This window comes from Rhinoderma darwinii, chromosome 4 (assembly GCF_050947455.1).
Source record: "Rhinoderma darwinii isolate aRhiDar2 chromosome 4, aRhiDar2.hap1, whole genome shotgun sequence".
NCBI classification, from domain to species: domain Eukaryota; kingdom Metazoa; phylum Chordata; class Amphibia; order Anura; family Rhinodermatidae; genus Rhinoderma; species Rhinoderma darwinii.
In genome coordinates this window covers 358,134,964-358,267,110 of record NC_134690.1, presented here as the reverse complement: position 1 = coordinate 358,267,110, position 132,147 = coordinate 358,134,964, and the positions used below count along the sequence as shown (strand labels likewise).

Here is a 132,147-nt window from a genome sequence, read left to right as displayed (position 1 = left end):
ACATGCCTCAGATGTGTCGTCGGATTTGGGGAGAAAATCGAAATATCATTGAGATAGACTGCAACACAGACATAGAGGAGATCTCAGAAGATTTCATTGACTAATTCCTGAAAGACTGCGGGATCGTTACACAGTCCGAAGTGCATCACCAGGTATTCGTAGTGCCCATCTCGGGTGTTGAACGCCGTCTTCCACTCGTCCCCTTGACGGATTCGGATCAAATTCTAAGCCCCACGCAAGTCTAATTTAAAAAAAAATCCTGGCTCCTCGTATACGGTCAAACAGTTCGGATATAAGTGGCAACGGGTATTTGTTCTTGACCATGATCTGGTTGAGACCACGGTAGTCATGCAGGGTCGAAGAGATCCGTCTCTATTCTTAATGAGGAAGACCTTCGTATGTAACCCCTCTCCAAATTCTCCTTGATATAGGCTGACATGGATAGAGTCTCTGGCAAGGAGAGAGGATATACCCGTCCACAGGGAAGAGAAGCATTTGGAACCAGTTCAATGGGGCAGTTATAATTCCGATTTGGAGGCAGCATCTCAGCCTCTCGCTTGCTGAAAACATCCGCAAAACTAGCATACTGAGAAGTTAGATCGAAGAGTGGCTGGGGCAGTGGGGACAAAACAGGGCGAACCTGTGACTTGCAATGGCTATGGCATCTGGGACCCCATTGAAGAACCTCTCCGGAACTCCAGTCAAGAACCGGAGCGTGTAGGCGAAGCCATGGCAGGCCCAGCAGGATAGGATTGATAGCTTTGGGTAATACAAGGAAAGCGATCTGTTCCGAGTGAAGAGCCCTGAATTGAAGTGTCAATGGTTCTGTTATGAACACAATTGGATCTGGCAATGGTAGACCATTGACAGATGCAACAGCCAGAGGTCTCTTCAGAAGAACTGGGTAGATGTAAGCGATCCACTAGATCCTGCTGGATGTAATCAGCTTCTCCGGAGTCAAGATAGGCAGAGGAGGGATGTGACGTCTCTCCGGAGACGATGGCCACAGGAATCGATAATTTGGAAGAGGTGTTGACGTTTGGAGACGTCCCACCTAGAGTTGCCTCTCCAACCAACCCTAGGCGCTGTAGTTTTTCGGTTTCTGTGGACATTGGCCCACAAAATGACCCTTAAGGCCACAATACATACATAATCCAGAGGAGCATCTGTGCTGCTTCTCTTGTTCGGACAACCAGACTCTGTCTACCTGCATGGGTTCTTTAAGTAGTGCACTAGAGGAAGGCAATAGTGGTCTCTGGACCGAGGGTGCAGGTCTATGACCCCGGCTCTTCTGTCGAAGCTCCTGAGTGCGCTCCCGGATCCTCATGTCAACCCGAGTGCCTAACAGGATGAGGGCATCCAAGGTAGAAGGAAGGTCGCGGGCTGCAAGTTCGTCCTTGATGTGCGAGGACAGTCCTTGCCAAAAGGTCGCCATCAGTGCCTCAGTGTTCCATGCCAACTCTGCTGCCAGGGTACGAATGGAGATAGCATACTCTCCTACTGAGGAACCTTCTTGCTTGAGGGTCAGACTGGCTGCGGCAGAAGATGTTCGGCCCGGCTCCTCGAACACGGCACAGAAAGACTGCAGGTCCTTGTTGTTCCAAGATTGGGTTCGCCCATGCGAGAGCCTTGCCATCGAGGAGGGAGATAATAAACGCTACTTTGGCCTCCTCGGAGGGGAAAAGATGAGCCCGTAGCCTAAAATGAACCGTGCATTGGTTGATGAACCCTCTACAGGCTCTGGGATCACCGTCAAAGCGAGGAGGAAGAGGCAGTGGAACTGTGGATCTGGAACAAACAGGGAGAGAAACGGGCAGTGGCACAGCAACAGCCTCTGGAGGAAGAACTGGAGGTGGAACAGTAAGTTGATCCAGGTGGGCCATGATGGCATTTACAGCCTCAAGAAGTTGATCCTAACGTGTGCGTAGATCATGCATCTCCGTCTGTATCTTCTGGACTGCGGTCTTGGGCTGGCCAGCGGGTTCCATGGTCTGAGCGTACGGTTACGGTCACAGGGTATGTGGACCCACTAGGCCGCTCCGCCGTAGCAGAGAGGCAGCTGGCTTAGTCACAGTCTGTACAAGATTCTCTAGCAGTTTGTAACACGAAAGAACCTGAGATAGTTCAGACAATGGCCGTGGCTTCAGCACGGATGGAGGAGGGTGCAGCAGGTTGCGCCATACGTGGCGGATAACACTAGACGAGGCAGAGGACACTGGTCGTGGCAGACGACAATGGACATGGCAGAAGATACTGGACATGGCAGAAGACACTGGACGTGGCAGAAGATACTAGGCAGGGCCCTTTTTATAGTCCAGGGAATCATGGGCAGTTGATAATTATGATTCCATTTGTGCGTGCGCTGGCCCTTTAAATCCGGGCACGATCATGCGCGCACACCCTACGGGACACAGCGGATCGGAGCGGAAGTGAGTGCTGGCGTCTCCTAGAAAGGAGATGCAAGCGAGCGCTCACAGATCCATGGCTGCGGCCGCCAGGGGGTGTGTAAACCCGGCGGTCCGCAGCCATGGACGCTATTGTGGCTCTGTCATTCTTGCATATATTGTTTTGAATGTAATATTTTTACTGAATGATCTCTGTAGCAAAACATTGGTTACAAATCAATTTCAATTATATTAATAAAGAAGGATTATATCTCCTCCACATAATTGAGTATATACCGATCAGCTATAATTAAACCACCTGCCTAATATTGTGTAGGTAAGTATCATGCCGCCTGTCGAGGCATGAACTCTACAAGAACTCTGAAGATGTTTTGTGGTATCTGGCACCAAGACGTTAGCAGCAAAACCTTTAAGTCCCGTCAATTGTGAGTTGGGGCCTCCAGCGATCAGAATTGTTTTTTCGTCACATCCCACAGATGCTCGATAGGATTGATAAATGAGGAATTTGAAGTCAACACCTTGAACACTTTTTTATATTCCTCAAATCATTCCTGAACAATTTTTGCAGTGTGGCAGGACTCATAATTCTACTGATAGAGGCCACTGCCATTAGGAAATACCGTTGCCATGAAGAAATGTACTTGGTCTGCAACATTGCCTCGAGCATCACATTGTCTTTGCCGGCTTACCTTCCTCCCATAGTGCATCCTAGTGCCATCTCTTCCCCAGGTAAGTGGCAAAGATGCACCCGGTCGTCCATATGATGTAAAAGATAATGGGATTCATCAGGCTTGGCCATCTACTTCCATTGCTCTATCCAGTTCTGATCCAGTTCTGTCCAGTTCTGATGCTCACGTGTCCATTGTAGGCGCTTTCGGTGGTGGACAGAAATACTAACCACAGCATACCAGGAACACCCCACAAGACCGCCGTATTGAAAATGCTCTGATAAAGGGATTTAGCAATCATAAATTGTCCCTCGTGAATGGTTGCGATTATGACATCAATTCCACCATAGTTTGTAGTATTTTAAATTTACGCCATTCACCGTGTGGAGTAAATAACATGTTATCTATATCCTATGGGTGAGCCCGATTATTGTGATACCAAATATGTATAGGTTTTTTATATTTACTAGTTTTGCACAATAAAAATACTATTTTTCAAATTAAGTTTTTTTTGCATCACCACATTCCAAGAACCCTATTTTTTTTTTTTCAGTTTCAGTCGATGTAACTGTATGTTGACTTGTTTTTTGCTGGACAATATTTTTATTGTAGTTTCCATTGGCACCATTTTGGGATACATGGAACTTATTAATTAACTTTTATTTTTTTGGAATAGGGATGGAAGAAAAAAGCAATTCAGCTGTTGTTTTTTGTAGTTGTAGGTTTAATCCCTTCCCTCTTTTGCCACTTTTGACCTTCCTGACAGAGCCTCATTTTTCAATCTGACATATTTCACTTTATGTGGTAATAACGTTGGAATGCTTTCACCTATCCAAGCGATTCTGAGATTGTTTTCTCGTGACACATTGGACTTTATGTTACTGGCAAAATTTGCTTGATACATTCAGTATTTATTGTGAAAAACACAAAATTTTATTGAAAAATTGCAAAAATTAGTATTTTTCTAAATTTAAAGATATCTGCTTGTAAGACAGGCAGTTATACCACACAAAATTGTTGCTAATTAACATCCCCCATATATCTACTTTAGTTTTGAATTGTTTTTAAAACATCCTTTTATTTTTCTAGGATGTTACAAGGCTTAGAACTTTAGCAGCAATTTCTCAGATTTTCAAGAAAATTTCAAAAGGCTATTTTTACAGGGGCCAGGTCAGTTTTGAAGTGGCTTTGAGGACCTTATATATTAGAAACCCCCAATAAGTCACCCCATTTTAAAAACTGCACCCCTCAAAGTATCGAAAACAGCATTTAGAAAGTTTCTTAACCCTTTAGACGTTTCACAGGAATTAAAGCAATGTAGAGGTGAAATGTACAAATTTCGTTTTTTTTTGCAAAAATTCATTTTGAATCCATTTTTTTTGTAACACAGAAAGTTTTACCAGAGAAATGCAACTCAATATTTATTTCCCAGGTTCTGACGTTTTTAGAAATATCCCACATGTGACCCTAGTATGCTACTGGACTGAAGCACAAGCCCCAGAAGCAAAGGAGCACCTAGTGGATTTTGGGGCCTTATTTTTATTAGAATATATTTTAGGCACCATGTCAAGTTTGAAGGGCTCTTGCGGTGCCAAAACAGTGGAAATCCCCTAAAAGTGACCCCATTTTGGAAACTACAGACCTCAAGGAAATGATATAGGGGTGTAGTGAGCATTTTGACCGCACAGGTATTTACAGAAATTATTGGAAGTAGGCCGTGAAAATTAATATATACATTTTTTCAAAGAAAATGTAGGTTTAGTGATTTTTTTTCTCATTTCCACAAGGACTAAAGGAGAAAAAGCACTGCAAAATATGTAAAGCAATTTCTCCCGAGTAAAACAATATCCCACATGTGGTCATAAATGACTGTTTGGACACACGGCAGGGCTTAGAAGGGATGGAGCGCCATTTGGCTTTTGGAGTTCACATTTAGCAGGAATGGTTTGCGGAGGCCATGACACATTTACAAAGCCCCTGAGGGGACAAAACAGTGGAAACCCCCCACAAGTGACCCTATTTTGGAAACTACACTCAGTGAGGAAATTATCTAGGGGTATAGTGAGCATTATGACCCCACAGGTTTTTTTCAGAAATTATTGGAAGTAGGCCCTGAAAATAAAAATCTACATTTTTTCAAAGAAAATGTAGGTTTGGCTAATTTTTTCTAATTTCCACAAGGATTGAAGGAGAGAAAGCACCATCAAATTTGTAAAGCAATTTCTCCCGAGTAAAAAAATATCCCACATGTGGTAATAAACGCCTGTTTGGACACACGGCAGGGCTTGGAAGGGAAAGACCGCTATTTGGCTTTTGGAGATCACATTTAGCAGAAATGGTTTTCCGGAGGCCATGTCGCATTTGCAAAGCCCTGAGGGGACAAAACAATGAAAACGCCCAAAAAGTGACTCCATTTAGGAAACTACACCCCTTGAGGCATTTATCTAGGGGTGTAGTAAGCATTTTGACCCCACAGGTGTTTCATAGAATTTATTAGAACTGGGCAGTGAAAATAAAAACAATCCTTTTTCTTCAATAAGACGTAGCTTTAGCTCAAAATTTTTAATTTTCTCAACAAATAAAGGAAAAAAAGAACCCAACATTTGTAAAGCTATTTCTCCCAAGTACGGCAATACCCCATATGTGGTCATAAACTGCTGTTTGAGCACACAGTAGGGCTCAGTAGGGAAGGAGCGCCATTTGGAGTGCAGATTTTGCTGGATTGGTTTCTGGGCGCCTGTGGGAACAAAACAGTCGAAACCACCCAGAAGTGACCATATTATGGAAACTACACCCCTCAATGCACTCACCTAGGGGTGTAGTAAGCATGTTAACCCTGCAGGTGTTTTGTAGAAACTAGTGTGCACTCCATGTTGCAGAGTAAAAATTGGATTTTTTTCTATAGATATGCCAATATGTGGTGCCCAGCTTGTTCCACCATAACAAGACAAGCTCTCTAATTATGCAGTGTTTCCCGGTTTTAGAAACACCCTACATGCGACCCTAATCTTTTGCCTGGACATTCGACCAGGCTCAGGAGTGAAAGAGTAACATGTAAAATTGAGGGCTAATTTGGCGATCTACAAAGTATTGGTTCACAATTGCAGAGGCCCAGATGTGAAATAATAAAAAGAAAGTGACCCCATTTTGGAAACTACACCCCTAAAGGCATTTATTAAGGGGTGTAGTGAGCATTTTCACCCCACAGGTCTTTTCCATAAATGAATGCGCTGCGGATGGTTCAAGTTAAAAATTTATATTTTTCCCTAGATATGCTATTTCAGTGTCAAATATGTTGTGCCCAGCTTATGCCACTGGAGACACACACCCAAAAAATTGTTAAAAGGGTTCTCCCGGGTATGGCGATGCTATATATGTGGAAGTAAACTGCTGTTTGGGCACACTATATGGTTCAGAGCGGAGGGAGCGCCATTTGGCTTTTGGAGAGCGGATTTTGCTTGGTAGTAGATTTGTTTGAGTATTGCTGGTGTTTCCGTTTGTAATGTGGGGGTACATGTAAGCTCGGCAGAGTATATCAGGGGCATAGTCAGGTGGTATAATAATGGGGTAAAAAAACTATAAAATGATCCATAGATGTGTGTTACGCTGTGAAGCAATCCTTTCTGCACAGGCCAGTGTCGCACTGATATATGGCGTCCTTTCTTTTGGTCCACAATCCGTACCTTTCCAGTTTGGGGAATTTTGCTAGGAAGTGTTGTCCTGGTATAATACGGGCGCCCTCGCTTCCAGCAGATATGTTTGGGCCCTCCCCTTCCTGGTTCCCTAATTTTAGGGAATTGATAAATCGCCTCTTGAAACAGAAGACATGTTCCCTTCGGGCAACACAATATTTCCTAACTTATTGGAGGCTTAACTAATTTTATTTTGTCATAGATGTAGTGGTATGAGGGCTTTTTATTTTTCCAGGATGAGCTGTAGTTATTATTGGTACCGTTTTGGGGTACATGCGACTTTTTGATCACCTTTTATTCTATTTTTTGGGAGACCAGGTAACCAAAAAAAACGCAATTCTGGCACAGTTTTTTAAGGTTTTATTTATACAGCGTTCACCATGCGTTATAAATTACATGTTAACTTTATTCTGCGGGTCAGTACGATTTCGGCGATACCTAATTTATGGCACTTTTTTATGTTTTACAACGTTTTGCACAATAAAATTACTTTTGCAAAAAGAATGTATTTTTTCTGTCGCCAAGTTGTGAGAACCATAACTGTTTAACTTTTTTGTCCACGGAGCTGTATGAGGGCTGGTTTTTTGCGAGACGAGCTATAGTTTTTATAGGTACCATTTTTTGATATGTGCGACTTTTTGATCACTTATTATTTCAAGATTTGTAGGGCAAAGTGACTAAAAAACAGAAACTCTGGTATAGGTTTTTACGCTGTTCACCACGTGCGATAAATAATATAATATTTTTATACTTAAGGTCGTTACGGTCGCGGCAATACCAAATACGTATGTTTTTGTTTGTTTTTTAATAATAAAGGACTTGATAAGGGAACAGGGCGATTGTGTTTTATTTTATTACTTGAAACTTTTATTATGTTTTCAAACTTTAATTTTTTTCACTTTTTTTACACGTTTTTTCAAGTCCCACTAGGGGACCTGTAGGTCCAACTGTCTGATGTTTTTTTTTCTAAAACATTGCACTACCTACGTAGTGAAAAGTATTAGATCTGTCAGTTATTCACTGACAGCAAGCCGATTAATCTTCGCCTCCCGGCCTAATCGGCTTCCGTAATGGCAGAACAGGAGGCCATTGTGTCTCCTGTTGCCATAGCAGCAGTCGCCAGTCCTTATTGCCTGTCAGGGCTGGCAATCTGCTAGCAACCGCTAAGATTCAGCGATCACTTTCGAGTGCTGCATCGAAGGGGTTAATGGCAGGGTTCAGAGCTAGCTCCAGTTCCTGCTGTTACAGGTGGATGTCAGCTGAAACATACAGCTGACTTCCACTGCTGATGACGCCGGATCAGATCCTGTTGGGATCTGTTCACCCAGGTAGTCAGGGGTCAAATTGACAATATCATCACATGTAACTCCGGCATTTACCTTGGATCTGTTAGAATCCATTTGTGGTGAGCCCTGGAGACCGCCAGAAGTCAATGGAACTAGGCACGGATTCCCAGCCAGCTCTCCCACGCTGCTACTTGCGATTATTCAAGCGGAGCAACTTCTGTGATCCGATGAGAGCAGGCATCTACAGCTTAACCCACCATATTTAGCTTAGCTATAGGATAGGTCTTTTTTATTTTATTAAAAATAAAATATTTGGCTGTCAGGAAATACTGGGAGTTGTAGTTACACAACAGCTTGCTGTGCATTTCTGTGGTCAGTAATGAATTGCGCTACTGGCCCTGCTCAGCAGCATAGGCCCTTCAGGTACATATTTGGAGATTTGACCTGACTCGGCAGGTACAATAGCCTGGATGGTTTTGGCAAAAGCCATATAATCTTGGAGAAGGACATCATTGCTTAAGTGTAGCTCATCCAAAGGAAACACAGACCATAGTCAAGATGTTTCCACTTCTGCCATAACAGCTTTATTCCAAAGCTTCATCCAATTAGAAGACCCGAAGCCCTGTAGAGGAGGAGAAGAGAACTTCCCCCTGGTCAACATCCTGGTCCCTTGACTTCCACAATTTCCATTGGAATGATAAATTGACTTGAGGGATAGCCCCTGGCAACACAGAACATCATGAAGAAGGAATCCCAATTCTTCCATTCCATATGGATCTTTGAACAGTCCCAAAATCACCCAGTCTCCCATATAGGTGCTTGCCAGGCCTTAAGCTGCATAGCTTCTGCACATTGACCTGGACAGGCACATTAGTCTGACACAGCCAGGGACAGTACCCTCCAGAGATGGTTCACCAGCAAGGGTGACAATCTTGGCACTTAAAAGTCGCTAGCTACAGGCAGGGGGAATATCACAGTCCCTGCAGCTACTGTGCTCTCAATTGGAGGTTGTTTTTCCTTTACAGCCCACATCTGGGGCTGCACATAGTCCCTTGTAACACAGCAGACATGCTCCAATATGTCTGAGTACATTGCTCCTTCTCTAGCAGGCAACTGTTTCTGCTGAGGAGCTTCTTCCAATCCCTATCGCCAGAACCTGCTGAAGACATCTAAGAAATAGATTAGTTAGCACTTTATACAAAGCAATAGCAGCTCTGAATGAGGCAGTGCAGATATATGTTCAGACTAAATGCATACATGAACAAATGGAAGAGGATCGCTCTTCATACTAAACTTTCTCAAAGACTCTTATCTGAGAAACGCTGAACTATCCGAGCACTTCCACCCTCAGCTTCCTAGAGGGAGGAAAAAGTTTAAGGTGCATTTTTTGTAACAACAGCTAAACCATTAATAGCAGCAGCAGCAGTCTCCAGACCGCATAAGGTTAAAAAAAACCCTAGTGCATCTCCCAGGAATGTCAGAAGTTCAGCATAACAACATAAAACCAGTAACACAATACAGTGTAAACCAATCTTGTGCAAAGGACAGAAAAAAACCCACATGGTAGGAGGGGCTAGACGTCCTTGTGTAGGGAGGAGACTCTATTTGATTAGTTTAATTAAATTAAAAATTCCATCTGTCTTACTAGTTCACAGAAACAGATATACCCCATTATGGTGTTGCTGCAGAGCGTAAGGGAAGAACGTAGATACGAAAGCAACGGAGGAGCTTTTATGTCAGGCATATTCTGGAATCATCCCCACAGTTAAAGAATTCAATTTTGGTTTCTTACAGAAAGACTATGATAGAATGCAACAGTAATCTTTTCTCTTATTCAATGATTAATCTTTTTTAGTAAAATGTTTAGACTCCAAGGTTAAAATGCATAAGAGGAGTGGGGTTTGAACCCAGGCAGATACATATCCATTGGATCTATGAGTCAAACACCTTAACCACCCAGCCATCCTGGTGTAGTACACTAGCAGGAGAGAATACAGGTGAGCGGCAGTTCAAGAGAGCCTGATGAATTTGGAAAACAATAAGGAACATCCTATTTTGAGCACGAATTCAAGCGGTATGAACTGTAGAATATTGTGGAATTATCTCACTATGCACCCTGATCTGGCTTTTTATGAGGTCGGGCTAGTCAGAGCCCAAAACTCATATGGATACCAACTGAAAATCGGCAGTATTTTTGTATTGCCCTGAAAAGTCGTGTATGACATTTCGAGGTCTTCTAGGACTGTATCCAATATCTTTTAACCTCTTAAACACCAACACAACATAAGTGAATTCAATGTGACAGCAACATATATGTATATGGGTTAACGGCTCATAGACGGGGTTAAGAATACCCCGGTTTAAAAACACACATTACTGTGGAACTATTTATGCTTTTTAAAATTACAACGAACCGCACAAGCACTGTACAACAAATTGTGTGGGCATGGTAGCAGATATATAACATGATCAGAGTTACAAGTGAAATAATGTTCAATATTATAGGTTTTTCACTTTTTGGATACGCAAAAGAGCCTCTCTTAATCGTTCGAAAGCAACAGAGGAGCTTTTAATTCTGGTATCAACCCCACAGTTAAAGAATTCAATATTGGTTTCTTACAGAAGAAAGACTATGATAAAATGCAATAGTAATCTTTTCTCTTATTCAATGACTGCTCTTTTTTAGTAAACTTCAAGGTTAAAATGCATACCAGGAGTGGGGTTTGAACCCACGCAGATACATATCCATTGGATCTTAAGTCCAACGCCTTAACCACTCGGCCATCCTGGTGTAGTACGCAAGCGAGAGAGTGTACAGGTGAGCGGCAGTTCAATGGAGCCTGATGAATTTGGAAAACAATAAAGAACATCCTATTTTGAGCACGAATTCAAGCGGTATGAACTGTAGAATATTGTGGAATTATCTCACTATGCACCATGATCTGGCTTTTTATGAGGTCGGGCTAGTCAGAGGCCAAAACTCATATGGATACCAACTGAAAATCGGCAGTATTTTTGTATTGCCCTGAAAAGTCGTGTATGACATTTTGAGGTCTTCTAGGACTGTATCCAATATCTTTTAACCTCTTTAACACCAACACAACATAAGTGAATTCAATGGGACAGCAACATATATGGATATGGGTTAGCGGCTCATAGACGGGGGTAAGAATACCCCGGTTTAAAAACACATTACTGTGGAACTATTTATGCTTTTTAAAATTACAACGAACCGCACAAGCACTGTACAACAAATTGTGTGGGCATTGTAGCAGATATATAACGTGATCAGAGTTACAAGTGAATTAATGTTCAATATTATAGGTTTTTCACTTTTTGGATATGTGAAAGAGCCTCTTTTAATCGTTATGGAGCAATTCACACAACCCAAACGAGGAAAACATCCCTTCTTTTGAGGAATAATGGAAGATTGATATTTCTATCCTACCCGTGCCCATATCTTACTTCACCAATTTATATTTTAGAATACAAGAACGTCGAAAGCAACAGAGGAGCTTTTAATTCTGGTATCAACCCCACAGTTAAAGAATTCAATATTGGTTTCTTACAGAAGAAAGACTATGATAAAATGCAATAGTAATCTTTTCTCTTATTCAATGACTGCTTTTTTTTAGTAAACTTTGTAGACTCCAAGGTTAAAATTCATACCAGGAGTGGGGTTCGAACCCACGTGGCCATCCTGGTGTAGTATGCAAGTGAGAGAGTGTACAGGTGAGCGGCAGTTCAAAAGAGCCTGATGAATTTGGAAAACAATAAAGAACATCCTATTTTGAGCACGAATTCAAGCGGTATGAACTGTAGAATATTGTGGAATTATCTCACTATGCACCATGATCTGGCTTTTTATGAGGTCGGGCTAGTCAGAGGCCAAAACTCATATGGATACCAACTGAAAATCGGCAGTATTTTTGTATTGCCCTGAAAAGTCGTGTATGACATTTCGAGGTCTTCTAGGACTGTATCCAATATCTTTTAACCTGTTTAACACCAACACAATATAAGTGAATTCAATGTAACAGCAACATATATGGATATGGGTTAACGGCTCATAGACGGGGGTAAGAATACCCCGGTTTAAAAACACACATTACTGTGGAACTATTTATGCTTTTTAAAATTACAACGAACCGCACAAGCACTGTACTACAAACTGTGTGGGCACGGTAGCAGATATATAACATGATCAGAGTTACAAGTGAAATAATGTTCAATATTATAGGTTTTTCGGGGGGCGTGGCCAGGCACTGATGTGAGCGGTCGCACGGAACTTCGGCTCTGACCAGAGACCCCTATTATTTATCCTGGGAAGGAATTACTGTTGCCACCATTTCTTATAACTTGCGGAGGAAGGGTAAGAGACCCCCGAGGAGCAAAATGGGTCCGTCAAAAGCGGCAGGAGCTGCGGAGAAGTTGAAGGAGTTTGCCCGAGGTGCGGTCCAAGATGGCGGCCGCGGCGAGTCCTCACAGCATGGAGCAGAGGGGCCGGCAAAAGTTCCTGGAGGGCAGTCGGAGTTATGCCCTGCGGCTGAGGTAACAGCACAGCCTGGCCTGACATTGCAGCAAGTATCGGAGACGCTGCTGGCGGCGATATTAGAGACCAAGACCTCGGTCACAACAAAAATAGAGGAGGTTAAGGTGGATGTGGGTCTCCTGAGGCAGGATTTGCACAACTTGAGGGACCGAGTCGAGCATGCTGAAACCAGGTTGTCCGACCTGGAGGACCGTACAGCTAATATACCCCGCACTCTTCGAGACCTCTCTGGCAAGGTGGATTTATGGCGCCAGAAAGCGGATGATTTGGAGAACAGGCTGAGGAGGAACAACCTTCGAATCATAGGCCTACCAGAACGAGCAGAAGGATCCCGTCCGGACGAGTTTACAGAGAAATGGCTGAAAGATATGTTTCCAGATACCGTGTTTTCGCAGGCTTTTGCAGTGGAAAGAGCGCACAGGGTTCCGGCGAGGCCGCCACCCCCTGGAGCGAACCCTCGACCATTCCTGGCGAGATTGTTAAATTGTAAGGACCGGGATCTGGTCCTGCAGGCAGCCAGACGCAAGGGGGCCATTAAAGTGGACAACGTCACGGTGTCGATTTTCCCCGATTTCTCTCCGGAACTACAACGTCAACGCGCATCGTTTGTGATGATTAAACGAAAGCTGCGAGACCGACAAATTCCATATTCTATGGCTTATCCGGCCCGCTTGAGAGTCGTCGATGGAGATCGAGCAGTATTTTTTGCCAACCCAGAGGAGGCGGATGAATGGTTGCTGAGGAATATGAGGTCGCCTAGAAGATGAAGGATTTCTTGGGGACTTAAGCGCTGGCATGGTGAATATGTATCCTGAACGGACTTTTGCTGTCTTGCATGTGGGGAGAGGTTATACTTGGGGGAGACATTGTTTAAAGTTTCCTATCATAATGCTTTATCTTCCTGTATTATGCCTATAAGGGGGGTCGGAGTTCAGAATCGTTCCAGATCATATATTATTCCTGCTACGATATGTGATTGTAGTAGGTTACCGAAGTGTTAATAGGGGATTCTGACCAACGGGTGGTTGTTCCTCTTATTCTGTGGCACAGTAAAGCACATTACAGGGGGGAACTTGTTGGAGTACGCAGCCTGATTTGTGATTCCACTGTGTATATTCCTTAGCGGTGGAAGCTACCCCCTGCATATATAGTATATAGCTATTGAGCTCCTGTTGAGCTCCTGATGGCTAACTGGGTTTTTATGTGGTTCATGTTTTTGATCTCTGTTTTACACTATGTCAGACAACGAGTACCTTACATTTTAAGAGCTGCATATCAGGGAACGGCACTACCTAGGGAAAGGGGGAGGGGGGAGAGGGAAGGGCTGTTATCGGTACATAGAGAGTGTTCTAAGTATGGCGTCACTTAAGTTCTTGTCCTGGAATGTGAGGGGCATGGGGACTCCAAGGAAACGGAATATGATTTTTTCTGTGCTCAAGAATGTGAACCCACATATAATCTGTCTTCAGGAGACGCATCTGACAGCAGACACAGTACAGTTTCTATGTAAGCCCTGGATTCAGTGGAGTAGACACTCTGTTAGAACTTCTGCCTCTAGAGGGGTATCTCTATTAATACATAGAACTCTTAGGTGGGAAGTGATGCATACCAGAATTGATCCTGAGGGGAGATACGTATTTGTGCATGCCAACATTAACTCCACACCTTATGTCGTAATGGGGATATATAACCCACCGCCAGGGTCTCTGGCACTACTTAGGGAGGCTGTTTCCTTTGCTTCCGCATATCAAGAAGCCAGAGTGATCCTCCTAGGAGACATGAACCTTATAATGGATCAGTCTATTGATCGGTTCCTGTTGAGGGGAGAGGGTGACGTAAGACAAGGGGTCTCCCCATTAGCCTCATTAATGGAGGAGATAGGCTGGGTAGATCTATGGAGAGTTAGTCATATGGGACTTCGTGAATTCACATGTCACACACCACAATTTGATGCATTGTCTCGTATAGATTATATTTTTGGCACGCCCTCTGTATATAACTCTATGGAAAGCATTGAACATCTTCCCAGAGCAATTTCTGATCACAGTCCGATTCTTCTGCAAATGTCATTACCGGAGGTGGGTAGGAGGGGGGCCCTTAAAATTCACCCGTTTTGGCTCCAATTAATCAAACCGAATGATAGGATCCCAGATCAGCTAGATGTCTTTCTCGAAGCACATAGGCAGGAGCAGAATGGGATACGCTGAAAGCGTATTTGAGAGGCTGCCTGAAATCATCAATATCATTTGTTAAGCGCTCCTCGGCCCAAAGGGAAAGGGATTTGGCGGGAAAGTGTGGAGAATTGGAGGCCGTGTTTGTGGGTGATCCCTCCCCACAAAACAGGGAGGCTTGGCTCTCGGTGGGGAGGGATTATCTTCTAGTACTGCAGGAGAAGGCGGAACGTAGAATCTTCTTCACTGGCCAATCCTTTTTTGAATTGGGTAACCAATCCGGCAAACTCTTGGCTCATGTGGTGAGACAGAATACCTTGTCTCCTCCAGTGTTGAACATTCGAAACGCTCAGAATATTTTGGTCCATACCTCCCAGGAGATAGTGGCTCAATTTGCAGACTTCTATAGGGACTTATATACGTCTAGGGCTGGGCACTCAAGGGAAGAGTTGGGGAAATATTTGGATGACATGCAGTTTCCACAGTTGACGGAGGAGGGTTGTGAGTTACTAGAGTCCCCCTTCACAGTAGAGGAGATTTCTGAGTGTATATTGGATATGACTAAAGGTAAGGCCTCGGGCCCGGATGGGATTCCTCTGGAAGTATATATTCAATACATTGAGGTTATGTCAGCCCAACTTCTTTCTCTATTTGAGGCGTGCTTATTGGCGGGGGACCTGGCGGATTCTATGAAAGAAGCTACCATAGTAGTTATTCTGAAACCAGGCAAGAACCCAGAGGATTGTGGTTCTTACCGTCCCATATCACTGCTTAACATAGACTATAAGATACTGACTAAATTAATGGCCAATAGACTAGCGCGGGTCATCAATGATGTCATACACTCTGATCAGACCGGTTTTATACCAGGGAAATCCATTTCGGATAGTATTCGTAGAGCTCAGGTGGTTACTCAGATGGGGTGGTGGGAGCAGCAGGATTGGGCGCTGGCATCCTTGGATGCTGCCAAGGCATTTGACTCTGTAGAGTGGACATACCTATGTGGGGTCCTCAGGAAATTTGGGTTTGGAACTACCTTTATCAAATGGATTACGATCATATATAAAGAGCCTCGAGCATCGGTAGTGGTTAATGGGATTTTGTCCCCCTCCTTTTTGCTTCATAGGGGTACGAGACAGGGGTGCCCATTGTCCCCATTATTGTTCGCACTGGCTATAGAGCCCCTGGCTATAGGGATTCGAAAAGATAGGGCCTTTCAGGGAATTCGTATCGGACCGCGGGAAGACCGCATAGGACTGTACGCTGACGATATGCTGCTGTTCCTGGCCAACCCGAATGCCTCATTACCCAGGGCTATGAGATTGATGGAGGTGTTTAGCAGTTTTTCGGGCCTGCATGTTAACTGGAGTAAGTCCTATCTCATGCCTCTCCATTCTAACAATTGTGGGTGGGGTTCACATTTTCAGGGTCTACAAGTGGTGCATAGTTTTAAATACCTGGGAGTTTGGATATCTAGGGATAGTTCACACTCCTACGATATTAATGTGTACACTCTACTATCATATTTGAAAGATACATTTGCAGTCTGGAAGTCACTCCCCTTATCAGTGGCAGGTAGAATTAACCTAATTAAAATGGTAGTGCTACCTAAATTGCTATATGTCTTGGAGCACGCGGACACAATGGTTCCTAAAAAGTTCTTTCATTTGGTCAACTCTATATTTACTCCATTTATCTGGGGAAAGAATAGACATAAGCTCAAAATAGACACTCTGCAGAGGCCCAAACAGAGGGGGGGTGCGGCCCTACCGGATGTGTTTTTATACTATTTGGCAGGTCAACTTAGATATATTAGGCTGTGGATGTTGGATGATCCATTGCCCAATGCCGAACATCATTTAGCACATTTTCTCAGAGTACCTAACTTATGGCCCGTTCTAGAACCACATGATTTTAGCCCTAAGCATACGTTACCGTTGATTAAACTGGCGAAGCAGGTGTGGGCTCATGCAAAATCACTGCTGAAATTTAAGGATACGGTAGCGGAGTTGCCGTTGTGGTCCAACCATGGATTACCTCACTTTTTGGGATTGCAGGATCAGGCATTTTGGGAGGGTTTAGAGGTGACACAACTGATGCATTTGAGTACTGGAGATGGACACGCGTTATCAGCAAGGGAGATACAAGATACATTCCAGGTGCCAGAGAGGGATACATTTAGATGTGTACAGCTGCACCATGCTCTCAGGGCCCAATTCAGACACGCTCAGACTTTGATATCTTCCCTACCCCTTATAGGGGTGCTTCGAACACAAGGCCCGCGGGGCCTGATATCAGTAGTTTACACGTTCCTGCTGTCTCAAAGGTTAGCACATGCGGGATGTGCGGTGGAACTCAGATGGAAGGGGCTGATTCCGAACCTGACTGAGGGGGATTGGCTTGATGCAATGTCTTCACACCTTGCGGTTTCACCAGCGGCTAATAATAAAATGACGCAGCTATATATCATCCATAGATGTTATATAACTCCTACCAGGCTATTGCATATGGGCAGATCTTCCTCGGCTAGTTGTAAAAGATGCCAGCATGATCGGGCAGACTTTGACCACATGGTGTGGCACTGCCCGGTAATAGCTAAATTCTGGAGAGAGGTCACAGATTTTCTCTCATCAGTAACAGGTAAACGAGTCCCCTGTGAGCCTGGGCTATGTTTGTTGGGTCTGATCCCACCAAACTCCTGGTCACACTATGAAGGTATATTTTTACGGGAGACCCTGTTCATGGCCAGGAAGGCTATTGCACTTCGTTGGATGGGAGATCTTCACCCAACGGTTCCACAATGGAAATCACTGCTCAACTCAGTAATACCTTACGCTAATCTAGTATACAAACATAGGGGATGTCCGTATAAATTTCTGGAAGTGTGGGGTAGTTGGTGCTCTCTTGCATCATTTAATGTAGGTGACCTCAGGTCCTCCCTAAACAGTCTTGGGGTTTAATTGAGTAAGCAGGGACGGGGTAGCGGGCCCCAATTGGGGGGGGGGGGGGAGGTTCGATAGGGGGTTGGACGAGATCAGTCCTGGATTGTACAAGTATGTATAACAGGGTTGTATATATTTGCATTGCTTTTGTTCCTATAAATGTAATGGGTATGCTCAGTAGCATACCGGAAAAGGATGTACCACATCTTATTCTCATTGTGTAACGGAGATCGAGTTTGTTGTTTGTATGGTTATGTTACATTGAAATAATGGGTTTCTTGCATGTCACCCAAAATATTATGTTTATCATACCTTGTGCACTGTGTATTTTCAATAAAATGAGTTTAAAAAAAATATTATAGGTTTTTCACTTTTTGGATACGCAAAAGAGCCTCTCTTAATCGTTAGGGAGCAATTCACACAACACAAACAAGGAAAACATCCCTTCTTTTGAGGAATAATGGAAGATTGAGATTTCTATCCTACCCGTGCCCATATCTTACTTCACCAATTTATATTTTAGAATACAAGAACGTCGAAAGCAACAGAGGAGCTTTTAATTCTGGTATCAACCCCACAGTTAAAGAATTCAATATTGGTTTCTTACAGAAGAAAGACTATGATAAAATGCAATAGTAATCTTTTCTCTTATTCAATGACTGCTCTTTTTTTAGTAAACTCCGTAGACTCCAAGGTTACCACTCGGCCTTAACCACTCGGCCATCCTGGTGTAGTCTGCAAGTGAGAGCGTGTACAGGTGAGCGGCAGTTCAAGAGAGCCTGATGAATTTGGAAAACAATAAAGAACATCCTATTTTGAGCACGAATTCAAGCGGTATGAACTGTAGAATATTGTGGAATTATCTCACTATGCACCATGATCTGGCTTTTTATGAGGTCGGGCTAGTCAGAGGCCAAAACTCATATGGATACCAACTGAAAATCGGCAGTATTTTTGTATTGCCCTGAAAAGTCGTGTATGACATTTCGAGGTCTTCTAGGACTGTATCCAATATCTTTTAACCTCTTTAACACCAACACAACATAAGTGAATTCAATCTGACAGCAACATATATGGATATGGGTTAACGGCTCATAGACGGGGGTAAGAATACCCCGGTTTAAAAACACACATTACTGTGGAACTATTTATGCTTTTTAAAATTACAACGAACCGCACAAGCACTGTACTACAAACTGTGTGGGCACGGTAGCAGATATATAACATGATCAGAGTTACAAGTGAAATAATGTTCAATATTATAGGTTTTTCACTTTTTGGATACGCAAAAGAGCCTCTCTTAATCGTTAGGGAGCAATTCACACAACACAAACAAGGAAAACATCCCTTCTTTTGAGGAATAATGGAAGATTGAGATTTCTATCCTACCCGTGCCCATATCTTACTTCACCAATTTATATTTTAGAATACAAGAACGTCGAAAGCAACAGAGGAGCTTTTAATTCTGGTATCAACCCCACAGTTAAAGAATTCAATATTGGTTTCTTACAGAAGAAAGACTATGATAAAATGCAATAGTAATCTTTTCTCTTATTCAATAACTGCTCTTTTTTTTAGTAAACTCCGTAGACTCCAAGGTTAAAATGCATACCAGGAGTGGGGTTTGAACCCACGTGGATACATATCCATTGGATCTTAAGTCCAACGCCTTAACCACTCGGCCATCCTGGTGTAGTCTGCAAGTGAGAGCGTGTACAGGTGAGCGGCAGTTCAAGAGAGCCTGATGAATTTGGAAAACAATAAAGAACATCCTATTTTGAGCACGAATTCAAGCGGTATGAACTGTAGAATATTGTGGAATTATCTCACTATGCACCATGATCTGGCTTTTTATGAGGTCGGGCTAGTCAGAGGCCAAAACTCATATGGATACCAACTGAAAATCGGCAGTATTTTTGTATTGCCCTGAAAAGTCGTGTATGACATTTCGAGGTCTTCTAGGACTGTATCCAATATCTTTTAACCTCTTTAACACCAACACAACATAAGTGAATTCAATGGGACAGCAACATATATGGATATGGGTTAACGGCTCATAGACGGGGGTAAGAATACCCCGGTTTAAAAACACACATTACTGTGGAACTATTTATGCTTTTTAAAATTACAACGAACCGCACAAGCACTGTACAACAAACTGTGTGGGCACGGTAGCAGATATATAACATGATCAGAGTTACAAGTGAAATAATGTTCAATATTATAGGTTTTTCACTTTTTGGATACGCAAAAGAGCCTCTCTTAATCGTTAGGGAGCAATTCACACAACACAAACAAGGAAAACATCCCTTCTTTTGAGGAATAATGGAAGATTGAGATTTCTATCCTACCCGTGCCCATATCTTACTTCACCAATTTATATTTTAGAATACAAGAACGTCGAAAGCAACAGAGGAGCTTTTAATTCTGGTATCAACCCCACAGTTAAAGAATTCAATATTGGTTTCTTACAGAAGAAAGACTATGATAAAATGCAATAGTAATCTTTTCTCTTATTCAATAACTGCTCTTTTTTTTAGTAAACTCCGTAGACTCCAAGGTTAAAATGCATACCAGGAGTGGGGTTTGAACCCACGTGGATACATATCCATTGGATCTTAAGTCCAACGCCTTAACCACTCGGCCATCCTGGTGTAGTCTGCAAGTGAGAGCGTGTACAGGTGAGCGTCAGTTCAATCGAGCCTGATGAATTTGGAAAACAATAAAGAACATCCTATTTTGAGCACGAATTCAAGCGGTATGAACTGTAGAATATTGTGGAATTATCTCACTATGCACCATGATCTGGCTTTTTATGAGGTCGGGCTAGTCAGAGGCCAAAACTCATATGGATACCAACTGAAAATCGGCAGTATTTTTGTATTGCCCTGAAAAGTCGTGTATGACATTTCGAGGTCTTCTAGGACTGTATCCAATATCTTTTAACCTCTTTAACACCAACACAACATAAGTGAATTCAATCTGACAGCAACATATATGGATATGGGTTAACGGCTCATAGACGGGGGTAAGAATACCCCGGTTTAAAAACACACATTACTGTGGAACTATTTATGCTTTTTAAAATTACAACGAACCGCACAAGCACTGTACTACAAACTGTGTGGGCACGGTAGCAGATATATAACATGATCAGAGTTACAAGTGAAATAATGTTCAATATTATAGGTTTTTCACTTTTTGGATATGCAAAAGAGCCTCTCTTAATCGTTAGGGAGCAATTCACACAACACAAACAAGGAAAACATCCCTTCTTTGGAGGAATAATGGAAGATTGAGATTTCTATCCTACCCGTGCCCATATCTTGCTTCACCAATTTATATTTTAGAATACAAGAACGTCGAAAGCAACAGAGGAGCTTTTAATTCTGGTATCAACCCCACAGTTAAAGAATTCAATATTGGTTTCTTACAGAAGAAAGACTATGATAAAATGCAATAGTAATCTTTTCTCTTATTCAATGACTGCTCTTTTTTTAGTAAACTCCGTAGACTCCAAGGTTAAAATGCATACCAGGAGTGGGGTTTGAAGCCACGTGGATACATATCCATCGGATCTTAAGCCCAACGCCTTAACCACTCGGCCATCCTGGTGTGGTATGCAAGTGAGAGAGTGTACAGATGAGCGGCAGTTCAGGAGAGCCTGATGAATTTGGAAAACAATAAAGAACATCCTATTTTGAGCACGAATTCAAGCGGTATGAACTGTAGAATATTGTGGAATTATCTCACTATGCACCATGATCTGGCTTTTTATGAGGTCGGGCTAGTCAGAGGCCAAAACTCATATGGATACCAACTGAAAATCGGCAGTATTTTTGTATTGCCCTGAAAAGTCGTGTATGACATTTTCAGGTCTTCTAGGACTGTATCCAATATCTTTTAACCTCTTTAACACCAACACAACATAAGTGAATTCAATGGGACAGCAACACATATGGATATGGGTTAACGGCTCATAGACGGGGGTAAGAATACCCCGGTTTAAAAACACACATTACTGTGGAACTATTTATGCTTTTTAAAATTACAACGAACCGCACAAGCACTGTACTACAAACTGTGTGGGCACGGTAGCAGATATATAACATGATCAGAGTTACAAGTGAAATAATGTTCAATATTATAGGTTTTTCACTTTTTGGATACGCAAAAGAGCCTCTCTTAATCGTTAGGGAGCAATTCACACAACACAAACAAGGAAAACATCCCTTCTTTTGAGGAATAATGGAAGATTGAGATTTCTATCCTACCCGTGCCCATATCTTACTTCACCAATTTATATTTTAGAATACAAGAACGTCGAAAGCAACAGAGGAGCTTTTAATTCTGGTATCAACCCCACAGTTAAAGAATTCAATATTGGTTTCTTACAGAAGAAAGACTATGATAAAATGCAATAGTAATCTAATCTTTTCTTTTAGTAAACTCCGTAGACTCCAAGGTTAAAATGCATACCAGGAGAGGGGTTTGAACCCACGTGGATACATATCCATTGGATCTTAAGTCCAACGCCTTAACCACTCGGCCATCCTGGTGTAGTCTGTAAGTGAGAGAGTGTACAGGTGAGCGGCAGTTCAAGAGAGCCTGATGAATTTGGAAAACAATAAAGAACATCCTATTTTGAGCACGAATTCAAGCGGTATGAACTGTAGAATATTGTGGAATTATCTCACTATGCACCATGATCTGGCTTTTTATGAGGTCGGGCTAGTCAGAGGCCAAAACTCATATGGATACCAACTGAAAATCGGCAGTATTTTTGTATTGCCCTGAAAAGTCGTGTATGACATTTCGAGGTCTTCTAGGACTGTATCCAATATCTTTTAACCTCTTTAACACCAACACAACATAAGTGAATTCAATGGGACAGCAACACATATGGATATGGGTTAACGGCTCATAGACGGGGGTAAGAATACCCCGGTTTAAAAACACACATTACTGTGGAACTATTTATGCTTTTTAAAATTACAACGAACCGCACAAGCACTGTACTACAAACTGTGTGGGCACGGTAGCAGATATATAACATGATCAGAGTTACAAGTGAAATAATGTTCAATATTATAGGTTTTTCACTTTTTGGATACGCAAAAGAGCCTCTCTTAATCGTTAGGGAGCAATTCACACAACACAAACAAGGAAAACATCCCTTCTTTTGAGGAATAATGGAAGATTGAGATTTCTATCCTACCCGTGCCCATATCTTACTTCACCAATTTATATTTTAGAATACAAGAACGTCGAAAGCAACAGAGGAGCTTTTAATTCTGGTATCAACCCCACAGTTAAAGAATTCAATATTGGTTTCTTACAGAAGAAAGACTATGATAAAATGCAATAGTAATCTAATCTTTTCTTTTAGTAAACTCCGTAGACTCCAAGGTTAAAATGCATACCAGGAGAGGGGTTTGAACCCACGTGGATACATATCCATTGGATCTTAAGTCCAACGCCTTAACCACTCGGCCATCCTGGTGTAGTCTGTAAGTGAGAGAGTGTACAGGTGAGCGGCAGTTCAAGAGAGCCTGATGAATTTGGAAAACAATAAAGAACATCCTATTTTGAGCACGAATTCAAGCGGTATGAACTGTAGAATATTGTGGAATTATCTCACTATGCACCATGATCTGGCTTTTTATGAGGTCGGGCTAGTCAGAGGCCAAAACTCATATGGATACCAACTGAAAATCGGCAGTATTTTTGTATTGCCCTGAAAAGTCGTGTATGACATTTCGAGGTCTTCTAGGACTGTATCCAATATCTTTTAACCTCTTTAACACCAACACAACATAAGTGAATTCAATCTGACAGCAACATATATGGATATGGGTTAACGGCTCATAGACGGGGGTAAGAATACCCCGGTTTAAAAACACACATTACTGTGGAACTATTTATGCTTTTTAAAATTACAACGAACCGCACAAGCACTGTACAACAAACTGTGTGGGCACGGTAGCAGATATATAACATGATCAGAGTTACAAGTGAAATAATGTTCAATATTATAGGTTTTTCACTTTTTGGATACGCAAAAGAGCCTCTCTTAATCGTTAGGGAGCAATTCACACAACACAAACAAGGAAAACATCCCTTCTTTTGAGGAATAATGGAAGATTGAGATTTCTATCCTACCCGTGACCATATCTTACTTCACCAATTTATATTTTAGAATACAAGAACGTCGAAAGCAACAGAGGAGCTTTTAATTCTGGTATCAACCCCACAGTTAAAGAATTCAATATTGGTTTCTTACAGAAGAAAGACTATGATAAAATGCAATAGTAATCTTTTCTCTTATTCAATGACTTCTCTTTTTTTAGTAAACTTTGTAGACTCCAAGGTTAAAATAAATACCAGGAGTGGGGTTTGAACTCACGCGGATACATATCCATTGGATCTTAAGCCCAACGCCTTAACCACTCGGCCACCCTGGTGTAGTATGCAAGTGAGAGAGTGTACAGGTGAGCGGCAGTTCAGGAGAGCCTGATGAATTTGGAAAACAATGAAGAACATCCTATTTTGAGCACGAATTCAAGCGGTATGAACTGTAGAATATTGTGGAATTATCTCACTATGCACCATGATCTGGCTTTTTATGAGGTCGGACTAGTCAGAGGCCAAAACTCATATGGATACCAACTGAAAATCGGCAGTTTTTTTGTATTGCCCTGAAAAGTCGTGTATGACGTTTTCAGGTCTTCTAGGACTGTATCCAATATCTTTTAACCTCTTTAACACCAACACAACATAAGTGAATTCAATGGGACAGCAACATATATGGATATGGGTTAACGGCTCATAGACGGGGGTAAGAATACCCCGGTTTAAAAACACACATTACTGTGGAACTATTTATGCTTTTTAAAATTACAACGAACCGCACAAGCACTGTACAACAAACTGTGTGGGCATTGTAGCAGATATATAACGTGATCAGAGTTACAAGTGAATTAATGTTCAATATTATAGGTTTTTCACTTTTTGGATATGTGAAAGAGCCTCTTTTAATCGTTATGGAGCAATTCACACAACCCAAACGAGGAAAACATCCCTTCTTTTGAGGAATAATGGAAGATTGATATTTCTATCCTACCCGTGCCCATATCTTACTTCACCAATTTATATTTTAGAATACAAGAACGTCGAAAGCAACAGAGGAGCTTTTAATTCTGGTATCAACCCCACAGTTAAAGAATTCAATATTGGTTTCTTACAGAAGAAAGACTATGATAAAATGCAATAGTAATCTTTTCTCTTATTCAATGACTGCTTTTTTTTAGTAAACTTTGTAGACTCCAAGGTTAAAATTCATACCAGGAGTGGGGTTCGAACCCACGTGGCCATCCTGGTGTAGTATGCAAGTGAGAGAGTGTACAGGTGAGCGGCAGTTCAAAAGAGCCTGATGAATTTGGAAAACAATAAAGAACATCCTATTTTGAGCACGAATTCAAGCGGTATGAACTGTAGAATATTGTGGAATTATCTCACTATGCACCATGATCTGGCTTTTTATGAGGTCGGGCTAGTCAGAGGCCAAAACTCATATGGATACCAACTGAAAATCGGCAGTATTTTTGTATTGCCCTGAAAAGTCGTGTATGACATTTCGAGGTCTTCTAGGACTGTATCCAATATCTTTTAACCTGTTTAACACCAACACAATATAAGTGAATTCAATGTAACAGCAACATATATGGATATGGGTTAACGGCTCATAGACGGGGGTAAGAATACCCCGGTTTAAAAACACACATTACTGTGGAACTATTTATGCTTTTTAAAATTACAACGAACCGCACAAGCACTGTACTACAAACTGTGTGGGCACGGTAGCAGATATATAACATGATCAGAGTTACAAGTGAAATAATGTTCAATATTATAGGTTTTTCGGGGGGCGTGGCCAGGCACTGATGTGAGCGGTCGCACGGAACTTCGGCTCTGACCAGAGACCCCTATTATTTATCCTGGGAAGGAATTACTGTTGCCACCATTTCTTATAACTTGCGGAGGAAGGGTAAGAGACCCCCGAGGAGCAAAATGGGTCCGTCAAAAGCGGCAGGAGCTGCGGAGAAGTTGAAGGAGTTTGCCCGAGGTGCGGTCCAAGATGGCGGCCGCGGCGAGTCCTCACAGCATGGAGCAGAGGGGCCGGCAAAAGCTCCTGGAGGGCAGTCGGAGTTATGCCCTGCGGCTGAGGTAACAGCACAGCCTGGCCTGACATTGCAGCAAGTATCGGAGACGCTGCTGGCGGCGATATTAGAGACCAAGACCTCGGTCACAACAAAAATAGAGGAGGTTAAGGTGGATGTGGGTCTCCTGAGGCAGGATTTGCACAACTTGAGGGACCGAGTCGAGCATGCTGAAACCAGGTTGTCCGACCTGGAGGACCGTACAGCTAATATACCCCGCACTCTTCGAGACCTCTCTGGCAAGGTGGATTTATGGCGCCAGAAAGCGGATGATTTGGAGAACAGGCTGAGGAGGAACAACCTTCGAATCATAGGCCTACCAGAACGAGCAGAAGGATCCCGTCCGGACGAGTTTACAGAGAAATGGCTGAAAGATATGTTTCCAGATACCGTGTTTTCGCAGGCTTTTGCAGTGGAAAGAGCGCACAGGGTTCCGGCGAGGCCGCCACCCCCTGGAGCGAACCCTCGACCATTCCTGGCGAGATTGTTAAATTGTAAGGACCGGGATCTGGTCCTGCAGGCAGCCAGACGCAAGGGGGCCATTAAAGTGGACAACGTCACGGTGTCGATTTTCCCCGATTTCTCTCCGGAACTACAACGTCAACGTGCATTGTTTGTGATGATTAAACGAAAGCTGCGAGACCGACAAATTCCATATTCTATGGCTTATCCGGCCCGCTTGAGAGTCGTCGATGGAGATCGAGCAGTATTTTTTGCCAACCCAGAGGAGGCGGATGAATGGTTGCTGAGGAATATGAGGTCGCCTAGAAGATGAAGGATTTCTTGGGGACTTAAGCGCTGGCATGGTGAATATGTATCCTGAACGGACTTTTGCTGTCTTGCATGTGGGGAGAGGTTATACTTGGGGGAGACATTGTTTAAAGTTTCCTATCATAATGCTTTATCTTCCTGTATTATGCCTATAAGGGGGGTCGGAGTTCAGAATCGTTCCAGATCATATATTATTCCTGCTACGATATGTGATTGTAGTAGGTTACCGAAGTGTTAATAGGGGATTCTGACCAACGGGTGGTTGTTCCTCTTATTCTGTGGCACAGTAAAGCACATTACAGGGGGGAACTTGTTGGAGTACGCAGCCTGATTTGTGATTCCACTGTGTATATTCCTTAGCGGTGGAAGCTACCCCCTGCATATATAGTATATAGCTATTGAGCTCCTGTTGAGCTCCTGATGGCTAACTGGGTTTTTATGTGGTTCATGTTTTTGATCTCTGTTTTACACTATGTCAGACAACGAGTACCTTACATTTTAAGAGCTGCATATCAGGGAACGGCACTACCTAGGGAAAGGGGGAGGGGGGAGAGGGAAGGGCTGTTATCGGTACATAGAGAGTGTTCTAAGTATGGCGTCACTTAAGTTCTTGTCCTGGAATGTGAGGGGCATGGGGACTCCAAGGAAACGGAATATGATTTTTTCTGTGCTCAAGAATGTGAACCCACATATAATCTGTCTTCAGGAGACGCATCTGACAGCAGACACAGTACAGTTTCTATGTAAGCCCTGGATTCAGTGGAGTAGACACTCTGTTAGAACTTCTGCCTCTAGAGGGGTATCTCTATTAATACATAGAACTCTTAGGTGGGAAGTGATGCATACCAGAATTGATCCTGAGGGGAGATACGTATTTGTGCATGCCAACATTAACTCCACACCTTATGTCGTAATGGGGATATATAACCCACCGCCAGGGTCTCTGGCACTACTTAGGGAGGCTGTTTCCTTTGCTTCCGCATATCAAGAAGCCAGAGTGATCCTCCTAGGAGACATGAACCTTATAATGGATCAGTCTATTGATCGGTTCCTGTTGAGGGGAGAGGGTGACGTAAGACAAGGGGTCTCCCCATTAGCCTCATTAATGGAGGAGATAGGCTGGGTAGATCTATGGAGAGTTAGTCATATGGGACTTCGTGAATTCACATGTCACACACCACAATTTGATGCATTGTCTCGTATAGATTATATTTTTGGCACGCCCTCTGTATATAACTCTATGGAAAGCATTGAACATCTTCCCAGAGCAATTTCTGATCACAGTCCGATTCTTCTGCAAATGTCATTACCGGAGGTGGGTAGGAGGGGGGCCCTTAAAATTCACCCGTTTTGGCTCCAATTAATCAAACCGAATGATAGGATCCCAGATCAGCTAGATGTCTTTCTCGAAGCACATAGGCAGGAGCAGAATGGGATACGCTGAAAGCGTATTTGAGAGGCTGCCTGAAATCATCAATATCATTTGTTAAGCGCTCCTCGGCCCAAAGGGAAAGGGATTTGGCGGGAAAGTGTGGAGAATTGGAGGCCGTGTTTGTGGGTGATCCCTCCCCACAAAACAGGGAGGCTTGGCTCTCGGTGGGGAGGGATTATCTTCTAGTACTGCAGGAGAAGGCGGAACGTAGAATCTTCTTCACTGGCCAATCCTTTTTTGAATTGGGTAACCAATCCGGCAAACTCTTGGCTCATGTGGTGAGACAGAATACCTTGTCTCCTCCAGTGTTGAACATTCGAAACGCTCAGAATATTTTGGTCCATACCTCCCAGGAGATAGTGGCTCAATTTGCAGACTTCTATAGGGACTTATATACGTCTAGGGCTGGGCACTCAAGGGAAGAGTTGGGGAAATATTTGGATGACATGCAGTTTCCACAGTTGACGGAGGAGGGTTGTGAGTTACTAGAGTCCCCCTTCACAGTAGAGGAGATTTCTGAGTGTATATTGGATATGACTAAAGGTAAGGCCTCGGGCCCGGATGGGATTCCTCTGGAAGTATATATTCAATACATTGAGGTTATGTCAGCCCAACTTCTTTCTCTATTAGAGGCGTGCTTATTGGCGGGGGACCTGGCGGATTCTATGAAAGAAGCTACCATAGTAGTTATTCTGAAACCAGGCAAGAACCCAGAGGATTGTGGTTCTTACCGTCCCATATCACTGCTTAACATAGACTATAAGATACTGACTAAATTAATGGCCAATAGACTAGCGCGGGTCATCAATGATGTCATACACTCTGATCAGACCGGTTTTATACCAGGGAAATCCACTTCGGATAGTATTCGTAGAGCTCAGGTGGTTACTCAGATGGGGTGGTGGGAGCAGCAGGATTGGGCGCTGGCATCCTTGGATGCTGCCAAGACATTTGACTCTGTAGAGTGGACATACCTATGTGGGGTCCTCAGGAAATTTGGGTTTGGAACTACCTTTATCAAATGGATTACGATCATATATAAAGAGCCTCGAGCATCGGTAGTGGTTAATGGGATTTTGTCCCCCTCCTTTTTGCTTCATAGGGGTACGAGACAGGGGTGCCCATTGTCCCCATTATTGTTCGCACTGGCTATAGAGCCCCTGGCTATAGGGATTCGAAAAGATAGGGCCTTTCAGGGAATTCGTATCGGACCGCGGGAAGACCGCATAGGACTGTACGCTGACGATATGCTGCTGTTCCTGGCCAACCCGAATGCCTCATTACCCAGGGCTATGAGATTGATGGAGGTGTTTAGCAGTTTTTCGGGCCTGCATGTTAACTGGAGTAAGTCCTATCTCATGCCTCTCCATTCTAACAATTGTGGGTGGGGTTCACATTTTCAGGGTCTACAAGTGGTGCATAGTTTTAAATACCTGGGAATTTGGATATCTAGGGATAGTTCACACTCCTACGATATTAATGTGTACACTCTACTATCATATTTGAAAGATACATTTGCAGTCTGGAAGTCACTCCCCTTATCAGTGGCAGGTAGAATTAACCTAATTAAAATGGTAGTGCTACCTAAATTGCTATATGTCTTGGAGCACGCGGACACAATGGTTCCTAAAAAGTTCTTTCATTTGGTCAACTCTATATTTACTCCATTTATCTGGGGAAAGAATAGACATAAGCTCAAAATAGACACTCTGCAGAGGCCCAAACAGAGGGGGGGTGCGGCCCTACCGGATGTGTTTTTATACTATTTGGCAGGTCAACTTAGATATATTAGGCTGTGGATGTTGGATGATCCATTGCCCAATGCCGAACATCATTTAGCACATTTTCTCAGAGTACCTAACTTATGGCCCGTTCTAGAACCACATGATTTTAGCCCTAAGCATACGTTACCGTTGATTAAACTGGCGAAGCAGGTGTGGGCTCATGCAAAATCACTGCTGAAATTTAAGGATACGGTAGCGGAGTTGCCGTTGTGGTCCAACCATGGATTACCTCACTTTTTGGGATTGCAGGATCAGGCATTTTGGGAGGGTTTAGAGGTGACACAACTGATGCATTTGAGTACTGGAGATGGACACGCGTTATCAGCAAGGGAGATACAAGATACATTCCAGGTGCCAGAGAGGGATACATTTAGATGTGTACAGCTGCACCATGCTCTCAGGGCCCAATTCAGACACGCTCAGACTTTGATATCTTCCCTACCCCTTATAGGGGTGCTTCGAACACAAGGCCCGCGGGGCCTGATATCAGTAGTTTACACGTTCCTGCTGTCTCAAAGGTTAGCACATGCGGGATGTGCGGTGGAACTAAGATGGAAGGGGCTGATTCCGAACCTGACTGAGGGGGATTGGCTTGATGCAATGTCTTCACACCTTGCGGTTTCACCAGCGGCTAATAATAAAATGACGCAGCTATATATCATCCATAGATGTTATATAACTCCTACCAGGCTATTGCATATGGGCAGATCTTCCTCGGCTAGTTGTAAAAGATGCCAGCATGATCGGGCAGACTTTGACCACATGGTGTGGCACTGCCCGGTAATAGCTAAATTCTGGAGAGAGGTCACAGATTTTCTCTCATCAGTAACAGGTAAACGAGTCCCCTGTGAGCCTGGGCTATGTTTGTTGGGTCTGATCCCACCAAACTCCTGGTCACACTATGAAGGTATATTTTTACGGGAGACCCTGTTCATGGCCAGGAAGGCTATTGCACTTCGTTGGATGGGAGATCTTCACCCAACGGTTCCACAATGGAAATCACTGCTCAACTCAGTAATACCTTACGCTAATCTAGTATACAAACATAGGGGATGTCCGTATAAATTTCTGGAAGTGTGGGGTAGTTGGTGCTCTCTTGCATCATTTAATGTAGGTGACCTCAGGTCCTCCCTAAACAGTCTTGGGGTTTAATTGAGTAAGCAGGGACGGGGTAGCGGGCCCCAATTGGGGGGGGGGAGGTTCGATAGGGGGTTGGACGAGATCAGTCCTGGATTGTACAAGTATGTATAACAGGGTTGTATATATTTGCATTGCTTTTGTTCCTATAAATGTAATGGGTATGCTCAGTAGCATACCGGAAAAGGATGTACCACATCTTATTCTCATTGTGTAACGGAGATCGAGTTTGTTGTTTGTATGGTTATGTTACATTGAAATAATGGGTTTCTTGCATGTCACCCAAAATATTATGTTTATCATACCTTGTGCACTGTGTATTTTCAATAAAATGAGTTTAAAAAAAATATTATAGGTTTTTCACTTTTTGGATACGCAAAAGAGCCTCTCTTAAGGGAGCAATTCACACAACACAAACAAGGAAAACATCCCTTCTTTTGAGGAATAATGGAAGATTGAGATTTCTATCCTACCCGTGCCCATACCAACTGAAAATCGGCAGTATTTTTGTATTGCCCTGAAAAGTCGTGTATGACATTTCGAGGTCTTCTAGGACTGTATCCAATATCTTTTAACCTCTTTAACACCAACACAACATAAGTGAATTCAATGGGACAGCAACATATATGGATATGGGTTAACGGCTCATAGACGGGGGTAAGAATACCCCGGTTTAAAAACACACATTACTGTGGAACTATTTATGCTTTTTAAAATTACAACGAACCGCACAAGCACTGTACAACAAACTGTGTGGGCACGGTAGCAGATATATAACATGATCAGAGTTACAAGTGAAATAATGTTCAATATTATAGGTTTTTCACTTTTTGGATACGCAATAGAGCCTCTCTTAATCGTTAGGGAGCAATTCACACAACACAAACAAGGAAAACATCCCTTCTTTTGAGGAATAATGGAAGATTGAGATTTCTATCCTACCCGTGCCCATATCTTACTTACTTATATTTTAGAATACAAGAACGTCGAAAGCAACAGAGGAGCTTTTAATTCTGGTATCAACCCCACAGTTAAAGAATTCAATATTGGTTTCTTACAGAAGAAAGACTATGATAAAATGCAATAGTAATCTTTTCTCTTTTTCAATGACTGCTCTTTTTTTTAGTAAACTCCGTAGACTCCAAGGTTAAAATGCCAGAGTGGGGTTTGAACCCACGTGGATACATATCCATTGGATCTTAAGTCCAACACCTTAACCACTCGGCCATCCTGGTGTAGTCTGTAAGTGAGAGAGTGTACAGGTGAGCGGCAGTTCAAGAGAGCCGGATGAATTTGGAAAACAATAAAGAACATCCTATTTTGAGCACGAATTCAAGCGGTATGAACTGTAGAATATTGTGGAATTATCTCACTATGCACCATGATCTGGCTTTTTATGAGGTCGGGCTAGTCAGAAGCCAAAACTCATATGGATACCAACTGAAAATCGGCAGTTTTTTTGTATTGCCCTGAAAAGTCGTGTATGACGTTTTCAGGTCTTCTAGGACTGTATCCAATATCTTTTAACCTCTTTAACACCAACACAACATAAGTGAATTCAATGGGACAGCATCATATATGGATATGGGTTAACGGCTCATAGACGGGGGTAAGAATACCCCGGTTTAAAAACACACATTACTGTGGAACTATTTATGCTTTTTAAAATTACAACGAACCGCACAAGCACTGTACAACAAACTGTGTGGGCACGGTAGCAGATATATAACATGATCAGAGTTACAAGTGAAATAATGTTCAATATTATAAGTTTTTCACTTTTTGGATACGCAAAAGAGCCTCTCTTAATCGTTAGGGAGCAATTCACACAACACAAACAAGGAAAACATCCCTTCTTTTGAGGAATAATGGAAGATTGAGATTTCTATCCTACCCGTGACCATATCTTACTTCACCAATTTATATTTTAGAATACAAGAACGTCGAAAGCAACAGAGGAGCTTTTAATTCTGGTATCAACCCCACAGTTAAAGAATTCAATATTGGTTTCTTACAGAAGAAAGACTATGATAAAATGCAATAGTAATCTTTTCTCTTATTCAATGACTGCTCTTTTTTTAGTAAACTTTGTAGACTCCAAGGTTAAAATGCATACCAGGAGTGGGGTTTGAACCCACACGGATACATATCCATTGGATCTTAAGCCCAACGCCTTAACCACTCGGCCACCCTGGTGTAGTATGCAAGTGAGAGAGTGTACAGGTGAGCGGCAGTTCAGGAGAGCCTGATGAATTTGGAAAACAATAAAGAACATCCTATTTTGAGCACGAATTCAAGCGGTATGAACTGTAGAATATTGTGGAATTATCTCACTATGCACCATGATCTGGCTTTTTATGAGGTCGGGCTAGTCAGAGGCCAAAACTCATATGGATACCAACTGAAAATCGGCAGTATTTTTGTATTGCCCTGAAAAGTCGTGTATGACATTTTCAGGTCTTCTAGGACTGTATCCAATATCTTTTAACCTCTTTAACACCAACACAACATAAGTGAATTCAATCTGACAGCAACATATATGGATATGGGTTAACGGCTCATAGACGGGGGTAAGAATACCCCGGTTTAAAAACACACATTACTGTGGAACTATTTATGCTTTTTAAAATTACAACGAACCGCACAAGCACTGTACTACAAACTGTGTGGGCACGGTAGCAGATATATAACATGATCAGAGTTACAAGTGAAATAATGTTCAATATTATAGGTTTTTCACTTTTTGGTTACGCAAAAGAGCCTCTCTTAATCGTTAGGGAGCAATTCACACAACACAAACAAGGAAAACATCCATTCTTTTGAGGAATAATGGAAGATTGAGATTTCTATCCTACCCGTGCCCATATCTTACTTCACCAATTTATATTTTAGAATACAAGAACGTCGAAAGCAACAGAGGAGCTTTTAATTCTGGTATCAACCCCACAGTTAAAGAATTCAATATTGGTTTCTTACAGAAGAAAGACTATGATAAAATGCAATAGTAATCTTTTCTCTTATTCAATGACTGCTCTTTTTTAGTAAACTCCGTAGACTCCAAGGTTAAAATGCATACCAGGAGTGGGGTTTGAACCCACGTGGATACATATCCATTGGATCTTAAGTCCAACGCCTTAACCACTCGGCCATCCTGGTGTAGTCTGCAAGTGAGAGAGGGCACAGGTGAGCGGCAGTTCAAGAGAGCCTGATGAATTTGGAAAACAATAAAGAACATCCTATTTTGAGCACGAATTCAAGCGGTATGAACTGTAGAATATTGTGGAATTATCTCACTATGCACCATGATCTGGCTTTTTATGAGGTCGGGCTAGTCAGAGGCCAAAACTCATATGGATACCAACTGAAAATCGGCAGTATTTTTGTATTGCCCTGAAAAGTCGTGTATGACATTTCGAGGTCTTCTAGGACTGTATCCAATATCTTTTAACCTCTTTAACACCAACACAACATAAGTGAATTCAATCTGACAGCAACATATATGGATATGGGTTAACGGCTCATAGACGGGGGTAAGAATACCCCGGTTTAAAAACACACATTACTGTGGAACTATTTATGCTTTTTAAAATTACAACGAACCGCACAAGCACTGTACTACAAACTGTGTGGGCACGGTAGCAGATATATAACATGATCAGAGTTACAAGTGAAATAATGTTCAATATTATAGGTTTTTCACTTTTTGGATACGCAAAAGAGCCTCTCTTAATCGTTAGGGAGCAATTCACACAACACAAACAAGGAAAACATCCCTTCTTTTGAGGAATAATGGAAGATTGAGATTTCTATCCTACCCGTGACCATATCTTACTTCACCAATTTATATTTTAGAATACAAGAACGTCGAAAGCAACAGAGGAGCTTTTAATTCTGGTATCAACCCCACAGTTAAAGAATTCAATATTGGTTTCTTACAGAAGAAAGACTATGATAAAATGCAATAGTAATCTTTTCTCTTATTCAATGACTTCTCTTTTTTTAGTAAACTTTGTAGACTCCAAGGTTAAAATACATACCAGGAGTGGGGTTTGAATACACGCGGATACATATCGATTGGATCTTAAGCCCAACGCCTTAACCACTCGGCCACCCTGGTGTAGTATGCAAGTGAGAGAGTGTACAGGTGAGCGGCAGTTCAGGAGAGCCTGATGAATTTGGAAAACAATGAAGAACATCCTATTTTGAGCACGAATTCAAGCGGTATGAACTGTAGAATATTGTGGAATTATCTCACTATGCACCATGATCTGGCTTTTTATGAGGTCGGACTAGTCAGAGGCCAAAACTCATATGGATACCAACTGAAAATCTGCAGTTTTTTTGTATTGCCCTGAAAAGTCGTGTATGACGTTTTCAGGTCTTCTAGGACTGTATCCAATATCTTTTAACCTCTTTAACACCAACACAACATAAGTGAATTCAATGGGACAGCAACATATATGGATATGGGTTAACGGCTCATAGACGGGGGTAAGAATACCCCGGTTTAAAAACACACATTACTGTGGAACTATTTATGCTTTTTAAAATTACAACGAACCGCACAAGCACTGTACAACAAACTGTGTGGGCATTGTAGCAGATATATAACGTGATCAGAGTTACAAGTGAATTAATGTTCAATATTATAGGTTTTTCACTTTTTGGATATGTGAAAGAGCCTCTTTTAATCGTTATGGAGCAATTCACACAACCCAAACGAGGAAAACATCCCTTCTTTTGAGGAATAATGGAAGATTGATATTTCTATCCTACCCGTGCCCATATCTTACTTCACCAATTTATATTTTAGAATACAAGAACGTCGAAAGCAACAGAGGAGCTTTTAATTCTGGTATCAACCCCACAGTTAAAGAATTCAATATTGGTTTCTTACAGAAGAAAGACTATGATAAAATGCAATAGTAATCTTTTCTCTTATTCAATGACTGCTTTTTTTTAGTAAACTTTGTAGACTCCAAGGTTAAAATTCATACCAGGAGTGGGGTTCGAACCCACGTGGCCATCCTGGTGTAGTATGCAAGTGAGAGAGTGTACAGGTGAGCGGCAGTTCAAAAGAGCCTGATGAATTTGGAAAACAATAAAGAACATCCTATTTTGAGCACGAATTCAAGCGGTATGAACTGTAGAATATTGTGGAATTATCTCACTATGCACCATGATCTGGCTTTTTATGAGGTCGGGCTAGTCAGAGGCCAAAACTCATATGGATACCAACTGAAAATCGGCAGTATTTTTGTATTGCCCTGAAAAGTCGTGTATGACATTTCGAGGTCTTCTAGGACTGTATCCAATATCTTTTAACCTGTTTAACACCAACACAATATAAGTGAATTCAATGTAACAGCAACATATATGGATATGGGTTAACGGCTCATAGACGGGGGTAAGAATACCCCGGTTTAAAAACACACATTACTGTGGAACTATTTATGCTTTTTAAAATTACAACGAACCGCACAAGCACTGTACTACAAACTGTGTGGGCACGGTAGCAGATATATAACATGATCAGAGTTACAAGTGAAATAATGTTCAATATTATAGGTTTTTCGGGGGGCGTGGCCAGGCACTGATGTGAGCGGTCGCACGGAACTTCGGCTCTGACCAGAGACCCCTATTATTTATCCTGGGAAGGAATTACTGTTGCCACCATTTCTTATAACTTGCGGAGGAAGGGTAAGAGACCCCCGAGGAGCAAAATGGGTCCGTCAAAAGCGGCAGGAGCTGCGGAGAAGTTGAAGGAGTTTGCCCGAGGTGCGGTCCAAGATGGCGGCCGCGGCGAGTCCTCACAGCATGGAGCAGAGGGGCCGGCAAAAGCTCCTGGAGGGCAGTCGGAGTTATGCCCTGCGGCTGAGGTAACAGCACAGCCTGGCCTGACATTGCAGCAAGTATCGGAGACGCTGCTGGCGGCGATATTAGAGACCAAGACCTCGGTCACAACAAAAATAGAGGAGGTTAAGGTGGATGTGGGTCTCCTGAGGCAGGATTTGCACAACTTGAGGGACCGAGTCGAGCATGCTGAAACCAGGTTGTCCGACCTGGAGGACCGTACAGCTAATATACCCCGCACTCTTCGAGACCTCTCTGGCAAGGTGGATTTATGGCGCCAGAAAGCGGATGATTTGGAGAACAGGCTGAGGAGGAACAACCTTCGAATCATAGGCCTACCAGAACGAGCAGAAGGATCCCGTCCGGACGAGTTTACAGAGAAATGGCTGAAAGATATGTTTCCAGATACCGTGTTTTCGCAGGCTTTTGCAGTGGAAAGAGCGCACAGGGTTCCGGCGAGGCCGCCACCCCCTGGAGCGAACCCTCGACCATTCCTGGCGAGATTGTTAAATTGTAAGGACCGGGATCTGGTCCTGCAGGCAGCCAGACGCAAGGGGGCCATTAAAGTGGACAACGTCACGGTGTCGATTTTCCCCGATTTCTCTCCGGAACTACAACGTCAACGTGCATTGTTTGTGATGATTAAACGAAAGCTGCGAGACCGACAAATTCCATATTCTATGGCTTATCCGGCCCGCTTGAGAGTCGTCGATGGAGATCGAGCAGTATTTTTTGCCAACCCAGAGGAGGCGGATGAATGGTTGCTGAGGAATATGAGGTCGCCTAGAAGATGAAGGATTTCTTGGGGACTTAAGCGCTGGCATGGTGAATATGTATCCTGAACGGACTTTTGCTGTCTTGCATGTGGGGAGAGGTTATACTTGGGGGAGACATTGTTTAAAGTTTCCTATCATAATGCTTTATCTTCCTGTATTATGCCTATAAGGGGGGTCGGAGTTCAGAATCGTTCCAGATCATATATTATTCCTGCTACGATATGTGATTGTAGTAGGTTACCGAAGTGTTAATAGGGGATTCTGACCAACGGGTGGTTGTTCCTCTTATTCTGTGGCACAGTAAAGCACATTACAGGGGGGAACTTGTTGGAGTACGCAGCCTGATTTGTGATTCCACTGTGTATATTCCTTAGCGGTGGAAGCTACCCCCTGCATATATAGTATATAGCTATTGAGCTCCTGTTGAGCTCCTGATGGCTAACTGGGTTTTTATGTGGTTCATGTTTTTGATCTCTGTTTTACACTATGTCAGACAACGAGTACCTTACATTTTAAGAGCTGCATATCAGGGAACGGCACTACCTATGGAAAGGGGGAGGGGGGAGAGGGAAGGGCTGTTATCGGTACATAGAGAGTGTTCTAAGTATGGCGTCACTTAAGTTCTTGTCCTGGAATGTGAGGGGCATGGGGACTCCAAGGAAACGGAATATGATTTTTTCTGTGCTCAAGAATGTGAACCCACATATAATCTGTCTTCAGGAGACGCATCTGACAGCAGACACAGTACAGTTTCTATGTAAGCCCTGGATTCAGTGGAGTAGACACTCTGTTAGAACTTCTGCCTCTAGAGGGGTATCTCTATTAATACATAGAACTCTTAGGTGGGAAGTGATGCATACCAGAATTGATCCTGAGGGGAGATACGTATTTGTGCATGCCAACATTAACTCCACACCTTATGTCGTAATGGGGATATATAACCCACCGCCAGGGTCTCTGGCACTACTTAGGGAGGCTGTTTCCTTTGCTTCCGCATATCAAGAAGCCAGAGTGATCCTCCTAGGAGACATGAACCTTATAATGGATCAGTCTATTGATCGGTTCCTGTTGAGGGGAGAGGGTGACGTAAGACAAGGGGTCTCCCCATTAGCCTCATTAATGGAGGAGATAGGCTGGGTAGATCTATGGAGAGTTAGTCATATGGGACTTCGTGAATTCACATGTCACACACCACAATTTGATGCATTGTCTCGTATAGATTATATTTTTGGCACGCCCTCTGTATATAACTCTATGGAAAGCATTGAACATCTTCCCAGAGCAATTTCTGATCACAGTCCGATTCTTCTGCAAATGTCATTACCGGAAGTGGGTAGGAGGGGGGCCCTTAAAATTCACCCGTTTTGGCTCCAATTAATCAAACCGAATGATAGGATCCCAGATCAGCTAGATGTCTTTCTCGAAGCACATAGGCAGGAGCAGAATGGGATACGCTGAAAGCGTATTTGAGAGGCTGCCTGAAATCATCAATATCATTTGTTAAGCGCTCCTCGGCCCAAAGGGAAAGGGATTTGGCGGGAAAGTGTGGAGAATTGGAGGCCGTGTTTGTGGGTGATCCCTCCCCACAAAACAGGGAGGCTTGGCTCTCGGTGGGGAGGGATTATCTTCTAGTACTGCAGGAGAAGGCGGAACGTAGAATCTTCTTCACTGGCCAATCCTTTTTTGAATTGGGTAACCAATCCGGCAAACTCTTGGCTCATGTGGTGAGACAGAATACCTTGTCTCCTCCAGTGTTGAACATTCGAAACGCTCAGAATATTTTGGTCCATACCTCCCAGGAGATAGTGGCTCAATTTGCAGACTTCTATAGGGACTTATATACGTCTAGGGCTGGGCACTCAAGGGAAGAGTTGGGGAAATATTTGGATGACATGCAGTTTCCACAGTTGACGGAGGAGGGTTGTGAGTTACTAGAGTCCCCCTTCACAGTAGAGGAGATTTCTGAGTGTATATTGGATATGACTAAAGGTAAGGCCTCGGGCCCGGATGGGATTCCTCTGGAAGTATATATTCAATACATTGAGGTTATGTCAGCCCAACTTCTTTCTCTATTTGAGGCGTGCTTATTGGCGGGGGACCTGGCGGATTCTATGAAAGAAGCTACCATAGTAGTTATTCTGAAACCAGGCAAGAACCCAGAGGATTGTGGTTCTTACCGTCCCATATCATGCTTAACATAGACTATAAGATACTGACTAAATTAATGGCCAATAGACTAGCGCGGGTCATCAATGATGTCATACACTCTGATCAGACCGGTTTTATACCAGGGAAATCCACTTCGGATAGTATTCGTAGAGCTCAGGTGGTTACTCAGATGGGGTGGTGGGAGCAGCAGGATTGGGCGCTGGCATCCTTGGATGCTGCCAAGACATTTGACTCTGTAGAGTGGACATACCTATGTGGGGTCCTCAGGAAATTTGGGTTTGGAACTACCTTTATCAAATGGATTACGATCATATATAAAGAGCCTCGAGCATCGGTAGTGGTTAATGGGATTTTGTCCCCCTCCTTTTTGCTTCATAGGGGTACGAGACAGGGGTGCCCATTGTCCCCATTATTGTTCGCACTGGCTATAGAGCCCCTGGCTATAGGGATTCGAAAAGATAGGGCCTTTCAGGGAATTCGTATCGGACCGCGGGAAGACCGCATAGGACTGTACGCTGACGATATGCTGCTGTTCCTGGCCAACCCGAATGCCTCATTACCCAGGGCTATGAGATTGATGGAGGTGTTTAGCAGTTTTTCGGGCCTGCATGTTAACTGGAGTAAGTCCTATCTCATGCCTCTCCATTCTAACAATTGTGGGTGGGGTTCACATTTTCAGGGTCTACAAGTGGTGCATAGTTTTAAATACCTGGGAGTTTGGATATCTAGGGATAGTTCACACTCCTACGATATTAATGTGTACACTCTACTATCATATTTGAAAGATACATTTGCAGTCTGGAAGTCACTCCCCTTATCAGTGGCAGGTAGAATTAACCTAATTAAAATGGTAGTGCTACCTAAATTGCTATATGTCTTGGAGCACGCGGACACAATGGTTCCTAAAAAGTTCTTTCATTTGGTCAACTCTATATTTACTCCATTTATCTGGGGAAAGAATAGACATAAGCTCAAAATAGACACTCTGCAGAGGCCCAAACAGAGGGGGGGTGCGGCCCTACCGGATGTGTTTTTATACTATTTGGCAGGTCAACTTAGATATATTAGGCTGTGGATGTTGGATGATCCATTGCCCAATGCCGAACATCATTTAGCACATTTTCTCAGAGTACCTAACTTATGGCCCGTTCTAGAACCACATGATTTTAGCCCTAAGCATACGTTACCGTTGATTAAACTGGCGAAGCAGCTGTGGGCTCATGCAAAATCACTGCTGAAATTTAAGGATACGGTAGCGGAGTTGCCGTTGTGGTCCAACCATGGATTACCTCACTTTTTGGGATTGCAGGATCAGGCATTTTGGGAGGGTTTAGAGGTGACACAACTGATGCATTTGAGTACTGGAGATGGACACGCGTTATCAGCAAGGGAGATACAAGATACATTCCAGGTGCCAGAGAGGGATACATTTAGATGTGTACAGCTGCACCATGCTCTCAGGGCCCAATTCAGACACGCTCAGACTTTGATATCTTCCCTACCCCTTATAGGGGTGCTTCGAACACAAGGCCCGCGGGGCCTGATATCAGTAGTTTACACGTTCCTGCTGTCTCAAAGGTTAGCACATGCGGGATGTGCGGTGGAACTCAGATGGAAGGGGCTGATTCCGAACCTGACTGAGGGGGATTGGCTTGATGCAATGTCTTCACACCTTGCGGTTTCACCAGCGGCTAATAATAAAATGACGCAGCTATATATCATCCATAGATGTTATATAACTCCTACCAGGCTATTGCATATGGGCAGATCTTCCTCGGCTAGTTGTAAAAGATGCCAGCATGATCGGGCAGACTTTGACCACATGGTGTGGCACTGCCCGGTAATAGCTAAATTCTGGAGAGAGGTCACAGATTTTCTCTCATCAGTAACAGGTAAACGAGTCCCCTGTGAGCCTGGGCTATGTTTGTTGGGTCTGATCCCACCAAACTCCTGGTCACACTATGAAGGTATATTTTTACGGGAGACCCTGTTCATGGCCAGGAAGGCTATTGCACTTCGTTGGATGGGAGATCTTCACCCAACGGTTCCACAATGGAAATCACTGCTCAACTCAGTAATACCTTACGCTAATCTAGTATACAAACATAGGGGATGTCCGTATAAATTTCTGGAAGTGTGGGGTAGTTGGTGCTCTCTTGCATCATTTAATGTAGGTGACCTCAGGTCCTCCCTAAACAGTCTTGGGGTTTAATTGAGTAAGCAGGGACGGGGTAGCGGGCCCCAATTGGGGGGGGGGGGAGGTTCGATAGGGGGTTGGACGAGATCAGTCCTGGATTGTACAAGTATGTATAACAGGGTTGTATATATTTGCATTGCTTTTGTTCCTATAAATGTAATGGGTATGCTCAGTAGCATACCGGAAAAGGATGTCCCACATCTTATTCTCATTGTGTAACGGAGATCGAGTTTGTTGTTTGTATGGTTATGTTACATTGAAATAATGGGTTTCTTGCATGTCACCCAAAATATTATGTTTATCATACCTTGTGCACTGTGTATTTTCAATAAAATGAGTTTAAAAAAAATATTATAGGTTTTTCACTTTTTGGATACGCAAAAGAGCCTCTCTTAATCGTTAGGGAGCAATTCACACAACACAAACAAGGAAAACATCCCTTCTTTTGAGGAATAATGGAAGATTGATATTTCTATCCTACCCGTGCCCATATCTTACTTCACCAATTTATATTTTAGAATACAAGAACGTCGAAAGCAACAGAGGAGCTTTTAATTCTGGTATCAACCCCACAGTTAAAGAATTCAATATTGGTTTCTTACAGAAGAAAGACTATGATAAAATGCAATAGTAATCTTTTCTCTTATTCAATGACTGCTTTTTTTTAGTAAACTTTGTAGACTCCAAGGTTAAAATTCATACCAGGAGTGGGGTTCGAACCCACGTGGCCATCCTGGTGTAGTATGCAAGTGAGAGAGTGTACAGGTGAGCGGCAGTTCAAAAGAGCCTGATGAATTTGGAAAACAATAAAGAACATCCTATTTTGAGCACGAATTCAAGCGGTATGAACTGTAGAATATTGTGGAATTATCTCACTATGCACCATGATCTGGCTTTTTATGAGGTCGGGCTAGTCAGAGGCCAAAACTCATATGGATACCAACTGAAAATCGGCAGTATTTTTGTATTGCCCTGAAAAGTCGTGTATGACATTTCGAGGTCTTCTAGGACTGTATCCAATATCTTTTAACCTGTTTAACACCAACACAATATAAGTGAATTCAATGTAACAGCAACATATATGGATATGGGTTAACGGCTCATAGACGGGGGTAAGAATACCCCGGTTTAAAAACACACATTACTGTGGAACTATTTATGCTTTTTAAAATTACAACGAACCGCACAAGCACTGTACTACAAACTGTGTGGGCACGGTAGCAGATATATAACATGATCAGAGTTACAAGTGAAATAATGTTCAATATTATAGGTTTTTCGGGGGGCGTGGCCAGGCACTGATGTGAGCGGTCGCACGGAACTTCGGCTCTGACCAGAGACCCCTATTATTTATCCTGGGAAGGAATTACTGTTGCCACCATTTCTTATAACTTGCGGAGGAAGGGTAAGAGACCCCCGAGGAGCAAAATGGGTCCGTCAAAAGCGGCAGGAGCTGCGGAGAAGTTGAAGGAGTTTGCCCGAGGTGCGGTCCAAGATGGCGGCCGCGGCGAGTCCTCACAGCATGGAGCAGAGGGGCCGGCAAAAGCTCCTGGAGGGCAGTCGGAGTTATGCCCTGCGGCTGAGGTAACAGCACAGCCTGGCCTGACATTGCAGCAAGTATCGGAGACGCTGCTGGCGGCGATATTAGAGACCAAGACCTCGGTCACAACAAAAATAGAGGAGGTTAAGGTGGATGTGGGTCTCCTGAGGCAGGATTTGCACAACTTGAGGGACCGAGTCGAGCATGCTGAAACCAGGTTGTCCGACCTGGAGGACCGTACAGCTAATATACCCCGCACTCTTCGAGACCTCTCTGGCAAGGTGGATTTATGGCGCCAGAAAGCGGATGATTTGGAGAACAGGCTGAGGAGGAACAACCTTCGAATCATAGGCCTACCAGAACGAGCAGAAGGATCCCGTCCGGACGAGTTTACAGAGAAATGGCTGAAAGATATGTTTCCAGATACCGTGTTTTCGCAGGCTTTTGCAGTGGAAAGAGCGCACAGGGTTCCGGCGAGGCCGCCACCCCCTGGAGCGAACCCTCGACCATTCCTGGCGAGATTGTTAAATTGTAAGGACCGGGATCTGGTCCTGCAGGCAGCCAGACGCAAGGGGGCCATTAAAGTGGACAACGTCACGGTGTCGATTTTCCCCGATTTCTCTCCGGAACTACAACGTCAACGTGCATTGTTTGTGATGATTAAACGAAAGCTGCGAGACCGACAAATTCCATATTCTATGGCTTATCCGGCCCGCTTGAGAGTCGTCGATGGAGATCGAGCAGTATTTTTTGCCAACCCAGAGGAGGCGGATGAATGGTTGCTGAGGAATATGAGGTCGCCTAGAAGATGAAGGATTTCTTGGGGACTTAAGCGCTGGCATGGTGAATATGTATCCTGAACGGACTTTTGCTGTCTTGCATGTGGGGAGAGGTTATACTTGGGGGAGACATTGTTTAAAGTTTCCTATCATAATGCTTTATCTTCCTGTATTATGCCTATAAGGGGGGTCGGAGTTCAGAATCGTTCCAGATCATATATTATTCCTGCTACGATATGTGATTGTAGTAGGTTACCGAAGTGTTAATAGGGGATTCTGACCAACGGGTGGTTGTTCCTCTTATTCTGTGGCACAGTAAAGCACATTACAGGGGGGAACTTGTTGGAGTACGCAGCCTGATTTGTGATTCCACTGTGTATATTCCTTAGCGGTGGAAGCTACCCCCTGCATATATAGTATATAGCTATTGAGCTCCTGTTGAGCTCCTGATGGCTAACTGGGTTTTTATGTGGTTCATGTTTTTGATCTCTGTTTTACACTATGTCAGACAACGAGTACCTTACATTTTAAGAGCTGCATATCAGGGAACGGCACTACCTAGGGAAAGGGGGAGGGGGGAGAGGGAAGGGCTGTTATCGGTACATAGAGAGTGTTCTAAGTATGGCGTCACTTAAGTTCTTGTCCTGGAATGTGAGGGGCATGGGGACTCCAAGGAAACGGAATATGATTTTTTCTGTGCTCAAGAATGTGAACCCACATATAATCTGTCTTCAGGAGACGCATCTGACAGCAGACACAGTACAGTTTCTATGTAAGCCCTGGATTCAGTGGAGTAGACACTCTGTTAGAACTTCTGCCTCTAGAGGGGTATCTCTATTAATACATAGAACTCTTAGGTGGGAAGTGATGCATACCAGAATTGATCCTGAGGGGAGATACGTATTTGTGCATGCCAACATTAACTCCACACCTTATGTCGTAATGGGGATATATAACCCACCGCCAGGGTCTCTGGCACTACTTAGGGAGGCTGTTTCCTTTGCTTCCGCATATCAAGAAGCCAGAGTGATCCTCCTAGGAGACATGAACCTTATAATGGATCAGTCTATTGATCGGTTCCTGTTGAGGGGAGAGGGTGACGTAAGACAAGGGGTCTCCCCATTAGCCTCATTAATGGAGGAGATAGGCTGGGTAGATCTATGGAGAGTTAGTCATATGGGACTTCGTGAATTCACATGTCACACACCACAATTTGATGCATTGTCTCGTATAGATTATATTTTTGGCACGCCCTCTGTATATAACTCTATGGAAAGCATTGAACATCTTCCCAGAGCAATTTCTGATCACAGTCCGATTCTTCTGCAAATGTCATTACCGGAGGTGGGTAGGAGGGGGGCCCTTAAAATTCACCCGTTTTGGCTCCAATTAATCAAACCGAATGATAGGATCCCAGATCAGCTAGATGTCTTTCTCGAAGCACATAGGCAGGAGCAGAATGGGATACGCTGAAAGCGTATTTGAGAGGCTGCCTGAAATCATCAATATCATTTGTTAAGCGCTCCTCGGCCCAAAGGGAAAGGGATTTGGCGGGAAAGTGTGGAGAATTGGAGGCCGTGTTTGTGGGTGATCCCTCCCCACAAAACAGGGAGGCTTGGCTCTCGGTGGGGAGGGATTATCTTCTAGTACTGCAGGAGAAGGCGGAACGTAGAATCTTCTTCACTGGCCAATCCTTTTTTGAATTGGGTAACCAATCCGGCAAACTCTTGGCTCATGTGGTGAGACAGAATACCTTGTCTCCTCCAGTGTTGAACATTCGAAACGCTCAGAATATTTTGGTCCATACCTCCCAGGAGATAGTGGCTCAATTTGCAGACTTCTATAGGGACTTATATACGTCTAGGGCTGGGCACTCAAGGGAAGAGTTGGGGAAATATTTGGATGACATGCAGTTTCCACAGTTGACGGAGGAGGGTTGTGAGTTACTAGAGTCCCCCTTCACAGTAGAGGAGATTTCTGAGTGTATATTGGATATGACTAAAGGTAAGGCCTCGGGCCCGGATGGGATTCCTCTGGAAGTATATATTCAATACATTGAGGTTATGTCAGCCCAACTTCTTTCTCTATTTGAGGCGTGCTTATTGGCGGGGGACCTGGCGGATTCTATGAAAGAAGCTACCATAGTAGTTATTCTGAAACCAGGCAAGAACCCAGAGGATTGTGGTTCTTACCGTCCCATATCATGCTTAACATAGACTATAAGATACTGACTAAATTAATGGCCAATAGACTAGCGCGGGTCATCAATGATGTCATACACTCTGATCAGACCGGTTTTATACCAGGGAAATCCACTTCGGATAGTATTCGTAGAGCTCAGGTGGTTACTCAGATGGGGTGGTGGGAGCAGCAGGATTGGGCGCTGGCATCCTTGGATGCTGCCAAGACATTTGACTCTGTAGAGTGGACATACCTATGTGGGGTCCTCAGGAAATTTGGGTTTGGAACTACCTTTATCAAATGGATTACGATCATATATAAAGAGCCTCGAGCATCGGTAGTGGTTAATGGGATTTTGTCCCCCTCCTTTTTGCTTCATAGGGGTACGAGACAGGGGTGCCCATTGTCCCCATTATTGTTCGCACTGGCTATAGAGCCCCTGGCTATAGGGATTCGAAAAGATAGGGCCTTTCAGGGAATTCGTATCGGACCGCGGGAAGACCGCATAGGACTGTACGCTGACGATATGCTGCTGTTCCTGGCCAACCCGAATGCCTCATTACCCAGGGCTATGAGATTGATGGAGGTGTTTAGCAGTTTTTCGGGCCTGCATGTTAACTGGAGTAAGTCCTATCTCATGCCTCTCCATTCTAACAATTGTGGGTGGGGTTCACATTTTCAGGGTCTACAAGTGGTGCATAGTTTTAAATACCTGGGAGTTTGGATATCTAGGGATAGTTCACACTCCTACGATATTAATGTGTACACTCTACTATCATATTTGAAAGATACATTTGCAGTCTGGAAGTCACTCCCCTTATCAGTGGCAGGTAGAATTAACCTAATTAAAATGGTAGTGCTACCTAAATTGCTATATGTCTTGGAGCACGCGGACACAATGGTTCCTAAAAAGTTCTTTCATTTGGTCAACTCTATATTTACTCCATTTATCTGGGGAAAGAATAGACATAAGCTCAAAATAGACACTCTGCAGAGGCCCAAACAGAGGGGGGGTGCGGCCCTACCGGATGTGTTTTTATACTATTTGGCAGGTCAACTTAGATATATTAGGCTGTGGATGTTGGATGATCCATTGCCCAATGCCGAACATCATTTAGCACATTTTCTCAGAGTACCTAACTTATGGCCCGTTCTAGAACCACATGATTTTAGCCCTAAGCATACGTTACCGTTGATTAAACTGGCGAAGCAGCTGTGGGCTCATGCAAAATCACTGCTGAAATTTAAGGATACGGTAGCGGAGTTGCCGTTGTGGTCCAACCATGGATTACCTCACTTTTTGGGATTGCAGGATCAGGCATTTTGGGAGGGTTTAGAGGTGACACAACTGATGCATTTGAGTACTGGAGATGGACACGCGTTATCAGCAAGGGAGATACAAGATACATTCCAGGTGCCAGAGAGGGATACATTTAGATGTGTACAGCTGCACCATGCTCTCAGGGCCCAATTCAGACACGCTCAGACTTTGATATCTTCCCTACCCCTTATAGGGGTGCTTCGAACACAAGGCCCGCGGGGCCTGATATCAGTAGTTTACACGTTCCTGCTGTCTCAAAGGTTAGCACATGCGGGATGTGCGGTGGAACTCAGATGGAAGGGGCTGATTCCGAACCTGACTGAGGGGGATTGGCTTGATGCAATGTCTTCACACCTTGCGGTTTCACCAGCGGCTAATAATAAAATGACGCAGCTATATATCATCCATAGATGTTATATAACTCCTACCAGGCTATTGCATATGGGCAGATCTTCCTCGGCTAGTTGTAAAAGATGCCAGCATGATCGGGCAGACTTTGACCACATGGTGTGGCACTGCCCGGTAATAGCTAAATTCTGGAGAGAGGTCACAGATTTTCTCTCATCAGTAACAGGTAAACGAGTCCCCTGTGAGCCTGGGCTATGTTTGTTGGGTCTGATCCCACCAAACTCCTGGTCACACTATGAAGGTATATTTTTACGGGAGACCCTGTTCATGGCCAGGAAGGCTATTGCACTTCGTTGGATGGGAGATCTTCACCCAACGGTTCCACAATGGAAATCACTGCTCAACTCAGTAATACCTTACGCTAATCTAGTATACAAACATAGGGGATGTCCGTATAAATTTCTGGAAGTGTGGGGTAGTTGGTGCTCTCTTGCATCATTTAATGTAGGTGACCTCAGGTCCTCCCTAAACAGTCTTGGGGTTTAATTGAGTAAGCAGGGACGGGGTAGCGGGCCCCAATTGGGGGGGGGGGGGAGGTTCGATAGGGGGTTGGACGAGATCAGTCCTGGATTGTACAAGTATGTATAACAGGGTTGTATATATTTGCATTGCTTTTGTTCCTATAAATGTAATGGGTATGCTCAGTAGCATACCGGAAAAGGATGTCCCACATCTTATTCTCATTGTGTAACGGAGATCGAGTTTGTTGTTTGTATGGTTATGTTACATTGAAATAATGGGTTTCTTGCATGTCACCCAAAATATTATGTTTATCATACCTTGTGCACTGTGTATTTTCAATAAAATGAGTTTAAAAAAAATATTATAGGTTTTTCACTTTTTGGATACGCAAAAGAGCCTCTCTTAATCGTTAGGGAGCAATTCACACAACACAAACAAGGAAAACATCCCTTCTTTTGAGGAATAATGGAAGATTGATATTTCTATCCTACCCGTGCCCATTTCTTACTTCACCAATTTATATTTTAGAATACAAGAACGTCGAAAGCAACAGAGGAGCTTTTAATTCTGGTATCAACCCCACAGTTAAAGAATTCAATATTGGTTTCTTACAGAAGAAAGACTATGATAAAATGCAATAGTAATCTTTTCTCTTATTCAATGACTGCTTTTTTTTAGTAAACTTTGTAGACTCCAAGGTTAAAATTCATACCAGGAGTGGGGTTCGAACCCACGTGGCCATCCTGGTGTAGTATGCAAGTGAGAGAGTGTACAGGTGAGCGGCAGTTCAAAAGAGCCTGATGAATTTGGAAAACAATAAAGAACATCCTATTTTGAGCACGAATTCAAGCGGTATGAACTGTAGAATATTGTGGAATTATCTCACTATGCACCATGATCTGGCTTTTTATGAGGTCGGGCTAGTCAGAGGCCAAAACTCATATGGATACCAACTGAAAATCGGCAGTATTTTTGTATTGCCCTGAAAAGTCGTGTATGACATTTCGAGGTCTTCTAGGACTGTATCCAATATCTTTTAACCTGTTTAACACCAACACAATATAAGTGAATTCAATGTAACAGCAACATATATGGATATGGGTTAACGGCTCATAGACGGGGGTAAGAATACCCCGGTTTAAAAACACACATTACTGTGGAACTATTTATGCTTTTTAAAATTACAACGAACCGCACAAGCACTGTACTACAAACTGTGTGGGCACGGTAGCAGATATATAACATGATCAGAGTTACAAGTGAAATAATGTTCAATATTATAGGTTTTTCGGGGGGCGTGGCCAGGCACTGATGTGAGCGGTCGCACGGAACTTCGGCTCTGACCAGAGACCCCTATTATTTATCCTGGGAAGGAATTACTGTTGCCACCATTTCTTATAACTTGCGGAGGAAGGGTAAGAGACCCCCGAGGAGCAAAATGGGTCCGTCAAAAGCGGCAGGAGCTGCGGAGAAGTTGAAGGAGTTTGCCCGAGGTGCGGTCCAAGATGGCGGCCGCGGCGAGTCCTCACAGCATGGAGCAGAGGGGCCGGCAAAAGCTCCTGGAGGGCAGTCGGAGTTATGCCCTGCGGCTGAGGTAACAGCACAGCCTGGCCTGACATTGCAGCAAGTATCGGAGACGCTGCTGGCGGCGATATTAGAGACCAAGACCTCGGTCACAACAAAAATAGAGGAGGTTAAGGTGGATGTGGGTCTCCTGAGGCAGGATTTGCACAACTTGAGGGACCGAGTCGAGCATGCTGAAACCAGGTTGTCCGACCTGGAGGACCGTACAGCTAATATACCCCGCACTCTTCGAGACCTCTCTGGCAAGGTGGATTTATGGCGCCAGAAAGCGGATGATTTGGAGAACAGGCTGAGGAGGAACAACCTTCGAATCATAGGCCTACCAGAACGAGCAGAAGGATCCCGTCCGGACGAGTTTACAGAGAAATGGCTGAAAGATATGTTTCCAGATACCGTGTTTTCGCAGGCTTTTGCAGTGGAAAGAGCGCACAGGGTTCCGGCGAGGCCGCCACCCCCTGGAGCGAACCCTCGACCATTCCTGGCGAGATTGTTAAATTGTAAGGACCGGGATCTGGTCCTGCAGGCAGCCAGACGCAAGGGGGCCATTAAAGTGGACAACGTCACGGTGTCGATTTTCCCCGATTTCTCTCCGGAACTACAACGTCAACGTGCATTGTTTGTGATGATTAAACGAAAGCTGCGAGACCGACAAATTCCATATTCTATGGCTTATCCGGCCCGCTTGAGAGTCGTCGATGGAGATCGAGCAGTATTTTTTGCCAACCCAGAGGAGGCGGATGAATGGTTGCTGAGGAATATGAGGTCGCCTAGAAGATGAAGGATTTCTTGGGGACTTAAGCGCTGGCATGGTGAATATGTATCCTGAACGGACTTTTGCTGTCTTGCATGTGGGGAGAGGTTATACTTGGGGGAGACATTGTTTAAAGTTTCCTATCATAATGCTTTATCTTCCTGTATTATGCCTATAAGGGGGGTCGGAGTTCAGAATCGTTCCAGATCATATATTATTCCTGCTACGATATGTGATTGTAGTAGGTTACCGAAGTGTTAATAGGGGATTCTGACCAACGGGTGGTTGTTCCTCTTATTCTGTGGCACAGTAAAGCACATTACAGGGGGGAACTTGTTGGAGTACGCAGCCTGATTTGTGATTCCACTGTGTATATTCCTTAGCGGTGGAAGCTACCCCCTGCATATATAGTATATAGCTATTGAGCTCCTGTTGAGCTCCTGATGGCTAACTGGGTTTTTATGTGGTTCATGTTTTTGATCTCTGTTTTACACTATGTCAGACAACGAGTACCTTACATTTTAAGAGCTGCATATCAGGGAACGGCACTACCTAGGGAAAGGGGGAGGGGGGAGAGGGAAGGGCTGTTATCGGTACATAGAGAGTGTTCTAAGTATGGCGTCACTTAAGTTCTTGTCCTGGAATGTGAGGGGCATGGGGACTCCAAGGAAACGGAATATGATTTTTTCTGTGCTCAAGAATGTGAACCCACATATAATCTGTCTTCAGGAGACGCATCTGACAGCAGACACAGTACAGTTTCTATGTAAGCCCTGGATTCAGTGGAGTAGACACTCTGTTAGAACTTCTGCCTCTAGAGGGGTATCTCTATTAATACATAGAACTCTTAGGTGGGAAGTGATGCATACCAGAATTGATCCTGAGGGGAGATACGTATTTGTGCATGCCAACATTAACTCCACACCTTATGTCGTAATGGGGATATATAACCCACCGCCAGGGTCTCTGGCACTACTTAGGGAGGCTGTTTCCTTTGCTTCCGCATATCAAGAAGCCAGAGTGATCCTCCTAGGAGACATGAACCTTATAATGGATCAGTCTATTGATCGGTTCCTGTTGAGGGGAGAGGGTGACGTAAGACAAGGGGTCTCCCCATTAGCCTCATTAATGGAGGAGATAGGCTGGGTAGATCTATGGAGAGTTAGTCATATGGGACTTCGTGAATTCACATGTCACACACCACAATTTGATGCATTGTCTCGTATAGATTATATTTTTGGCACGCCCTCTGTATATAACTCTATGGAAAGCATTGAACATCTTCCCAGAGCAATTTCTGATCACAGTCCGATTCTTCTGCAAATGTCATTACCGGAGGTGGGTAGGAGGGGGGCCCTTAAAATTCACCCGTTTTGGCTCCAATTAATCAAACCGAATGATAGGATCCCAGATCAGCTAGATGTCTTTCTCGAAGCACATAGGCAGGAGCAGAATGGGATACGCTGAAAGCGTATTTGAGAGGCTGCCTGAAATCATCAATATCATTTGTTAAGCGCTCCTCGGCCCAAAGGGAAAGGGATTTGGCGGGAAAGTGTGGAGAATTGGAGGCCGTGTTTGTGGGTGATCCCTCCCCACAAAACAGGGAGGCTTGGCTCTCGGTGGGGAGGGATTATCTTCTAGTACTGCAGGAGAAGGCGGAACGTAGAATCTTCTTCACTGGCCAATCCTTTTTTGAATTGGGTAACCAATCCGGCAAACTCTTGGCTCATGTGGTGAGACAGAATACCTTGTCTCCTCCAGTGTTGAACATTCGAAACGCTCAGAATATTTTGGTCCATACCTCCCAGGAGATAGTGGCTCAATTTGCAGACTTCTATAGGGACTTATATACGTCTAGGGCTGGGCACTCAAGGGAAGAGTTGGGGAAATATTTGGATGACATGCAGTTTCCACAGTTGACGGAGGAGGGTTGTGAGTTACTAGAGTCCCCCTTCACAGTAGAGGAGATTTCTGAGTGTATATTGGATATGACTAAAGGTAAGGCCTCGGGCCCGGATGGGATTCCTCTGGAAGTATATATTCAATACATTGAGGTTATGTCAGCCCAACTTCTTTCTCTATTTGAGGCGTGCTTATTGGCGGGGGACCTGGCGGATTCTATGAAAGAAGCTACCATAGTAGTTATTCTGAAACCAGGCAAGAACCCAGAGGATTGTGGTTCTTACCGTCCCATATCATGCTTAACATAGACTATAAGATACTGACTAAATTAATGGCCAATAGACTAGCGCGGGTCATCAATGATGTCATACACTCTGATCAGACCGGTTTTATACCAGGGAAATCCACTTCGGATAGTATTCGTAGAGCTCAGGTGGTTACTCAGATGGGGTGGTGGGAGCAGCAGGATTGGGCGCTGGCATCCTTGGATGCTGCCAAGACATTTGACTCTGTAGAGTGGACATACCTATGTGGGGTCCTCAGGAAATTTGGGTTTGGAACTACCTTTATCAAATGGATTACGATCATATATAAAGAGCCTCGAGCATCGGTAGTGGTTAATGGGATTTTGTCCCCCTCCTTTTTGCTTCATAGGGGTACGAGACAGGGGTGCCCATTGTCCCCATTATTGTTCGCACTGGCTATAGAGCCCCTGGCTATAGGGATTCGAAAAGATAGGGCCTTTCAGGGAATTCGTATCGGACCGCGGGAAGACCGCATAGGACTGTACGCTGACGATATGCTGCTGTTCCTGGCCAACCCGAATGCCTCATTACCCAGGGCTATGAGATTGATGGAGGTGTTTAGCAGTTTTTCGGGCCTGCATGTTAACTGGAGTAAGTCCTATCTCATGCCTCTCCATTCTAACAATTGTGGGTGGGGTTCACATTTTCAGGGTCTACAAGTGGTGCATAGTTTTAAATACCTGGGAGTTTGGATATCTAGGGATAGTTCACACTCCTACGATATTAATGTGTACACTCTACTATCATATTTGAAAGATACATTTGCAGTCTGGAAGTCACTCCCCTTATCAGTGGCAGGTAGAATTAACCTAATTAAAATGGTAGTGCTACCTAAATTGCTATATGTCTTGGAGCACGCGGACACAATGGTTCCTAAAAAGTTCTTTCATTTGGTCAACTCTATATTTACTCCATTTATCTGGGGAAAGAATAGACATAAGCTCAAAATAGACACTCTGCAGAGGCCCAAACAGAGGGGGGGTGCGGCCCTACCGGATGTGTTTTTATACTATTTGGCAGGTCAACTTAGATATATTAGGCTGTGGATGTTGGATGATCCATTGCCCAATGCCGAACATCATTTAGCACATTTTCTCAGAGTACCTAACTTATGGCCCGTTCTAGAACCACATGATTTTAGCCCTAAGCATACGTTACCGTTGATTAAACTGGCGAAGCAGGTGTGGGCTCATGCAAAATCACTGCTGAAATTTAAGGATACGGTAGCGGAGTTGCCGTTGTGGTCCAACCATGGATTACCTCACTTTTTGGGATTGCAGGATCAGGCATTTTGGGAGGGTTTAGAGGTGACACAACTGATGCATTTGAGTACTGGAGATGGACACGCGTTATCAGCAAGGGAGATACAAGATACATTCCAGGTGCCAGAGAGGGATACATTTAGATGTGTACAGCTGCACCATGCTCTCAGGGCCCAATTCAGACACGCTCAGACTTTGATATCTTCCCTACCCCTTATAGGGGTGCTTCGAACACAAGGCCCGCGGGGCCTGATATCAGTAGTTTACACGTTCCTGCTGTCTCAAAGGTTAGCACATGCGGGATGTGCGGTGGAACTCAGATGGAAGGGGCTGATTCCGAACCTGACTGAGGGGGATTGGCTTGATGCAATGTCTTCACACCTTGCGGTTTCACCAGCGGCTAATAATAAAATGACGCAGCTATATATCATCCATAGATGTTATATAACTCCTACCAGGCTATTGCATATGGGCAGATCTTCCTCGGCTAGTTGTAAAAGATGCCAGCATGATCGGGCAGACTTTGACCACATGGTGTGGCACTGCCCGGTAATAGCTAAATTCTGGAGAGAGGTCACAGATTTTCTCTCATCAGTAACAGGTAAACGAGTCCCCTGTGAGCCTGGGCTATGTTTGTTGGGTCTGATCCCACCAAACTCCTGGTCACACTATGAAGGTATATTTTTACGGGAGACCCTGTTCATGGCCAGGAAGGCTATTGCACTTCGTTGGATGGGAGATCTTCACCCAACGGTTCCACAATGGAAATCACTGCTCAACTCAGTAATACCTTACGCTAATCTAGTATACAAACATAGGGGATGTCCGTATAAATTTCTGGAAGTGTGGGGTAGTTGGTGCTCTCTTGCATCATTTAATGTAGGTGACCTCAGGTCCTCCCTAAACAGTCTTGGGGTTTAATTGAGTAAGCAGGGACGGGGTAGCGGGCCCCAATTGGGGGGGGGGGGGAGGTTCGATAGGGGGTTGGACGAGATCAGTCCTGGATTGTACAAGTATGTATAACAGGGTTGTATATATTTGCATTGCTTTTGTTCCTATAAATGTAATGGGTATGCTCAGTAGCATACCGGAAAAGGATGTACCACATCTTATTCTCATTGTGTAACGGAGATCGAGTTTGTTGTTTGTATGGTTATGTTACATTGAAATAATGGGTTTCTTGCATGTCACCCAAAATATTATGTTTATCATACCTTGTGCACTGTGTATTTTCAATAAAATGAGTTTAAAAAAAATATTATAGGTTTTTCACTTTTTGGATACGCAAAAGAGCCTCTCTTAATCGTTAGGGAGCAATTCACACAACACAAACAAGGAAAACATCCCTTCTTTTGAGGAATAATGGAAGATTGAGATTTCTATCCTACCCGTGCCCATATCTTACTTCACCAATTTATATTTTAGAATACAAGAACGTCGAAAGCAACAGAGGAGCTTTTAATTCTGGTATCAACCCCACAGTTAAAGAATTCAATATTGGTTTCTTACAGAAGAAAGACTATGATAAAATGCAATAGTAATCTTTTCTCTTATTCAATGACTGCTCTTTTTTTAGTAAACTCCGTAGACTCCAAGGTTACCACTCGGCCTTAACCACTCGGCCATCCTGGTGTAGTCTGCAAGTGAGAGCGTGTACAGGTGAGCGGCAGTTCAAGAGAGCCTGATGAATTTGGAAAACAATAAAGAACATCCTATTTTGAGCACGAATTCAAGCGGTATGAACTGTAGAATATTGTGGAATTATCTCACTATGCACCATGATCTGGCTTTTTATGAGGTCGGGCTAGTCAGAGGCCAAAACTCATATGGATACCAACTGAAAATCGGCAGTATTTTTGTATTGCCCTGAAAAGTCGTGTATGACATTTCGAGGTCTTCTAGGACTGTATCCAATATCTTTTAACCTCTTTAACACCAACACAACATAAGTGAATTCAATGGGACAGCAACATATATGGATATGGGTTAACGGCTCATAGACGGGGGTAAGAATACCCCGGTTTAAAAACACACATTACTGTGGAACTATTTATGCTTTTTAAAATTACAACGAACCGCACAAGCACTGTACAACAAACTGTGTGGGCACGGTAGCAGATATATAACATGATCAGAGTTACAAGCGAAATAATGTTCAATATTATAGGTTTTTCACTTTTTGGATACGCAATAGAGCCTCTCTTAATCGTTAGGGAGCAATTCACACAACACAAACAAGGAAAACATCCCTTCTTTTGAGGAATAATGGAAGATTGAGATTTCTATCCTACCCGTGCCCATATCTTACTTACTTATATTTTAGAATACAAGAACGTCGAAATCAACAGAGGAGCTTTTAATTCTGGTATCAACCCCACAGTTAAAGAATTCAATATTGGTTTCTTACAGAAGAAAGACTATGATAAAATGCAATAGTAATCTTTTCTCTTATTCAATGACTGCTCTTTTTTTTAGTAAACTCCGTAGACTCCAAGGTTAAAATGCATACCAGGAGTGGGGTTTGAACCCACGTGGATACATATCCATTGGATCTTAAGTCCAACGCCTTAACCACTCGGCCATCCTGGTGTAGTCTGCAAGTGAGAGCGTGTACAGGTGAGCGGCAGTTCAAGAGAGCCTGATGAATTTGGAAAACAATAAAGAACATCCTATTTTGAGCACGAATTCAAGCGGTATGAACTGTAGAATATTGTGGAATTATCTCACTATGCACCATGATCTGGCTTTTTATGAGGTCGGACTAGTCAGAGGCCAAAACTCATATGGATACCAACTGAAAATCGGCAGTTTTTTTGTATTGCCCTGAAAAGTCGTGTATGACGTTTTCAGGTCTTCTAGGACTGTATCCAATATCTTTTAACCTCTTTAACACCAACACAACATAAGTGAATTCAATGGGACAGCATCATATATGGATATGGGTTAACGGCTCATAGACGGGGGTAAGAATACCCCGGTTTAAAAACACACATTACTGTGGAACTATTTATGCTTTTTAAAATTACAACGAACCGCACAAGCACTGTACAACAAACTGTGTGGGCACGGTAGCAGATATATAACATGATCAGAGTTACAAGTGAAATAATGTTCAATATTATAAGTTTTTCACTTTTTGGATACGCAAAAGAGCCTCTCTTAATCGTTAGGGAGCAATTCACACAACACAAACAAGGAAAACATCCCTTCTTTTGAGGAATAATGGAAGATTGAGATTTCTATCCTACCCGTGCCCATATCTTACTTCACCAATTTATATTTTAGAATACAAGAACGTCGAAAGCAACAGAGGAGCTTTTAATTCTGGTATCAACCCCACAGTTAAAGAATTCAATATTGGTTTCTTACAGAAGAAAGACTATGATAAAATGCAATAGTAATCTTTTCTCTTATTCAATGACTGCTCTTTTTTTAGTAAACTTTGTAGACTCCAAGGTTAAAATGCATACCAGGAGTGGGGTTTGAACCCACGCGGATACATATCCATTGGATCTTAAGCCCAACGCCTTAACCACTCGGCCACCCTGGTGTAGTATGCAAGTGAGAGAGTGTACAGGTGAGCGGCAGTTCAGGAGAGCCTGATGAATTTGGAAAACAATAAAGAACATCCTATTTTGAGCACGAATTCAAGCGGTATGAACTGTAGAATATTGTGGAATTATCTCACTATGCACCATGATCTGGCTTTTTATGAGGTCGGGCTAGTCAGAGGCCAAAACTCATATGGATACCAACTGAAAATCGGCAGTATTTTTGTATTGCCCTGAAAAGTCGTGTATGACATTTTCAGGTCTTCTAGGACTGTATCCAATATCTTTTAACCTCTTTAACACCAACACAACATAAGTGAATTCAATCTGACAGCAACATATATGGATATGGGTTAACGGCTCATAGACGGGGGTAAGAATACCCCGGTTTAAAAACACACATTACTGTGGAACTATTTATGCTTTTTAAAATTACAACGAACCGCACAAGCACTGTACTACAAACTGTGTGGGCACGGTAGCAGATATATAACATGATCAGAGTTACAAGTGAAATAATGTTCAATATTATAGGTTTTTCACTTTTTGGATACGCAAAAGAGCCTCTCTTAATCGTTAGGGAGCAATTCACACAACACAAACAAGGAAAACATCCATTCTTTTGAGGAATAATGGAAGATTGAGATTTCTATCCTACCCGTGCCCATATCTTACTTCACCAATTTATATTTTAGAATACAAGAACGTCGAAAGCAACAGAGGAGCTTTTAATTCTGGTATCAACCCCACAGTTAAAGAATTCAATATTGGTTTCTTACAGAAGAAAGACTATGATAAAATGCAATAGTAATCTTTTCTCTTATTCAATGACTGCTCTTTTTTAGTAAACTCCGTAGACTCCAAGGTTAAAATGCATACCAGGAGTGGGGTTTGAACCCACGTGGATACATATCCATTGGATCTTAAGTCCAACGCCTTAACCACTCGGCCATCCTGGTGTAGTCTGCAAGTGAGAGAGTGCACAGGTGAGCGGCAGTTCAAGAGAGCCTGATGAATTTGGAAAACAATAAAGAACATCCTATTTTGAGCACGAATTCAAGCGGTATGAACTGTAGAATATTGTGGAATTATCTCACTATGCACCATGATCTGGCTTTTTATGAGGTCGGGCTAGTCAGAGGCCAAAACTCATATGGATACCAACTGAAAATCGGCAGTATTTTTGTATTGCCCTGAAAAGTCGTGTATGACATTTCGAGGTCTTCTAGGACTGTATCCAATATCTTTTAACCTCTTTAACACCAACACAACATAAGTGAATTCAATCTGACAGCAACATATATGGATATGGGTTAACGGCTCATAGACGGGGGTAAGAATACCCCGGTTTAAAAACACACATTACTGTGGAACTATTTATGCTTTTTAAAATTACAACGAACCGCACAAGCACTGTACTACAAACTGTGTGGGCACGGTAGCAGATATATAACATGATCAGAGTTACAAGTGAAATAATGTTCAATATTATAGGTTTTTCACTTTTTGGATACGCAAAAGAGCCTCTCTTAATCGTTAGGGAGCAATTCACACAACACAAACAAGGAAAACATCCCTTCTTTTGAGGAATAATGGAAGATTGAGATTTCTATCCTACCCGTGCCCATATCTTACTTCACCAATTTATATTTTAGAATACAAGAACGTCGAAAGCAACAGAGGAGCTTTTAATTCTGGTATCAACCCCACAGTTAAAGAATTCAATATTGGTTTCTTACAGAAGAAAGACTATGATAAAATGCAATAGTAATCTTTTCTCTTATTCAATGACTTCTCTTTTTTTAGTAAACTTTGTAGACTCCAAGGTTAAAATGCATACCAGGAGTGGGGTTTGAACCCACGCGGATACATATCCATTGGATCTTAAGCCCAACGCCTTAACCACTCGGCCACCCTGGTGTAGTATGCAAGTGAGAGAGTGTACAGGTGAGCGGCAGTTCAGGAGAGCCTGATGAATTTGGAAAACAATAAAGAACATCCTATTTTGAGCACGAATTCAAGCGGTATGAACTGTAGAATATTGTGGAATTATCTCACTATGCACCATGATCTGGCTTTTTATGAGGTCGGACTAGTCAGAGGCCAAAACTCATATGGATACCAACTGAAAATCGGCAGTTTTTTTGTATTGCCCTGAAAAGTCGTGTATGACGTTTTCAGGTCTTCTAGGACTGTATCCAATATCTTTTAACCTCTTTAACACCAACACAACATAAGTGAATTCAATGGGACAGCAACATATATGGATATGGGTTAACGGCTCATAGACGGGGGTAAGAATACCCCGGTTTAAAAACACACATTACTGTGGAACTATTTATGCTTTTTAAAATTACAACGAACCGCACAAGCACTGTACAACAAACTGTGTGGGCACGGTAGCAGATATATAACATGATCAGAGTTACAAGTGAAATAATGTTCAATATTATAAGTTTTTCACTTTTTGGATACGCAAAAGAGCCTCTCTTAATCGTTAGGGAGCAATTCACACAACACAAACAAGGAAAACATCCCTTCTTTTGAGGAATAATGGAAGATTGAGATTTCTATCCTACCCGTGCCCATATCTTACTTCACCAATTTATATTTTAGAATACAAGAACGTCGAAAGCAACAGAGGAGCTTTTAATTCTGGTATCAACCCCACAGTTAAAGAATTCAATATTGGTTTCTTACAGAAGAAAGACTATGATAAAATGCAATAGTAATCTTTTCTCTTATTCAATGACTGCTCTTTTTTTAGTAAACTTTGTAGACTCCAAGGTTAAAATGCATACCAGGAGTGGGGTTTGAACCCACGTGGATACATATCCATTGGATCTTAAGCCCAACACCTTAACCACTCGGCCACCCTGGTGTAGTATGCAAGTGAGAGAGTGTACAGGTGAGCGGCAGTTCAGGAGAGCCTGATGAATTTGGAAAACAATAAAGAACATCCTATTTTGAGAACGAATTCAAGCGGTATGAACTGTAGAATATTGTGGAATTATCTCACTATGCACCATGATCTGGCTTTTTATGAGGTCGGGCTAGTCAGAGGCCAAAACTCATATGGATACCAACTGAAAATCGGCAGTATTTTTGTATTGCCCTGAAAAGTCGTGTATGACATTTTCAGGTCTTCTAGGACTGTATCCAATATCTTTTAACCTCTTTAACACCAACACAACATAAGTGAATTCAATCTGACAGCAACATATATGGATATGGGTTAACGGCTCATAGACGGGGGTAAGAATACCCCGGTTTAAAAACACACATTACTGTGGAACTATTTATGCTTTTTAAAATTACAACGAACCGCACAAGCACTGTACTACAAACTGTGTGGGCACGGTAGCAGATATATAACATGATCAGAGTTACAAGTGAAATAATGTTCAATATTATAGGTTTTTCACTTTTTGGATACGCAAAAGAGCCTCTCTTAATCGTTAGGGAGCAATTCACACAACACAAACAAGGAAAACATCCATTCTTTTGAGGAATAATGGAAGATTGAGATTTCTATCCTACCCGTGCCCATATCTTACTTCACCAATTTATATTTTAGAATACAAGAACGTCGAAAGCAACAGAGGAGCTTTTAATTCTGGTATCAACCCCACAGTTAAAGAATTCAATATTGGTTTCTTACAGAAGAAAGACTATGATAAAATGCAATAGTAATCTTTTCTCTTATTCAATGACTGCTCTTTTTTAGTAAACTCCGTAGACTCCAAGGTTAAAATGCATACCAGGAGTGGGGTTTGAACCCACGTGGATACATATCCATTGGATCTTAAGTCCAACGCCTTAACCACTCGGCCATCCTGGTGTAGTCTGCAAGTGAGAGAGTGCACAGGTGAGCGGCAGTTCAAGAGAGCCTGATGAATTTGGAAAACAATAAAGAACATCCTATTTTGAGCACGAATTCAAGCGGTATGAACTGTAGAATATTGTGGAATTATCTCACTATGCACCATGATCTGGCTTTTTATGAGGTCGGGCTAGTCAGAGGCCAAAACTCATATGGATACCAACTGAAAATCGGCAGTATTTTTGTATTGCCCTGAAAAGTCGTGTATGACATTTCGAGGTCTTCTAGGACTGTATCCAATATCTTTTAACCTCTTTAACACCAACACAACATAAGTGAATTCAATCTGACAGCAACATATATGGATATGGGTTAACGGCTCATAGACGGGGGTAAGAATACCCCGGTTTAAAAACACACATTACTGTGGAACTATTTATGCTTTTTAAAATTACAACGAACCGCACAAGCACTGTACTACAAACTGTGTGGGCACGGTAGCAGATATATAACATGATCAGAGTTACAAGTGAAATAATGTTCAATATTATAGGTTTTTCACTTTTTGGATACGCAAAAGAGCCTCTCTTAATCGTTAGGGAGCAATTCACACAACACAAACAAGGAAAACATCCCTTCTTTTGAGGAATAATGGAAGATTGAGATTTCTATCCTACCCGTGCCCATATCTTACTTCACCAATTTATATTTTAGAATACAAGAACGTCGAAAGCAACAGAGGAGCTTTTAATTCTGGTATCAACCCCACAGTTAAAGAATTCAATATTGGTTTCTTACAGAAGAAAGACTATGATAAAATGCAATAGTAATCTTTTCTCTTATTCAATGACTGCTCTTTTTTAGTAAACTCCGTAGACTCCAAGGTTAAAATGCATACCAGGAGTGGGGTTTGAACCCACGTGGATACATATCCATTGGATCTTAAGTCCAACGCCTTAACCACTCGGCCATCCTGGTGTAGTCTGCAAGTGAGAGAGTGCACAGGTGAGCGGCAGTTCAAGAGAGCCTGATGAATTTGGAAAACAATAAAGAACATCCTATTTTGAGCACGAATTCAAGCGGTATGAACTGTAGAATATTGTGGAATTATCTCACTATGCACCATGATCTGGCTTTTTATGAGGTCGGACTAGTCAGAGGCCAAAACTCATATGGATACCAACTGAAAATCGGCAGTTTTTTTGTATTGCCCTGAAAAGTCGTGTATGACGTTTTCAGGTCTTCTAGGACTGTATCCAATATCTTTTAACCTCTTTAACACCAACACAACATAAGTGAATTCAATGGGACAGCAACATATATGGATATGGGTTAACGGCTCATAGACGGGGGTAAGAATACCCCGGTTTAAAAACACACATTACTGTGGAACTATTTATGCTTTTTAAAATTACAACGAACCGCACAAGCACTGTACAACAAACTGTGTGGGCACGGTAGCAGATATATAACATGATCAGAGTTACAAGTGAAATAATGTTCAATATTATAAGTTTTTCACTTTTTGGATACGCAAAAGAGCCTCTCTTAATCGTTAGGGAGCAATTCACACAACACAAACAAGGAAAACATCCCTTCTTTTGAGGAATAATGGAAGATTGAGATTTCTATCCTACCCGTGCCCATATCTTACTTCACCAATTTATATTTTAGAATACAAGAACGTCGAAAGCAACAGAGGAGCTTTTAATTCTGGTATCAACCCCACAGTTAAAGAATTCAATATTGGTTTCTTACAGAAGAAAGACTATGATAAAATGCAATAGTAATCTTTTCTCTTATTCAATGACTGCTCTTTTTTTAGTAAACTTTGTAGACTCCAAGGTTAAAATGCATACCAGGAGTGGGGTTTGAACCCACATGGATACATATCCATTGGATCTTAAGCCCAACACCTTAACCACTCGGCCACCCTGGTGTAGTATGCAAGTGAGAGAGTGTACAGGTGAGCGGCAGTTCAGGAGAGCCTGATGAATTTGGAAAACAATAAAGAACATCCTATTTTGAGAACGAATTCAAGCGGTATGAACTGTAGAATATTGTGGAATTATCTCACTATGCACCATGATCTGGCTTTTTATGAGGTCGGGCTAGTCAGAGGCCAAAACTCATATGGATACCAACTGAAAATCGGCAGTATTTTTGTATTGCCCTGAAAAGTCGTGTATGACATTTTCAGGTCTTCTAGGACTGTATCCAATATCTTTTAACCTCTTTAACACCAACACAACATAAGTGAATTCAATCTGACAGCAACATATATGGATATGGGTTAACGGCTCATAGACGGGGGTAAGAATACCCCGGTTTAAAAACACACATTACTGTGGAACTATTTATGCTTTTTAAAATTACAACGAACCGCACAAGCACTGTACTACAAACTGTGTGGGCACGGTAGCAGATATATAACATGATCAGAGTTACAAGTGAAATAATGTTCAATATTATAGGTTTTTCACTTTTTGGATACGCAAAAGAGCCTCTCTTAATCGTTAGGGAGCAATTCACACAACACAAACAAGGAAAACATCCATTCTTTTGAGGAATAATGGAAGATTGAGATTTCTATCCTACCCGTGCCCATATCTTACTTCACCAATTTATATTTTAGAATACAAGAACGTCGAAAGCAACAGAGGAGCTTTTAATTCTGGTATCAACCCCACAGTTAAAGAATTCAATATTGGTTTCTTACAGAAGAAAGACTATGATAAAATGCAATAGTAATCTTTTCTCTTATTCAATGACTGCTCTTTTTTAGTAAACTCCGTAGACTCCAAGGTTAAAATGCATACCAGGAGTGGGGTTTGAACCCACGTGGATACATATCCATTGGATCTTAAGTCCAACGCCTTAACCACTCGGCCATCCTGGTGTAGTCTGCAAGTGAGAGAGTGCACAGGTGAGCGGCAGTTCAAGAGAGCCTGATGAATTTGGAAAACAATAAAGAACATCCTATTTTGAGCACGAATTCAAGCGGTATGAACTGTAGAATATTGTGGAATTATCTCACTATGCACCATGATCTGGCTTTTTATGAGGTCGGGCTAGTCAGAGGCCAAAACTCATATGGATACCAACTGAAAATCGGCAGTATTTTTGTATTGCCCTGAAAAGTCGTGTATGACATTTCGAGGTCTTCTAGGACTGTATCCAATATCTTTTAACCTCTTTAACACCAACACAACATAAGTGAATTCAATCTGACAGCAACATATATGGATATGGGTTAACGGCTCATAGACGGGGGTAAGAATACCCCGGTTTAAAAACACACATTACTGTGGAACTATTTATGCTTTTTAAAATTACAACGAACCGCACAAGCACTGTACTACAAACTGTGTGGGCACGGTAGCAGATATATAACATGATCAGAGTTACAAGTGAAATAATGTTCAATATTATAGGTTTTTCACTTTTTGGATACGCAAAAGAGCCTCTCTTAATCGTTAGGGAGCAATTCACACAACACAAACAAGGAAAACATCCCTTCTTTTGAGGAATAATGGAAGATTGAGATTTCTATCCTACCCGTGCCCATATCTTACTTCACCAATTTATATTTTAGAATACAAGAACGTCGAAAGCAACAGAGGAGCTTTTAATTCTGGTATCAACCCCACAGTTAAAGAATTCAATATTGGTTTCTTACAGAAGAAAGACTATGATAAAATGCAATAGTAATCTTTTCTCTTATTCAATGACTGCTCTTTTTTTTAGTAAACTCCGTAGAATCCAAGGTTAAAATGCATACCAGGAGTGGGGTTTGAACCCACGTGGATACATATCCATTGGATCTTAAGTCCAACGCCTTAACCACTCGGCCATCCTGGTGTAGTCTGTAAGTGAGAGAGTGTACAGGTGAGCGGCAGTTCAAGAGAGCCTGATGAATTTGGAAAACAATAAAGAACATCCTATTTTGAGCACGAATTCAAGCGGTATGAACTGTAGAATATTGTGGAATTATCTCACTATGCACCATGATCTGGCTTTTTATGAGGTCGGGCTAGTCAGAAGCCAAAACTCATATGGATACCAACTGAAAATCGGCAGTATTTTTGTATTGCCCTGAAAAGTCGTGTATGACATTTCGAGGTCTTCTAGGACTGTATCCAATATCTTTTAACCTCTTTAACACCAACACAACATAAGTGAATTCAATCTGAAAGCAACATATATGGATATGGGTTAACGGCTCATAGACGGGGGTAAGAATACCCCGGTTTAAAAACACACATTACTGTGGAACTATTTATGCTTTTTAAAATTACAACGAACCGCACAAGCACTGTACAACAAACTGTGTGGGCACGGTAGCAGATATATAACATGATCAGAGTTACAAGTGAAATAATGTTCAATATTATAGGTTTTTCACTTTTTGGATACGCAAAAGAGCCTCTCTTAATCGTTAGGGAGCAATTCACACAACACAAACAAGGAAAACATCCCTTCTTTTGAGGAATAATGGAAGATTGAGATTTCTATCCTACCCGTGACCATATCTTACTTCACCAATTTATATTTTAGAATACAAGAACGTCGAAAGCAACAGAGGAGCTTTTAATTCTGGTATCAACCCCACAGTTAAAGAATTCAATATTGGTTTCTTACAGAAGAAAGACTATGATAAAATGCAATAGTAATCTTTTCTCTTATTCAATGACTTCTCTTTTTTTAGTAAACTTTGTAGACTCCAAACTTAAAATGCATACCAGGAGTGGGGTTTGAACCCACGCGGATACATATCCATTGGATCTTAAGCCCAACGCCTTAACCACTCGGCCACCCTGGTGTAGTATGCAAGTGAGAGAGTGTACAGGTGAGCGGCAGTTCAGGAGAGCCTGATGAATTTGGAAAACAATAAAGAACATCCTATTTTGAGCACGAATTCAAGCGGTATGAACTGTAGAATATTGTGGAATTATCTCACTATGCACCATGATCTGGCTTTTTATGAGGTCGGACTAGTCAGAGGCCAAAACTCATATGGATACCAACTGAAAATCGGCAGTTTTTTTGTATTGCCCTGAAAAGTCGTGTATGACGTTTTCAGGTCTTCTAGGACTGTATCCAATATCTTTTAACCTCTTTAACACCAACACAACATAAGTGAATTCAATGGGACAGCAACATATATGGATATGGGTTAACGGCTCATAGACGGGGGTAAGAATACCCCGGTTTAAAAACACACATTACTGTGGAACTATTTATGCTTTTTAAAATTACAACGAACCGCACAAGCACTGTACTACAAACTGTGTGGGCACGGTAGCAGATATATAACATGATCAGAGTTACAAGTGAAATAATGTTCAATATTATAGGTTTTTCACTTTTTGGATACGCAAAAGAGCCTCTCTTAATCGTTAGGGAGAAATTCACACAACACAAACAAGGAAAACATCCATTCTTTTGAGGAATAATGGAAGATTGAGATTTCTATCCTACCCGTGCCCATATCTTACTTCACCAATTTATATTTTAGAATACAAGAACGTCGAAAGCAACAGAGGAGCTTTTAATTCTGGTATCAACCCCACAGTTAAAGAATTTAATATTGGTTTCTTACAGAAGAAAGACTATGATAAAATGCAATAGTAATCTTTTCTCTTATTCAATGACTGCTCTTTTTTTTAGTAAACTCCGTAGACTCCAAGGTTAAAATGCATACCAGGAGTGGGGTTTGAACCCACGTGGATACATATCCATTGGATCTTAAGTCCAACGCCTTAACCACTCAGCCATCCTGGTGTAGTCTGCAAGTGAGAGCGTGTACAGGTGAGCGGCAGTTCAAGAGAGCCTGATGAATTTGGAAAACAATAAAGAACATCCTATTTTGAGCACGAATTCAAGCGGTATGAACTGTAGAATATTGTGGAATTATCTCACTATGCACCATGATCTGGCTTTTTATGAGGTCGGGCTAGTCAGAGGCCAAAACTCATATGGATACCAACTGAAAATCGGCAGTATTTTTGTATTGCCCTGAAAAGTCGTGTATGACATTTCCAGGTCTTCTAGGACTGTATCCAATATCTTTTAACCTCTTTAACACCAACACAACATAAGTGAATTCAATCTGACAGCAACATATATGGATATGGGTTAACGGCTCATAGACGGGGGTAAGAATACCCTGGTTTAAAAACACACATTACTGTGGAACTATTTATGCTTTTTAAAATTACAACGAACCGCACAAGCACTGTACAACAAACTGTGTGGGCACGGTAGCAGATATATAACATGATCAGAGTTACAAGTGAAATAATGTTCAATATTATAGGTTTTTCACTTTTTGGATACGCAGTAGAGCCTCTCTTAATCGTTAGGGAGCAATTCACACAACACAAACAAGGAAAACATCCCTTCTTTTGAGGAATAATGGAAGATTGAGATTTCTATCCTACCCGTGCCCATATCTTACTTACTTATATTTTAGAATACAAGAACGTTGAAAGCAACAGAGGAGCTTTTAATTCTGGTATCAACCCCACAGTTAAAGAATTTAATATTGGTTTCTTACAGAAGAAAGACTATGATAACATTATTCAATGACTGCTCTTTTTCAGTAAACTTTGTAGACTCCAAGGATAAAATGCATACCAGGAGTGGAGTTTGAACCCACGCTGATACATATCCATTGGATCTTAAGCCCAACGCCTTAACCACTCGGCCACCCTGGTCTAATATGCAAGTGAGAGAGAGTACAGGTGAGCGGCAGTTCAGGAGAGCCTGATGAATTTGGAAAACAATAAAGAACATCCTATTTTGAGCACGAATTCAAGCGGTATGAACTGTAGAATATTGTGGAATTATCTCACTATGCACCATGATCTGGCTTTTTATGAGGTCGGGCTAGTCAGAGGCCAAAACTCATATGGATACCAACTGAAAATCGGCAGTATTTTTGTATTGCCCTGAAAAGTCGTGTATGACATTTCGAGGTCTTCTAGGACTGTATCCAATATCTTTTAACCTCTTTAACACCAACACAACATAAGTGAATTCAATGGGACAGCAACATATATGGATATGGGTTAACGGCTCATAGACGGGGGTAAGAATACCCTGGTTTAAAAACACACATTACTGTGGAACTATTTATGCTTTTTAAAATTACAACGAACCGCACAAGCACTGTACAACAAACTGTGTGGGCACGGTAGCAGATATATAACATGATCAGAGTTACAAGTGAAATAATGTTCAATATTATAGGTTTTTCACTTTTTGGATACGCAAAAGAGCCTCTCTTAATCGTTAGGGAGCAATTCACACAACACAAACAAGGAAAACATCCCTTCTTTTGAGGAATAATGGAAGATTGAGATTTCTATCCTACCCGTGACCAAATCTTACTTCACCAATTTATATTTTAGAATACAAGAACGTCGAAAGCAACAGAGGAGCTTTTAATTCTGGTATCAATCCCACAGTTAAAGAATTCAATATTGGTTTCTTACAGAAGAAAGACTATGATAAAATGCAATAGTAATCTTTTCTCTTATTCAATGACTGCTCTTTTTTTTTAGTAAACTCCGTAGACTCCAAGGTTAAAATGCATACCAGGAGTGGGGTTTGAACCCACGCTGATACATATCCATTGGATCTTAAGCCCAACGCCTTAACCACTCGGCCACCCTGGTGTAATATGCAAGTGAGAGAGAGTACAGGTGAGCGGCAGTTCAGGAGAGCCTGATGAATTTGGAAAACAATAAAGAACATCCTATTTTGAGCACGAATTCAAGCGGTATGAACTGTAGAATATTGTGGAATTATCTCACTATGCACCATGATCTGGCTTTTTATGAGGTCGGGCTAGTCAGAGGCCAAAACTCATATGGATACCAACTGAAAATCGGCAGTATTTTTGTATTGCCCTGAAAAGTCGTGTATGACATTTCGAGGTCTTCTAGGACTGTATCCAATATCTTTTAACCTCTTTAACACCAACACAACATAAGTGAATTCAATGGGACAGCAACATATATGGATATGGGTTAACGGCTCATAGACGGGGGTAAGAATACCCCGGTTTAAAAACACACATTACTGTGGAACTATTTATGCTTTTTAAAATTACAACGAACCGCACAAGCACTGTACAACAAACTGTGTGGGCACGGTAGCAGATATATAACATGATCAGAGTTACAAGTGAAATAATGTTCAATATTATAGGTTTTTCACTTTTTGGATACGCAATAGAGCCTCTCTTAATCGTTAGGGAGCAATTCACACAACACAAACAAGGAAAACATCCCTTCTTTTGAGGAATAATGGAAGATTGAGATTTCTATCCTACCCGTGCCCATATCTTACTTACTTATATTTTAGAATACATGAACGTCGAAAGCAACAGAGGAGCTTTTAATTCTGGTATCAACCCCACAGTTAAAGAATTCAATATTGGTTTCTTACAGAAGAAAGACTATGATAAAATGCAATAGTAATCTTTTCTCTTATTCAATGACTGCTCTTTTTTAGTAAACTTCGTAGACTCCAAGGTTAAAATGCATACCAGGAGTGGGGTTTGAACCCACGCGGATACATATCCATTGGATCTTAAGCCCAACACCTTAACCACTCGGCCATCCTTGTGTAGTATGCAAGTGAGAGAGTGTACAGGTGAGCGGCAGTTCAGGAGAGCCTGATGAATTTGGAAAACAATAAAGAACATCCTATTTTGAGCATGAATTCAAGCGGTATGAACTGTAGAATATTGTGGAATTATCTCACTATGCACCATGATCTGGCTTTTTATGAGGTCGGGCTAGTCAGAGGCCAAAACTCATATGGATACCAACTGAAAATCGGCAGTATTTTTGTATTGCCCTGAAAAGTCGTGTATGACATTTTCAGGTCTTCTAGGACTGTATCCAATATCTTTTAACCTCTTTAACACCAACACAACATAAGTGAATTCAATGGGACAGCAACATATATGGATATGGGTTAACGGCTCATAGACGGGGGTAAGAATACCCCGGTTTAAAAACACACATTACTGTGGAACTATTTATGCTTTTTAAAATTACAACGAACCGCACAAGCACTGTACTACAAACTGTGTGGGCACGGTAGCAGATATATAACATGATCAGAGTTACAAGTGAAATAATGTTCAATATTATAGGTTTTTCACTTTTTGGATACGCAAAAGAGCCTCTCTTAATCGTTAGGGAGCAATTCACACAACACAAACAAGGAAAACATCCATTCTTTTGAGGAATAATGGAAGATTGAGATTTCTATCCTACCCGTGCCCATATCTTACTTCACCAATTTATATTTTAGAATACAAGAACGTCGAAAGCAACAGAGGAGCTTTTAATTCTGGTATCAACCCCACAGTTAAAGAATTCAATATTGGTTTCTTACAGAAGAAAGACTATGATAAAATGCAATAGTAATCTTTTCTCTTATTCAATGACTGCTCTTTTTTAGTAAACTCCGTAGACTCCAAGGTTAAAATGCATACCAGGAGTGGGGTTTGAACCCACGTGGATACATATCCATTGGATCTTAAGTCCAACGCCTTAACCACTCGGCCATCCTGGTGTAGTCTGCAAGTGAGAGAGTGCACAGGTGAGCGGCAGTTCAAGAGAGCCTGATGAATTTGGAAAACAATAAAGAACATCCTATTTTGAGCACGAATTCAAGCGGTATGAACTGTAGAATATTGTGGAATTATCTCACTATGCACCATGATCTGGCTTTTTATGAGGTCGGGCTAGTCAGAGGCCAAAACTCATATGGATACCAACTGAAAATCGGCAGTATTTTTGTATTGTCCTGAAAAGTCGTGTATGACATTTCGAGGTCTTCTAGGACTGTATCCAATATCTTTTAACCTCTTTAACACCAACACAACATAAGTGAATTCAATCTGACAGCAACATATATGGATATGGGTTAACGGCTCATAGACGGCGGTAAGAATACCCCGGTTTAAAAACACACATTACCGTGGAACTATTTATGCTTTTTAAAATTACAACGAACCGCACAAGCACTGTACAACAAACTGTGTGGGCACGGTAGCAGATATATAACATGATCAGAGTTACAAGTGAAATAATGTTCAATATTATAGGTTTTTCACTTTTTGGATACGCAAAAGAGCCTCTCTTAATCGTTAGGGAGCAATTCACACAACACAAACAAGGAAAACATCCCTTCTTTTGAGGAATAATGGAAGATTGAGATTTCTATCCTACCCGTGCCCATATCTTACTTCACCAATTTATATTTTAGAATACAAGAACGTCAAAAGCAACAGAGGAGCTTTTAATTCTGGTATCAACCCCACAGTTAAAGAATTCAATATTGGTTTCTTACAGAAGAAAGACTATGATAAAATGCAATAGTAATCTTTTCTCTTATTCAATGACTGCTCTTTTTTAGTAAACTTCGTAGACTCCAAGGTTAAAATGCATACCAGGAGTGGGGTTTGAACCCACGCGGATACATATCCATTGGATCTTAAGCCCAACGCCTTAACCACTCGGCCAGCCTGGTGTAGTATGCAAGTGAGAGAGTGTACAGGTGAGCGGCAGTTCAGGAGAGCCTGATGAATTTGGAAAACAATAAAGAACATCCTATTTTGAGCACGAATTCAAGCGGTATGAACTGTAGAATATTGTGGAATTATCTCACTATGCACCATGATCTGGCTTTTTATGAGGTCGGGCTAGTCAGAGGCCAAAACTCATATGGATACCAACTGAAAATCGGCAGTATTTTTGTATTGCCCTGAAAAGTCGTGTATGACATTTTCAGGTCTTCTAGGACTGTATCCAATATCTTTTAACCTCTTTAACACCAACACAACATAAGTGAATTCAATGTAACAGCAACATATATGGATATGGGTTAACGGCTCATAGACGGGGGTAAGAATACCCCGGTTTAAAAACACACATTACTGTGGAACTATTTATGCTTTTTAAAATTACAACGAACCGCACAAGCACTGTACAACAAACTGTGTGGGCACGGTAGCAGATATATAACATGATCAGAGTTACAAGTGAAATAATGTTCAATATTATAGGTTTTTCACTTTTTGGATACGCAAAAGAGCCTCTCTTAATCGTTAGGGAGCAATTCACACAACACAAACAAGGAAAACATCCCTTCTTTTGAGGAATAATGGAAGATTGAGATTTCTATCCTACCCGTGACCATATCTTACTTCACCAATTTATATTTTAGAATACAAGAACGTCAAAAGCAACAGAGGAGCTTTTAATTCTGGTATCAACCCCACAGTTAAAGAATTCAATATTGGTTTCTTACAGAAGAAAGACTATGATAAAATGCAATAGTAATCTTTTCTCTTATTCAATGACTGCTCTTTTTTAGTAAACTTCGTAGACTCCAAGGTTAAAATGCATACCAGGAGTGGGGTTTGAACCCACGTTGATACATATCCATTGGATCTTAAAGGAACAGTGTCATCACAAATAATTTTTTTATATGTTAAAGGTGTTAGTGCTTTAATAAAAACGTTTATATTCATTTGTTTGTTTGTGTTTTACTGTTTCTTATTTTTACACTTTTTCCTCCCTATGGGGGCTGCCATTTTTTGTTCCATTTCTGTGTGTGCCGATTAACGACACACACAGACATGGAATACGGCAGCCACAGTCCCATAGGGACTGCGAACGGCTCCCGTCCCATTGACTGCCGTGTACGGCGTCTGTGTGGGAACTGCGCATGCGCCGCTCCCACACAGTCCTATTCGAAATTGGCGCCGTCCGGCGCCATTTTCCTGTGGACCGGAAGTCGCGGCCGGACAGTAATATTACTACTTCCGGTCGCGGCTTCCGGACTTGTGCACATGGAACAGCGGCAGCAAACGGAGCGGACGGGCCGGAGGGAGCCGCGGCGGCAGGAGCAGGTAAGAGATTTCAATGTATGTTAGTGTTTGTGTGTGTTTACTACTGTATGTAAACCTACTACACTGTGGGTTACCTCAAAAAATGGCGACACACAGTGTAGGAGGTTAAACCTTTCAAACCCCTCGTTTATCCCGGCACTAGCCAGGATAAAGGAGGGGGGGGGATGCTGAGAGCTCACTAGAGCGAGGGCTTTTAACCCAATGTTGCAATGCTGCAATTTTGGGAACTAGCTCCATCTAGTGACCAAAAATGGGTAGTATTATAAATTAGAAAAAATTTATAATATTTCCTGACTCGCGAAAAAAATAAAAAAAATTTGAACAATGTTTAATCACCCACACACTAAATGTTTAATTTTTTAAAAAAAAACATGTTTTTCTGGCAACACATTCCCTTTAAGCCCAACGCCTTAACCACTCGTCCATCCTGGTGTAGTATGCAAGTGAGAGAGTGTACAGGTGAGCGGCAGTTCAGGAGAGCCTGATGAATTTGGAAAACAATAAAGAACATCCTATTTTGAGCACGAATTCAAGCGGTATGAACTGTAGAATATTGTGGAATTATCTCACTATGCACCATGATCTGGCTTTTTATGAGGTCGGGCTAGTCAGAGGCCAAAACTCATATGGATACCAACTGAAAATCGGCAGTATTTTTGTATTGCCCTGAAAAGTCGTGTATGACATTTTCAGGTCTTCTAGGACTGTATCCAATATCTTTTAACCTCTTTAACACCAACACAACATAAGTGAATTCAATGGGACAGCAACATATATGGATATGGGTTAACGGCTCATAGACGGGGGTAAGAATACCCCGGTTTAAAAACACACATTACTGTGGAACTATTTATGCTTTTTAAAATTACAACGAACCGCACAAGCACTGTACAACAAACTGTGTGGGCACGGTAGCAGATATATAACATGATCAGAGTTACAAGTGAAATAATGTTCAATATTATAGGTTTTTCACTTTTTGGATACGCAAAAGAGCCTCTCTTAATCGTTAGGGAGCAATTCACACAACACAAACAAGGAAAACATCCCTTCTTTTGAGGAATAATGGAAGATTGAGATTTCTATCCTACCCGTGACCATATCTTACTTCACCAATTTATATTTTAGAATACAAGAACGTCAAAAGCAACAGAGGAGCTTTTAATTCTGGTATCAACCCCACAGTTAAAGAATTCAATATTGGTTTCTTACAGAAGAAAGACTATGATAAAATGCAATAGTAATCTTTTCTCTTATTCAATGACTGCTCTTTTTTAGTAAACTTCGTAGACTCCAAGGTTAAAATGCATACCAGGAGTGGGGTTTGAACCCACGCGGATACATATCCATTGGATCTTAAGCCCAACGCCTTAACCACTCGGCCATCCTGGTGTAGTATGCAAGTGAGAGAGTGTACAGGTGAGCGGCAGTTCAGGAGAGCCTGATGAATTTGGAAAACAATAAAGAACATCCTATTTTGAGCACGAATTCAAGCGGTATGAACTGTAGAATATTGTGGAATTATCTCACTATGCACCATGATCTGGCTTTTTATGAGGTCGGGCTAGTCAGAGGCCAAAACTCATATGGATACCAACTGAAAATCGGCAGTATTTTTGTATTGCCCTGAAAAGTCGTGTATGACATTTTCAGGTCTTCTAGGACTGTATCCAATATCTTTTAACCTCTTTAACACCAACACAACATAAGTGAATTCAATGGGACAGCAACATATATGGATATGGGTTAACGGCTCATAGACGGGGGTAAGAATACCCCGGTTTAAAAACACACATTACTGTGGAACTATTTATGCTTTTTAAAATTACAACGAACCGCACAAGCACTGTACAACAAACTGTGTGGGCACGGTAGCAGATATATAACATGATCAGAGTTACAAGTGAAATAATGTTCAATATTATAGGTTTTTCACTTTTTGGATACGCAAAAGAGCCTCTCTTAATCGTTAGGGAGCAATTCACACAACACAAACAAGGAAAACATCCCTTCTTTTGAGGAATAATGGAAGATTGAGATTTCTATCCTACCCGTGACCATATCTTACTTCACCAATTTATATTTTAGAATACAAGAACGTCAAAAGCAACAGAGGAGCTTTTAATTCTGGTATCAACCCCACAGTTAAAGAATTCAATATTGGTTTCTTACAGAAGAAAGACTATGATAAAATGCAATAGTAATCTTTTCTCTTATTCAATGACTGCTCTTTTTTAGTAAACTTCGTAGACTCCAAGGTTAAAATGCATACCAGGAGTGGGGTTTGAACCCACGCGGATACATATCCATTGGATCTTAAAGGAACAGTGTCATCACAAATAATTTTTTTATATGTTAAAGATGTTAGTGCTTTAATAAAAACGTTTATATTCATTTGTGTGTTTGTGTTTTACTGTTTCTTATTTTTACACTTTTTCCTCCCTATGGGGGCTGCCATTTTTTGTTCCATTTCTGTGTGTGCCGATTAACGACACACACAGACATGGAATACGGCAGCCACAGTCCCATAGGGACTGCGAACGGCTCCCGTCCCATTGACTGCCGTGTACGGCGTCTGTGTGGGAACTGCGCATGCGCCGCTCCCACACAGTCCTATTCGAAATTGGCGCCGTCCGGCGCCATTTTCCTGTGGACCGGAAGTCGCGGCCGGACAGTAATATTACTACTTCCGGTCGCGGCTTCCGGACTTGTGCACATGGAACAGCGGCAGCAAACGGAGCGGACGGGCCGGAGGGAGCCGCGGCGGCAGGAGCAGGTAAGAGATTTCAATGTATGTTAGTGTTTGTGTGTGTTTACTACTGTATGTAAACCTACTACACTGTGGGTTACCTCAAAAAATGGCGACACACAGTGTAGGAGGTTAAACCTTTCAAACCCCTCGTTTATCCCGGCACTAGCCAGGATAAAGGAGGGGGGGATGCTGAGAGCTCACTAGAGCGAGGGCTTTTAACCCAATGTTGCAATGCTGCAATTTTGGGAACTAGCTCCATCTAGTGACCAAAAATGGGTAGTATTATAAATTAGAAAAAATTTATAATATTTCCTGACTCGCGAAAAAAATAAAAAAAATTTGAACAATGTTTAATCACCCACACACTAAATGTTTAATTTTTTTTAAAAAAACATGTTTTTCTGGCAACACATTCCCTTTAAGCCCAACGCCTTAACCACTCGGCCATCCTGGTGTAGTATGCAAGTGAGAGAGTGTACAGGTGAGCGGCAGTTCAGGAGAGCCTGATGAATTTGGAAAACAATAAAGAACATCCTATTTTGAGCACGAATTCAAGCGGTATGAACTGTAGAATATTGTGGAATTATCTCACTATGCACCATGATCTGGCTTTTTATGAGGTCGGGCTAGTCAGAGGCCAAAACTCATATGGATACCAACTGAAAATCGGCAGTATTTTTGTATTGCCCTGAAAAGTCGTGTATGACATTTTCAGGTCTTCTAGGACTGTATCCAATATCTTTTAACCTCTTTAACACCAACACAACATAAGTGAATTCAATGGGACAGCAACATATATGGATATGGGTTAACGGCTCATAGACGGGGGTAAGAATACCCCGGTTTAAAAACACACATTACTGTGGAACTATTTATGCTTTTTAAAATTACAACGAACCGCACAAGCACTGTACAACAAACTGTGTGGGCACGGTAGCAGATATATAACATGATCAGAGTTACAAGTGAAATAATGTTCAATATTATAGGTTTTTCACTTTTTGGATACGCAAAAGAGCCTCTCTTAATCGTTAGGGAGCAATTCACACAACACAAACAAGGAAAACATCCCTTCTTTTGAGGAATAATGGAAGATTGAGATTTCTATCCTACCCGTGCCCATATCTTACTTCACCAATTTATATTTTAGAATACAAGAACGTCGAAAGCAACAGAGGAGCTTTTAATTCTGGTATCAACCCCACAGTTAAAGAATTCAATATTGGTTTCTTACAAAAGAAAGACTATGATAAAATGCAATAGTAATCTTTTCTCTTATTCAATGACTGCTCTTTTTTTTAGTAAACTCCAAGGTTAAAATGCATACCAGGAGTGGGGTTTGAACTCACGTGGATACATATCCATTGGATCTTAAGTCCAACGCCTTAACCACTCGGCCATCCTGGTGTAGTCTGCAAGTGAGAGAGTGTACAGGTGAGCGGCAGTTCAAGAGAGCCTGATGAATTTGGAAAACAATAAAGAACATCCTATTTTGAGCACGAATTCAAGCGGTATGAACTGTAGAATATTGTGGAATTATCTCACTATGCACCATGATCTGGGTTTTTATGAGGTCGGGCTAGTCAGAGGCCAAAACTCATATGGATACCAACTGAAAATCGGCAGTATTTTTGTATTGCCCTGAAAAGTCGTGTATGACATTTCGAGATCTTCTAGGACTGTATCCAATATCTTTTAACCTCTTTAACACCAACACAACATAAGTGAATTCAATCTGACAGCAACATATATGGATATGGGTTAACGGCTCATAGACGGGGGTAAGAATACCCCGGTTTAAAAACACACATTACTGTGGAACTATTTATGCTTTTTAAAATTACAACGAACCGCACAAGCACTGTACAACAAACTGTGTGGGCACGGTAGCAGATATATAACATGATCAGAGTTACAAGTGAAATAATGTTCAATATTATAGGTTTTTCACTTTTTGGATACGCAAAAGAGCCTCTCTTAATCGTTAGGGAGCAATTCACACAACACAAACAAGGAAAACATCCCTTCTTTTGAGGAATAATGGAAGATTGAGATTTCTATCCTACCCGTGACCATATCTTACTTCACCAATTTATATTTTAGAATACAAGAACGTCGAAAGCAACAGAGGAGCTTTTAATTCTGGTATCAACCCCACAGTTAAAGGAACAGTGTCATCACAAATTATTTTTTTATATGTTAAAGATGTTAGTGCTTTATTAAAAACGTTTATATTCATTTGTGTGTTTGTGTTTTACTTTTTCTTATTTTTACACTTTTTCTTCACTATGGGGGCTGCCATTTTTTGTTCCATTTCTGTCTGTGTCGATTAACGACACATACAGACATGGAATACGGCAGCCACAGTCCCATAGGGACTGTGAACGGCTCCCGTCCCATTGACTTCCGTGTACGGCGTCTGTGTGGGAACTGCGCATGCGCCGCTCCCACACAGTCCAATTCGAAATTGGCGCCGTCCGGCGCCATTTTCCTGTGGACCGGAAGTCGCGGCCGGACAGTAATATTACTACTTCCGGTCGCGGCTTCCGGATTTGTGCACTTGGATCAGCGGCAGCAAACGGAGCGGACGGGCCGGAGGGAGCCGCGGCGGCAGGAGCAGGTAAGAGCTTTCAATGTATGTTCGTGTTTGTGTGTTTACTACTGTATGTAAACCTACTACGCTGTGTGTTAGCTCAAAAAATGGCGACACACAGTGTAGGAGGTTACACCGTTCAAACCCCTCGTTTATCCCGGCACTAGCCAGGATAAAGGAGGGGGGGAAGCTGAGAGCTCACTAGAGCGAGGGCTTTTAACCCAATGTTGCAATGCTGCAATTTTGGGAACTAGCTCCATCTAGTGACCAAAAATGGGTAGTATTATAAATTAGAAATAATTTATAATATTTCCTGACTCGCGAAAAAAAAAAAAAAAATTTGAACAATGTTTAATCACCCACACACTAAATGTTTAATTTTTTAAAAAAAAACATGTTTTTCTGGCAACACATTCCCTTTAAAGAATTCAATATTGGTTTCTTACAGAAGAAAGACTATGATAAAATGCAATAGTAATCTTTTCTCCTATTCAATGACTGCTCTTTTTTAGTAAACTTCGTAGACTCCAAGGTTAAAATGAACCCACGCGGATACATATCCATTGGATCTTAAGCCCAACGCCTTAACCACTCGGCCATCCTGGTGTAGTATGCAAGTGAGAGAGTGTACAGGTGAGCGGCAGTTCAGGAGAGCCTGATGAATTTGGAAAACAATAAAGAACATCCTATTTTGAGCATGAATTCAAGCGGTATGAACTGTAGAATATTGTGGAATTATCTCACTATGCACCATGATCTGGCTTTTTATGAGGTCGGGCTAGTCAGAGGCCAAAACTCATATGGATACCAACTGAAAATCGGCAGTATTTTTGTATTGCCCTGAAAATTCGTGTATGACATTTTCAGGTCTTCTAGGACTGTATCCAATATCTTTTAACCTCTTTAACACCAACACAACATAAGTGAATTCAATGGGACAGCAACATATATGGATATGGGTTAACGGCTCATAGACGGGGGTAAGAATACCCCGGTTTAAAAACACACATTACTGTGGAACTATTTATGCTTTTTAAAATTAGAACGAACCGCACAAGCACTGTACTACAAACTGTGTGGGCACGGTAGCAGATATATAACATGATCAGAGTTACAAGTGAAATAATGTTCACTATTATAGGTTTTTCACTATTTGGATACGCAAAAGAGCCTCTCTTAATCGTTAGGGAGCAATTCACACAACACAAACAAGGAAAACATCCCTTCTTTTGAGGAATAATGGAAGATTGAGATTTCTATCCTACCCGTGCCCATATCTTACTTCACCAATTTATATTTTAGAATACAAGAACGTCGAAAGCAACAGAGGAGCTTTTAATTCTGGTATCAACCCCACAGTTAAAGAATTCAATATTGGTTTCTTACAGAAGAAAGACTATGATAAAATGCAATAGTAATCTTTTCTCTTATTCAATGACTGCTCTTTTTTAGTAAACTTCATAGACTCCAAGGTTAAAATGCATACCAGGAGTGGGGTTTGAACATATCCATTGGATCTTAAGCCCAACGCCTTAACCACTCGGCCATCCTGGTGTAGTATGCAAGTGAGAGAGTGTACAGGTGAGCGGCAGTTCAGGAGAGCCTGATAAATTTGGAAAACAATAAAGAACATCCTATTTTGAGCATGAATTCAAGCGGTATGAACTGTAGAATATTGTGGAATTATCTCACTATGCACCATGATCTGGCTTTTTATGAGGTCGGGCTAGTCAGAGGCCAAAACTCATATGGATACCAACTGAAAATCGGCAGTATTTTTGTATTGCCCTGAAAAGTCGTGTATGACATTTCGAGGTCTTCTAGGACTGTATCCAATATCTTTTAACCTCTTTAACACCAACACAACATAAGTGAATTCAATCTGACAGCAACATATATGGATATGGGTTAACGGCTCATAGACGGGGGTAAGAATACCCCGGTTTAAAAACACACATTACTGTGGAACTATTTATGCTTTTTAAAATTACAACGAACCGCACAAGCACTGTACTACAAACTGTGTGGGCACGGTAGCAGATATATAACATGATCAGAGTTACAAGTGAAATAATGTTCAATATTATAGGTTTTTCACTTTTTGGATACGCAAAAGAGCCTCTCTTAATCGTTAGGGAGCAATTCACACAACACAAACAAGGAAAACATCCCTTCTTTTGAGGAATAATGGAAGATTGAGATTTCTATCCTACCCGTGCCCATATCTTACTTCACCAATTTATATTTTAGAATACAAGAACGTCGAAAGCAACAGAGGAGCTTTTAATTCTGGTATCAACCCCACAGTTAAAGAATTCAATATTGGTTTCTTACAGAAGAAAGACTATGATAAAATGCAATAGTAATCTTTTCTCTTATTCAATGACTGCTCTTTTTTAGTAAACTCCGTAGACTCCAAGGTTAAAATGCATACCAGGAGTGGGGTTTGAACCCACGTGGATACCTATCCATTGGATCTTAAGTCCAACGCCTTAACCACTCGGCAATCCTGGTGTAGTCTGCGAGTGAAAGAGTGTACAGGTGAGCGGCAGTTCAAGAGAGCCTGATGAATTTGGAAAACAATAAAGAACATCCTATTTTGAGCACGAATTCAAGCGGTATGAACTGTAGAATATTGTGGAATTATCTCACTATGCACCATGATCTGGCTTTTTATGAGGTCGGGCTAGTCAGAGGCCAAAACACATATGAATACCAACTGAAAATCGGCAGTATTTTTGTATTGCCCTGAAAAGTCGTGTATGACATTTCGAGGTCTTCTAGGACTGTATCCAATATCTTTTAACCTCTTTAACACCAACACAACATAAGTGAATTCAATGGGACAGCAACATATATGGATATGGGTTAACGACTCATAGACGGGGGTAAGAATACCCCGGTTTAAAAACACACATTACTGTGGAACTATTTATGCTTTTTAAAATTACAACGAACCGCACAAGCACTGTACTACAAACTGTGTGGGCACGGTAGCAGATATATAACATGATCAGAGTTACAAGTGAAATAATGTTCAATATTATAGGTTTTTCACTTTTTGGATACGCAAAAGAGCCTCTCTTAATCGTTAGGGAGCAATTCACACAACACAAACAAGGAAAACATCCCTTCTTTTGAGGAATAATGGAAGATTGAGATTTCTATCCTACCCGTGCCCATATCTTACTTCACCAATTTATATTTTAGAATACAAGAACGTCGAATGCAACAGAGGAGCTTTTAATTCTGGTATCAACCCCACAGTTAAAGAATTCAATATTGGTTTCTTACAGAAGAAAGACTATGATAAAATGCAATAGTAATCTTTTCTCTTATTCAATGACTGCTCTTTTTAGTAAACTCCGTAGACTCCAAGGTTAAAATGCATACCAGGAGTGGGGTTTGAACCCACGCAGATACATATCCATTGGATCTTAAGTCCAACGCCTTAACCACTCGGCCATCCTAGTGTAGTCTGCAGGTGAGAGAGTGCACAGGTGAACGGCAGTTCAAGAGAGCCTGATGAATTTGGAAAACAATAAAGAACATCCTATTTTGAGCACGAATTCAAGCGGTATGAACTGTAGAATATTGTGGAATTATCTCACTATGCACCATTATCTGGCTGTTTATGAGGTCGGGCTAGTCAGAGGCCAAAACTCATATGGATACCATCTGAAAATAGGCAGTATTTTTGTAATGCCCTGAAAAGTCGTGTATGACATTTTGAGGTCTTCTAGGACTGTATCAAATATCTTTTAACTTCTTTAACACCAACACAACATAAGTGAAGTCAATGGGACAGCAACATATATGTATATCGGTTAGCGTCTCATAGACGGGGTTAAGAATACCCCGGTTTAAAAACACACATTACAGTGGAACTATTTATGCTTTTTAAAATTACAACGAACCGCACAAGCACTGTACAACAAATTGTGTGGGCGTGGTAGCAGATATATAACATGATCAGAGTTACAAGTGAAATAATGTTCAATATTATAGGTTTTTCACTTTTTGGATACGCAAAAGAGCCTCTCTTAATCGTTCGAAAGCAACAGAGGAGCTTTTAATTCTGGTATCAACCCCACAGTTAAAGAATTCAATATTGGTTTCTTACAGAAGAAAGACTATGATAAAATGCAATAGTAATCTTTTCTCTTATTCAATGACTGCTCTTTTTTAGTAAACTTCGTAGACTCCAAGGTTAAAATCCATACCAGGAATGGGGTTTGAAACCATGCGGATACAGATCCATTGGATCTTAAGTTCAATGCCTTACCCATTCGGCCATCCCGGTGTAGTCTGCGAGTTAGAGAGTGAACGGGTGAACGGGTGAGCGGAAGTTCAAGAGAGCCTGATGAATTTGGAAAACAATAAAGAACATCCTATTTTGAGCACGAATTCAAGCGGTATGAACTCTAGAATATTGTGGAATTATCTCACTATGCACCATGATCTGGCTGTTTATGAGGTCGGGCTAGTCAGAGGCCAAAACTCATATGGATACCAACTGAAAATCGGCAGTATTTTTGTATTGCCCTGAAAAGTCGTGTATGACATTTTCAGGTCTTCTAGGACTGTATCCAATATCTTTTAACCTCTTTAACACCAACACAACATAAGTGAATTCAATGGGACAGCAATATATATGGATATGGGTTAACGGCTCATAGACGGGGGTAAGAATACCCCGGTTTAAAAACACACATTACTGTGGAACTATTTATGCTTTTTAAAATTACAACGAACCGCACAAGCACTGTACAACAAACTGTGTGGGCATGGTAGCAGATATATAACATGATCAGAGTTACAAGTGAAATAATGTTCAATATTATAGGTTTTTCACTTTTTGGATACGCAAAAGAGCCTCTCTTAATCGTTAGGGAGCAATTCACTCAACACAAACAAGGAAAACATCCCTTCTTTTGAGGAATAATGGAAGATTGAGATTTCTATCCTACCCGTGCCCATATCTTACTTCACCAATTTATATTTTAGAATACAAGAACGTCGAAAGCAACAGAGCAGCTTTTAATTCTGGTATCAACCCCACAGTTAAAGAATTCAATATTGCTTTCTTACAGAAGAAAGACTATGATAAAATGCAATAGTAAACTTTTTTCTTATTCAATGACTGCTTTTTTTAAGTAAACTTCGTAGACTCCAAGGTTAAAATGCATACCAGGAGTGGGGTTTGAACCCACGTGGATACATACCCATTAGATCTTAAAGGAACAGTGTCATCACAAATAAATTCTTTATATGTTAAAGATGTTAGTGCTTTAATAAAAACGTTTATATTCATTTGTGTGTTTGTGTTTTACTGTTTCTTATTTTTACACTTTTTCTTCCCTATGGGGGCTGCCATTTTTTGTTCCATTTCTGTGTGTGTCGATTAACGACACACACAGACATGGAATACGGCAGCCACAGTCCCATAGGGACTGTGAACGGCTCCCGTCCCATTGACTGCCGTGTACGGCGTCTGTGTGGGAACTGCGCATGCGCCGCTCCCACACAGTCCTATTCGAAATTGGCGCCGTCCGGCGCCATTTTCCTGTGGACCGGAAGTCGCGGCCGGACAGTAATATTACTACTTCCGGTCGCGGCTTCCGGACTTGTGCACATGGAACAGCGGCAGCAAACGGAGCGGACGGGCCGGAGGGAGCCGCGGCGGCAGGAGCAGGTAAGAGATTTCAATGTATGTTAGTGTTTGTGTGTGTTTACTACTGTATGTAAACCTACTACACTGTGGGTTACCTCAAAAAATGGCGACACACAGTGTAGGAGGTTAAACCTTTCAAACCCCTCGTTTATCCCGGCACTAGCCAGGATAAAGGAGGGGGGATGCTGAGAGCTCACTAGAGCGAGGGCTTTTAACCCAATGTTGCAATGCTGCAATTTTGGGAACTAGCTCCATCTAGTGACCAAAAATGGGTAGTATTATAAATTAGAAAAAATTTATAATATTTCCTGACTCGCGAAAAAAATAAAAAAAATGTGAACAATGTTTAATCACCCACACACTAAATGTTTAATTTTTAAAAAAAAAACATGTTTTTCTGGCAACACATTCCCTTTAAGTCCAACACCGTAGCCACTTGGCCGTCATGGCACAGCAGGCTTTTGTGAGACTGTACGGTGGAGCGTCAGTTCAGGAGAGACTGATGATTTTGGAAAACAATAAAGAACATCCTATTTTGAGCATGAATTCAAGCGGTATGAACTCTTGAATATTGTGGAATTATCTTACTTTGCACCATAACAGCAGGCCATCTGTACACGATGTCCAGGGGGGTGTCGCCTCCCCCCCGCATCGGCGATCACCGCCATTGGCCGGTCAATTCAGACCGGCCAATTGCGGCCGTTTGCGGCTTTAGCCTATTACTGTGCCACAGGGCACTTTGATATAGTGGTGATTGGTGCTGTCTAGGACAGCACCAATCACTACCATGTTCCATGTAAAAAATTGCGGTGATGCCAGCCCCCCGATCGCTACGGTTGGTCGGTCTGCACCGACCGACCAATCGCAGCCGTGGCGAGTGTTTGAAACACCCTCCACCAGCCCTGCCCACCTCATTCCGGTAAGGAACGGTGAGCAGAGCTGGTGTGACCATCTGTGAAGCCAACTTACCGAATCTGAGGCCTTCTGTGCTGCGATCCTGCTGTGACGTCTTCATCCGACTGCTTCCTGCTGCAGAGTGAACCGTCATCATCATCATCTTTGCTGCTGTTGATTTGTTTTTTTTTTTTTTAGCAGCAGCACTTGTTTTTTCCTAAACTTCTTATCCCCGACCCTCCCCCTCCCCCTCTTTCCCTTTTTACGTCCTGCGGCCGCTGAGTGCGGATCAGTGACCGCCATCACTGACCGCCATTTTTTGGCACAGGACTTTTTTTTTTTTGCACCTCCCTGTGTGTGCCCTGCGGCCTCTGAGTGCTGATCAGTGACCGCCATCACTGATCAGCATCCGTGGTAATTTTTTTTGCCGCAAGTTTATTTTTTGGCCTTTTTTATTACTGCACCTTTTTTTTGCGTGCGCCCTGCGGCTACTGAGTTCTGAGTCTAATAATCAGCCTCAGTGGTAATTTGTTTACGCAGGTTTTTGTTTTTTTTATAAAACTGTAGCATTAGAGTAGCGGACCGTTTTGTAAAAAAAATATATAGCAGAAGTTATATCTATATATTTTTTATACAATTTGAATAAATTTACATCTTGTAGTCAGTGTTCATTTAGTGACGGACATTCAGTCCGTTCACTAAATTTTTGATAGCGTAGCGACAGTTTTAGTATAAATTTATATCTTATAGTCAGCGTCCGTTTAGTGACGGACATTCAGTCTGTTCACTACATTTTTGATAGCGTAGCGATAGTTTTAGTATAAATTTATATCTTATAGTCAGCGTCCGTTTAGTGACGGACATTCAGTCCGTTCACTAAATTTTTTATAGCGTAGTGACAGTTTTAGTATAAATTTATATCTTATAGTCAGCGTCCGTTTAGTGACGGACATTCAGTCCGTTCACTAAATTTTTGATAGCGTAGCGACAGTTTTAGTATAAATTTATATCTTATAGTTAGCGTCAGTTAGTGACGGACATTCAGGTTTTTTTTAACTAAAGTTCGTTCACTAAATTTTTGATAGCGTAGCGACAGTTTTAGAGTCTATTTACTGCGTTTTAGTTTGCATCAGCTAGTGACGGACATTCAGTTTTTTTAACTGAAGTTCGTTCACTAAATTTTTGATAGCGTAGCAACAGTTTTAGAGTCTACTTACTGCGTTATAGTCAGCGTCAGTTAGTGACGGACATTCAGTTTTTTTTTAACGGAAGTTCGTTCACTACATTTTTGATAGCGTAGCGACAGTTTTAGAGTCTATTTACTGCGTTTTAGTTTGCATCAGTTAGTGACGGACAGGGGCGTAGCTAGAGGCTCATGGGCCCCAATGCAAAAATTCTTACTGGGCCCCCCCCCCCGCAAACTTCTCATGGCCGACGGTCCGCTTTCAGCTGCATCGCTGGGTCTCCTAAGTGACCCAACAATACAGCACTAGCAGCCGGGGCGTCACTAAGGCTGGGTTCACACACACTATTTGCGGACGTAATTCGGGCATTTTAGCATTGAATTACGTCCGAAAATGCGGCTCAAAAGCGTCGGCAAACATCTGCCCATTCATTTGAATGGGTCTTACGATGTTCTGTGCCGATGGCCATTTTTTTTTACGCGTCGCTGTCAAAAGGCGGCGCGTAACAAAGTGCCTGTCACTTCTTCAGACGTAAATGGAGCCGTTTTCCATGGACTCCATGGAAAACCAGCTTCAATTACTTCCGTAATGGACACAGCGAAAGACGCTTGCACATGCCATTACGGCTGAAATTACGGTGCTGTTTTCTCCTGAAAACAGCACAGTAATTTCAGCCGTAACAGACGCTGCCGTGTGAACATACCCTGAGGGCTTAAAATGTCCGGGAAAAAGCCCCAATACATATGTGTCCGCCCAAAAAAAAGTGTGTATATGAGACAGCATAGCATATCTATAGCACTACGACCCTATAAACTATGGATAGGATTAGATACAGTTGCTGAGCAGACAGTATCACACATGATAGGATTAGATACAGTGGCTCAGCAGACAGTATCACACATGATAGGATTAGATACAGTGGCTCAGAAGGCAGTATCACACATGATAGGATTAGATACACAGCTCAGCAGACAGTATCACACATGATAGGATTAGATACAGTGGCCCAGCAGACAGTATCACACATGATAGGATTAGATACAGTGGCTCAGCAGACAGTACCACACGATAGGATTAGATACAGTGGCTCAGCAGACAGTACCACACATGATAGGATTAGATACAGTGGCTCAGCATACAGTATCACACATGATAGGATTAGATACAGTGGCTCAGCAGACAGTACCACACATGATAGGATTAGATACAGTGGCTCAGCAGACAGTATCACACATGATAGGATTAGATACAGTGGCTCAGCAGACAGTATCACACATGATCGGATTAGATATAGGGCCCAGCAGACAGTATCATACATGATTGGATGAGATACACAGCTCAGCAGACTGTATCACACATGATAGGATTAGATACAGGGCCCAGCTCGCTGACATTGCGACTCCAGCGCTGGAGCCAGGATAGGTAAGAATAATAATTTTGCTTCTTTATGTGTTAATGATTATTTTTGTGTTTGTTTTTTTTTTTACAGGTTCGGTTGTTGGACTTCGGATACGAGGACTTCAATGACGGCGTTTTTTTTATTCTCAATAAAATGGTTAATGAGGGTTGTGTTTTTTTATTTCAATAAAATATTTTTTCTATGTGCTTGTATCTTTTTAAAGTTTATTATCACCGCCTTAGTAATGGCCGCCGGCTGATTGACAACCTCCATTACTAAGGCGGGGCTTAATGTTAGCCGGTGCAGAGGCTACACTAACCCCCATTATTACCCCGGTACCCACCGCCACCAGGAGTACTGGGAAGAGCCGGGTACAAACCAGTACCCGACCATCTGTAGTGATGGGCAGGCACCGGGGTGGCCGCAGGCTGGTAGTATTAGGCTGGGGAAGGCCAAAAACAGTGGCCCTTCCCACCCTTGTAATGCTGCCTACTGCTGCTGTGTTGTATCTGGCTGGTTATGAAAATTGGGGGGGACCTGACATCGTTCTTTCCAATTATTATTATTTTTTTAAATGAAAGTGGGGTCCCCCCCATTTTCATAACCAGTCAGATACAATAAAGCAGCAGCAGCCTAACATCACCAGGGTGGGAAAGGCCACTGTTTTTGGCCTTTCCCCTCCTGATAATACCAGCCTGCGGCCACCCCAGTGGCCGACCATCACTACAGATGGTCAGGTACTGGATCGTACCCGGCTCTTCCCAGCACCCCTGGTGGCGGTGGGTACCGGGGTAATAAAGGGGGTTAGTGTTAGCCTCTGCATCGGCTAACACTAAGCCCCGCCTTAGCAATGGATGCTGTCAATCAGCCGGCGGCCATTACTAAGGCGGTAGTAATATAGTTTAAAAAAAAAACCACAAAGACATAGAAAAAATATTTTATTGAAATAAAAAAAAACCCACACAACCCTCATTAACCATTTTATTGACAATAAAAAAAAAGCTGTCATCGAAGTAGTCCTGGAATCCGACATAGTCCAACGGCCGAACCTGTAAGAAAACACACAAAAAATGATTAGTAACACATGTGTTAGGGTATGTGCACACACACTAATTACGTCCGTAATTGACGGACGTATTTCGGCCGCAAGTACCGGACCGAACACAGTGCAGGGAGCCGGGCTCCTGGCATCATACTTATGTACGACGCTAGGAGTCCCTGCCTCGCTGCCGGACAACTGTCCCGTACTGAAAACAAGATTACAGTATGGGACAGTTGTCCTGCAGCGAGGCAGGGACTCCTAGCATCGTACATAACTATAATGCTAGGAGCCCGGCTCCCTGCACGGTGTTCGGTCCGGTACTTGCGGCCGAAATACGTCCGTCAATTACGGACGTAATTAGTGTGTGTGCACATACCCTAAGGCTTAGATACAGGGCCCATGTGTGATACTGTCTGTGGGACCCTGTATCTAAGCCTACCACAAGGTATAAGATTACTGTGTGCTGTGGCCCTGTATCTAAACCTACAGTGTGGTAGGCTTAGATACAGGGCCCAGCATACAGGATCACGCATGGGCCATGTATCTAAGCCTACCATGTGATTGGCTTAGATACAGGGCCCAGCAGACAGGATCACACAATCTGTGATCCTGTCTCATGGGCCCCCTAAGCCTGCTACATCGTAGGCTTAGGGGTTGTGCAGTCCCTAAACATTGATGGCCTATCCTCAGGATAGGCCATCAATAGCTGATGTGTCTCCCGGGTCCCGCAAATCAGCTGTTTTGAAGGGGCCGCAGCACTCGTATGAGAGCTGCTTCCCTTCATTTCACTACTCGCCCACACTGTGAATCGCCGACACGGATTCACAGTGTGACCGGAATGAAGGGGAGCAGCTCTCGTACGAGTGCTGCGGCCCCTTCAAAACAGCTGATTGGCGGGTCCCGGGAGTCGGACCCCGCCAGTCAGGGCTAATCTTACCTTCCTCTTCGGCCGCGGCGGGAGTTCTGTAGTCTCGATGCTGTGCGCGGCGGCATAGCGCTGTGACGTCATGCGCTGCGCACAGCGCTTGACGTCAGGACCTCCGCTGCGATCCGGAACCAGGAAGGTAAGTAAAGTATGTTACTATAGTAACAGGGGCCCGCGGCCCGAGTTACTATAGTAACTTTTTATTGATGTGATGCGGGGGGCCGTGGGCCCCCTGGCTTCGGGGCCCGGTCGCTGCGACCCCTATAGCTACGCCAGTGGTGACGGACATTCAGTTTTTTTAACTGAAGTTCGTTCACTAAATTTTTGATAGCGTAGCAACAGTTTTAGAGTCTACTTACTGCGTTATAGTCAGCGTCAGTTAGTGACGGACATTCAGTTTTTTTTTAACTGAAGTTCGTTCACTAAATTTTTGATAGCGTAGCGACAGTTTTAGAGTAAATTTACAGCGTTATAGTTAGCGTTAGTTATTTATTTGTTAGTGTCAGGTAGTCAGGAATTTTTCTACTTTTCCTTTTTTTTCAATAAATTTCATTTACACGTGTAAAAGCACAACACACACAACCACCTCTATAAAAATAAATCATTACACGTGTTGAAGCACTACATACCCCCCTAATAAAAATGTCACAATCATCCCAAAGGGTCTACTCAGCCGAGGAGGCATACGCCATCCTGGCCTCTGACACTGAATCGGCCAGCGAGGGAGAAGAGGAAATTGCCCCATTCCTCTTGAGCTCCTCCTCATCATCCTCATCCAGTGATGAGGAACCCCCACAAAGGCGCCCCAGGACATCAGCTCAGGCAACCTCCCAAATTAGTGATATCATGTGGAACCCACCCCCTGATAATTATGAGCCTCACATTCCGGATTTCACAGGGAGCTCAGGAATTCGGTTAGAGACTGCAGGCCTCACGGAAATTGACTTTTTCAAGGTCTTTTTCTATGAGGATTTTGTTAATTTAATGGTGGCCCAAACAAATTTATATGCCCAGCAAGTTTTAGCCCAAAAGCCCACTTCATCATTTGCTAGGTGGACCCCCATAGAGGCAGCAGAAATGATGAAATTTCTGGGCCTTGTTCTACATATGGGCCTAGTAAAAAAGCCAGAGATTAGGCAATACTGGAGTGCGGATATTTTATACAGCACCCCATTATACTGCATGGCAATGACCCGGACACGATTTGAAATTATTCTAAAATTTTTGCATTATAGTGATAATGCACAGTGCCCACCCCGTGATGACCCCACATACAACCGCCTATTCAAAATCAGGCCAGTCATTAATCATTACTGCACCAAATTTCCTGAAGTGTACACCCACGAAAAGAATATAGCAATAGACGAGTCCCTTGTACATTTTAAGGGGAGCTTAAAATTCCGCCAATACCTGCCAAGCAAGAGGGCGAGGTACGGAATTAAAATGTACAAGCTGTGCGAGAGCAGCTCAGGGCACACCTACAGGTTTAGGGTTTATGAAGGGAAGGACACCAGGACAGAACCCCGAGAATGCCCCCCTGTCCTGGGAGTTAGTGGGAAAATAGTGTGGGATTTGATGCACCCACTGCTGGACCAGGGTTATCACCTTTACGTGGATAACTTCTACACCAGCATCCCACTATTTAAATGCCTCTCCACCAGAAATACTTCAGCATGCGGCACCGTGCACAAAAACCAGAAAGGCCTCTCTAAAAATCTGATTGGGCAACCAATAAGAAAGGGAGAAAGCAGGGCAATACTCAGCGATAACTTGTTGCTAGTCAAGTATAAGGACAAGAGGGATGTCCTTATGTTGACCACAATACACGGTAGCGGCAGCACCCCTGTACCTGTCCGAGGTACCACCACAATGACCTCCAAGCCAGATTGCATCCTCGGCTACAATAAGTACATGGGAGAGGTTGATCTCTCTGATCAAGTACTAAAGCCATACAGTGCCATGCGGAAAACAAAGGTGTGGTATAAAAAGCTGGCCGTGCACATGGTACAGATGGCATTGTATAACGCTTACGTGCTATACCAATGTGCAGGCCGGACAGGGACATTCCTTAATTTTCAAGAGGTGGTTATCAAGGCCCTTGTATTTGGGAACCAGGAAGGGGAGGGCCCCGGTACTTCTAGAAACGATGGTCCACGTATTGTACCAGGACAACACTTTCCTGGCGAAATCCCCTCCACTGGTAAAAAGGGAAGGACCCAAAAAAGGTGCAAAGTCTGTTACAAAAGGGGGAGAAGGCGAGACACCATTTATCAGTGCGACACCTGCCCCGACAAACCTGGCCTGTGTATAAAGGAGTGCTTCAAAGTTTATCACACATCCATGGATTTTAAATTGGATCATTTATTTAAATGCTCACTATACCCTTAAATAATTTCCTTGAGCGGCATGGTTTCCTAAAAGGGGTACATTTTGGGGGGTTTCCACTGTTTTGTCCCCTCAGGGGCTTTGCAAATGCAACATGGCCTCCGCAAACCATTCCTGATAAATTTGAGCTCCAAATGGCGCTCTTTCCCTTCTCAGCCTTGCCGTTTGTCCAAACAGCCGTTTATGACCACATGTGGGGTACTGTTTTACTCGGTAGAAATAGCTTTACAAATTTTGTAGAGCTTTTTCTCCTTTTGTCCTTGTGGAAATGAAAAAAAACTATAGCTAAGCCTACATTTTATTTGAAAAAATGTAGATTTTCATTTTCACGACCTACTTCCAATAATTTCTGCAAAAATCCTGTGGGGTCAAAATGCTCAATATACCACTAGATAATTTCCTCAAGGGGTGTAGTTTCCAAAATGGGGTTACTTGTGGGGGGTTTCCACTGTTTTGTCCCCTCAGGGCTTTGCAAATGCGACATGGCCTCCGCAAACCAATCCTGATAAATTTGAGCTCCAAATGGCGCTCTTTCCCTTCTCAGCCTTGCCGTGTATCCAAACAGCCATTTATGACCACATGTGGGGTACTGTTTTACTCGGTGGAAATAGCTTTACAAATTTTGTACAGCTTTTTCTCCTTTTGTCTATGTGGAAATAAAAAAAAAATATAGCTAAGCCTACATTTTATTTGAAAAAATGTCGATTTTCATTTTCACGATCTACTTCCAATAATTTCTGCAAAAATCCTGTGGTGTCAAAATGCTCACTATACCCCTAGATAACTTCATCAAGGGGTGTAGTTTCCAAAATGGGGTCACTTGTGGGGGGTTTCCACTGTTTTGTCCCCTCAGGGGCTTTGCAAATGCGACATGGCCTCCACAAACCATTCCTGCTAAATTTGAGCTCCAAAAGCCAAATGGCGTTCCTTCCCTTCTAAGCCCTTGTGTCCAAACAGCAGTCTATGACCACATGTGGGGTACTGTTTTACTCGGGACAAACTGCTCTACAAATTTTGTGGTGCTTTTTCTCCTTAAGTCCTTGTGGGAATGAAAAAAAAAATAGCTAAACCTACGTTTTATTGGGAAAAATTTAGATTTTCATTTTCACATCCTACTTCCAATAATTTCTGCAAAAAACCTGTGGGGTCAAAATGCTCACTATACCCCTAGGTAATTTCCTCAAGGGGTATAGTTTCCAAAATGGGGTCACTTGTGGGGGGTTTCCACTGTTTTGGCACCGCAAGAGTCCTTCAAACCTGATATAGTGCCTAAAATATATTCTAATAAAAACAAGGCCCCAAAATCCTCTAGGTGCTCCTTTGCTTCTGAGGCCGGTGCTTTAGTCCATAAGCAAGCTACAGCCACATGTGGGATATTTCTAAAAACTGCAGAATCTTGGCAATAAATATTGAGTTGCATTTTTCTGGTGAAACTTTCTGTGTTACAAAAAAAATTGATTCAAAATGAATTTCTGCAAAAAAAGATGACATTTGTAAATTTCACTTCTACATTGCTTTAATTCCTGTGAAACGTCTAAAGGGTTAAGATACTTTCTAAATGCTGTTTTGAATTCTTTGAGGGGTGCAGTTTTTAAAATGGGGTGACTTATTGGGGTTTCTAATATATAAGGCCCTCAAAGCCACTTCAGAACTGAACTGCCCACTATAAAAATAGCCTTTTGAAATTTTCTTGAAAATGTGAGAAATTGCTGCTAAAGTTCTAAGCCTTGTAACGTCCTAGAAAAATAAAAGGATGTTCAACAACGATGCAAACATAAAGTAGACGTATGGGGGATGTTAATTAGCAACAATTTTGTGTGTTATAACTGCCTGTCTTACAAGCAGATACATTTAAATTTCTAAATTTTTCACAATATTTTGGTGTTTTTCACAATTAAATACTGAATGTATCGACCAAATTTTACCACTATCTTAAAGTCCAATGTGTCACGAGAAAACAATCTCAGAATCGCTTGGATAGGTAAAACTATTCCGACGTTATTACCACATAAAGTGAAACATGTCAGATTTGAAAAATGAGGCTCTGTCAGGAAGGTCAAAAGTGGCTAAAGAGGGAAGGGGTTAACACCAACACAACATAAGTGAAGTCAATGTGACAGCAACATATATGGATATGGGTTAACGGCTCATAGACGGGGGTAAGAATACACCGGTTTATAAACACACATTACTGTGGAACTATTTATGCTTTTTAAAATTACAACGAACCGCACAATCACTGTACAACAAATCGTGTGGGCACTGTAGCAGATATATAACATGATTAGAGTTACAAGTTAAATAATGTTCAATATTATAGGTTTTTCACTTTTTGGATACGCAAAAGAGCATCTCTTAATCATTAGGGAGCAATTCACACAACCCAAACAAGGAAAACATCCCTTCTTTTGAGGAATAATGGAAGATTGAGATTTCTCTCCTACCCGTGCCCGTATCTTATTTCACAAGTTTATATTTTAGAATACAAGAACGTCAAAAGCAACAGAGGAGCTTTTAATTGTGGCGTATTCTGGAATCAACCCCACAGTTAAAGAATTCAATTTTGGTTTCTCACAGAAGAAAGACTGTGATAAAATGCAACAGTAATCTTTTCTCTTATTCATTGCCTGCTATTTTTTTAGTAAACTTTGTAGACCAAAGGTTAAAATACATCCCAGGAGTGGGGTTTTGAACTTACGCAGATACATATCCATTGGATCTTACATCCGTTGCCTTAACCATTTGGCCATCCTGTTGTAGCATGCTAGTGAGCAAGCGTACAGGTGAGTGTCAGTTCAGGAGAGCCTGATAAATTTGGAAAACAATTAAGAACATCCTGTTTTGAGCACGAACTCAAGCGGTATGAACCAATGGATGTGGAAGCAGGCCAGGGAAGGGCATGGTGTTGAAGGAGGATGTAGCACAAGCGACTATAGTTGCCTTGTGTATGAGAGTAAAAGCTATAATCTTTGTCAGACGGGTGTTTAAGGCACAAAGCATCACAGAGTTGAAGCTGTGAAAGCGCGCGTCTCATCCGTTTGATAATATTATATGCAATACTGGAGTGACCAGTAGAGTTATCCAGTGTCGGATCTAAAGTAAGATTAAAATCTCCGCATAACACCACAGTCCCCCGTACAACATGAAGGGCAATGTCTATGAGATGAAGAAGGAAAGGGACCTGACCGGTATTAGGGGCGTAGGCATTAATCACAGTGAGCGCACGCCTACCAATGTTTAGAACTAGGATTATATATCTAGCTTCAGAGTCAGTGACAAAATTGACGATCTGATAAGTGAGGGATTTATGAAGATCTATGGCAACTCCACAAGATCTGGAAAGTGAATTGGAAGATCTGGAAAGTGAATTTCGACAAGGATGTCGAAAGCAACAGAGGAGCTTTTAATTCTGGTGTATTCTGGAATCATCCCCACAGTTAAAGAATTCAATTTTGGTTTCTTACAGAAGAAAGACTATGATAAAATGTAACAGTAATCTTTTCTCTTATTCATTGACTGCTCTTTTTTTTAGGAAACTTTGTAGACTCCAAGGTTAAAACACATACCAGGAGTTGGCTTTGAGCCCACACTGGAACATATCCATTGGATCTTAAGTCCAACACCTTAACCACTCAGACATCCTGGTGCAGTATGCAGATGGTGCAACTCAGTCTATACTCACTAAGATCTCTATGCTCTTGTGTCCATCTCTGCCTCCAAGGATGACGTTACATCCCATCTGACTGTTGCAGCCAAACACAGGCTGCAGCGGTAACATGGCATGAAATTTTTCCCAGAAGGTGGGGCTTCTGGAAGTCAGATGGATGCATCGCCATGACTATGGGTGAGTATGGGCTTCTATTTTTTTTTACCTGCTATCATCCGGCCGAAAAACGTAACCACAATTTGTTGCGTTTTTTTCGGCTGGAATTCCCTGCGGGGACCAGGCCGGATACACTGTGTACTTTTATGCAGCGTATCTGCCCAGTGTGAACATTCCCTAATGGAGTTTTCAGACACACAAATATAGCTACATTGTTTTTCATGTCGTAGCAGTAGTCTTAGCTTTACACGATTAATATTAGAATAGATTATAAAACAGCTAATATAACTAAATGCAATGTGTGTGTATATATATATATATATATATATATATATATATATATATATATATATATATATATGTGTATATATGTTCGGGTTTTAATGTATATTCATGACACTGTTAAATGTGAACGCCAGACTAGAACAAGCTGTTTTCTCTGTGGACAGTCTAGATTGAATCACACATTTCTTACCATCAGACAAAAGCTGAATCTGAATAACAATGATTTGAGAAAGCATCTAGATTAAATATTAATATGCTGCATTATACTTAACTCTGATGTAATTAGAGGTAGCGGAATTTACTATTTTAGGGACAATGTGCCAAAACACTGTGATACTCAACTTATCTGTACAAAGAGAGCAATCTCCATGTTACTTTGTAACGAGTTCGCTGTCCCATCAAACACTAACAAGGCTGAATGATTTGCTGCCATAAAGAGCTATTGTGTCGGATTCTGTCCATATTTGTATAGCTACAATTATCTATTTTTACGCATTTTCCGCTGCCGGCTTATCTTTCATGGTACAGACCTGTCTGTCTCGTCTGCAGTTTGTTTGTATATGTTTTATTCACAATGCTGAATTTCTCAGACCTGAGTTCATTTGAGTACTATTTATATTTTTAATACAATTTAGTTTATGGTATCTCAATAATGTGGCGTCAGTCATAGACAGAAGCAGATGCAGTGAATGCCGCTTCTAATCTTAGTCAAGAGTCTTTTCGATTGGAGCTACCATCGGTAATCTTATTGTATGATCTGAAATGGACAGTATTGTTAAGGAGTTCTTATAGGTAGTACCCTTGCCCTTTTTACTTACTCGCAAAAGTTGGAAAATTGTTAGACTTTGTTGCTTATGATGAAAATGCAGCGGTTATACTCTGTAAGTGATGTCAAAAGTTAGTAAAAGTAAGTTAAACACAGTTGTGGTAAATAAACAACAAGGTGTATTAAGTGTAGTGGTGGCCCCAACATGAGACCCTTGGTTTGAATATATGCAGGGCTTACCTTCTCTACATGTACTGGAATGCTAGCAAGCAAAAGGAAATCTAAGATGTGAGTGGAAAATACCCGTCCGAGTGGTTATGTATGTGGGGTGGGGTCATAAATCAGTCCTACCCTAAATATCAAAATGTAACTATATCAGTGCAAATTAATGAAATTCTACACCTCAGTATGAAAGGAACACTAAATGTAAATACACAAGATAAAAAAATCCCCACAAATCTTCCCATAGTTTTTTCCTCTGCTTTGATCGTATTCTGTCTCAGATTGCAATCAAAACTATGAGAAATATATATATATATATATATATATATATATATATATATATAAAATCCATCTGTATCTGTCTCAGGAGATGAGACTCGTCTCTCCTTTTCACAAACCTCAAACCATACTTGTCTCTGGCTATAAGGCAACTGGCTGCAGTAGGAGTCTCCCACCACTAATCTGTGTGCTATAGGGAATGGCATGCTTGCCGGCTCCTCAGTTAAACTCTGCCTCTTGCTTTGCATGCTAGTTAAACATTGAAAGGTTCAAAAGGAAACTAACAGGGTTTCCCGCAATCGCTACTGATCACAGTGTATAACGGGTTAAATGGCCAGGGACAGAGTTTCCTCTGATCCAAGCCATTGCTGGTGATCACAGTACTGTAAATGTTTGGTGCTATGTAGTAAGGCACTTCTGCCTACACAGTATAGTAAATTTACGGCACTGTGCAGTAAGGGGCTACAATACTTAATTTTTAAGAATATATTTATTTATTGAATCTATTAGAATAAAAACGTAATATAGCCTACTTTTTACAATGTCAGCTTAATTGGACTTTATAACACATTACTGTTTTGCTTGCTACACTGTACATAAAAATTCACCCTTCTTTAGATGCTGTTTAGTGTGGCTTTAGCAATATTTCATAGTCTGGCCTAGGTGAATAGAAACAATTTGGTGATGGGTTAACACTATGGTGAAGATAATGTTCAGTGCTATTATTATATCTGCAGTTCATCAGAAATCGAACCTTGTTCTATAAGCATTTTACCAAGGCAAACCTCCTTCAATAAGAAATTGTTGCTCAAGATAACAAAATATTACGATTTGTATGACAGATAAACCCCCAACACAAAAATAAAATTTTTTAATGAAAAACTCACTGGGTTTGTTAACATTTCCAGCTTCAAATTTTACAGCTTATAACGGAAAGTTCATTTGAGTATAGGAGGAAACTAGATCAATTCCCAAAACCTCGGGAAGGACATGCAACCTCCATGCAGATGTTGCCCCTGATTTTGCCCCTACTAGGTTTATGCTGATGTAGATCTTGTTTAATATACACATGCTCTGTTTTTGAAATATTAGCTATTGTCTCCTGAGTTATTATGCCAGGAAGTTCATAATAAATTTCCTCTAAACCCCCCAATGGTGTTGCTTCTTATGAAGAGCTACTAAAAGCGCTCCACTTTCCTTGCCCTCGCTCTTCCTGAACCCTATGTAAAACTGTACTGCAGCATCTTGTGCTGTCACATGTCTTCTCCTGTCTTCTCCTGTCTGTGACTTTAATTGTCCGCTTCTTGTGTACTTTTGGCAGGCACTCCAGTAAAAAAAACTCCAGTACAGTACTTACTATCCCAAATGTATCACAAGGAACTCACTAGAACTCCTGCACTGCCTAAAAACATATGTGATCAAAGGAATGCAGGGTATAGTCAGTATTTCATGGGTGGTGCAGCATATAGACCAGAGGTCTCAAGCTCGGCCGGGTAAATGGGCCGCACATAGAAAAAATTTGAAGTTGACGGGCCGCATTACTTTCAAATTTGATACAATTCAAAATCACTGTTAATCAATTAGTTATTTGAACTACTATAACACATTACTATAACAATACTATCACGGCGCGGGTTGTGGACCCACTGGGTCGTACCACATAGTGGGATAGCAGCTGGCCAAACAGGTACAATGCAATATAGTTCAGAAAGGGTACCTGAGGCAATGTAGACAGTAGCGGTAGATTCAGGCTAAGATGAGGCTCCGACAGTAGACATACACCCGGCGGGGTGCGACACAATAGATGCAGCGGAGGACACAACACGACTCCAAATCTTGACGGCACAGAGGCACGGTAGCACGGGATACAGGGTACAGGCACCAGGAACGGGTAACACTGGGAACTGGAAAACACTAGGAGACTATTTCCAATGACAAATTTTAGGTAACACAACAACGCTCAGGCAAGGATCGAGAGGGCAGAGCCCCTTTTATAGTCCCGAAGCATTCTGGGCTGATTGCAGTATTCTGCAACTGTGCGCGTACTGGCCCTTTAAGGCCGTGCACGCGCGGGCGGGTGTGCACTGCGGGAGACAGTGTCTCGACCAGGAAGTAAGTGCCGGCATCTCTCAGGAGGGAGATGCCGACGGGAACTCACTCGTCCATGGCCGCGGCCGTCAGAGGGTAAGTCAGGACGACGGTCCACGGCCATAGACGTTACAAATACTACATTACTATAATATTGCCGCTAGGCTTAAAATTACCGGAAAGTGCGAGTTTACTCCACGTGCTTATTTTAATCCAGTTTTCCAGTGTCTCTAAATGCAGTCTGGACAGCCCCTATTTAGATAGTGCCACAGTGCACTCTGTAGATAATGCCACAATGCCCTCTGTAGATAATGCCACAGTGCCCTCTGTAGATAGTTCCACACAGCCCCTGTAGATAATGCCACAGTGACGTCAGGGCATCCTCCTGGACCGGATTCCCCGGCCAGAGTATTGCCGACGCCCTTTACTGGATTCCCCAGGCAGAGCATTGGACAGTGACTTCAGGGGCTACTCCAGCAGAGGAATCCCTGGCTTGAGCGTCTGCAACACTCTGGTTGTAGATTCCACTCGTAGAGGGAGCCCCAATGTTGCTAACTACAGTGAGGGGGGTGTGCGCTGTCAACAGGATGGGGTGTGTGGGGCGCTATCTACAGAGGGCGTTGCATTATCTACAGGGGGCTGTGTGGCCTACTACCAATGATCTAGCAGCGCAGGAAAGGGACTGCGCTCCTTCGGCCTGCTCTCTCCTCTTCCTAGGGAGCTTCGGTGACCCGCAGGCTGCAGATGACAGCCTCAGAGGCCTCATGCGGGCCGCGTGTTTGAGACCCCTGATATAGACGAAGTGGATATCTACTCCAGCAGCACATTAAACCTCTTTACCAGTCTACACTACAGAGATTTTATGACATTACTGGAATAGTTTTTTGTAAATCAAGCAGTCTGTACACCAATGGTTAACATAATTACACAATGACCTTCTTCTTGCATCTTTATGTTTAGTTAGATTTCTAATAATCAGAGCTCAAGATCATTAACCAGTGTCACTGTCCTCTGAGTAAAATAAACTCTCAAGCCCTATAAAGATCGTATGACCATATTATGTCTATTAACAAAAGGTCCTCTCCATGGCACATGGAGGGTTCATATTATTTTATTTTATTTTCAAATAGAATTGAAAATTGCAAGTGAAGTGTCTTTTCTTAAGGACTAATCATTTAGGACTATTGCACTAAATATAGAGGACATTCATTAAATCATTAAGCTGCCTGCAATAAACCTCACAAAGTCATTACACAGTTATTCCCAAGCTAGGAAGGTGGTGTTGCCTTAAGCACAGTTTAATCAAATTAGATAGTGTGTTATGTCTTGGGGTTTCTCCTATTGATATTCATTAAAACACATGATTTATCACTAATCTGGGGAAGATATACCCCCCTTTTCCAAATGAATTTTTGAAATGTCAAGAGAGAGAAAAACAGAACATTTTATTGTTATAATAATTCAACATTCATGGGACACATTTATATTTTATATACTGTGCAATTTGCCAGCAGATAATGGGTCTAATCCTTCAGTAATATTTTTTTCCCTTACTTAAAGTATTCACAAAAAAGTAACCCGCAGGGATAGTTAAGTTCACCAGTCTGATGGGCACAAGTTATTACAAGGGTTAAGCTGCATCATCATTATGTTTTTTGGTATCTTACAATTGACAGCAATTAAATATCAATACTCATTATTAGCCATGTACGTATATCAGTACATGTAGTAGATGTGGCAGATCTATAACCAACAAGGTGCTTGCATGACACCTATTATACCGTGAGATCATCAGTGATGTCATCTGTTTAATTTATTCATAACAAATGCAATGTGCACAGATTTTGTTTACTTAACCCCTTAACGATCGCCAATACGCCTTTTCACGGCGGCCGTTAAGGGTACTTATGCCAGAGCGCCGCTTTTTACCGGTGTCCTGTGCCAGCTAAAGCGGGTGTCGGGCGGTCTAAAGACAGCCGGAAATCTGCACTAACAGGTGGGATCGATTTCAACATCAATCTCACCCGTTTAACCCCCTAGATGCGGCACTCAATAGCGAGCGCCGAATCCAAGTGGTTTTGGAGGGCGGGTGTTCCCTTTCTCACCCCATCGGCACCCTGCGATTGCAATCGCAGGGTGCCAATGGCTTCTATGACAGGTCTGCCTGTAGTGGATGCCTGCTAAGCCATGCCTGAGGCATGACCTAGCAGGTGCTTGTCTGTTTAAGGGTATGTTCACACGCAGTAGCAAATTACGTCTGAAATTACGGAGCTGTTTTCGCTTGAAAACAGCTCCTGATTTTCAGACGTTTTTGTAACTACTCGCGTTTTTAGCTGCGTATTTTACGGACGTTATTGGAGCTCTTTTGCAAGGGAGTCAATGAAAAACAGCTCCAAAAACGTCCCAAGAAGTGAAATGCACTTCTTTGACGCGGGCGTCTTTTTATGCACCGTCTTTTGACAGCTACGCATAAAATTATACCTCGTGGGAACAGAACATCGTAAAACCCATTGAAAGCAATGGGCAGATGTTTGTAGGCGTAATGGAGCCGTTTTTCCAGGCGTAATTTGAGGCGTAAAACGCCCAAATTACGTCTGAAAACAGTGTGTGTGGACATACCCTTAGAGTAACAGCACAGTGATATATAGCTAAGGAAAATATACTGGTCTCATTATATTTCAGGGTAATATTTAGATTTGATATCCTTTGTCATATTACTTTGCCATCAATATTGGCATCTGACAATGACATGATGTAGGAGTAGTGGCTAGTACGGATACTTTTTGTAGAGGTACTCAGGGAGGAAAAAGAGTAATGTGGAGCACTAAGCGGTCATGATTTATAGAGGACATGTCCTTATTTACTCTGCAGAATACTTTTCATTGAAAAAATTGTTGATCCCTATTAAGAAATGCTAAATGTAGAGCATTTGGACATATTTTGAAACCTTGAATAAAGCAAACTATTAGTGTTTTCTCTAGTAGGTCATTACATTGTAACTGTCGTCACTTTTTTTAAATTTAAAATTAATTTTTAATAATTCTATTCAGGTTCTACATAACTAGCAATTACCAAATATTAGGTTATTGGAATTCCTCAATTTTGGGATGATCTGATATGAACCATATAGGGCTACAGGGATTTTCAAACCCTTACTGCTATTACCATTGACAGGTTGCTACTGAAGGGTAATGCAGGGCAGCAGCCAGGAATTTGAAGTTCCCAGCAGTCCTGCGGGGTATAATCAGGTCACTTCCATATGTAAAGTGAGACATGCCATGAGAATTATATTACATTTATATTAATGAAACACCCTGACTTCAGTTCTCATTGTCTGGGTTGTCCTCAATGGAGACAATCTAAGCAGATTTTAAGGTTTGCTACTTTACCATAGTAATTTTTACTCCCTCTGTTACTGTAAGGATGATAGTCTTTGGAAACGTTTCCATTGTTCTTGCATAATAGATTTTAAAAATGAGCCCTATCCCACCACCTTTTAGTTGTATGTTCCACATATAGTTATTTTTTCAAAGTATGCTATAAAAATGGGGAAGAACTTATCTATCACCATGTTTTTTTTACTTATTGATCGTTTTATGAATCGGGTAAAAACCAAAACAAAAGAAAGCTATTAATTTGGTATTGATAAAGATCTATTTGACTTTAAAAAGACAGAGGTGTTTCTCTCGGAAACTTCTGGCATACGTTCATCCCATTAAAACATGAAACATATGGAAATGTTACAGAATATGTTAATGTATGATGGTGTATGCCCCCCATGATCTGGATACGTGTATCCCTATCAAAGGTGGTTGCATGAGTGAGCACATAGTTTGTAAAGCACAGTTTTGGTTGCTCAGAACGCCATACTCATCTGTACCGACCTACTTTAAGGACACGGATAATTTTGTCCTTGAGGGTAGAACAATTTTCGGAATTTTTTTCCTCTTTGCATCCCGGAGCTCATAATTTTTATTTTTTTACATAGCTGTATGCAGGACGTGTTGTACTTTATGTAGGTGTAATTTTTTGGTACATTTACATTATTGTTTAATTTCCATACATTTTTATTTTGGCAAAAATGTAGAAAAAGCAGTTTCGCTGCAGTCTTCTTTTCTTTTTTTTTTTTACGCCATACACTGATCATCATAAATTACACTATACTGTACAGGAAGGGCCATTTATATGGATACACCTAAATAAAATGGGAATCGTTGGTGATATTAACTTCCTGTTTGTGGCACATTAGTATATGGGAGGGGGGAAACTTTTCAAGCTGGGTGTTGACCATGGTGGCCATTTTGAAGTCGGCCATTTTGTATCCAACTTTAGTTTTTTCAATGGGAAGAGGGTCATGTGACACATCAAACTTATCGAGAATTTCACAAGGAAAACAATGGTGTGCTTGGTTTTAACGGTACTTTATTCTTTCATGAGTTATTTACAAGTTTCTGACCACTTATAAAATGTGTTCAAAGTGCTGCCCATTGTGTTGGATTGTCAATGCAACCCTCTTCTCCCACTCTTCACACACTGATAGCAACACCGCAGAAAATGTTAGCACAGGCTTCCAGTATCTGTTGTTTCAGTTGCTGCACATCTCGTATCTTCACAGCATAGACAATTGCCTTCAGATGACCCCAAAGATAAAAGTCTAAGGGGGTCAGATCGGGAGACCTAGGGGGCCATTCAACTGGCCCACGACGACCAATCCACTTTCCAGGAAACTGTTCATCTAGGAATGCTCGGACCTGACACCCATAATGTGGTGGTGCTGGAAAAACTCAGGGAACGTGCCAGCTTCAGTGCATAAAGAGGGAAACACATCATCATGTAGCAATTTCAGATATCCTTGAGGTTTCGATTGATGAAGAATGGCCCCACTATCTTTGTACCCCATATACCACACCATACCATCAATTTTTGTGTTCCAACAGTCTTGGAGGGATCTATCCAATGTGGGTTAGTGTCAGACCTATAGCGGTGGTTTTGTTTGTTAACTTCACCATTCAGATAAAAGTTTGCCTCATCACTGAACAAAATGTTCTGTGTAAACTGAGGGTCCTGTTCCAATTTTTGTTTTGCCAATTCTGAAAATTCAGTGCGCCGAACTGGGTCATCCTCATTGAGATGCTGCAGCAGCTGGAGTTTGTAAGGGTGCCATTTGAGAGTAGCTAATATCCGCCGAAGGGATGTTCGACTGATGCCACTCTCCAGTGACATGCGGCGAGTGCTACGCTGTGGGCTCTTGCTGAAGGAAGCTAGGACAGCCACTGATGTTTCTTCATTAGTGACAGTTTTCATGCGTCCACATTTGGGCAAATCCAACACTGAACCAGTTTCACGAAACTTGGCAAGCAGTTTGCAAACTGTAGCATGGGAGATGGGTGGTCTCGTAGGGTGTCTTGCATTGAAATCTGCTGCAATGACCCGGGTACTCCGTTCACCAGACATCAACACAATTTCTATCCGCTCCTCACATGTTAACCCCTGCGACATGTCAATGGCTGTAAACAAAGAGAAGCTTGTAAATAACTCATGAAAGAATAAAGTAACGTTAAAACCATTGTTTTTCTTGTGAAATTCTCGATAAGTTTGATGTGTCACATGACCCTCTTCCCATTGAAAAAACTAAAGTTGGATACAAAATGGCCGACTTCAAAATGGCCGCCATGGTCAACACCCAGCTTGAAAAGTTTCCCCCCTCCCATATACTAATGTGCCACAAACAGGAAGTTAATATCATCAACCATTCCCATTTTATTTAGGTGTATCCATATAAATGGCCCACCCTGTACATTTGTTGTGCAGATTGTTATGGTCGTAGCGATACAAAATATGTATGTATTATTTTATATTTTGGGACTTATATTTTGTAAAGTTTATTAATTGCAAAAAATGTGCATTTGTGTGTATTTTTTTTACAGATTTTTTTTATTTAAAGAGGCTCTGTCACCAGATTTTCCAACCCCTATCTCCTATTGCAGCAGATCGGCACTGCAATGTAGATAAGAGTAACGTTTTTTTTTTTCAAAAACGAGCATTTTTGGCCAAGTTATGACCATTTTTATATTTATGCAAATGAGGCTTTCTTAAGTACAACTGGGCGTGTTTAAAGTTAAAGTACAACTGGGCGTGTATTGTGTGTGTACATCTGGGCGTTTTTACTTCTTTTACTAGCTGGGCGTTGTGAATAGAAGTGTATGATGCTGACGAATCAGCATCATCCACTTCTCTTCGTTAACACCCAGCTTCTGGCAGTGCACAGACACACAGCGTGTTCTCGAGAGATCACACTGTGACGTCACTTCCTGCCCCAGTTCCTGCATCGTGTCGGACGAGTGAGGACACATCGGCACGATGCAACAGAGGCTACAGTTGATTCTGCAGCAGCATCGGCGTTTGCAGGTAAGTCGATGTAGCCTCTGTTGCCTGGTGCCGACGTGTCCTCGCTCGTCCAACACGATGCAGGACCTGGGGCAGGAAGTGACGTCACAGTGTGATCTCTCGAGAACACGCTGTGTGTCTGTGCACTACCAGAAGCTGGGTGTTAACGAAGAGAAGTGGATGATGCTGATTCGTCAGCATCATACACTTCTATTCACAACGCCCAGGTAGTAAAAGAAGTAAAAACGCCCAGATGTACATACACAATACACGTCCACTTGTACTTTAACTTTAAACATGCCCAGTTGTACTTAAGAAAGCCTCATTTGCATAAATATAAAAATGGTCATAACTTGGCCAAAAATGCTCGTTTTTGAAAAAAACAAAACGCTACTCTTATCTACATTGCAGCGCCGATCTGCTGCAATAGGAGATAGGGGTTGGAAAATCTGGTGACAGAGCCTCTTTAAAGGGGTTTTCCCACAAGGGACATTTATGACATATCCACAGGATATGTCATAAATGTCAGATAAATGCAGGTCCCACCTCTGGCCCCTAAACCCCATTCTACCTCTGTGTGTGTCGGCTGATTTCCGACCATGAAGGTGAAACAGAGTAGCCCACTGAGTTACGCTGTTTTTGAAAACCCCATAGAACTGAATGGTAGTTACGGAAACAACGTAGCGCGCATGTTATGCTGCTTCCATAACTGCTATTCACTATTATAGGAGTTACAGAAACAGCGTAGCTCAGCGAGCTATGCTGTTTTCGTAACTCCCGACCATAAAGTCAGGAAGTGGCCGGGAGTGAGCGATAGCAGACAAAGCTAGAACGGGGTTTAGGGGGCCCCGTTCTAGAGATAGGTGTGGGTCCCAGAGGTGTCTGGAATCTATCTGACATTTATGACATATCCTGTAGATATGTCATAAACGTCCCTCGTGGGAAAACCCTGTCAACATTACTTTTTTTTTTTTAATCATTTTACTTGTTTTTTCAAATTCCGTAGTGGGATTTTTCATTTTTATTATTTTAATTTAATGTATTGGCATATATCTATATGCCAGTACATTAGCCTGTGTATTGACAGTACACAGACAGTTGTTAGGACATACCTAAGTATGCCCTAACAACAGGAAATATGGTGAAACAGCCCTGGGGTCCTTCAATGGACCCTGGGCTGTCTGCCCATACAGGCTACTTATATGTCCATCGATTACGTCACAGGGATTCCCTGTGACGCGGTCAAAGGGTGTCCCCGCTTTGTATTTTGCCTATGAATGCCGTGATCAGCTTTGATCATAGCATTCAAGGGGTTAACGGCGGATAGAAGAGGTTTCTCTTATCTACGCAGTTAATGCGGGGCTGCGGCTATGCATTACAGCTGTTGCCCCGCCCCTGATCACACATACACAGTTGTTATGCCTGCATGATCAACTTGACGTCTATGCTCGTCATGATTCGGCAACGTCCAGCCCCTCATGACGAGCATAGACGTCATGCGTCCTCAACCGGTTGAAGAGGACCTGTCACTAGGTCATATAAGTAGAATAGCGCTGTCTCCCTGATTCCAGCACTATTTATTTTTCTAGACCCCTCCATTCCAGAGATATGGCCCACTTTTATGTTAATTTGCTGTAGTTAGCAAACAGGTCATGAACTACTCTCAAGCTGCCTCGCGCTGATTAGCCAATATCAGAGGCAGAAAGATAGCTCCACCCCTATGGCTAACTACAGCAAATTAGCATAAAGGGAGCCAACACAACAGTGTGCTATATCTCTGGAATGGGGGGTCCAGGAGGAAAAAAAACAGCGCTGGAATCAGTGACACAATGTTATTCAGGTCAGTAAACCAGTTAAACTAATATGAATTAGTGACAGATCCTCTTTAAGTTGCAGCAGGTGAAGAGGGGAGGGCATATAATAAAGGGCAGGGGACTCCCCATGATGGTTATGCTAAAATAAAACATTAAAGAGTTATATATTTGATAATATGGAACTATTGCTCTAAGAACATTGATTAAGGTCACCAGACAACTAGGTCACGCGTTTTGTTTAGAGCATCACCTAGCAACTGAATAACACCAGGTCACTAGATATGAACTAAGGGCGTCCGTGGTAATAATGCAGGTGCAATGTGGTTTTTACACTGTTCACATTGTTTTGCAATGTATCTTCACTGTAACATGTTTCAATTGGATAAAAAATGTTATGCAAAAGTTTTGACACATTGATGTTTATTATATAATCACGCCAATGCATGATATCTTCTGCTGAAGATTAAGTATGTAATTACATTGTGACTTGTATAAATGTACGATGTTGTACACTGAATCACTGGCTTGAGAAAAGCTGAAACGTGGCTGCATGGGTGAATAAACACCACCGTTATATATTTTTCTATATCGGAGTGCTGTCTCAACTTCTATTTGTTACCAGTGGCATCGTATCACCAACACTCAGAAATGCTTTTCAGAGGTTGAAAGACTTGAAGCCAAGATATCGCTGAGATCAGAGCTAAATAAAGTGTGTAGGAATAGTTCTCTATTTCTGAATAAATGCTGGATGTTTATATGTGATGCGTATACAATCAAAACCACTGCTCCCAGTAATCCGACCCCTCGTCTTCTCCACAATGAAAACCAAAGCTGTCAATCATTTATGACATTCATTGTCACTAAAATAACCATGCTAAATAAATGAGCCATCATTATCGCAGGCATGGCATGGCACGTTCACAGCTGACATTCTGGACAGAAAACAGACGAAATTGTCTAAAAATGTATTCATATCGCTGTTTCTGTATTCTTTGCTGGGTTTAGACTCATTTGAGAATCCCACTCGGCATTGTGCTTTCAGATTGACTTCAATGATACTGCTATTTAGGGACAATTCAAGATAGGAACAGCAGTAGAATTGGCACGGATGAATGGCGTTAATCAGCTGTGAATCATAATTCACTTTGGTGGTAATTTTACAAGATTTATAAAATAAAAGGCAATTATATAATAGGTTGAAGTAGCTTGTAATGTTCCACAGAAACAGAAGCCAAGGGGTGTTATACAAGTGTTATTAAAACGATCATAACCCATATGCATGATATTTATTGGTCATGGTCAGCTTTCAAGGGCCAGAATAGTTTTTTGTATAGAATTTTCATTTAAGAAATTTATTTTTCAATCAGATTATCACCACGATCACAGGATCTTTTCAGATATGTCTGTGTAGGTGGCCATTTTTAAGAAGATTATATGCAGTACTACTGATGATTTGGAAGGGGGCACAGATATACTGGTTTATTTCTTATACATTGCTAAATTTCATTCAGTCTATGAGGCCGCCCATTCCTTCGCCAATGGTTTACTTCAGGGAAAATGGAAATGGACTGGTATATTGTTATCCTAGCTAATTTTTCCCTGAGGCTAGTAGTGCCACAGGTCCCTGAAAAAACACTTGCCCCCCTGCTTCATACCAGTAAGGCTACATTCACACGAGCGTGTACGATTTACACCCGTAAAAAACGCAGCGTATTTCTATAGGTTCATATCAGTGTGCTTTGCTTGTGGCATGCGTTTTTCACATCCGTGCAAGCACTTGATTTTTTGTTTTTTCATTTCTCTGCATTTCTTTGTAACTGATGCGTGAAACACAGACAGCACACGGATGTCGTCCGTGTGCTGTCCGTCTTTTTCACGCTCCCAAAGACTTCAATGGGCAACAAGGTGCGCAAAAAGACACCAATATAGGACATGCTGTGAGTTTCACGCAATGGACACTCGCTGCGTGAATAGCTGCATTGAAGTGAATGGGTCCGTGTGCTGTCCGTTATTTCAACAGACAGCATACGGACGAGTATTACGCTCGTCCGAACTGAATGAGCCCTAAGGGTGCTGCTGTGCGGTTGTACTACAAAACACCACTGTTTAGAGATGCATCAATTCGTCATGGTTTTCAGGATCTCTTCTTGTTATCATTTAATAGGAACTTCATTTTTTACTTCCACGGGACACACGGCTCATTACAAGACACAGCTCTGATGCCTGTACTGTAACCAGTCCTGTATCTGTGTGCCCATCACATGACCGTGAGACTGATTTTTAACCCCTGAAAGTAAACAAGGAACTTTCCGAATGACTGCAAGCACAGATCTTAAAAAAACGTGAGGTATTGGTACAGAAAGTTATTATACAATGAATAACATTGATTTTCTGAAACCAGAATGCCCCTTTAAGAAGTGTATTTAAGCTATCAGTGCTGGTTTCTGTCCTTTTATTCTATGGAGCATCATCGACCTGCCTGTGTCTTGCTGGCCGGGTAGCTGGACATATTAATTTGTTTCAGTAACCAATCTATCCCAAGGATCTGATTGACTCTACAGGAACGCAAGACAAGGCATCTGTATGCATGAGACTTTCTAGCACGAGAAGGACAGAAGCTGTCTGTTCTGTCAGGATATCAGCAATATGTACTGTGGTTTCAGATTTACCAGAATCCATGTCTAATTAGGATCCTTTCTGAAATCTTATTTTCTCAAAGTCATTTCCTAGATTCTGCCGTTACTTTTTCAGACTATAATCAGTGGACTCACTTATTACACATACAATAAGGAACTGCCATTATTTTGATGCTTCCTTTTTCACAGTTTTGCCGACGTGTGAGATGTCCCTTATTCAAGGCTTACCCCTTCAGCTAAAGAGTCTAGACCAGTGGTGGTCAAGAAGGCGCATTATGAGGCCTTCAAATGCAGCCCTTGATACTATTAGAGGGTCGCATGTCACATTCGGCCATAGACATGCTACGGTATGGTTACTTGTTATAAATTAAATTAGCAAAACTAGGATTCAATTTTCTGGAAAAATGTTCTCCCACCACATCTGGATCTGGAAGTGCCAGTCATTAATACATTGCACCAACACTTCTGCTGATTGGTGGGGGAACACCCGTGATCAAAGGAGCTGTGCAGTCCCCCAGTTCCTGCTGTTTCTGGGCAATGGTCTAAAAATATTTGGATAAGGCCTATCAATTGAGCACATAAAGAATTAGTATAGATAGATAAATAGATATGAGATAGATAAATAGATAGATAGGTAGATGATAGATAGATAGATAGATAGATGATAGATAGATAGATAGATAGATAGATAGATAGATAGATAGATAGATAGATAGATAGATAGATAGATAGATAGATAGATAGATAGATAGATAGATAGATAGATAGATAGATAGATAGATAGACCAATAGATAGATAGATAGATAGATAGATAGATAGATAGATAGATAGATAGATAGATAGACCAATAGATAGATAGATAGATAGATAGATAGATAGATAGATAGATAGATAGATAGATAGATAGATAGATAGATAGATAGATAGATAGATAGATATGAGATAAATCGATAGATAGATTGATAGATAGATAGATAGATAGATAGATAGATAGATAGATAGATAGATAGATAGATAGATAGATAGATAGATAGAAAGATAGATAGATAGATAGATAGATAGATAGATAGATAGATAGATATGAGATAGATGATAGATAGATAGATAGATAGATAGATAGATAGATAGATAGATAGATAGATAGATAGACCGATGATAGATAGATAGATAGATAGATAGATAGATAGATAGATAGATAGATAGATAGATAGATAGATAGATAGATAGATAGATAGATAGATAGACCGATGATAGATAGATAGATATGAGATAAATCGATAGATAGATAGATAGATAGAGAGATGGATAGATAGATAGATAGATAGATAGATAGATAGATAGATAGATAGATAGCTAGAGAGATAGATAAATACAGGGGTGGACATATCGCCGTTGCAGCCGGTCCAGAGGATATGCCATAAATGTTCGATAGATGTGGGTCCCACCTCTGGGACCTGCACTTATCTCTAGAATGTGGCCCCCTAAACCCTGTTCTGCCTTTCTCAGCTTCCGCTGATTTCCGGACATTTCCTGGTTAGATGGTTCGGGAGTTACGAGAACAGCAAAGCAGTGGTGGCCTCCTCAAACACTGTATAGAGTGCCACCCCAGTTCACCACTCCAAATACACTTATTTTATTATTGGTTTACTACTTTGGTTATAGTATTTTACTGTATAAAGTAAGTTTACTTATACTACTGTATTGGTTATAAGAATTGCAAGTATTTATTTAAAAAAATTAGAAAAATGTTCTTTTCTGTCATCACTTCCTCGGTTCAGCACTATGGCATTCCTATAGGTGAAGTATCGCAAGTTAGTCCTGTTTCATAAGTGACAGTGCAATGAGCAAGATAAAGTCATTATAAGTTAGTTACAGGAGTTCTTTGTGTTATAATTAGTTGTTAAATATGGAAATTATTTGCATTATTTGTGTTTGTTACTTGTGTTCTAAACTAGTAATAAAATGTGCAATATAGATTTGTATAGTTTTATATGCGCTCGGGTGTGGTTAGGTTATGGGGGAGGGGGGGCTCAGGCACATTCTTTGCACAGGGGCCTTCTGCAGTCTTTGTCTGCCTCTAGATAGATAGATAGATAGATAGATAGATAGATAGATAGATAGATAGATAGATAGATAGATAGATAGATAGATAGATAGATAGATAGATAGATAGATAGATAGATAGATAGATAGATAGATAGATAAATAGATAGATAGATAGATAGATAGATAGATAGATAGATAGATAGATAGATAGATAGATACCGAACAGTTCAGAGCAGAGTTTTTTTTAAATTCAATACAATGCTTTATCAATATAGATTATTGTTTCACTTACACTTCCGATTATATTTGACTATGTATGTGACAGAAATCCTCCTGCATTCCTATGAGAGGTACTCTTCCTGACAGAGGTTTAATATTTATTCAATTAATGTGTAATGAATTCAATTAAGGCCAACTGGTTTTCACAGCAAACTTAGGTGATGGAGTGCATCTTAATTAGAGAAATCCCAAAACACTCCCAAGAAAAGCACTTCTCACAGAGTTAGATAGAAAGCTCTGACCTGTCAAATCCAAAATGTCTGTTCCTCCAAATCTTTATTGTCTGTTGTATCAGAGCATTTTCTGCGCAATCCATATCTAAAATAGTTGCAAACAGGACTTAAACTGTAGGCTAACTTTTGTTACACCTATGTACTTTACTTGATATACAGATATTGCAATTCTTTAATACATATCTATCATCTATCTATCTATCTATCTATCTATCTATCTATCTATCTATCTATCTATCTATCTATCTATCTATCTATCTATCTATCTATCTATCTATCTATCTATCTATCTATCTATCTATCTAATATCCAAAAAAGCCGACCGCACTCTGCGAACACTAATGCCACCTAAACACTATAAATAAAGAAATATTCATTGCTGCTGAACGTTCTTACAATAGTGGGTACTTGTCACCCAATAGCAAAAGCGATATGACAAACCAAGGCTGGATCCCACTCCCAAGTGCCCCATAGCAGCCAAATGGGTTGCCTCTGTGGTACATACAACTTTGTATCTATCTATCTAATTACTCTCTTAACAACTGGGGTGATCTGATGATGAAGGTGAACAATTCAATTACACCACCGAAATGCGACTCCTCCAGCAGAAAGCAGCCTATTGGTGATGGCAGCCTGTAATCTGCACGTATACAGGCACCCTTAAGGTTCCCTTTCGCCCTTGTAACTATTTTTATCAAGTGTCAGACATTGCACTCTTTTAGTTATAATCATGTGAGCAGCATGGTGACTGCATGATTTAACCACATAGGACATGTCCTATTTTTTTTTGTTACATATTTCATACAGAGACCTATAAAGGTACAGTACATTCTCCATGGGGTCCCCATTACGCTCATAATATGGGCATGTGCATAAGCCCTTTCTCTTCTGTCAACATAATATTTTATTTAACCTGGACACTTAGGGGGAAACACTCGGATGATGACTGGCGTTCATAACATTCATTTACAACTTCTATAAATGGACTGCTCACGTAGCATGAATTTTGTGCACTGTTAGCTTTTACACTGTTCCTGCCACTAGTCATGATATCATGGCTCAACGTCCCAAATTAAAAACCTAGCTCTGCCACATCAGATGACTGCTACACCTTTATATTGTATAAAACAATAATATACCATTTAACAGTAATTTATTCCATTAGAAGAGTATTTCCAAGGGCTCATTCAGACAGATTTTCGTCTGTGTGCTGTGCGTTGAAACAACGCATAGCATACGGCCCCATTGATTTCACCTAGCCGCCCCATTGAAGTCAATGGGTGCGTGAAAACCACAGACAGCACATGGATGCACATCCGTGTGCTGTCCGTGTTTTACGCATTAATTACATTGAAAAAAAATAAAAAAGGAGTGCTTGCGAGTGCGTGAAAAACACTTGCCACTAGTTAAGCACACTCATGCAAAATGCAGCGTACACGGATGGATTTCACGCGCATTTTTTACATGCGTAAATCTGTCACGCTCATGTGAATGTAGCCTTAGTAGGCTAGTATAAGATGTATTATGTATTATACCATCAGGCCACTAGAGGTCACTAACGCTTGAGAAGAGAACACCTCTGAGAGACTCATTTGACAACTTCTTCCTTCATCTTAGATAAAACTATATGAAGACTGTTGTATGTTGGATCAGACATTTACACAATTGCAGTAACAAGGTCCATGCTCTTTTGTTTTCCTTCTTTTGCTGCTTTGTGGGTCAAGGATAAAATATGCAAGGTTGTAGATGTATTATTCAATATCTATATAATATCTTGCAGCACATTACCTTGACCAGATAGGTAAAAATAGATAGAAACATAGTAGTTAGCTGTAAGATAGAGATTTTCTGTATATTCCAGTGCTTAGGGGCAAGAAGCTAAGGAGCGCACCTTCTATCCTATAATGACAATTGGTCAAAGCACTGGGCGATCACTGCAAGCTGTCTATGGTGTGTATTACGCTTCACTCATTACTTTCTACACGCAGAAGGTTCATCAGCTTTAAAGCTTATAATCATAAGATTTCATATCTATGGTTATTGACAGACCACCCTCCAATGTCTGCCAGTGTGGGAAACAATCATCTGAAAGGTTGGATCTCTGCCCTTCCAATCTTTCTTCTTCAAGATTCAGTGTCTGGCAGCCGCTTATCCCACTCTCACTATATAATTCACATGCCAATGGGAATAGTAAAGTTGGGGGGAGATAGTTGCATGTCACCAGTTATGGTGACCTTACTAGTGCCAACCCAGGGCCCCTTTACACCGACCAATTATCAGGCAAACGAGCATTCACAAAACGCTTGTTCCTGGTCATTACCGTGTGTAAATGGCAACAATCAAAGGACCAAACGCTCGTTCATCGGCTGATTGTGTAATTTCATATGCTGAAAATATTATTGTCGGCAGCACATCTCACTGTGTACAGTAGAAAGCTGCTGTAAAGTGGCATTGGGCCCCCATACCAACCGGGTCCCTGTGCAGCTGTACATAGGGTATATCCGCCGCAGCGTACGGCCTTATAGTGAAAGAAGTTGCCTCACTAAAACAACCCTTTTAAAGGTAGCTCACTAGGATTACACTTTCACTTTGAAAAATCAGACAATAAAAAAAAATGATAATGCTTAGAAAATATTGCTGACAATTTTATGACCTATTCAGCGTCCTTCGCACAGCGGTCCTCATACAGACTACTTATATAGGAAACCTATATATCAATCAATACAGTGAAAGCTACAATGAAATCCCATAGAACCAGCAAGACTTCTTTTTCATTGCTAACAAGCATTATGCAGTTAATAGTTCATGGGATCTGTCAAAATAAATGTAAAACTTGGAACTTTTAATTATGTGGTTTATTGCTCCCTGTATACAGTACTGCATGCACTCAATTTCCCATTTATTGCTGACATTATGATTTGATCCATGAGGGCAGATTCCACATTCTAGAATGTTAATAAGCATGTACAGTATGAGATGTACAAAGCAGAGTGTGACTGACATTGTTGGTGAAGATGAAGAGAGGAAGCGATCACAGAACCAAGAAATGATGGTGAAACCAATCACAACTACAGCATGATGGGCACAATCCTCACGGCTTGAAAACAAGACGTTTGTAATTATAAGGAATGAAAAAGTAAGAGCCAAGTACAACCTGAAAATGTAAGTGCAACGTATATAGTTTTCAGATATGAACTAATATTAATTGATGATAAAAGGGGTTTTAGAGTTTTTTTGTTTTTAACCTAACCTTTATTCATGAAGAATGAGTGACGGACCATGTAATAGATAGATGCACAGTTGTACCAGAGCAGAAGCTACTCTTTGTTAGCAGCTCTTAGAGATGGTCCCTCTATTACTCCTAGACTATAGACTAACTACTAGAACATAAAAAATGTTCCACACATGTTGTATTTTATAGTTATCTATTGATACTGAGTGAAAAGCTCGTCAGAAAGTCCCCAAGTTCCATTAGGCCAGGATCACACACGCAGATTGATGCAGTTTTTGTCCCGTTTTATGTGGTACACTTAGAAGGTGCTGGGCAGCCCGCCTGACCGAATAGTATGGGCGTAACGAATTGGCTGTAAGCCAGCGTGGTGCACTACAAACTGGCACCTTTATAGAAGCCTTACCTGTGTGCAATGATAATACTAAGCAGCCACCCCCCTCATGAATAGTAGGTGTGAGAGTGGCTGTTCATCAGTATTTTACATCTGTGCTACCTCCCAATATAGCATTGTGGCTTGTCTGCATCCTGCTGGGAGCTGGTGTTTAAACCTGCCCTTGTATCAGTATCGAGTATGGCCTTTTTCTGTGATTTTAAGTATATTTGATCCCATTTTCTATGATTTGCTGGGAAAGATAAACTGGCATCGAGATCACGTAATAGTCGATTGGAAGTGCAATGAGCGCAATAGAACTGGACCACAGTTTCCTGATTACACAGAGGCAGGACAGTTGTCCTGTCTCGTATAATTGAGGGACTAAAATGCATGGAGAAGCAATGAGTAAGTAAAAGAAGTTCATACGTACCGTTGAAAGTAAAAGAAGTTCATACGTGCCATTGTCTTGGTGACGTGTCCCTCTTGACATCCAGTCCGACCTCCCTGGATGACGCGGCACTCCATGTGACCGCTGCAGCCTGTGATTGGCTGCAGCGGTCACATGGGATGAAACGTCAACCCAGGAGGCCGGACTGGAGGAAGAAGCAGGTAAGTTAACTTTTAATACTCTCTAATTATTATGTGTGTCGTGCTCCCATATAAAGTCCTATAGACATGTCCTATCTTTTGCGGAGCCTTTCTACGGCACGGACACCATCCTGTAATTATACAGGAAGGTGTCCATGAGCAATAGAAGTGAATGGGTCCGTAATTACGGACGAATTCTACGGTAATTTGCATGGGGCCTTACAACACATAATTGGGTATTTAAATAGTGAGCTTTTACTCTATCTATACCGTAAGTCAACCTCCCGAGCAACGCCGGGTATAAAAGCTAGTCAATATATAAAGCAGGAGACTGTGACTTTACAAGTCAATGACAAGTTCATAGCATTAACCTTGTTCCTTGCTTTAAAGACAATTATTGCATTGGGCACAATGGATTGTGACTACATTACCAGAACTGTTATCTAATACAATCTCACGTCTGTAATGATAGGGGGATTTTTATTGCACCAATTCACTTACATAGCAACGTTTCGGCTCAGTACAATTGCTGAGCCTTTTTAACAATTGTATTGAGCCGGAATGCTGCTATTAACGGTTTGGTGCATTAAAAATCCCTGTATGATTGTGGATGCGAGAGATGTCATACTGGATTGCAATTGAGGTTGACATACAAGTACTGGGACATACCCAATTTAGTGACGTGGACGCCAGTACGGAGCTATGGCGTTGGTGCTGTTCTACTATTCCATTTTGTTGCAGTTACATCACCTAGAATAAAAGAGGTTAAAATGCAGTTTTGTCCCTCCTATATATAGGCATACAGGGGAAGATTTAACAATAATGTTGTATGACACATGCGTTTAGGAATCTGTGAGAAAGGCAAAAGTTGCACCAAATACATAAACATAGCACATCGGGCATCATATATTATATATTAATGTTTTGAGCCAAAAGTGTTGCATACCTTCGATAAATTTTGTTGCATTTCACAACTCCTCTTAGCCATTGCCCTTCTTACCTGTCAAGGTCAACATAATTTTTGCACATTTTGCTTAGTTAATCACCCCCATGATCTTATCTTTCCTTACCAACCATGGTTAAAATGGTCAGTGGCATTCTCAACGGAAATATGTTGTCAAAAATGCTAAATTTGGTGCTCACAAATTGTCTGTGTAACTGCACTTTATAGAAGTGTTAAGGCACTTTTACACCCGCCAATTGTCGGGCAAAGGAGCATTCACAGATCGATCGTTCCTGATAACTGCCCTGTGTAAACAGGGCAACGATCAGCCGATGAACGAACAAATGCTCGATCATCGGCTGATCGCATCGTTCTAAATGCCAAAACTATTATCGTTGCGGGCAGCACATCTCCCTGTGTAAACAGGGACGTGCTGCCAACATGATAGAAATGTATGGGGATGAGCGATCGTGGTAACGGGCGCTCTTCCCCATACTAGCTTCTTGTGAAAGGAGCAAACGAGTGCCAATCAACGAGCTGTCTCATTTACACGGCCAACGTCGGGCCGTGTAAAAGTACCTTAATGCTCCTTCAGTGTTTAAATATAGTTTCTACACTGTAGCAACCTTAAACTGATAGTTCAGTGATACATTTTTCATCAGAAAATATACTATATGGACAAAAGTATTCGGGCATCTACATATTAAACCTACAGGAGCATTCATAACATCCCATTCTAAATCCAAAGGCATTAATATGGAGTTGGTCCCTCTTTGCAGCTAAACTAGCTTCCACTCTTCTGGGTAGGCTTTCTACAAGATTTTGAAGTGTGTCTGTAGGAATATTTGCCCATTCTTCCAGAAGAGCATCTGTGAGGTCAGACACTGATGTTGGAACAGGGGGCCTGCCTTGCAATCTCCATTTTAGTTTATCTCAAAGGTGTATGATGGGGTTGAGGTCAGGGCTCTGTGCGGACCAGTCAAGTTCTTCCACACCAAACTCACCCAACCATGCCTATATGGGCCTTGCTTTATTCACTGGGGCTGATGTTAATGCCAGAAGAGGTTTGGAACTCTGCAGTAATTGAGTCAGCAGAGCATTGGCGACTTTTATGCACAATGCGCCTAAGCACTGTAACTTTACGTGGTATGTCAAATTGTGGCTGAGTTGCTGTGAATCCTAAACGCTTCCACTTTGCAGTATTACCACTCACATTTGATCGTGGAATATCTAGGAGGGAAGAAATTTCACAAACTGGTGGTATTCAGTGAGCTCTTTAGATTGACCCATTCTTTCAGAAATGGCAGACTGCATTGCTAGGTGCTGTATTTTATACGCCTGTGACAATCGGACTAAATAAAACACCTGAATTCAATGATTAAAAGTAGAGATGAGCGAACCGGGACAACCGAACCGGGTTTCGGTCCGAACATCGCGAAAAGTTCGGTTCGCAGCGAATCCGAACTTCACCAGGTTCGGCCGAACACGTTTTGACCGAACCCGGGCGGGCAGAAAAGCATTACAAAAATATTATACTAATCGGCAGCCACTTGTCTCTATCAATCACTGATAGAGAAAAGAGGCTGCTGATTAAAAATAAAATAAAAAGCATTTCATACGTACCCGGTCGTTGTCTTGGTGACGAGTCCCTCTTCTTCCTCCAGTCCGACCTTCTTTCCTGACGCGGCAGCCTGTGATTGGCTGCAGAGGCCGCGGCAGCCTGTGATTTACTGCAGCGGCCGTGACAGCCTGTGATTGGCTGCAGAGGCCGCGGCAGCCTGTGATTGGCTGCAGAGGCGGTCACGTGACGTGCGTGACCGCCACTACAGCCTGTGATTGGCTGCAGCGGCGACATGGATGAAACGTCATCGCTGGAGGCCGGACAGGAGGAATGTAAGTATGAACGTATTTTTTTTTATTTTTTATTACATTAAAATTTTATTTTCCGCACGCCGAGCATGGTACTGTCAAGGTTGCTGAAAAAGTTAGTGCAGCCCATTAACTCTTTCAGCACCCTGGACAGTACCATGCTCGGCGCACGAAAATTACAGGTTCGGTGAGAACTAGTTCGGTCCGAATCTAACTTTTTCGTGAAATTCGGCGAACCAGCCGAACCGAACTTTTCATAAGTTCGCTCATCTCTAATTAAAAGGTATGTCCCAATACTTTTTTCCATATAGTATGACAACTGTATGTTAATTACCTTTTCGACACGGGTATCAGTTGTCAGGTGCACACAGTCTGTGAACGCTAATCTCTATGATGCATCATGTGACCTAGCTAAGATAAAGCTGTGACAGCTTGTGACACTGCATACCTTATGTATATTGAATTTTAAATATTTTACACTGTTTTAATTTCACTTTTTGCTTTATATGTTTTGTAGCTTATATTAAAGGAGTTATGTGGGGACCAAAAATTATTAGCAGTGTACTTACTGCAGTATGTGAGTACACTCGCTAATATACACTACCGTTCAAAAGTTTGGGGTCACCCAGACAATTTTGTGTTTTCCATGAAAACTCACACTTATATTTATCAAATGAGTTGCAAAATGACTAGAAAATATATTCAAGACATTGACAAGGTTAGAAATAATGATTTTTATTTGAAATAATAATTTTCTCCTTCAAACTTTGCTTTCGTCAAAGAATGCTCCATTTGCAGCAATTACAGCATTGCAGACTTTTGGCATTCTAGCTGTTAATTTGCTGAGGTAATCGGGAGAAATTTCACCCCATGCTTCCAGAAGCCCCTCCCACAAGTTGGATTGGCTTGATGGGCACTTCTTGCGTACCATACGGTCAAGCTGCTCCCACAACAGCTTTATGGGGTTGAGATCTGGTGACTGCGCTGGCCACTCCATTACAGATAGAATACCAGCTGCCTGCTTCTTCCCTAAGTAGTTCTTGCATAATTTGGAGGTGTGCTTTGGGTCATTGTCTTGTTGTAGGATGAAATTGGCTCCAATCAAGCGCTGTCCACAGGGTATGGCATGGCGTTGCAAAATGGAGTGATAGCCTTCCTTATTCAAAATCCCTGTTACCTTGTAGAAATCTCCCACTTTACCAGCACCAAAGCAACCCCAGACCATCACATTACCTCCACCATGCTTGACAGATGGCGTCAGGCACTCTTCCAACATCTTTTCAGTTGTTCTGCGTTTCACAAATGTTCTTCTGTGTGATCCAAACACCTCAAACTTCGATTCGTCTGTCCATAACACTTTTTTCCAATCTTCCTCTGTCCAATGTCTGTGTGCTTTTGCCCATATTAATCTTTTCCTTTTATTAGCCAGTCTCAGATATGGCTTTTTCTTTACCACTCTGCCCTGAAGGGCAGCATCCCGGAGTCGACTCTTCACTGTAGACGTTGACACTGGCGTTTTGCGGGTACTATTTAATGAAGCTGCCAGTTGAGGACCTGTGAGGCGTCTATTTCTCAAACTAGAGACTCTAATGTACTTGTCTTGTTGCTCAGTTGTGCAGCGGGGCCTCCCACTTCTCTTTCTACTCTGGTTAGAGCCTGTGTGTGCTGTCCTCTGAAGGGAGTAGTACACACCGTTGTAGGAAATCTTCAGTTTCTTGGCAATTTCTCGCATGGAACAGCCTTCATTTCTAAGAACAAGAATAGACTGTCGAGTTTCACATGAAAGCTCTCTTTTTCTAGCCATTTTGAGAGTTTAATCGAACCCACAAATGTAATGCTCCAGATTCTCAACTAGCTCAAAGGAAGGTCAGTTTTATAGCTCCTCTAAACAGCAAAACAGTTTACAGCGGTGCTAACATAATTGCACAAAGGTTTTCAAGTGTTTTCTAATCATCCATTAGCCTTCTAACACAGTTAGCAAACACAATGTACCATTAGAACACTGGAGTGACGGTTGCTGGAAATGGGCCTCTATACACCTATGTAGATATTGCTTTAAAAACCAGACGTTTGCAGCTAGAATAGTCATTTAGCACATTAACAATGTATAGAGTGTATTTCTGATTAATTTAATGTTATCTTCATTGAAAAGAAACTGTGCTTTTCTTTCAAAAATAAGGAAATTTCTAAGTGACCCTAAACTTTTGAACGGTAGTGTATATTCCGGTCCCCCGTCTGATTCAGAGATTTTGATCCCGCTGTACTCTATGTACAATCAGTAACAGTGGTACAGTGAGTACATGGAGTACAGTGGAATCGGTCACATGACAAAGAGTCGTATCGTGATTAAAAAAGGCTGTGCAACTAGACTTCCGGGCCCCTGGCAGCACTGTAAAAATCTATTAAAATCTCATAATCAGCGCAACAGGGGACCGGAATGTATATTAGCGAGTGTACTCACATACTGCAGTGAGTACACTGCTAATAAATGTTGGTCCCCACATAACCCCTTTAAATGCTATTGTTCAAGAGGGGTGTTGCCAACATAAAAATGGGCATGTCTGGCACTGATTTTCAGCATACATGTTTGTATCAATGTTATACTGGCTCGAAAACATTCTGTGTGACCAAACCATCATCGTGATGTTTTATTCTCGGCCCTGATGTATAATTAAAGACTTGTAGAAACTACTCCTGGTGCCTTGGAATTTCAACGACTTTGGAAAATGCCTGTAGCCACCCAAAATCATTCTGGTGTCCAAAACTGAGACTTCCTGCTGTAAGGTATTGATTCGGTGATAAGTTATATATTCGGAATGAAAGCAATTCATATAATTTATAAAGAATTTCATACTTGGATGTTTAGGGATCTGGGAGAATACAATATATTTTAAATTAAGCTTTGAACCATTATATGAATTTATCTAATAAAAAGGCAAAACAACAAACCAAGGAAACATATGCTCGCTGTTCTGTGCTCGTCTGCTTGTGGTTGTTTACTTAATGTACCTGTGGATTTTCAGTGCACACTGCAGATGGCACCTCTGACTTCTACAATCAATTGTCTTCTTACACACAAAGGAGCCTGCACAATACGAAAAATAACCCCAGAGGAGGCTGCCTGTTCTGGGCTCGAAGAGCAGTAGCAAATCAACATCCGCACAAATCTCCTAGTTACAAGCAGCCATTTTTCATTGAACGCTCCTCTTAAACACGGTGATTATAGGTCATCATAAGTAGTGACTTCATCTATAACACACAGACTCCTTTATGTCATCTAATGCAGGGGCGTAGCTAGGGGGGGGGCAAGCGGGGCATGTGCCCCGGGCGCAGTTCAGAGGGGGGCGCCAGCGCCCCCTCCTCCTGCACTATAATTGTACCTGTGTCGCAAGGACACAGGTACAATTAGAAGCAATGAATGACCGGGCACGTTCCGTGCCCGGCCATTCAGCGCCTCTCCACCAATGAAGCGACGTGACGCTTTCGTCGATGAAAGGCGCTGACTGACTGGCAGGGAAAGTCATCCTGCCCAGCCAATCAGCGCCTTTCATAGACGCTGTGTTCAACCCCCTGAAGAGAGCAGGTCTCCATGGCTGTCGGACGGCGTGGGAGCGGGATTAAGGTGAGTTTGAATTTTTTTAAATTTTTTTTTAATTGTAATAGACGTGTGGCTGTATCTGCGGGGGGACTATATCTACACGGGGGACTTTATCTACGGGGGGTGTCTATCTACAGGGGGACTATATCTACGGGGCTGGGCTATATACAGAGGGACTATATCTACAGGGCTGGGCTATACACAGGGGGACTATATCTACAGGGCTGGGCTATATACAGGGGGACTATATCTGCTGGGCTATATACAGGGGGACTATATCTGCTGGGCTATATACAGGGGGGCTATATCTACAGGGGGCTATATACAGGGGGACTATATCTACAGGGGGGCTATATACAGGGGGACTATATCTACAGGGCTGGGCTATATACAGGGGGACTATATCTACAGGGCTGGGCTATATACAGGGGGGCTATATCTACAGGGGGGCTATATCTACAGGGGTGGGCTATATACAGGAGGACTATATCTGCTGGGCTATATACAGGGGGACTATATCTACAGGGGGGCTATATACAGGGGGACTATATCTACAGGGGTGGGCTATATACAGGGGGACTATATCTGCTGGGCTATATACAGGGGGACTATATCTACAGGGGGGCTATATACAGGGGGACTATATCTACAGGGGGGCTATATACAGGGGGACTATATCTACAGGGCTGGGCTATATACAGGGGGACTATATCTGCTGGGCTATATACAGGGGGACTATATCTACAGGGGGACTATATCTACAGGGGGGCTATATACTGGAGTGGGCTGTCTATAGAGCACCATATACAGGGGTGGGCTATATAGTATATAGCCCCCTGTAGATATAGCCCACCCCTGTATATGGTGCTCCATAGATAGCCCACCCCAGTATATAGCCCCCCCTGTAGATATAGTCACCCTGTATATAGCCCAGCCCTGTAGATATAGCCCCCTGTAGATATATTCCCCCTGTATATAGCCCACCCCTGTATATAGTCCCCCTATGTATAGCCCACCCCTGTAGATATAGCCCCCCTGTGTATAGCCCACCCCTGTATATAGCCCCCCTCTGTAGATATAGCCCCCTGTGTATAGCCCACCCCTGTAGATATAGCCCCCTGTGTATATCCCAGCCCTGTAGATATGGTCTCCCTGTAGATATGGTCCCCCTGTAGATATGGTCCCCCTGTAGATAGCCCACCCCTGTATATAGTCCCCCTGTAGATATAGTCCCCCTGTAGATATAGCCCACCCCTGTATATAGTCCCCTTGTAGATATAGCCCACCCCTGTATATAGTATCCCACAAATAGCTCCCCCTATAGTGCTCCACAGAAAGCCCACCCCTGTATATAGCCCCCTTGTACATATAGTCCACCCCTGTATATAGTGCTCCACAGATAGCCCACCCTTGTATATAGTATATACAGGGGTGGGCTATCTGTGGAGCACTATATACAGGGGTGGACTATCTAGTGGAGCACTATATACAGGGGTGGACTATATGTACAAGGGGGGGGCTATATACAGGGGTGGACTATATGTACAAGGGGGGGCTATATACAGGGGTGGGCTATCTGTGAAACACTATATACAGGGGTGGACTATATGTGTAGCACTATATACAGGGGTGGACTATATGTGGAGCACTATATACAGGGGTGGACTATATGTGGAGCACTATATACAGGGGTGGACTATATCTACAGGGGGGCTACATACATGGTTGGGCTATCTGTAGAGCTCTATATACAGGGGTGGGCTATATCTACAGGGGGCTATATACAGGGGTGGGCTATCTGTAGAGCACTATAGAGGGAGTTATTTGTGGGACACTATATACAGGGGTGGTCTATATGGGGGCACTATCTACAGGGGCTCTATGGCAGGCACTATCTACAGGGGGCTCTATGGCAGGCACTATCTACAGGGGGCACAGTGTGTGTGGGACACGGTGTATGGTGCTATTATAATTAGAGGTGCAGTGTATGGCGCTATTATATTTAGGGGCGTAGTGTGTGGTATAATGATAACTTTATATTTATTTATAGGTGCAGAAATGTTGGAAAAGTGAGAAGCTGAAGACATGTGAGCGGCAAACTGCAGAAATGGACCGGGAGAAGTCATCATAGAGGTCTGGACCAAATGGAGAAAAAGAACTAGAATCTGAGACGTCACCGGTGAGTCACTTGATGTAAATGTTTATTCTGCCTCTAATCAGCACTGTAGTCACTGTATGATCTGCAGCGAGATGATGGGTGGTAGGATTATGATAGGATTTATTTTTTGTGAAACGGCATCTCCCAGCATATCCTTACCATTGTTCGGGCTATGCTGGGAGCTGTAGTTTTACGCCGTACAAAACCTATACGGCAGGGGTTGCACTAAATTGAGCTATATTTGTGCTGGGGCTGTATATATGTACCGAGCTTGGTTCTGGTGTTGTGTATAGAACCACATTGCTTGTGAAATGTACAAATAATTTTATGCTCGCGTTACATAAAAAGAAATTACACGTCGATTGGTAGAGAAAACAAACACGGCAAGGGGGAAGGAGATGTCGGGAAAGAGGTTGGGGGGGGGGCGCCAAACTGAATCTTTGCCCCGGGTGCTGGAGAACCTAGCTACGCCTCTGTCTAATGCCATGAAATATATTTGATATGCTTGTGTTTACCCTTTGTCATAAAAAATGTATATATATATATATGTGTGTGTGTGTGTATTTTGAAGCATTATTTTAATCGAGATATTTTATGTTGAAACGTTGCACATGTACTGGTGAATAAACAACCCTTTTTTGAATGCTAAAGTCTGGGGTGCTGCTGTCTTTCTTTTTACAATTGACTGCTTAGTACCCCATCTCTGACACAAAAGGAGTGCTGCTGCTTTCTTTTGCGATTTAACTTTCCATGTATGCACAGTTGCACTGGAGGTTCCCGATGCATTAGTGGCCGCCCTGCCAGCGGACTCTGGCTGCCCTGTCTTCCCAGGATTCGGATTCCCTGGGATCCACACAGAGAACTCTCCACCCATACGGAGGCCCTATAATAATTTTCGAACTTTCAAAGCAGTCGGAGTCCCCGGCTTATATGTCAGGACGGGAAGCTATGTCGCTTGATCTTCCCTGGGGTAGCTACAGTGACGTAATTGGCCAGTTACATCACTGGGGCTACCCCAGGGAAGCTCTAGTGACGTAGATTTCCTGAGCTGAAAATTGTGATAGGGCCGCCGTGCGGGAGTAGAGTTCTCTGTGTTGATCCCAGAGGATCCCACAGAGCTGACATGGGGAGACAGAGCGGCCAAGCAGGATGGCCGCTGCTGCTTCAGGAAGCTCCAGTGATAACTGTCTATATATGGACAGTTACATCACTGGAGCTTCCCAATGCATACAAACATTTATCGGAGGCCTATGATGGATGCCATACAGTGGCATTCGTCACCTACAGGCCCCCATGTTTTAAAAAAATATATGCCACGCTGTAGTTTGTTTTTTTTGCAGTATCCAGCGGGATAAAACAGTTTAGTCTAATACCACTACTACTATTCCATCCTTAAAAAAAATAAAGATATACTGACGTATACTAGCCCGATGGAAACCAAAAGTAAACTCTTTTTTTGACTCCATGTGGATAATGGAGCCATATGGATATGTTGAGTAAATACGTCAGAATCTAGACGTAGGGGAAAAAAAATGAGATGTTAGCAGGGCCAAAGGGGATCTTCATTGTGATAATACTACAGGCCACATACCTTACCAGCTCATAAATGCTCAATTCTACCTACATCATCATACGATGTGCCTTGTTCTGATAGACATTCTTTTTTAACCTATTTTAAGTACAGCACATTCTATGGATTGACTCTTTAAACATTTGTGCTTTGTTAGCCGTATACAACATTTGTTCGAATACAATCTGCAGTTTATGAATACATCTCACTCATGAAGTGGTTTCATTGCACTTAAGGTGTTTTTTCCCCCCTTTTATTAATACATGTGCCTTGTGGTTGCAATAGCAATAAGTACATATGGTGTTTGCTGTCCATATTTTTTTATTCCTTTAGTGTTCCATTTAAAACTAAAATATGTACTGCAAGATCTAGCACTTGAGATGTGATTGAAATGAAGCTTTATTTTCATGGAGCCAAAAAGGATCTTTGGGTGTTAGTTTGCTGGCAGCCTTGACACTGATGTGTTTTGGCTCTCACTGAAGACAAACTACCCACATTAGATGCAATGGCATTAACATATGTTAATGGTGTAACAAACTCAGCAGATGTTGAACGCACTTTCTCAATGCATAAGCTGATTTTCATTTGCAGGAGGCGCTCACTGTGAAATATAAAAACGGGAGCTGATGTTTCCTTATTTAATCAGCATATTTTCTGTGTTGTCATTGATGATGAGAATGAATTACCTTTTGCCTCTCGTGATATGAAGTAGTGTAGCGTTTAGTAGGTAATATTCTGACATCTTTGAGAGGTGAATGAGAGGACCCTGGCTTCCTGGCTCAAACTTTCTAATATCAGTTTTGAACATGGTGTTTGTGGATTCTGAAATCAGACCTGTCAGCTCTGAAAAAAGAAAGACAATATACTGGAACAAGTATTTGGGAATATATTTTGATGACCTATCCTTAGGATAGACCATTAATGTGTGGCTGGTGGGGGTTTGAATCCCGGGACCCACATGACCAGCAGAATGAAGGGGCCCACGGTGCTTACTGGAGCCCCCTTTTAAGTGAATGGGGCTGAACTTCAATACCATGCACAGCCACATGTATGGACAAGTCAATGTGCCTAAATAAATATTGTAAAATCCCTTCATTTTGCTTATCGATGGAGATCCGGGGGTCAGACCACCACTAATCATACGTTAATGTCCTATCCAAAGGATAGACCATCAATGTATGTTCCAGGAAAAGAACATTTTGGAAATCCCACTTTTTAGTAGTAGTCCCTCATCTTTCAGATTTTAGTTCTAACTTTTTGGTATGCTCAAATTAGACTCACCTAATATAGACTCACCTTATGTCATCCTAGATAAATAGACTCCCCTTAAGGAGGACTTGTCATCTCTTCTGACATGTCTGTTTTAGTAATTACTTGTATTGCCCATAAAATACTAAATCTGGAGCATCTTTTCTTAGAGCTTTTCATTGTGATGTTTCTCTGTTATTCCTTCTAGAAATTCATAAATAAATTAACTTGGTGTAAGCAGTTGGGGGTTGGTCACTATACAGACTGACAATGTCCAATCAGTGCTGACAGTGCCAGACTGTGTAGGGACAAACTCCTTTGATAAGTGGAATGGTAACACCCAGTTGTTAATGTATTTATTAATTTCTATGAGGAATAACAGAGGAATGGAATAACGCAGAGTTCTAAGAAAATATGTTCCAGAATTGTTATTTCATGGAGAATACAAGTATTTATTATAATAGACTAATCAGGAAAGCATAGCAATAGTAGAAATTTAAAAATGCGGCACACACCCAGAATGTACAAGGAAATCCTTTATTTCGGCATAAAAACAGGAGGCTTAAAAGGGAGGACAAGACAGACAATTCCAGTTACAGTCTATTTCACGCTGGGATGTGCTTCTTCTGACCTAAAAACAAGGCGGCCAGAGTGCTTTAAATAGCCCGCTCGACGCCGTAATCACACACACAATACAATTACCGCGGAACAGCTCCCACTGACAGAACCAATCAGAGGGCCCGAGGCTTGACACATAACGACGGGTTTCCCATCATAAAAACAATGCGCACCTGCCATTGGCCAAGCAGTGTGCATGTGCAGTCGGCATTCCACGTCACACAGGCGAGAGCGTGACTCGATGCCGGTGCGTCATCGAAGGGACAGTTACCTAAAAAATACAGCTGTCTAAGCTGATATGTCATGTGAGCAAGGAGATACAGGGCTGAAATAGGAGGAGCAACCGTGGTCTTCTAATCAGGAAAGGTGACAGGTTTTCTTTAAGGTAAGTATATGCTCACCTTAAAGGGTAACCAAACTTTCAGAAAACTTCTGACATGTCATACTGACATATCAGAAGTTTTGATCGATGGGGGTCTAAGCACTGAGACCCCCACCGATCGCTAAAATGTAGCAGCAGAAGCGCTCCTGTGAGTGCAGAGCCACTTGGTTTCTGATCTTGGAAAGCCGAGGTAATTGTGTACGGTCTCAATAGAAAGTGTATGAATCCGTACATCAACTGCTCGGCTTTTCTGAAAAAAACTGATCAGAAACAAAGTGGCTCAGCCCTCACCCGAGCACTTCTGCCACTTCGTTTTAGTGATCGTGGGGGTCTCAGTGCTCGGACCCCCACCAATCGAAACTTCTGACATGTCACTATGACATGTCAGAAGCTTTCTGAAAATTTTGTTACACTTTAAGATCAGTTTAGAATGTTCCCTGTTTTTGAAGCCTGGAGACTTTCTGTAATTATACAGTTCAAACAATCTTTCGTGCTCCTGCACTATTCTTTCTCATTTTTATCCAAAAGGTACTAATTTCTAGTAAAAATAAAAATGAAATACCTATATATGTCTATTTTATGTACAAAACCTGTGTATCCTATATACGGTATATATTTTAAGTTACTTATGTGATCCAAATAGACAAGAGACAAGGTTTAGATATGCTCAGATTTAGGGCATGACCACACGTGGCGGATTTCCTCCGCAACTGTCCGCATCAATGCCGCACAGAATCTGCGTTGCAGATTCTGCTGCGGATCTGCACAAAATGTGCAGAAAATTGACGCGGACTAGCTGCTGCGGACTGCGGTAAAAGTACTTCCCTTCTCCCTATTCAGTGCAGGATAGAGAGAAGGGACAGCACTTTCCCTTGTGAAAGTCAAAGAAATTCATACTTACCGGCCGTTGTCTTGGTGACGCGTCCCTCTTTCGGCATCCAGCTCGACCTCCCTGGATGACGCGCCAGTCCATGTGACCGCTGCAGCCTGTGCTTGGCCTGTGATTGGCTGCAGCCGTCACTTAGACTGAAACGTCATCCTGGGAGGCTGGACTGGAGACAGAAGCAGGGAGTTCTCGGTAAGTATGAACTTATATTTTTTTACAGGTTGCTGTATATTGTGATCGGTAGTCACTGTCCCGGGTGCAGAAACAGTTACTGCCGATCGCTTAACTCTTTCAGCACCCTGGACAGTGACTATTTACAGACGTCTCCTAGCAACGCTCCCGTCATTACGGGAGCCCCATTGACTTCCTCAGTCTGGCTGTAGACCTAGAAATACATAGGTCCAGCCAGAATGAAGAAATGTCATGGCAAAAAAGCAAGACGCATCCGCAGCACACATAACATGTGCATGACAGCTGCGGACTTCATTGCGGAAATTAGAATCTCCATTGAAGTCAATGGAGAAATTCCGCCATGAGTCCGCCACTGCTCCGCAACAGACAGAGCATGCTGCGGACACCAATTTCCGCTCCGCAGCCTATGCTCCGCAGCGGAATGTTACGCATCGTCTAAACGAACACTTCTAAATATAAGTGGAAGTCAATGCAGAAACGGCTCCGCTGCGGATTAACGCTGCGGAGTGTCCGCAGCGGAATTTAAGTGAAATTCCGCCACGTGTGAACCCAGCCTTATAGAACCTTGCCTCATCAGCCCAGTGATTTGTGCCAGTGAAACGACAAGAAGGATGTGCCTTGATCTTCAAAGAGATTACCATCAAACAGGAGGTCCAAAAACATGGATCCCCATGATCACTACGTTATCTAATATCTCACAAATCTCCAGTTCTGAGGGGGTCACTATATTCCATAGCAGAGATGTATCAATTGCTTCTGTCTGCTTTACGCGTATTTAACTTGTGGTTCCTCCATAAATAGCAGTGGACTAATAAGAGAGGACTCATGGGGGAATAAAATAAAAATAATGCTGTTTTGTCTTTGAGTTTTTCACTTAAATATCAACCATGACCCCCAGTTTTCAGGCAAAAATCTTTGC

At 42.0% G+C, this 132,147-nt stretch overlaps 31 non-coding genes across 31 annotated transcripts; all 31 read right to left on the bottom strand.

The window, feature by feature from the left end:
- Positions 1 to 10,759: 10,759 nt before the first annotated feature.
- Positions 10,760 to 10,842, bottom strand: TRNAL-UAA (transfer RNA leucine (anticodon UAA)). The gene has a single exon. It is a non-coding gene; the product is annotated as a tRNA-Leu (tRNA).
- An 8,483-nt stretch (positions 10,843 to 19,325) lies between these two features.
- On the bottom strand, positions 19,326 to 19,408 carry TRNAL-UAA (transfer RNA leucine (anticodon UAA)). Its single transcript has one exon. It is a non-coding gene; the product is annotated as a tRNA-Leu (tRNA).
- Positions 19,409 to 20,287: 879 nt separating this feature from the next.
- TRNAL-UAA (transfer RNA leucine (anticodon UAA)) lies at positions 20,288 to 20,370 on the bottom strand. The gene has a single exon. It is a non-coding gene; the product is annotated as a tRNA-Leu (tRNA).
- An 878-nt stretch (positions 20,371 to 21,248) lies between these two features.
- Positions 21,249 to 21,331, bottom strand: TRNAL-UAA (transfer RNA leucine (anticodon UAA)). Its single transcript has one exon. It is a non-coding gene; the product is annotated as a tRNA-Leu (tRNA).
- An 861-nt stretch (positions 21,332 to 22,192) lies between these two features.
- Positions 22,193 to 22,275, bottom strand: TRNAL-UAA (transfer RNA leucine (anticodon UAA)). The gene has a single exon. It is a non-coding gene; the product is annotated as a tRNA-Leu (tRNA).
- Positions 22,276 to 23,136: 861 nt separating this feature from the next.
- On the bottom strand, positions 23,137 to 23,219 carry TRNAL-UAA (transfer RNA leucine (anticodon UAA)). The gene has a single exon. It is a non-coding gene; the product is annotated as a tRNA-Leu (tRNA).
- Positions 23,220 to 24,097: 878 nt separating this feature from the next.
- On the bottom strand, positions 24,098 to 24,180 carry TRNAL-UAA (transfer RNA leucine (anticodon UAA)). Its single transcript has one exon. It is a non-coding gene; the product is annotated as a tRNA-Leu (tRNA).
- An 8,032-nt stretch (positions 24,181 to 32,212) lies between these two features.
- Positions 32,213 to 32,294, bottom strand: TRNAL-UAA (transfer RNA leucine (anticodon UAA)). Its single transcript has one exon. It is a non-coding gene; the product is annotated as a tRNA-Leu (tRNA).
- Positions 32,295 to 33,172: 878 nt separating this feature from the next.
- Positions 33,173 to 33,255, bottom strand: TRNAL-UAA (transfer RNA leucine (anticodon UAA)). The gene has a single exon. It is a non-coding gene; the product is annotated as a tRNA-Leu (tRNA).
- Positions 33,256 to 34,132: 877 nt separating this feature from the next.
- On the bottom strand, positions 34,133 to 34,215 carry TRNAL-UAA (transfer RNA leucine (anticodon UAA)). The gene has a single exon. It is a non-coding gene; the product is annotated as a tRNA-Leu (tRNA).
- A 22,840-nt stretch (positions 34,216 to 57,055) lies between these two features.
- TRNAL-UAA (transfer RNA leucine (anticodon UAA)) lies at positions 57,056 to 57,138 on the bottom strand. The gene has a single exon. It is a non-coding gene; the product is annotated as a tRNA-Leu (tRNA).
- An 878-nt stretch (positions 57,139 to 58,016) lies between these two features.
- TRNAL-UAA (transfer RNA leucine (anticodon UAA)) lies at positions 58,017 to 58,099 on the bottom strand. Its single transcript has one exon. It is a non-coding gene; the product is annotated as a tRNA-Leu (tRNA).
- An 877-nt stretch (positions 58,100 to 58,976) lies between these two features.
- TRNAL-UAA (transfer RNA leucine (anticodon UAA)) lies at positions 58,977 to 59,059 on the bottom strand. Its single transcript has one exon. It is a non-coding gene; the product is annotated as a tRNA-Leu (tRNA).
- Positions 59,060 to 59,937: 878 nt separating this feature from the next.
- Positions 59,938 to 60,020, bottom strand: TRNAL-UAA (transfer RNA leucine (anticodon UAA)). Its single transcript has one exon. It is a non-coding gene; the product is annotated as a tRNA-Leu (tRNA).
- An 878-nt stretch (positions 60,021 to 60,898) lies between these two features.
- Positions 60,899 to 60,981, bottom strand: TRNAL-UAA (transfer RNA leucine (anticodon UAA)). Its single transcript has one exon. It is a non-coding gene; the product is annotated as a tRNA-Leu (tRNA).
- Positions 60,982 to 61,858: 877 nt separating this feature from the next.
- On the bottom strand, positions 61,859 to 61,941 carry TRNAL-UAA (transfer RNA leucine (anticodon UAA)). Its single transcript has one exon. It is a non-coding gene; the product is annotated as a tRNA-Leu (tRNA).
- An 877-nt stretch (positions 61,942 to 62,818) lies between these two features.
- Positions 62,819 to 62,901, bottom strand: TRNAL-UAA (transfer RNA leucine (anticodon UAA)). Its single transcript has one exon. It is a non-coding gene; the product is annotated as a tRNA-Leu (tRNA).
- An 878-nt stretch (positions 62,902 to 63,779) lies between these two features.
- On the bottom strand, positions 63,780 to 63,862 carry TRNAL-UAA (transfer RNA leucine (anticodon UAA)). The gene has a single exon. It is a non-coding gene; the product is annotated as a tRNA-Leu (tRNA).
- Positions 63,863 to 64,739: 877 nt separating this feature from the next.
- Positions 64,740 to 64,822, bottom strand: TRNAL-UAA (transfer RNA leucine (anticodon UAA)). The gene has a single exon. It is a non-coding gene; the product is annotated as a tRNA-Leu (tRNA).
- Positions 64,823 to 65,701: 879 nt separating this feature from the next.
- Positions 65,702 to 65,784, bottom strand: TRNAL-UAA (transfer RNA leucine (anticodon UAA)). The gene has a single exon. It is a non-coding gene; the product is annotated as a tRNA-Leu (tRNA).
- Positions 65,785 to 66,662: 878 nt separating this feature from the next.
- On the bottom strand, positions 66,663 to 66,745 carry TRNAL-UAA (transfer RNA leucine (anticodon UAA)). The gene has a single exon. It is a non-coding gene; the product is annotated as a tRNA-Leu (tRNA).
- An 879-nt stretch (positions 66,746 to 67,624) lies between these two features.
- TRNAL-UAA (transfer RNA leucine (anticodon UAA)) lies at positions 67,625 to 67,707 on the bottom strand. Its single transcript has one exon. It is a non-coding gene; the product is annotated as a tRNA-Leu (tRNA).
- An 852-nt stretch (positions 67,708 to 68,559) lies between these two features.
- Positions 68,560 to 68,642, bottom strand: TRNAL-UAA (transfer RNA leucine (anticodon UAA)). The gene has a single exon. It is a non-coding gene; the product is annotated as a tRNA-Leu (tRNA).
- An 880-nt stretch (positions 68,643 to 69,522) lies between these two features.
- On the bottom strand, positions 69,523 to 69,605 carry TRNAL-UAA (transfer RNA leucine (anticodon UAA)). Its single transcript has one exon. It is a non-coding gene; the product is annotated as a tRNA-Leu (tRNA).
- Positions 69,606 to 70,477: 872 nt separating this feature from the next.
- TRNAL-UAA (transfer RNA leucine (anticodon UAA)) lies at positions 70,478 to 70,560 on the bottom strand. The gene has a single exon. It is a non-coding gene; the product is annotated as a tRNA-Leu (tRNA).
- An 877-nt stretch (positions 70,561 to 71,437) lies between these two features.
- Positions 71,438 to 71,520, bottom strand: TRNAL-UAA (transfer RNA leucine (anticodon UAA)). Its single transcript has one exon. It is a non-coding gene; the product is annotated as a tRNA-Leu (tRNA).
- An 877-nt stretch (positions 71,521 to 72,397) lies between these two features.
- On the bottom strand, positions 72,398 to 72,480 carry TRNAL-UAA (transfer RNA leucine (anticodon UAA)). Its single transcript has one exon. It is a non-coding gene; the product is annotated as a tRNA-Leu (tRNA).
- Positions 72,481 to 75,173: 2,693 nt separating this feature from the next.
- On the bottom strand, positions 75,174 to 75,256 carry TRNAL-UAA (transfer RNA leucine (anticodon UAA)). The gene has a single exon. It is a non-coding gene; the product is annotated as a tRNA-Leu (tRNA).
- A 2,684-nt stretch (positions 75,257 to 77,940) lies between these two features.
- TRNAL-UAA (transfer RNA leucine (anticodon UAA)) lies at positions 77,941 to 78,023 on the bottom strand. Its single transcript has one exon. It is a non-coding gene; the product is annotated as a tRNA-Leu (tRNA).
- A 3,617-nt stretch (positions 78,024 to 81,640) lies between these two features.
- Positions 81,641 to 81,723, bottom strand: TRNAL-UAA (transfer RNA leucine (anticodon UAA)). The gene has a single exon. It is a non-coding gene; the product is annotated as a tRNA-Leu (tRNA).
- An 876-nt stretch (positions 81,724 to 82,599) lies between these two features.
- TRNAL-UAA (transfer RNA leucine (anticodon UAA)) lies at positions 82,600 to 82,682 on the bottom strand. Its single transcript has one exon. It is a non-coding gene; the product is annotated as a tRNA-Leu (tRNA).
- Between the last annotated feature and the right edge of the window lie 49,465 nt (positions 82,683 to 132,147).